Below are 144,179 nucleotides of genomic sequence, written 5' to 3'. Positions count from 1 at the left end.
CCATATATCTGTTATTCAGTTTTTTATTATATTATTTCTCAGGCAATTACATTTTTACTGCAAATTTGGGGGATTTACTTGATATAATCATTGAGTACATGCATAGTGCTAAGTATTTAAATGAGAATGTTATCAAATGAACCTAATTTTTCTTGTCCTGTTGCAACCAGATTATTTTTACTATGTAAGATTTATTAAAACATATTTTCAATTATGCTGGGAAATTTAAATGAGGCAAGCATTCCACACATAATATTGCCTCCCAATAAGGTTGACATTTACAAGATGGTGAGTAACATTTTGTATGCTTATTTCTTAACTACTTTTGATTTTGTCAATACAAGATAAATTAGCCAAGATCAGGGAAACTATGTTTAGGCATTTGTATTAATCAGGTGCTCCATCTTGTCTGCAATATTGATAGGAATGTTTAGCAACTGCACCAAGTAGACTGAGTGGTAAAAATGAATACAGATTTTGCTATAAATTGCAAATAAGTACAAAATTAATCTGATTGACTTAATCAGGAATACAGAATAGCATTAGCATTTCAAATAATTCTATTTTGATTTGCAGGATTCATTGGCCATGTAAAACAGCAATTCTATAAATCCCCAGTTAGAAGAAATAGCAGAACGGCTTTTACGAATTAATAATGTCTATGTTGTGTAAAGTCATTTTAGCCCAGTCTGGTGTTATTGTTTAGGAAAAAGCTGAGCATTGTATTGAAAAATAATTGTTGCTCTGTCATAGGAGGGGTTTAAGACATATTTCTTGACTGAATGTTTGATACAGACTCAAGCATTGATGGGAAGCTAAAGGGTTCTCAGTATGACCTCTTCTACTTGTCCCTGTTGACTAAGTTCTTTAACTTGGACACAACTCACTACCCCATAAACCCTCTCCTAGTATTTTGTGTTGGGGTTCCTACAGTAAATATCGGTTACTGGAGAAAAGGACTTTTCAAAGAAGCATGCCCCATGCTAGCACTCAACATTCATATTCCATATTTTTTAACCAAATTTCTAAATAAGTACAAATATTCAGTTTTAATCTATTCTAATTTTCTCAATTATTATTTGAATTAGCTAGTTGCTATTATTGAGGTGATTTAGAATTAATTGGTTTTTCTGAACACATTTGTAAGAAGAAACAAATTTAATCTTTTTCCCATTTTTGCATCTCAAAATTATCTTAAGAATTAATTTGCTTTCGAGATAGAACCATTTCTAGTTTCAGTACCACTTTTGAAACAGTACACATATAGGTAGATCAACTTTGAAAAAATAACCCAATATATAGTGTATATAGGATATATTGTATAGAAATGAGAGGAAACTTTCCTGTAATAGGAAAGGAAACTTTCTTCTTCTGTTTGTTAAGAAATATTTGAGAGATCTCACCATCCTGCCTTCTTGCTTTGGCCAAATTGAATAAACCTTTCTTTATCTCTCAGCATCTATGTGTCATGTTTGGCATTAGCACCACACATCCCATAATGGAGCCTGAATTTGGGTTTCTACATGAGGGTAGTCTCTAGAAACAACCTTAAGAGCCTCTTGCAGTAATCCAAACAGGAGATAATAGCAAAATAACTTTTCCCTTTCTAGGATACTTTGTAGAATAAAACATTTAGATGAGTTAGTGATGCGCTGGGAGAAAGAGGAAGCAAGACCACTTCAAAGGATTTATTGCCACTGAAAACCAGGAATGTTAAAGCTGTTATCTACTGTGAGAGGGACAGGTCTGTAATGAGGGTAGGATCAGGAGTTGGGTTTTGGACTTGCAACATTTGGGATGACTACTGCTATCCCAGTGCTATTCCATGAGCTCTACCCATGAACGAACACCGAGTGAAAGGAGGCAGACAGGAGACGGTGCGGGAAGCAGAGGATGCTCTGACAGAGGTGAGAGCAAACAGCCTGAAACTGAAATGTAACTGGAAGAGTCAAGCTGCCTCTTCTTATGATTAATTTTAGTTCTGTGTGGGCTAAGGCTAATTACTAATGTAAGAATTAAATGAGCAGGAGTGAAAAGTATTTCCCCAGCCATGGCATCCGGCTTCTTAAAGGGTTGTATTGGCAGCTCTATGGCGCTCTCCAAATCTGGCATATGGCTGAAATTGGGTTTTGGCAGGTGTGACTTGTGCCCTTGTACCTTTTCATTAATGCATCCTGTGTTTATTGGAATAAAAATGATATTGAACACAATCCATTTCTAAGGGAAAGCAACCTCAAAAAAATTATATGTTTGTGAACATAAATAACATTTAATAATTAAGTGTCATTTCTAACTATTAAAAGTGCTTGCACGTGGATTATTAACCTGTTGGCAATCATTCATGGGATAGTTACTCTGCACATTTCGTTATTGTAAAGGGGTGATAAAAAGAAAAGGTTGAACATTATTGGGTATTGGGTCTGCACACTGATTAGGTAGGAGGGGTCCCAAGGGAGAAGCAAAGTTGGCCAGCAGTGGGGTGAGCATGAGGAGTGCTGGGGCAGTGGCTGTGTCCCAGTCACTACAGTCAGATTCCAACACTGGAGCAGCCCTTGGTTTCTAGTGTTTTCCAGCTAATACTTACACTGGTTTAAGCAAAGTATCTTACATGATTCTCTCAACAATCTTGTGGTTTGTGCTTCTTTGGCAATTGAAGTAGATGCCCAGAAAAGTTGTGATTTTCCTAAGAACATCCAGCTGGTTGTGAGCAGTTCTGAACTCACATCCAGATGAACTGGACTAGGAGAGCAGGCTACATGTTTTTGGAATTTCCAAGGGTTGTTAATATTCAAATCTTCTTTCTCAACCTGGTCATATAATCTCTGATATCACCTCCTTAAACTCATCTAGCAGTATTTCCCACCCTCAAAGCCTAAATAGCAAACATCATCAGTTGTATGCTTTTATCTTACAATAATATAAAATAAAATGACCTTACTCAAACCACATTGCAAAAGCATCTTTTCCCGCATCCTAACCTTTTTTTAATTGTCGATATGGAAGAGTTTTAGTTCAGTCATAGGTTTTATGCATTTTAAATATTTGAGTCTTGGACTGTGATGATATTTTTGGTAAATAAACAGAGAGATGTGCAACTGTGCTGACATTACAGTCTGGAGAAGTGAGAAATTAACTCTGTAGGAAGTCAACACGATGTCAGATCAATGTGACCACTAAATAGATGAGAGTTGCCAGGGCAACTTTTCACATGCTGTAAACAATGTGGTGGTTTGTTTTCCTATTGATGCATATGCTACCCTATTTTGGCTAACATCCAATTCAATTACGCAAGTATTTACTGCACCCTTTCTACGTATCCAGCATATTTTATCATTTTTCTGACATCATTCATATATCTATTCAAAAACTAAGGCTTATACATAATGATCTGGCTTAGACTTTATCTACTTTTAAATTGATTCTTTTTGTAAAAATGACCAGTTCCATTGGCCAGGATCTATACCAAATTGTGGAGCCAACGATATGTTGGAAAATATTTTGACACACCGGCCTTTACTTGATCTGTAGTATAAAGCAAGAGTTTCTAACTTGCCCACTGTCTTTTTTTGTGCTTCTGACATAACATATATGGTTTGCCGTTATGGCCTCTCTAATGATGAGTATACCAAAGGCAGAGAGGTAGAAGAGAGTACAAGCAATTTAGCTAAACATTTAGTTGAGTTGAGTTGAATTTAACTTTTGGTTTAGTTGAAGTGCTTGTACTTAATCAACTAAAAGTTGGTCTGCTTTTTGTTATTACTGGGCATGGCCAATCCAAATCAGTGATTTAACTTGTAGACTCATAAATCAGTGCATTAACTCATAGACAACTGTGTATCTTGTTTTATTTATTTATTTATGTATTTAGAGATGGAGTCTCACTCTGTTGCCCAGGCTGGAGTGCAGTGGTGCGATCTTGCCTCACTGCAACCTCCGCCTCCTGGGTTCAAGCAATTCTCCTGCCCCAGTCTCCCAAATAGCTGGTACTACAGTTGTGCGCCACCACGCCCAGCTAGCTTTTTTCTTTTTGCATTTTTAATAGAGATGGGTCCACCATGTTGGTCAGGCTGGTCTCAAACTCCAGATCTCAAATGATCCACCCACCTTGGCCTCCCAAAGTGCTGAGATTACAGGCATGAGTCACCACACCCGGCAGTGTCTTGTTTTTTAATTTTTTCCTTAACTTTCTAAGTATGCAGGAAGCTACGATTATTCTTTTGAAATTTGTCAGGTCATTCCATTCCTCTGCACAAAACCCTGCAATGATCCCCTTCTCCGTGCAGGAAAAAAAAGCACCCAAAGTCCCTTCAATACATTCAATATGCTGTGTACCCTGCCCTCTGGTTTCACCTCCTCCCCACTGCTCCTTTTCTTCCTGTGCTCATTTACCACCCCTCAGGCCTTTTACCATTTAAACAGCTGTGCCCACTTGCCCACCTGACCACTTTGTAAGGATGGTTTCCTCCACCTGAGTCACTCTTTCATCTAAAATCCATGCAGCTCCACAGCTCTTCCTTCAGTTTTACACAAATAGTGAATTTTCATTATGGTTGCCCTGGCTGCTGGGTTCAATACTTCAGATCCCACACCTAGCATGCCTAGCTCCTCGCACCCTGTTTCATGATGTTAGATCACTTAACATATTCAAATACACTACATATTTTGCTCACTTATGGTGTTCACTTTATTTTCCCTCCCACTAGAATATAAGACCAAAGGGGATAAAGATGATTGTCTGGTTTGCTTTTTTCTCTCCCTGATGTATCTCAAGTGTCTAGAAGGATGGCACACAGTAGGTGCTCATTTTTGTTGTTAAATCAAAGAGTAAAGGAATGAAAGTTAATCCCGAATCTCGTATTCTGTCCTATTATTATTTTAAATATCTTAAGGATGCTCTTACAAATAAGTACTAAAAAATAGCAGGAGAAATCTATGCCATTCAAGAAAATCTGTGACAAGCTGTCACATGTTTGGGTACCTTTAGTCAGCTGAGGAAGAAGGGGAGCTGCGGTCTTCTGGGTAAAGAAGTTGCAATCAGCAGTGACCAGAGACCACCTTACACAAAATAACTTGTCTTAATGCAAGGGAAGCCAGAGCAATGGATAGTGCTTTTCAGATCAGGTCAAAAGACCACCTACAACCAAATCGCCAGTCAGAGAGAGGCGTATTACATATGGCAGATACCAGACTCCCACTATTTAATCCAAAGCAGAACAGAGCTGGACCAAGTGTACTAGAATATCTGCAGATGGGACTTGGAGATCTGCACTTCCTAGCAACCCAGGAGACCCTCGCTTAACCTGAACTTTGCCCTGATCATTCTTTATTTATTTATTTATTTATTTATTTATTATTTTTGAGGCAGAGTTTTGCTCTTGTTGCACAGGTTGGAGTGCAATGGAGTGGTCTTGGCTCACTGCAACCTCCGCCTCCTGGGTTCAAGCAATTCTCCTATCTCAGCCTCCTGAGTATCTGGGATTACAGGCAGGTGCCACCATGCCTAGCTAATTTTTATATTTTTAATAGAGATGGGGTTTCACCATGTTGGCCAGGCTGGTCTCAAACTCCTGGCCTCGTGATCCACCGGCCTTGGTCTCCCAAAGTGCTGAGATTACAGGTGTGAGCCACTGCGCCCAGCCTGCCCTGAGAATTCTTACCAATGGAAATCCACAAAGCATCAGATTGTAGGGAGAAGGGATAGTGTAGAAACAGAAGAAAAAGGAAGAAGATGGGAGGGGCATAAATCATAAATGGGCTGAGAAGCTCTATTGTTATTGTTATGATACATATTATTTGTTAGTAGTAGCTTCATTTTGCGAATAAAATAAAGCTCACCACCAAGCTCTAGCAGCAAACCATTTGCTGAGCACCACTGTATGCTTGGCCCCAGGCACAGTGGCTTACACCTGCCATCTCATCTCTATTGACACAGATTGCTCATTTTGCAGATAAGAAAAGTTGATAATAGGAGAGATTAAGCAGTTTTCATAAGATTGTTCTCCCATTTATTAAGCAAATATTTATCAAGCACCTTCTGTGTTCTCTGTGGGTGGGGCATCCTGAGAGGAATAAGGGAGACGAGGTTTCTGCTCTTATGGAGTTCACATTCAACCGGGAGAGGCAGATCACAAAAAGCAACTAATCAATGATGAAGATGCCTTGAGGTCATGGAGAAGAAAGTGCGTGGAGAGCTGGCATGCAGTGTCTGGAGCCTGGCTCTGGCCTTTCCTCGCCTCTGCTAGGCTGCAGTTCTGGGCAAGAGCAGACTTCCCTGAAACCCGGGCTGATTGTGTTAACCAAGGTGTCGATGGCATCCTGTTGAAAGAAGTCACTCAACACTGCATCAGTGTGAAAAGTGGAAACCTAATAATCTCACAATGTTCACGAAAGGCTAAGGACATCGCAAGGAATGACGCAGAAAAGTTTTTCCATTGATGTCATCTTTGGAAGTAGATTTTGCTCAATTCTTATTGGAACATGTACACAGCTGAACTTCAAGATCCTTGGATTCTCAGCTCAAATCTATTTAAGCGACTTAACCAATTGCTTAACTTTCTGAAATTCAGATGCCTTAACTGTAAAATAAGTTTGGAGCTCTGAACAGATAATTTCCAAATTACATCTAACTGCAAAAATTCAGTGACATAGACCATTTAGGATGAAGAGGAAAAAAATTAGCCTAAATAGCATACAAATGAATAAAAATTGTAACAATTTATTAAGGTGAGGTTTAAAAGAAAAAAAGACTGCTATTTTCTATTGCTAGTGAAAACTACTCTTGGAAGATTTCCAGGTACTTTTTAAGTGAAACGTTGTGTGCATGAGATGTCTTTGTATCTTTTTCGAGTATATAGATGGTCTATATTCAAAAAAGGACTCTCTTTTCTTCTTATGCCCACCTGCCATCTGAGCAACTGTATCTATTTTTTACTGGGCTACATGGAATGATTGTTCTTTTTATGTTCTTGCCTAAGAACACACACAACCACGCCACTCCTGACACTTAGAAGGAGATTAATTATATTTAACCAAAAGGACACTTGCTTAACTAGGACTGCTAAATGTGTTAGCCACAGGGAAGGCCAGCTGCCTCGTTGGCCATTGGACATGCCCAATCTTCTCTCACTGAGGCACAGATGTCTGAGGCCTTGCGGGTGAATCCCAGTGTGCTTGCAGCCAGGGAAAGGTATTGTGAGGTGGTGCTGAGCGTGTGAGGTGACATATGGTTCTTCTCCGTTTGACAACTTTATCAGTTTCTTTCCGTAGTTCAAGTTTGTAGCTCTGCAGAACCAAGGGCTGCTATTCAAAATAGCCTCATCACCTGTTCCTTACTCCCTCAACCTTCAGCCCTTCTCCAATTGCCTGCATTGGGAAAGTTCTGCAGTGGTTTGAACAATCACTTAATAAGATGGCTGTCAGTGGTAAAACTGGAATTGGTTGTTGCTATTGTTGCAGCTTTGGTGAGTATCACAAGTAAGCATTGGAAAATTAGAAGCACCTAGAGGTTTAAGATAACATGTATGTAATGGACAAGCATGTCAGGGACCCATTGATTCCTATATAGAAACACTCTGTGCCGTAAGTCTCTTTACTTGTATGTATTATAAATAGTTATAAAAGAAAAGTGTGTGGTGTGTGTGTGAGGGGCTGTGTTTTATACTCCAAATGAATTTTTTGATCACTACAAAATTCATTTGGCATGGTAAAATTTAGAAATATTATAAAGATTATATAGCAATATTAAAATAATCATCTAATGTTCAATGACAATGGAAAATATAAAATATCGATACTCATTGTATCTCTAACAGTGTGTGTATATGAACAATGTGTGGAGAGAAACACATTGAATTGTTGACATGTGATAGTGGTAGGATTCTTGTTCTTATTTTAAAGCTTAATTTCATTAGAATAGCATCTGTAAGGCATATATCAAAATATATGTTTATAAGGTTTTAATAAATAAGAATATGAAATAAAGTACATTGATCTCTTATTATGTGTGAAGTCTTTGTGCATTTAATGCTCACAGCCATGTTGTGAGGCAGACAGTATGCCCATTTTACAGATTGACAGACCAAGGCCAATTAACCAGGTTAAATTAATTGTCCAACTGTAGCTACAAAGTTACAATTAGAAATAAGTTCCGGTGTTCTATTGCATACTAGGGTAAGTGTGGTTAACAGTAAGGTATTGTGTATAGCTGGAAGAGAGGCTTTTGAATGTTCTTACCCCAAAGAAATGATAAAGACATGAGGTGATGAATGTGCTAACTACCCTGATATGGTTTGGACATTTGTCTTCTCCAAATCTGATGCTGAAATTTGATTCCCAATGTTGTAAGTGGGACGTGGTGGTAGGTAGTGCATTATGAGGGTGGATCCCTCATGAATGGCTTGGCACTGTCCCCTTGGTGATGAATGAGTTCTTAATCACATGAAATAGTTCTCACAAGATCTGGTTGTTTAAAAGTCTAGGACCTCCTGTCTCTCTCTCTCTCGCTCCCTTTCTCACCATGTGATACTCCAGCTTCCCCTTCACTTTCTGCCACCATCGAAAGCTTTCCGAGGCTCCCACCAGAAGCCCAGCAGATGTTGTTCACGGCCTATAGAACCATGAGCCAAATAAACCTCTTTTCTTTAAATTACCCAGCTTCAGGTATTTCTTCATAGCAGTGCAAAAAGGGCCTAGTACATACCCTGATTTGATCAGCATACACCACATATACAAATGAACGTATCAAATCATACTCCACAAATAAATAAAATTACAATGTGTCAACTTAAAAATAATTACATATTTGATTTACAAAATTTTTACTCATTTTAATTGTATCTCAGTATTTTTTACAATCTTTGATTGCTTTCTCATTTTTCTAATTCCATCTTTGCTTTAAATGAATATTTTAACCAAAATTATTAAAAGAAGAGCAATGTGTACCAAGTTAAGGTCAGTGCTCTTTCAACAACATGAAATTCCCATTATGGAAAGTACTGAAATGAAGTATACAAAAAACACTTGTTATCTTAGAGTGAGTCTATTGTCAATGTGTCTGGAGAGAAAGAGAACAAAAATCCTACGTCTCAAATAGATGATTCTTTTTTTGGAATAGTTTACTCCTAAACGACTGATATACATGTTTTTCTATTGTATTTTAAATGGGAATGGGTGAAGTTATTTTCACTAATTCTGTTGGTGCTCACGGCTAAGTCCTGCAATGACAGGTCATCTACCAGTAATCTAGAGAAAATCAGTTTTGTGTATAGAGAAATAAGTTCCCCTGGCCCACCATGGCCAGCTTATGACAAGGCGATGACAGAGGGGACTGACTATCTGGACCAGGGGAACAAAGGGAGGTTTGCAGAGACTCTGAGGGTACAAGCAAGAGAGTAGGGAGCATTTCTGCAGTGAGAGGCACTTGGCCATGGCTATAGCAGACAAGGGATGGTGAGGAATACTTTAGCCACAGTGTTATCACAGACATTAGCAGAAAGGTAAATAATGGGATTCACCATAACCAGAAGAATGCTAGATCAGTCCCACCTCAGCAAGAACTGGCAAGGACCCCTGAAACAAAGAAAAAACTCAGTGACTCTGTCACTCCATACCACGAGGTCACAGGAGCCCTTCATCCTCCAAACAGTGTGATGCCACACTGGGGACATACAGAGGAGGGCAGAATCGATCAGACTGATAAAGTGTCTAAAGGGATTATTTACAATATTGGTGTGGACATAATTTTGAATCAAATTAGACTAAGTAAATTTCCATTTTTGTCATCAAATAAAGGATCATGAAGGAACACCAGGTCAGTTTTAGACAAAATGCGTTCTATATTGGCGTATAGGGATCCCCTTCCACTGTGTGTGTTTACTTATATATAGTTGTGTGTACCTGTGTAGTCATATACCTTATTGACATTACAACTATCACCACAATGGTTTTCACCACACTACAGCACAAATATTTTTATTTTATTTTTTATTTTATTTTTTATTTTTTAGTTTTGAGACACGGTCTTGCTCTGCTGCCCAGGCTGGAGTGCAGTAGGACCATCTCAACTCACTGCAGCCTCAACATCCTAGGCTCAAGTGATCCTCCCACCTCATCCTCCCAAGTAGCTGGAACTATACATACATACCAGCACACCCAGACAATTTTTGCATTTTTTGCATTTTTTGGTAGAGACAGTTTCACTATGTTGCCCAGGCTGGTCTTGAACTCTTGGGCTCAAGTGATCTGCCTGCCTCTGCTTCCCAAAGTGCTGGGATTACAGGTGTGAGCCACTCACGAAGCCAAATCTTTTGATTATAAATCTATTTGCTCAATTCCTAGTTCTGTATTCAACACTGATATTGTTGTTGTTTTAGATCACACATAATTCACATTGAGCCAGTAATGTCTTTGAACTATTACTGAAATAAAAATTCTAGTATATTCTCAATATTTTTGCTGCTCCTCCCAATTTAATCATTATATAGAATCTTTATTTACACTTTTAAAAATGCACTAGCCATCTCTTCCCTCACCTTTTTTAAAACTGTACAAAACTGAGAAGGCTGAAGTTGTATTTTTCCTATAGTTTTACAAACATACATACTTTTTCTACCGAAAACTGTCCAGAAAGTGCTATATTCTCTATATGTTGTAAGGAAAGGGTTCTATATGCCTACCTTTGAAGAAAATAGGTCACTTTCACTCAATTGTCTGAATTTTTTTTCATTATTTAAAAGCCTATGATCAGTTTTTTAACTGAATAATTACTTCCATAGCAGTTTGGTTAAAATTTCTATAGTAAAAGTGGTAAGTGTTGGCCACTTACCACTTGTAAAGTATATGTGTATAGCTGTATGTGTGTGTTTATACATCTATATACAGATGTGTATATATTGAATATGTAATGTAATATAATACAAATGGTCTCTGACTAATGAAGGTTAAACTTATGATTTTTTTCACGAGATTGGTGCACATTTAGTAGAAGCCATACTTTGAGTACTCATACAACCATTCTATTTGTCAGTACAGTATTCAACTAATTACACAAGCTATTCAATATTTTATTTGTATATTTTATACACATATTTATTTTAATAAAAACATATACAACTTTGGTGAAATGTTTAATATTCACTGGTGTGTCATTTTATGAGTGACATTAGCAAGATCTATTTATCTAAAATCTCTTTCTTACATAAAAAAAATCCCACTTTAAATTCTCAAATGCCCCTCCATATCATTTTTTAAAGTTTCTAATAAATATAAAACATATTTTTAAAAGAAGAAGAAACGCTCCAGAAGATCAGAACAATACAACTGGTTTTACCAAATTGGGGAATTTAGAAATTGAGAAAAGAGGTAATTTAAAAAATTATGACATGACAACAGGCATAAAACAGCCTGCGATGGACAAAGCAGCAAGTGTAGTCAGCCTGCTAAAATTCAGCATCTGTGAACACAGCACTTAATTTTATCTCTTATTTTTTCATTGAAATAGGATCTCAGAAATCACCGGACTTCTGTGTTGGTCTCGCTGGAAGCTGCAGACCAGAACTGTTTCTATTTGGCCATCTTGGCTCCTCCCCTCACTCTATTGTAAAGACACGTGCATACATATGTTTATAGCAAAGACTTGGAAGCAATTCAAATGTCCATCAATGATACACTGGGGGAAGACAATGGGGCACAGATACACCACAGAATACTATGCAACCATAAAAAAGAATGCGTTCATGTCTTTTGCAGGGACATGGATGAAGCTGGAAGCCATCACTCTCAGCAAACACAGGAACAGAAAACCAAACACCGCGTGTTCTCACTCATTAGTGAGAGTTGAACAATGAGAACACATGGACACAGGGATGGGAACAACACATAGCGGGTACTGTGGGAAGGGGAAGGGAGAGCATTAGGAGAAATGCCTAATGCACGTGGGGCTTAGAACCTAGATGACAGTTTGATAAGTGCAGCAAACCACCATGGCATATGTATACCTATGTAACAAACCTATGCGTTCTGCACATGTATCCCAGAACTTAGAATAAAATTAAAAAAAAAAAAGAGAGAGAGAGAAAGAGAATTACACTATGTTTCCTAGGCTGGTCTTGAACTCCTAGCCTCAAGTGATCCTCCTGCCTCAGCCTCCCAAAGTGCTGGGATTACAGGCTTCACCCACCATGACTGGCCCAATATGGCATTTAAGAAGAAACTGAGCCAGCCACACCTGTTTCCTGTGGTTCTGGTGCTGGCCTATATTTTGACAACATATTTGTAAGAGTTTTAGGTTCTGTCAGCATCAGCAGACACAGCCCATTCTTCTCTCCAAATTACTGTTCCCTCAGGCACTTGAGTCACTTTTCATTAAACACGTACATCAAATCCTGTTACTAACATTTCTGTCTCCAAAATGTATTCTCCAAACCCCAAACCCCACACACTTTAATGCAGGTCTGGTTCCCAAGCTGAAATAGATGGAAAAGGGGAAATAAATGATGTCACCATAGTTTATCACATGACCTAAATTAACTTTTCACGAAGAAACAACAACAGTCCAAAAGTGATTCTACCTGTATGGTAGATATAGGTGTGTTTATCTTTTAAATGTGTTTTTCTTTGTACTTTTTCATTCTGAAAACTCTTGCATTTCCATTTAATATTACTCATTATAAAGTTTATCTCTGAAAAAGGATGTATTTTCTGATCATATTTTCATTTCTTAGAAAAAATACTGTATTTTAATACCTCAATTTTACCACTATTTTTATATATACTTGTTTGCTTGGGGGAAGATATGAGTGAGAGAAGCTTTGCACTTCTTTCTCTATGGGTAAAAAAATAAAAAGTTAATTTTAGTATTAGAATTTATTTTAGCTTACTATATTCAGGGGAATGCAAATAGCAAAATTTCTATTCTTCTTAACACTCTTCCCAAGATGAAATGTGCTCAGATTGTTCAAACCTAACTTAATAGTTATTATTGTCTGTCTTGTCAAAAGTCTCAGATTCTTTATTTTACTCTTTGTAGCAGCAGGACTCTTTGGTCCAACTGCCCAAAAAACTATTGCCAAGAAAATGCTTAGTGACTTCCAAATTCCTGACCTTTCAATTACCTCAGTGGATGGACCAAGAGAAAAGTGACCTTTTTTTTTTTTTTTTTAGACGGAGTCTCGCTCTGCCTCCCGGGCTGGAGTGCAGTGGCCCCATCTCAGCTCACTGCAAGCTCCGCCTCCCGGGTTCACGTCATTCTCCCGCCTCAGCCTCCCGAGTAGCTGGGCCTACAGGCACCCGCCACCACGCCCAGCTAGTTTTTTGTATTTTTAGTAGAGACGGAGTTTCACCATGTTAGCCAGGATGGTCTCGATCTCCTGAACTCGTAATCCATCCGCCTAGGCCTCCCAAAGTGCTGGGATTACAGGTGTGAGCCACCACGCCCGGCCGAGAAAGGTGACTTTTAATGGACCACAAATAAGATCGAAAAACCATCAAAAATTGAATCCCAAGGCAGTTTCTCATCAAATTTTATTTTCCCCGCCTCCCTCAAAGGAACTGTGTATTGAAGTTGTCCATCTGCTGATGAACTCTTAGGCTTATCTCGGTGTACTACATCCATTTAACAATGCAGATAATTGGCATTTGCAGAATGGCACTCAGGTTTGCAGCTGAAAAGGTTAGAGTATACAATCCACCATTCATTCCCAAGGGAAGGAGTCATCGCATTGAAGCAGTCTAATTACCACCATCAGTCCAAATGGCCTGGTGGCCAAGGACCACAGGCCGTTCCAAGCTCAAGAAAGCTCAGAGGTTTTGGAATTAGTGAGCTAAGTGAGTTTGCCTCATTCCCACACACCTTGCTCCTCACTTCCTTTACCGTGCCCTGTGGTTGGTGACATGACTGCATAGCTGCCTCTCCTCACCACTTTGTAGACTCATCCTGCCTTGTCTTGATTTCTCATCTTGGTAATTCTCCCACCTTTTGCTAAAGACACTTTTAAACAACTCTCAGAGTAACATCCTTCTCGACCCTAGTGAGCTTTTGAAATGTGTTCTATATTCTAAAGATCCAGAACATGTGGGCATTTTCACGATCCAGCCTGTCACCATGTGTTGTTTAGCCACACGTGTTCAAAGCAGATTTCGATGTGAGTTATTTCTAGCTGGGCACAAACAGGGTTCCGTTTTCATAGGCCTCACTCTTCCCTACTGCCTTACACTGCTTCTTCTTCTACTACACTCCTCCTTCTTTAAATTACACAAGCTTAAACATAAATAAAAGTAGAACAAAGTGGCATAATGAAACATCACAGATCCATTACTTTGCTTCAAAATTTCTTAATGCAAAACTATTATTTTTCATACCTGCATGACTGTGCTGTAAATAGATGGACTACTCTGAGCCAAATCAAAGACATCATGTAACTTCATCGGTAAATAGCTGGTATTTATAAATAGGTAAGAGATGTTCACTTTCAAAAGTACAAATAAAATATCAATTATACATTCAAATCTCAAGAATTCTCATATCCCCCCACCCCCCATCCTCCTCTGTCTTCTCCATCCCCATTACACCATCACTCTTCATTTGACTGGTTCAAATCAGAACTCAAATGAAGTTGACACGTTGTGTTTGGTTGATATGTCAACAAAGTCACTTATAATTTATCATTTCTCATTTATTATCTTGTAATTTCTTCTTGAAAACGTTTGAGTTTATCACATTTGCCCTTTTCCCAGCAAAAGGCATCCCAGTGTCTCCTCACTATAGAGTGGAAGGAGCAAGAGGTTTATAATAGCATCTTCTGATACTGAAGTCACAAGCTATCAGCATCTTCTTATATTGAAGTCACAGGCAGGATTTAAATTCATCTTATATGTGCGTATGGTATCCCAGTGTGTCAGTGAAGAGACAGATGTCACTGAGATCACCTTGCCCTGGGATGCATCTCCTAGTATCTACAAGGATGTCCTGTATACAAAAAGTATAGCTTCATTCCCTCTAATCCCAAGGACTCTCAAATAAAGAAAATCTGCGGGAGGACAAAGACGATGGTAAGCACGGAGGGGAATGGGTATCGATCACTTACATCATCAGGAAGGAGTGAAAGCTTACAATGATCTTTCCCTTTGCTTTCTTCCTTTCAGATGATCTAACTTCCTGTGTCAGCATCATCATTTTACAATAAGATTTGACCTTGATTAACGTTTGAAATTCTCCTCTGAGGAAACACATTTCAGGACATTATCTTTCATGCATACCTTATCATGAAGAAAGGATCCAACCATTCACAATCTAGATTTCCACTGATTTCTTTAACCACACTTTGATAACAGCCACCAGTGAAATAGTCAGGTCCAGGTCTTATGGAACTTTATTCTGTTCATTGGGAATGTGGGTTTCATTGTTAAGGGAGTGATAAACTATTGGGGAATTCTCAATTGTGGTGTCCTGTGGCCTGATTTACACTTTTACAGGAATGATTCTTGTTGCTCTGAAGGAACGAATAGATGAAAGCAGGGAGGCTGGTGGGTGGCTGTTTTCATACTAGAGGTGAGTCAGAGAGTTTGGGAGTTTGATCTGGCCCTTAGAGGCCCTAAGTCTTACTTTATCACTCTTACAAGGAAAGAAAGCAAGGTCCATTGTAGTAAAGTAGCCTGACCCCTTTAAGAGACCATAGTAAAAGAATCTTAGTCCTCGAATATATAAAATAGTATATGTTTTTTAAAAATTGTAAAAACCTTCACCATTCATTTTTTGACTTAAAATGCCGGATGAGGTTGTCTTAGTTCTCAGATTTCAAATCTTCTGATCTGTGCGTGGCACACAAGTTCCTCACTGAGCAAGTGATGATTAATTATAAATACCAGTGATGGTTACTGTTTATGAGGAGATGACTGTGGAGATGAAGAAGTGAACAGAACACTCTCCTTTCTCTTTGTCTTCATTTAACCCATTTTTTTTCAAATCATTTTCTGGTAAGAAGCCACATACAAATGTCCAGAGGATTTATGCCTTATTTGAAGTCCTATACAACTTATTTCATATACATCACATGATTGTGACACGAAAACTTTTCTCAGCTTTGCCTAGTCCACAAAATGTGAAAATGATAAACATATTGTTATTTTCATTTAAGAAATAATACAATTAAAAACCAAGAAGTCAAAGACTCTGCTAATAAATAATAATATCAAATTTAAGGAAGATATTTTGCATAAATATTAGGTTTAACCAAATGAAACTGCCAATATTCAAAAGTTTTTAACCTTCAAAACATCGGTTGCATATGGTTCTGTCTATTACATCTTGCTCCTTCCAAACCACTGTGGCAACTTCCGGAAAGATGGGGGATATTAAATGTCCTTTTGTTCTCACAGAGTATCCTTTATGTTGTGAACATGGACTTAGTTATCACTGCCACTGTGTGGGCTTTTATGATCTATTACAACTTTTACTATAGTGCAAATATCTATATAAACATATATATATATAGTCTATTAGACTGTGAATATCTTAAAGCCGAGCAAGTCTCTTATTTTCCTTATATTACAAGTAACCGGCACAGTGACAGACTAGAATGGATGCTCCATAGGTCTTTGTTTAGAATGATATAAATGCAGGGGTTGATGAATCATATTCTTTTAATAATCTTATAAGAAGCAGTCATGAAAAGCCATTTTGACAACAGGCTTTTAAATCAGACTCCCTGGGTTTAGATGTGGCTTCAATATTTACTTCCTATGGAAGTTGGGACAAATTGCTCAAGCTTGCAGTGCCTCAGCTCCCTCATACATGTGACAGACAATACCTACCTCACATAAATGGAGTGATGACTCAATAAGTTGGAATAGTGAGTGGCGTATAATAATTGCCATATATATGTGTTATATGTGTTTGATTATTTTTAATAATTGTTGATTGAATTGTGATTCCTGTGTGTGTGCGTGTGTGTGTGTGTGTCTTGTGGAGACAGTGATGGCGATAGAGGCTGTTCTCACTAGCACTGCTTTCAGAATTCGTCAGCACTAATTTGCCAGCCAATTACCTCGGAAGTATGGCATCTGGTTGAATAAAGGAGTCATCATTTTTATAACTTTTGTTTTAGTGACCCTTTGCAATTTTTTGAACATCCACAGTGAGTCTGAGCAAATAAAGCATCTGGAAATGAATATTAGTTGCAAACTAATTGAAGCAATAACACTAAAAAAGATAAAAAAGGATAATTGTCATGTTTGAGATCCCACACAATAGTGCCAATATCTGGTGCTGAATCTTTTCTGAGGCCTGAAAACAAGGTAAGGGGTCATTGCAGGCATCATATGATTCTTTTTCACAGGAACTTCAGGACTGAATCCTGCAGCAGAAGCAAGAACAGGCTATTGGGAGACTCCAGTCCTCAACTGCACAAAGAAAAGCCCATATCCTAAACTCTGCCACAGACCTCTTTGATTCCAGTTGGAAGCCTGGGCATTTCACTGCTACTGAGGAGGGTTCCAGGGCCTGGGAAACCTAAGGTGTGAGCTGAGCTGGGGTGATCTGTTTCCATCTGTGATCTGGTGCTGATGATTTCCAAGGTAGGGATCAAGTCGGTCCTTGAAGAGCTACAACAGACCAAGAGTGTAGGTATGAGAGCATAGGTGGACCAAAAAAGCAAGTAATGATAATCAAAGAAGAGCTGGAGCAGCTAGGAAATGTAGAAGAGAACAGGTTACAATAGGCACCGTGAACACAGTGATGGTTCTAAGACTATGCCCATCTTGTTTACCTCTGTGGCTTCAGTGCCTGGTAAATACATAGTCAGCATTCATCAAATATTAAATAAATACATGAACGAATTGTCAAAAGGAGGTGACACTATCCAACCACTTAAAGTATAAATGTTTCCAGATAGATACAATGCTACAGATACATTATCAAATAGGATGGAGAAACTAGAGGATTAAGAGAAGCATTAGATTGCTGTACTCTGGAAGCAATCTCCAGCAAGATAAAGTAGCAATTCTCTTTGCACATTTAATTACCATATTTCCTGAAGATTTAGGAATATTTTATCTAGCTCCCTGGTCCTAAGATTTGAGGAATCTGTGATTTGATAAATGGAACAAATGCCTTACAGAGATATGATATAGCCAGGGTTAGTGTCTTTGGCAGAAATACATAACTGGTAAAGTCAAGATGGTGGAAGGTAAGCTCTGTTCCTGAAGACAAGTCACATCCCTGTGCTTTAGACTTGATGGTGTCTATGAGCAAGAATGTTGTCTCTACCTGAGCCTCAAGGTAAAAGACAAGACGTGGAGCACTCTGATGTATCCAATCGAGCCACAATACCTCATTTTAAATATATTTTTTTCATACTACATGCACAAGTGGGAAAGAAATTATGAGGTCACAGATCCCTTCCTTAGGAAAACCAATTTTTTACATTTAGGAAGAAATAGAATAAAACTGTCATTTGTCCAAATTAATATACCTTGTGGACCTCAGCTTTTTGTTAAGAAAACAAAGTGCTGTGACCTATTTTAAACAACAGAAGGGAGACATGACTTCTGACTCGTAACTTCTCTTAGGCTTGAGGGTCTCTGAAAGGAGAGCTGGAGATGCTGAGAGACGTGAAGATGCTTTGGCAGGGCACAGCTTCCCTTTTTGCCTTATGGGAGATCATAAAGTTTTACAGACTATCACCACTTTCCTTTAGAATTTTTCTCAATACTTCCCTCTAGAAGTTTGCAGGGAAGATCTCTTCTTGGTTATTAATATGTTTCAGAAATGACAGGCTAAAGTTCTACCTTCCCAGATGGAAGCAAACTGATTTTTGGCTTCTCTGTTTGAGTGGCAGCCAGTGTAACCCTGGGTTTCTGGTTGAAATTCCAATGCAGAGATTCCCAAGCCATCGGCTGAAAGACACAACTTTCAGCATCGACTCTGTTTGTGCCAATCAGGAAGATGGATGAAATAATTTTAAAATATGGATATCTGTACATCCAAGTATTTTCAGACAAGTTCAGAAAGATTATTTCATAAGGATTGCAATTATAAAAACAATGATTATTAAAATTGTACTATATTTAATAAACCTCCTCCTCTGTTTCTCACAATGTGTGTGTGTGTGCTTATCAGATTGATGGGAACATTACTGAATAATCAGATCAAGTGAATTTGAGTGGTGAGAAAAAAAATCTCGATCTCCTGACCTCGTGATCCGCCCATCTCGGCCTCCCAAAGTGCTGGGATTACAGGCTTGAGCCACCGCGAGACCATCCTGGCTAACACGGTGAAACCCCGTCTCTACTAAGAAATACAAAAAACTAGCCGGGCGAGGTGGCAGCGCCTGTAGTCCCAGCTACTCGGGAGGCTGAGGCAGGAGAATGGCGTGAACCCGGGAGGCGGAGCTTGCAGTGAGCTGAGATCCGGCCACTGCACTCCAGCCTGGGCGACAGCGCGAGACTCCGTCTCAAAAAAAAAAAAAAAAAAAAAATCTGCTCACTTATGAGATTAACAATTGGTCATGACATGGAGTAACAAAGATTTTATTTATTATTTATTTTATTATACATTTTAAATGTATACTTTTATGCAAATTATGTATTTTACATAAATTGTGTAATGCAAAATATAAATTCTATTATGCAAAATATAAATTCTGTTCAATTCTATGGAGGGCAGATGTTTGATTTAAGACAAATAGGAGAAAAATGTTCTTTCATGACTGGATACTATGATTCTGGTAAAATAAATGTCTCTGGGAGAAGTCTCAGACTTGTGTTTTTATGGGAAGAGCGAAATTCTTCTTGCTTGAGGGCAACCTTCTGCAGAGAGGAAAAATAATAGCAAGAAGGAAGGGTGAGGACTACTTCTTGATAGTGGAAATCAATCTGTGATTCATCACAAAATACAAGTCATCTTGAGTTACAAGTTTATGGGTAGTTTAAATAGCAAGAAGCGGAAAGTGTATATGTCGGGAGAACTGGAAAGCAGATCAGAGATGACCCAAGTTTCAGGAATTGGACTAAAAAGATGGCTGGAATAAAACTTTTTCAGTGGAAAAGAAAAAGAAGGGAAGTGATTTTTACTGTCTACTTTACAACATGCTTAGCCAACATTATCTCACTTTAATCCACACCATAGCGTTTCACAGGAATATCATCCACATATCACACATGGATAAATGGAGTTATGTTACATAAATTGTCCATGACCACCCAGTGAGTAAGCAACAGAGCCAGAACTCAAACCTAGCTTGCCATCCAATGTCAGGCATCTTCCAAGTTTGGAAAAGGGGTCTATACTTCTAAATATATAGAGCAATATTCTGAAGAGAAGGTTAAATAATATGTTGAATAGAGAAAATTTTATCGTGTCTGAACAACCTCTTTCAATCTATTTAGATTACATGTGAAGATAAAAATGTTCTGTTTTTTCTCTATATGATAAAGAATAAAAGTAAATATGTTTATCAAAGTGTACAATATTGTAAATCAGCGTTCTTGGAGAAATTAATTACTGCATGCTAGAATTCTTAGAAATTTAGATTACACACTTCGTTTTTATAAACATATATTTAAATAACATCAGTCTTTGTATATCTCTGCACACGGGATGTAGAGGATATTTTCACCAAATGTAGGTGGGATGGAGAAGGCAGTTTGTTGACTTTTCCTCCAATCTTTCTTTATTCTATTTTAAAACCTTTAGGGAACTGTTCCTTCAGAAACAACTTCAGATACTGTCTCAAAGAAGCTTTTCTGGAAAGCCCTGATGTTAAAACACCAAATGAGAGCCACAAACAACAAAAAGTCCAGGATGTCCAAGAAAATGATGCATCTTCAGGCATTCCTGAAAGCAGACTATCACCAACATTGTCATCATTACTATTATTTGCTCAGGCTATTCTAAGGAGATAACATTATATTTCCCAGGATCTACTTCAAAGGCCCAATCCACACAAGGAAGCCCTGTGACAAATTTTCAATGAAAATGCATTGCCTAGAGTAAAGATGGAGCATTAAGAGAAGATGGAGGCAGAAGTCAGGGTCTATGAGTAAATCATTGGCCATGAGAACTGGAGGCACTAAAAGAAGCTGGAACAAAACAGGTTGAGGTCAAGATCAGAGCTAGGGAATGCACGGGTGAAATATACCCCTATACAAGCTATAGCTTTAGATGGTTCAAAGGAAGGTCTTTTCATGCAGGGTCGTACCTAATTGTAGACTTAAAATTGAGGCTTATGGAATCACAGTAGAGGTTGACCCTAAATAATTATGTTATTATTCTTATCCCCTCATATGAATTTTTTAAATGACTTTCTGCTAAAGACGCATTTCTATTTCAAAATTTAGTATCATTATCTAACTCTGACTGCTTTCCTATTTCTTGTCCTTCTAAATCATTTTTGAGAGCTAATTAGGTTGAGTGCCATTTTCAACTGCTAGTTTGGAAGATAAGGTACGTGCCTGCATATTGTGCACTTACTGCTGTGCACATCTGTGCTCAGTATCAATCTGCAGGGATTTTGAACATTAACATCCCTTTAAAGGCAAACAGGATTACAAGGAAAGCTATGTACTGTTACTTGGCCTTTGGTTTTACAGATACAGTCTGGACTACAATTGAAAATATATAGTAAGAAAATTAGAAAATATTCTCTCTTTTTAAAAGATACTCCGCTCCTCCACACACACACCTAGAAACACGGAATTGGAAAAAATCATATCTTAAAAAGCAAATATGTGCTTTAAAAATATATTCATAGCTTTCAAAGATGCACTATGTCAATATAAAATTAAATCCATTTATAGTGTCAAGAAAATGGGCTAACAGAATTTTCTACCAATTTTGAGATGGTTGGCATATGGATCAAACAGAAAAAAAAAAACAAAAAACAAAAAACAAAGTCTTGATTAGAATTACTGTATCCAGAGGTTTTAAGTTAGGGGGGGAAAAAGTCAACTTTGTTTTTTTCCCTTCTCTCTCTAACGGTTTATCACAAGCACAGTTTGCCTCACCACTTTCAATTTTATATTCTAGGTTTTAGACCTCTGAAATCTGAGAAGATCTGTGCCTAGGGGAAAGAGACTGCCTTGAAGAAACATGCGTTTGCACTGAGTCTTATCAGAGTGTAAATAACACAACTGTTTCCAAGAAGAAAAGATCAGATAACGTGTAGTCAACTGTAGCCTGGAGGGTTGAAAGAATTGACAGGTTTTATTATTTGTTCAAATGAATCTTTAACACTTTTTTTTTTTTTTTTTTGAGACGGGTCTCGCTCTGTCGCCCAGGCTGGAGTGCAGTGGCGCGATCCCAGCTCACTACAAGCTCTGCCTCCCAGGTTCATGCCATTCTCCTGCCTCAGCCTCCTGAGTAGCTGGGACTACAGGCACCGGCCACCATGCCTGGCTAATTTTTTTTTTTTTTGTATTTTTAGTAGAGACGGGGTTTCACTGTGTTAACCAGGATGGTCTCCATCTCCTGATCTCATGATACGCCTGCCTTGGCCTCCCAAAGTGCTGGGATTACAGGCGTGAATCACCGTGCCTGGCCAATACTTTTAAGATAGTAAGAAAAGGAGCAAGATCAGTAGTTAAAAACACCAGAGAATGTTGCTAGGGTAAGCTCCACAAGTATATGTTGCATTCTCTGGTGCTACAGTTGGGACAAGAGTAGACAGAGGAAATGATTAAAGAACAGAGACTTACACACCGGAGAACGCTTGTTTGTGCCATGCTTTATATTCTTCATTTAACTTATCACACACATACCTACTATAGTATAGACAGAAACTAAGACAATATGCTATAAGGTTGAGTAAAAAGGAAAGTGATTTAAAAAAATAAGAAAGCCAAAAAGGAAGCAGTGTGTGGTCTCCTGAGATATTTGTGACCATAAAGCAGGGCCTGGTGAATATTTTCTGCAAATATCCAGATTGTAAATATCTTAGATTGAGCAACTATTCAATTCTGCTTTGGTGGCAGGAAAGTTGCCACAGATAATATATCAACAAAAGGGTTTTGTTCCAATAACATTTTATTTAGGAAAATTGAAATTTGAATTTTATATTATTTTCATATATTACAAAATGTTTTTCAACCATTAAAACATATGAAATCCATTCTGTACTCCTGGGTTACACAAAGGCGGGCATTGGGCTGGATTTGTCCAGTGGGCTACCATTTACTGATCCCTGCATTAGGGCCTTGTGCTGGTACCTTGACTTCAGGCATCTGCATGGATAAAGAGGAGGAAGCCTGTAACACCCTCAAGTTCTCTCTGACCACTGTGATTTTTAAAACACACTTTCTTTGAATGGCTATTTTTTTTTTTCCTTTAAGAGATAACCTCCACATTTAGAAACATAGGCACTACCGGGTCTGACAAATGAAAGAGAATTGTGGATTATTTTTCCACTGAATGATTTAAAAATAAATAAAACAATTTTGATTGACATCTGGTAGATTAAAAAAGCAAGATTTATTTCCTACAAAATAAAGAGACTGACACATATGTCAGACACACTTGGCATTTCTGATGAGGAAAGAAAGAAAGACATCAATAAGGCCAATTAATTTACTTTCTTTGGCTTTGTGGCACGTCACCTAACTCATCAATCTGTGTGCAGGCAAATCTGTATTACAGATTGTAATAGGATGTGCTAGGATGGTATTAAACATTGCCACATTTTAATTTATGCTTTATTATACTGACAGGTAAACAAAGCAATATGAAGGCTAAATAAAAGTCATTTCCCCAAGATAAGTTTACAATGGTGGTTCATTTATAGTTTAGTGGTCTTGAAAGTGAAGAGTTTATTTTGTATTGTTCAGCTAGCTTGCTTTGCTGTGGATACACTTGCTCAATATTAGTTATAAATGTAATTGACGTATCTATATAAGAATGAGTATAGGTCCTATAATGTTTATTTAGCCAGACTGAATAATGAGAAACATTCTTGTCATCTATCACACCCTTCAAATAAAAAGATAAGCAATTAATAGTTCCACCTTGAGGGCGCATTGCTTTCTTTTTTTTTGAGACACAGTCCAGTCTGTCACCCAGGCTGGAGTGCAATGGTGTGATCTTCACTCACTGCAACCTCCAACTCTCGGGTTCAAGCGATCCTCCTTCCTCAGCCTTCTGAGTAGCTGGGATTACAGGCACACGCCACCATACCCAGCTAAGTTTTGTATTTTTAGCAAAGATGGGTTTCACTGTGTTGGTCAGGCTGTTCTCGAACTCCTGACCTCGTGTTCCACTCGCCTCGGCCTCCCAAATAAAGCTCAGGGTTACGTCTCTTTTAACAACATTAAATTGCAAGGTTTTTGTCTCATAAGAGAACAGGTTAGGACTCATCTCCACAGGTCCAGTGGTGATATCCTTAATATCATAAACAATACACTGAGATCATTAAGACATACTGGATATCCCAGAAACAACATTTTGCTTGCAACTATTTCCACTGATGTGTACCAAAGACATATGAAGACACTTTTACACAAGTTGCATAATGAAACCAAAGCAATGAATAAACTTTGAACATTTGCGACTAAATGATACCTACATTGTATTTAATTCTATTATACATAATATACTGCATTTTGACTCTCACTCCAAATATGTCAGAAACTTTTCATATTAAAATATACAGCTCTATTTCATTCATTCAATAGATTAAGTCAATGAGTCTCACTCATTGATGAATTGTTTGCCTTTCATTTTGTGTTAACTTTTCTGTCATTTTATTTTCTTCTCATGAGTTTTGTTACCTGATATGACTCAGTGAAATATTTTAATTTTATCTATCTATACATTCTTCTAGATCTTTTGTGGTTATAGGCATTTTTAGTTTTCAATCTGTGATTTTTCTGTAATTAATTTTTGTAAGAACTTAAGTAAATATTATCTGTTTAAAATAGGTAATTATCGTAAAGTCCCAACACCACTTATTGAATAGCCTTTCTATCCTCACTAGTTTAATATTACTGCAATTTTTACAAATTTTATATCCATGTGCCTTTGTGTCTGTTTCTACCTATAAGTTCTACTGAACTGTCCAGATATGAAATAATGACAATAAACAGGCCATTACAATATTAATAAAGTATCTTAATTGTTTTGTTACTATTTTTTTCTGTTACACCAAAATAAGGGTAAGGAGCTTCAGATGAACAGATTAGCCTGGATTATGCAGGTGAGCCCAATAAAGCACGTGAGTTATTGATGCTGGTGAACTTTTTTCTGGCTGGAAGAAAGAGATGCAAGGATGGAAAAGGTCAGAGAGATGCTATGTGAGAAGACTCAATATTCTGCCTCTGGCTTTCCAGATGGAGAAGCCGAGGATTGAGGATCTGCCCAGGAGCCAAGGAATACTGCTACCTCTAGAAGTTGAGAATGGCCTTGAGTTTACAACCAGTAAGAAAAGGGGGATTTGGGCCCTCTAGCTGCAAGGAATCTAATTCCACTTGAATTAACAAGGAATATCCAGGCAGGAATGTCACCCTGACAACACCTTGATTTAGGCCAGTCAGACCTGGACAGACTTCTGACCAACAGAATTCTAAAATAATTTGTGTTTCTTAAACCACCAAATTTGTTGTAATTTGTTATGGTAGCAATAGGAATCAAATATACCTGTCTACTTTTACAACAAGATATTGTTGTCTGCAGTCTGTTTGAGGTCAGCGACTAAACACAGCTGGTTACTATGGCAGGTCCATTCTGAAAAGTTTCAGGACACCCTCAGGAATACTTTGTTTTGAAGACTCCTCATCACCTCGGCTGCTGTTTCTGGGATCTAGGCTGCAGTCTGAGGCTCGTTTTTCCAATCCCAAATATTTCCTACTGATGATATTCTTGAGAGTAAGGATTTATCAAGAGAGAAAAAGGACTTCCAAATTTTCAAACTCCTTTTTAAATATCAGAGATTATTTTGGCATACTTTGATTACAGGTCCTTACTTATAACTCTCTCTTTCCTAGGGAGAAAATAGAAAGCTTTAAGAGACAGATTGCACTTTACCTGACATTCGTTTTTGCAGGCCTTATTGAGCATGAAAGAATGTGTGAAAGCCATTTTATATTGTTTAATTTGTTGTTTTGACTTTGGGTGTGTGTGTTTGTGTCAATTATCGTTTAATCTACTACAACATTTATTATCCTTTTCATTTTGGAAAACAAGGGTGAGAAAGGTTACATGATCTGGAGGTAAAAATACACCATTATGTAAAGTTGAAGTGTCATCCCCTGAATCCACATTGCACATCTATAAAGTAGAATTTGTCTTTCTCCAGTGTTTAGTATTCCTTAGATCAGTGTTTTTCAAACAAGCCTGATAGTAAGAAGCATTTGAGACTTTTGTTTAAAATACATCCCCCTCTACCTCTGAAAGTTTAATTTGGTAAGCTTGTTTGGACATACGGAATCTGTATTTCTAAGAAATATTTAGATGATTTTTATCAGACTTGGAGACCCTCTTATTGAAAATAAAAAAGGAGATATGCTCAAGATGAAGTTTACCTTTTCTTTCTATTCATCTATTTTAAAAAATATTTATGAAAAATGCTTGTATGCTGCCTAGCTTGATTTAAGAGACAAACTGTCAGAGATAAATAATCAGACAGAATGTCAAGCCAGCCAGCATCTCCTGGTCTAGACCAAAGCCTTTCCTATTTCTTTCAAACAGTGAAGGCACCAGGATAGAGTGTAGGATAATTCTCCTTTCTACTCTGGTTATATAGAATCTAGTTTATTCCTACTAGCCTGCCAGAGAAAAATGCATAAATTCATTCTATTTTCTCACATTTTCCAGCATGCTGCTGCACATCATGTATCATTCATTCTTTCATTTCTTTAAAATATTATTATTGGATACTTATTCTGTGACAGATACAGGAGTTATAAAGGTGAGATGAATACTTTTTCTGCTTTCTTGTATGAAAGAGACAGACACAAAGGCAATGAATGAAATCATGATTAATGCTTTCAAAAAGTAAGTATATTTCCTACTCTGTGAACTATAGAGGTACAAGCAACTAACTCTTTCTGGTAAAGTCAGGGATAACTTCAGGAGCACAGGAAACTGAGCTGTATTTTCTGTTTTCTAGGCAGTGAAGAGAAACGTAGAAGGCTAGGGGAAATGCTCTGCAAAGAATACTGTACATTTCAGTCCTCTGGCCATCAATAGCTTCCTTACCATACACCTTCTGAATTTAGTGTTATTTGCCTCAATGACCACTTAGGGAACTTGTAAGATTGAACTAAGTAATATTTGTAATTTGAAGAGAAAGTAAATGTTGTAAGTGGACAGATTTCCTGAATTCCTTGCTCTGGGCTGAAAATTGGGCTTGGAGTAAACTTCATGATTGAAATAGAAAATGCTTTATAAATACCATATCTGGAATCTTCCAGATGAATCATTATATAAAATGAAGATTTATTGAAGACTTCCAGAAAAATATGAAAGTGTTCATGCATTTAAAAAACATTTATTGCATTTATAAATGTATTGCCTGTGGCATAAATGAGTGAACTAAATGGAAGAGAAACATATTATGAAGCAGCTTGTTAAAAATCTGATATTCAGGGCAGGTGCAGTGACTCACGCCCCTAATCCCAGCACTCTGGGAGGCCGAGGAGGGTGGATCATGAGGTCAGGAGATCGAGACCATCCTGGCTAACACAGTGAAACCCCGTCTCTACTAAAAATACAAAAAATTAGCCTGGCTTGGTGGCGGGCGCCTGTAGTCCCAGCTACTTGGGAGGCTGAGGCAGGAGAATGGCACAAACCCGGGAGGTGGAGCTTGCAGTGAGCAGAGATGGCGCCACCGCACTTCAGCCTGGGTGACAGAACTAGACTCTGTCTCAAAAAAAAAAAAAAAAAAGAAAAAAGAATGATATTCAGTCACAGCAGCCACGACCCTTGTTCTCAACAAAATCATTTCATAGAGCCTTGAAAAAGAGATTTCAAACTGATTCCCTGACACAGGTCAAGAAAAGAGAACCTCTTTCTGTTTTATGATAAATGTGATGTATTTGGTCATGCCATAAATTTTCAACAATGTAGGATTCTCCAAAAAGTAATCAAAGATGTAAAGAGCTTATTTTATTTTCTTCATATTTTAAAAGTCTCCTGGAAAAACAAAGAAAAACTAATAAAGACAGGATGATTAGCTAGTTAAATCCAAATGCTCAAAGGATAAGGTTAGTTCATTTTTGGGAAATTGCATTTTCTTGCGATTCTCCTGCACTGATATTTAATTTGTAATTTTTTTCTTTGTCAAGATGTAACAAAAATCCTATTTCAGAAAGGCTTTTTTTAATAGGGCAGGATTTTTTATTTCTTTTTTGTAGGTTGTTATTTTGGTTGTTTTTCTGGCATCCAATGTTTGCTGTTTTCTTTAAAGACAGAGCCAGCATATATTTCAAGTTAAACACATATTTTAAAATGAAGGAAGTTGCACATAATATTACTAAATGACGAAAATAATAATGTACCTCAACAATGCAAATGAGTTGCAATTTAATCAGATGAAGAGTGGAAAAATACAGCGTTATGGAGAATCTTCTGTATGGGAGAAGAGAGAAAACTGGACTAGAATCACAGGATCTGTATCTTCAACCTGCTAATGTTGGGGAAGCCATTTCCCCTCTTGCCCCTCTGTTGCTCTCATCTTATCCAGCTGCTACTTTGTTTTTCAAACTGTATTTATGGAAACCTGGGGCTTCTGTTGAGGATGCTGGGATTTCCTCAAGTTCTCCCACAAGCAGAGAAGAGAGGAGGCAGAAATCCACAAGGCTGTCTCACTCCCACTTCAACATAGGCATCTTTGTTTTGAATCATTTTATATCTATTTAACTTCTGCATTTAATTGTATTTGAAATAATAGTTCTGTGCTTTAAGAGGTATGAAAATCAAAGAGATAGGCATTGAAGGAGTTTGGGTAGATTATTCCAAAATTACTAGCAAATTAATACTTTGATTGATTTCCCATTGGATTCTCTCTTAACTATTAATCATGTGAAAATACCTCAGGATTTAGAAAGTCCAAGTTCAAATTCTGGTTAATAATAAAAATATTGAATTAAATCAATGGAAATGAGGAAACAAGAACCTCCAAAAATCCCTTCCTCCTTAAAAAAGCAATGAGAACACTGGCAAACATTGTAAAAAAAAATCCACTCTTTTCAGAACTCTGTAAATTAACCAAATGCTTGGAAAAAAATCTAAGGAACACGTATTCAAGAAAAATAGCAGAATCTCAGAAAGAACAGGAAGTTTTATGACATTTTACATGCCCTTTTCTCATAACCTTCTCCCCAGCTACACGGTAGCCTTGAAAATGAACATTGCCACAATCACACTGAAAGTCAACAACCTAGCATGTGCTAGAGGAGGCAGATGAGTTTGGAATCTTCCCAGAAGCAAAATACTTGAATAATTGTCATCATTTGATAATTTGTAACTGTAAATGGCTACATTAAAAAAGAAAAATGACCTCCAATAAATAACAAATCTCTGACTTAAGAAACTAGAAAAATAAGAGCAAAGTAAACCCAAAGCAAGGAAAGGAAGAAAAATAAAGATTAGGGTGAAATAAATGAGATGAAGGCCAAAAATCCCACAGAAAAATCAACAAACCCAAAAGTTGGTTCTTTGAAAAGATCAACAAAATTGACAAACCTTTAGCTAGATAGCTGAAGAGGAAAAAAAAAAAAAAAAAAAGAAGACTTGTTTTACTAAAATCCAGAATTAAAGAGAAGGCATTGCTACTGACATTGCAGACATAAGAAAGGAAATATTATGAAATATGTCAAGAAATTAGACAATCTAGATGAAATAGATAAATTTCCAGAAGGACACAAACTACTGAAACTGACTCAAGAAAAATCAGAATAGACTTTAACAAGTGAAGGGATTGGTCCAGGAACATTCCACACACACACACACATACACACACACACACACATACACACGCACACAAATACAGGCTTAGATGATGTAGTTAATTCTACCAAACATTTAAAGAAGAGTTGGCACCGATCCTTCACAAACCCTTCTAAAGAGCCGAGGAGAAGGAAGCATTTTCCAACTGATGTTACGAGGCCGCTATTATCCTGACACTGAAACTAAACGACATGAAGGAAAACTAGGGACCACTACCTCCTATGAATATCCACACAAAAATCTTCAACAGAATACTAGCAAAGTGAGTCTGGCAACATATAAACTATAAAAATCGTTTAAGGTAATAACCACGTAATAAAATAAAGGCAAAGTACATGTGACTATTTCAAGTGATGCAGAAAAAGCATTTGATGAAATACAATATCTTTTCATGTAAAACAACAACACTCAGTGCTATGAACTGATTGTAGCCTTCCAATATTCATATATTGAAGCCCTAACCTCCAATCTGATTATACTTTGAGATACGGTTTTTAGGAGGTAGTTAAGGTTAAATAAGATCATACTGACGGGTTCTTAACTTGATATGATAAGTGGCATTATTAAAAGATAGGTCTCTCTCTTTCTCTCTCCCGACCCACCTGTCCCCACACCACATGCATGCACTGAGCAAGGGTTATGTGACACACAGCCAAAAGATAGCCATCGGCAAGCCAGAAAGACAGCTCTTGCCAAAACCTGACCGTGCTAGCACCCTGAATTCAGATTTCTAGCCTTCAGTACTGTGAGAAAATAAATTCGTGTTATTCAAGCCACGTAGCCTATGGTATTTTATTACGGCAGCCCTAGGTGACGAATACACCTGATAATAAAGAATAGAAGGAAACTTCCTCAACCTGATAAAGGGATCTACAAAAAACTCACAGCTAACATCACAATTAATGACGAAACACTGAATGTTTTCTCTGTAAGTTCAGTAACAATATAAGTATTTCTGTTCTTGACACCTCTATTCAACATTCTACTGGATGTTTTAGCCTCAGAAAAAAGGAAGGCATAAATAAATAAATAAATAAATAAATAAATAAATAAATAAATAAATGGTGTCCATATTGGAAAGTAAAATTGTCTCTATTTTAAAATGACATGACCTTGTATGTAGAATATTCTAAGGCAAACCACACACACATTGTTAGAGCAAATATATTAGTTTAGCAAAGATGCAGGACACAGGATCAATATAAACAAATTAAAGTGTATTTCTACCAACTATCAATTTATAACCCAGAAATGAATTTAGTTAATAATTCCATTTACAATATCATTAAAACAATGAAATACTTAGGAATAAATTTAACAAAAATGTGCAAAACATTGTCAAAAAATTATAGAAGATCTGAATAAATAAAATGACATTTTATATACATGACTCAGAAGATTTCACATTGTTAAAATGGCCATAGTCACAAATTGATCTACTGATTCAATGCAATTCTTATCAAAATTCCGACTGCATTTTTCTTCAGAAATTGGCAAGCTGATTCTAAAGTTTACATGAAAACACAATGGACCCAAAACAACCTAAAGATCTTGAAAAACACCCCAAAGCATGGAACACTGACAGTTTCTAATTTCAAAACTTACTTCACAACTGTAGTAATTAGGTCAGTATGGTACTGGGATGTGGACAGAGACATGGAAATATGAAATAGAATTGAGAGTCTAGAAATAAATTTTTGTATTTTGATCAATTACTTATTAACAAGCGTTTCAAGACACTTTGATCAGAAGCAAATAGGTTTTGATGAACAAAAAATGGTGTTGGGTCAAGTGGATATCTTCTTGAAAAAACAAAAAGTTATGCCTATACTTCATTCCATATACTAAAATTAATTCCATATTAATCAAATATCTAAAAGTGAGAATGGAATAATAAAATTCTTAGATGAAAACACAAATATAAACCTCCGTGACATTAACTACGCAATATCTTTTTAGAAATGACACTAAAACCGCAATCAACAAAAGAAAATAAATAGGTAAATTGGAATCCATTGAAAATAAAAATTTTGTGCTCTACAGGCACTACCAACAAAATAAAACTGTAGTTCAGAATGAGAGAAAATATTTATTACAAATAAATAATATAAAGACTAATAGCCTAACTAACATTTGGACAACGTATTTGAATAGACATTTCTTCAAAGAAGGCACACAAAGGTCAATAAACAAGAAAATATGCTCAATATCATGTGTTAGTAGAGAAATACAAATTCAAATTACAATGAGACACTACATCGTACTCTCTGTGGGGGCTTGAAATAAATAAGATGGACAATAAAAAGTGTTGGTAAGAAGTTGGTAATCTTACACATTGCTGGTAGAAATGGAAAAATGGTGCAGTCACTTTAGGAAAAAGTTCAATAGATTCTCAAAAATCTTGTATTGGAATTACCATTTGAATGAGCAATTTCATTTCTAGCAACTTCATGACACACTCAAGAAAACTGAAAATCAATACACCCACAAAAATTTGTACATTAATATTTTAACATTATTCATATTAGCCCAAAGTGGAAGTACTCCAAGTATTCATCAATTGATAAATGTATAGACAAATTATAGTATTTCTAAACACTACAATATATATGGCTTTAAAAAGGGATGAAATACTGATACATGCAGTAAGATGGGTGAGCCTTAAAAATATTATGTTATGTGAAGGAAGTCAGACATAAAAGGCCACATATCATATGATTCCATTTACATGGAATATCTAGAATAAGAAAACTCAGAGAGACAGAAAGTTGATTGATGTTGCCAGGGGCTCACATGGACAGAGACTGGTGAGTGAATACTAATGGGTATGTGCTTTATGGTGGAGATATGAAGTATTCTCAAATGAGATATTGGTCAAGGATATATAACTTTGTGGATATACTAATAACCACTAAATTCACATTTAAAAAGGTGAGTTTTATAGTACATGAATTATATGTCAAAATGTCATATAAAGTATTAATAGTATTAATAATAGCTAACAGTATTCTAGTTGCTTTATATCTTTTAATTCTTTGAATCATAAAAGCCCTTTAAAGCAGATACTATTGTTAGCCTGTTTTACAAATAAGAAAATAGAGAATTGGCTAGTTTCATTAACTTCCCTAAGGTCACTTAAATACTTACACCAAGTGGGGAATTAGGAATTAAATTTAGGCAATCTGGTTTAAAAGCCTGAGATTTTAACAACTATGCTACACTGTAAATGATTCTCTTCATTTCTACACCCATAATGTGAAATTAATATAATAGAATAGACTAGATGATTTTTATGGTCTTTTCTAGTACTATGATACTAATAGGTGATGACACAGTTAACCAAATGTAAAAGTAGATTTGTGGTGGGAATAAAAAGAGAACGACTTTGAAATAAAGTGAAAAAATGATATATTGCGATATATTGCTTTTGCTAAGAGAATAGTGCGCTATCATATGAAAGCCTGGGCACTTGAATCTTGGTGGCCAGGATTCAAACAAGTTTCATTCACCTCCTAGCATGGTGAGTGGAGCAAATGGCTTCAAGACTTTAGTTTCCTCGTACGTAGAACACAAAGAGTTATGCTTCATAATAATACTTCATAGTATGTAAGACTAAATAAAGTAATGTAAGATTAAATAAAGTAATGTAAAGAAAGACCTCAGCATTTAGTAAGTGCGCTGTAGTTGTTAATACTCCATTCTGCCACATTTGTCAGTAAAATGTTAAGCTCCACACCTTCCTCATTTTCTACCTCTGGTTGTTCATTCCTTTTCTTTTCTTTTCTTTCCATTTCTTCTTCCTCTTTTTTTGACACGTTTAGTTCAAATGGCCCAGAACTCTGCCCTGAGATCTCTTTGTTCGCCTAAGTTTTCTCCTTTTACTTTGACTGGACTGAAATGTATTTCTCTATATGCAACAATTCCTCTTACCTCATGCTTAAAGATTCAACAGCTTCCTGCACTAATAAGCCTGACTTCACAACTTTCACCATCTCAGTTAATGAATTGAACTGCTTTCGCCAAAACTCTGGAGTCATTCTAATCTCCAATCTCTCTCAAGCCCTACATTAGCTCCATTAGGGAGTCACGTTGGCTTTTGCTTCTGAATAAATCTAGAACACGACCACCTCTTACCACTGGTACTGCCACCACTCATGACCCAGCCATCATCCTGTCTCATTTGTCTTGTCATAGACATCTTCTAACCCATCTTCCTGCTTTTTCCTTGCCCTCATTCATTCAATGTTTTACCACAATAGGCAAAGTTTTCCTACTGAAGCATATGTTATGTAAGTTATTTTTTTGATTAAAAAAACTATAATGCCCCTCAACCTTACCAAAAATAACATCTGAAGGCTTTACAATGCCTACGAAGCCATACGAAATCGGGCCCCATTACCTATGTGATCTCACCTCCTAATACCCTCCCTTTGTTCACTTTTCCCCAGTCCTCCACTCCTTACTGGATTGCTTCTCTTCCTTGTCTCAAATCCCTACAACTTTACTGGTGTTTTCCGGAATCACCTTCTGAATAAACACATTGCACTGGAATCCTCATCCCAGTTTTTTTTAGGAAGAACCAAAGTCATGATTTTTGGTAATAGAAGTGATTTTAGGAAGTAAATCCTTAAGAATCCTTTCTGTTTTAGGATGACCTGCTATCCAAATAGCAACAATGCCTTTGATGTTGATGACAGAAAAAAAAAAAATTGCTGGTTAATTCCTGACATGTTATATCATGAAAATTTCTAAGAGTTTTACCTGTGGTGAATTGGGATGGCATAGGAATAGGGGTAGTTGCACTAGTCCATAAACTAGCTTTAGCATTTGAGAGGTAGAAAGTCAATGGCAAGTACAAGACGGTGGTCTACTGCTGTCAACTGCCATTATAACTCTGGGAGAAGAGAATCACAGACTCAGGTTAGCCACCATCGAATCAACTCTAGGGTAACAGTTGGGCAGTTTAAAGGCACTCATGTCCTGCAACTGGATGGTAGACTGTGCTGAGGACCAAGTCCAGGATGTGACTGTGAAAGTGGAAAAACTGCAAGGGTAGCTGAATGCACAGTCCTAAGAAGTGTCCTAATTTGAAGTCAGAACCCAGATTGGGAAGGAATAGAATCCCGAGGTCAGGGACATCCAATAGATGTGCTGGATCGTCAGAACATGCGGATTCTCCTGAATCTTCTGAGAAGGTGAGAGTGGCCTCCTCCTCTTTGCAACGTATTAACAGGCTTCCTTTGCCAAGAGGTTGTTCAAGTTTTTACCTGCAGTGGGTGCTGCACAACATTATATGTGTCTTATTAAGACTTTTCTCTTTTTTGTTTTTTTATGAGCAATAATCAAGGTCAAGTTTCAGTATGTCAGTTTTCATGGCCTGTCTCTGCTGCAGGAGGACAGAGATTATTTACTAAATTACTAAAAGAACTTGCCAATATGGATGGACAGAGATAGGAAAGCAGGTTAGAAATATTTCTGGAGTTTGCCCAACCCCAGTGGGTGAAGAGAGTATAGGGATTGATAATGGAAACTTAATTGATATTCGGGCACTCCTCACTTACTTGGGATTTAATATCCTGGCAAGAACAGCTAGAGCAAGCTTCGATACACGGCTGGAAGGGATCATTAAAGCTTAAAGAAAGCGGTGGCATATTGAAAATAAAGTGAAGATTACAGAGCTGCCTTGGTAGAATATTGATGAGCAGATACAAAGGCCCAAATAATAGGCCACATTAAAATCTACTTACTACGTAACAACGGATCATTCACCAAATGACCATGTTCTCTGAGAAGGCCGAAAGAGTCTCCCTTTACTCACAACAAAAAATGGGCTAGTTAGGAGGGTACGAGCATCGTTGAGAAGCTGTGTGGGCCTCTGCAGGTCTAGGTGGACAGCGAGGGATACTGCTGTGTAAATCGACTCCTTTGTGTCAGTGGAAATGACAATTTTAGAATAGCAGAGGCTGATTGGTGGCACTAACCTGTTAGAGATCAAGCAAAATTAAACAACATAATGTGCCAACAAGATGGAGTAGTAGTCAGGGACACTGACTCACAGGACCATGTCAATACCAGGGGTTCAATGAGCAGCAAGTGGCGAAGTTGCTCAATATGTACAACCAATAGATCAAGAGTAGAAGTATCGACTACTGACACCACCTGTTACAAAGGAAATATATGACCATTACCGTGTTTCCATATATGATCCAATTTTCAGACTCAGATTTCATTAATTGAAGGTCATAGCAAGTACATCAAGTAGAAATTTATCCACACTTTATTTAAGGAACCTACAGGTATGTACCACAGTAATTGTATACTGGGGAAAGGTAAATACCCATACCTACAAAGAAGAAGGTAGAGCAGAGGCATGGGTGGATGGAGGATTGGTGTCAAACCCAACGGCTAAAGTATGCACGGGTTGTTGTCCCCAGTCACATCCATATCTCGGCTTCCAGTTTAATGCCCGCAAAACACAGAAGGGTCCTGGTGGATGACTGTAAACTTTACTAGCATCTATCAGAGTGAGGCACAAAACAGAAAGTTACGATAACTTTTCTAGTGAGATTGAATCATCTTCTGTCTTTGGCTACCCTGAGGAAAGAAACAAGACCAGTGTTCCATGACGGGCCCATGAATAAAATAGCTATTGTGGCCAGAGTAGAAAATGTACATGAGTCCAACCTCATGACTCCTTCTCACCAAAGAAAAGGGGATCAAATACACAGAAACAAGGGTCTGGGTCTCTCTACTGCATGAGCAACTTTAACCAGCAGAAGTAGGATCAAGGGTGGTGGGAATATTGAATGAGTGGTACAGGATGGAAAGGGTGAAAATAAGTTACAGCTTTGGAAGCAGTTGAACCATTAGGGACTAGACCGGGTCGCATTGAAACTGCTGTTATATTTTTTGGTTGTTGTTATGTATTTGTGACTGACTATGGCTTGACACTTGATAGAATATTCGAAAATGGAGGTGGTAAAATATAGCAGAGGCTTGGTGTCTTGCCCTTATTTTCTGAGCACAAATTTCTGTATTCTGATGCTGCTTAAGCAGAAATACCTGAGACTTTTTCATAGGGCACTTTTTTCCCAGCTTTGGGAGCACGCTTAGTCTTTGCACAGGGTAAACAGAAGTATAGCCAGCATGATGACACCAGTCACAGCCCTCAACCAGTAAGGGTCAGATAATTGGTGTGTAAATACCAGAGTTTCCTCAAGTCATCACAAGTGGGATTGAGCATCAATGTCCCCAGTAACAACAGGCTTACTAACACACCACACTGTTCTTGGCTTCCTCCCATTCCATGTCTGAGGATATCACTTCCATATGGGCATTTTCTGAAATTATTTTGCAAACAACCTGCTACAACTTATATTCTTTTTTAAGGTCTGTTTCTGGAAGATGTTACCAAAGGTAAAGATCTGGTCTGGACTTGCATTTTAAGGGAACCCTAGCACTCAACGATACAAAATTCCAGAAGTTTATAGTTGGATGAGATTCTAGAATTCTTTAAATCTAGCAATTCTGAAAGGTGTATCTAATATAATCAGTCTCTCTTCATACTCAATATGTAAATAAGCTATAGTCCACAGTAGTTAGATGAGCCTGAACTAGAAATATAATCTCCTAACTTCTAGTTAGTTGCATTAACCTGCTCAACTAACTCACATTTTTAATTCACTGAGGTCTCTGAGAGCAACAATTGATTTTGTCACAGTTATTCCCAACAAAACAAAAAATGAATAACTAAAGTTTCCATAATTTTGAAGAATTGTGTGTTATAAGGCTTTATTCAAAGATAGTGAGAAATGAAATTTTGTTCATTGGTGTGTATATATTCATTGTAAGAGTTAATGATATAATCACCAGTAAGGATAATCTCACAAACAAAAACCTTATCACTCTATTAAATTATGTTTTCTAGTCTCACAGGTTTTGCAGTCTTCCTTCAAATAACTACCTATTCCATTCACTCACTTTTCTATCCATCTATGTTTTCAAAAAATAATACATGGTCTTTTGAGAGGACAGGAAGTACACACATATAAAGCATAAAGTGTATTCTTTTTATACTCCTCCCGGTCTTCCTCTCCATTTACTTAAAATAGCCAGTGCTTTCAGTTCCTTGAATATCTTTCTAGATATTTTTCAGTAGGTATACATATCCATATACCTTGACTCACCTGCACAAGAACACCTTCAGAGAAGCACATATGCATGCACATATTTGAGAATATAAGATTATACTATGAATTCCACTAAGTATTGATTCCATTCTGTGGCTGCTCTGAAGAATGCTTCAGTGAACATGGGAGAACATATATCTCTTTGACATATTGATTTCATTTTCTTTCAATATGTGCCCAGAAGTGAAATGGTTGGCTCGTATGGTGATTCTATTTTTAATTTTTTGAGGAATTTTCATATGATTTGCCTTAATGACAATACCAATTTACATTCCCACCAATAGTGCACAAGGATCCTCTTTCCTGTGTGTTTTCATGGCTGAGACTGCTAGCTTCTGCCCTTTTGCTTTCTTACCAGTTGTGATCAAACATCTCAGGTGTGACCATCTCTCCAGCAATCCTTTCTGCGTGGTTGTTCTCTGTTTTTTGCTCTAACAATTACACATATGTTGCTGCATTTTCTTAAATGGACCCTTGAGCTCTTCCAAGGCTATTCGTGGGTAACTGTCTATTTGCTGTTTTCTGTGAGGTGGAGATGGTGGGGGAGAAATGAGGCTACTCCACCATTTTGCTACTTATTATCATACCTGTCTTTTTCATGTTTAGCTTTAAAATACACTTGGAATTCCTTTTGTTATAATATGAAATAGAGTGTAACTCTTCACCCTTCACTGCTCATCCTCATTATAAGAGTGCCATGCAAACTGGAGAAAGCCCTTGTTTTCCTGATCAATTTGAAATGATAAATCATAAATATTTACACACACACACACACACACACACACAATTTGTTTCCTCCTTCCTCCATAATAATGAATCATTTCCTGAGTGCTTGGATGGTAAAGCTCATTCCTGAATGACAACATTTTATTTACTATAAAATTATAGAGTGCTTTGATATCTGATAAGGTAAATTCCACATACTGCTATTTTAAAAAAATTGGCTTTCTGGGGGTGTTTACTTATTAACTAAATTTAAGAATTGCTTTTCAAGTTTTTTTTGATAAATCCCTTTGATGACAAACATAAATTTTGAAAAGTAAATAGCATTTTCATCTATTTTTCTATTTTCAGCTTCCATAAACTGTTACTCAGTCAGTTCATGCATACTTACCATGCCAGGTGCAGTTTTAGGCACTGACTGTAGAGCTATTAACAAATCATTGACAGCTTATTACTTCTCTAGGTAATATTTTAACACTTGAAGGTTCAGCACGTAAAATCATCTCACTATCCCAAATTAGTTCTATTTCTTACATCTCTGATTCTAGTAAATAGCACTTGTACATTCTCAATTATTTAGGTTAAAATTCATGAAGCTAACTTTTAAAATTTCATTTCCCTTTCCCATCATGGTGTATAATATTTTGTCAAAACTTGTCTTGTCGGCATCTACACATCTTTCCTCTTTGGTTCTTCCTTCCCTTCATTTTCACACCGTTATGCCAGTTCCCAGTCAGGCTGGCTTCATTCCTCCTTGCGTCCTGATTCCGTGTGTTCACTGCTGTCAAAGCAGAATTCCTAAACCACAGCTGTGATCAGATCCTTCAAGCCTTTCCTTCAAACTTCCAAGAATACAAGCTGCACCTGGCTTTCAGAAAAGGCGCGCACACACACACACACCAAATCAGTAGCATATTGTGAATTGCTTCTGAAAATTAGTATAATCTTTGTAACAAAATACTTGAAGCATGATAAAAGGGAGCAGGTCACCAGCAGATAATGAACAAAGGTCCAGTAAGTGGTGCAGAGGGATGACGACTAGAATAGAAGCTCTATGAAAACAAGATTTTTTGGTCTATTTTATTAATTCCATATCCACAGTGCTTAGAATAGTACTACGTGCATAATACGCCGTCAGTACATTTTTTTTAATGAATATCAAAGGCAGAGACACTGACATTGACATGGATTGTTTGGAAGGTTCCAACAAAGAGTATGGACTCAGGCCTTCCTCTTTGAGCAGTGGTGGCTGTTGGTTAAGCAGTTCCTCAGTGCTCACCAGGTGCTAGGCCTTGCTAACGCTTTACCTTTATTATATTATATAATCCCTAAATAGCCATATGATATAATTGCATTATTTGTCTCCCATTTTAAAGATAAGAAAACTGAGGCTTAAAGGGGCTGATTAATATGCCCAGATGCCAAAGCTGAGTATGTGATGGAACCAGGATTTAAACATTAGAGACTTGCATAGAGTTCATTAGGAGCCAGACATTTCTAAGATTTGAGATGTATTTATGTCACCAGAAAAATAGGAAAATTTACCACAAGTAGAAAACATAAGCACATAAATAACTATGTACCATGTTTTTTAAAATGCTAAAGAATTAAAATATAAAACATCAAATATTGATTATCGTATGATAAATTCTGTCAGATTTTTGTGTTGATACATTCAAATACTACAAACATTTTTCCTAGGGAACAAACCATAGAAATTATATAATTTATATAATTACAGAATTTTTATAATTTATAAAACGATTTATCAAAAAAAACTATAGAATGATCACACAAGTACAGATATAATCTATTTCTATAAGTAAACCACCATAGGGAAGGAAAAAGATGTATGTTTATATGACAGACAACAGCAATCACGTGAAAAAGTGCCACAACACTTTCTGATAAAAGCTGAAAGTTAGTTTTATAAGATTATGTTCTTTATGGAATAAAGATTATCTATATTGAACCAAAAGTTCACCTCATAATTGAAAACAAAACACCCAGAGGATTTTCATCAAATTTAGGAACACGGCAAGAAGTATGATTATTTCAATATTGTTTCTATTAACCTGGGGAAGCTCTAGTCAAGATATAGAGGCAAATATGTATAATATAATAAAAGACAAACATTACTTTTGTTGTTATTTAATATACTTTATTATGCTGGTGTTTGGAGGGAGAAAGAGATACTTAGAGATACAATCCATATATGAAACTGATTTTAGGTCTGATTCTCCAATTTATTTTTAATACATACATACAAATGGTCTTACGGAAGAAAAATAAAACCTTTCTGATGCAGTGAGAAGAGTACAGGTTATGATTGTTCTGTTGGATAGAACCCTTCCCTAAGATCTAGGAGGCCTCACCCTCAAGGCATGGACTTATAACCTATATATCTTGGAGGGTGTGAAGTGTTTTCTTTAATATAAATCTTTTCTAGGTTCCATCTGTTGAAATAATCAAAGTGAGATCCAGGTTTTGACATAGCAAAATTGTAAGCTATTAACCTATCAATTTAAGGCACATTAATTGAAACATGTTATACTTTTTTCCATTCTAGGCATAAGTAAAAACTGTGCTTGATTTTACTTTCTTCATTTCCACGAATATAAAATAGAAGAAAAGGAGGAGGTGTGTGATAATCCTGGGGTTTAACTCCCAAGGGCTTGGTACACATCCCGGGTGTAAGGAGGAACAGGAAGTCCTTCAGTCATATAAAGAGTGAGTCATATGCTATGTCTACATAAAGGAAGCCTTAATGGAATTAATATGATGTGCTTCCTCTCAAACTGCCTGCCAGAGATAAAAAGTTATTATTGGATACTCTACAACTCTACAGTGTTTTAATCTGAATGCCCACTATTTATTAAACAAATAAGTGAGCAAACAAACAAAGGAAACAGCCATACTAAACAACAGAACCAAAAGAAAACAGATTCATAGATGACCCAGAAATTGGAGTTATCAGACATGATATTAAAATAATCATAATTAATATGATAAGAAAATAGATGGAAAGATAGATTGTAATTTACACAAAGCAAACACACAAAAATCTTAGGATTCTTTAAATAAATACTGTATTAGATGGGTACAACTGCAGATTGGACATTACAGGATAGAGGATTCATGAGTAAAAAAATCGATTGACAGGAAAGAATCTAGACTTGAAAGAATCAAGACAATAATAAAAAAAATTGAAAATACATAAGGGAGAATGTGAAAAGATATTAAAGGCATGTAATTGGCTTATCAAGAAGAGAGGAGAGAGAAAGGGAGAGAGGAAAGAAACAATATTTGAAAACATGATGGTCAAGAATTTTTTAAAGTTGATGAAAGATATCAAAAAGGGCTACCAGAGCAAATGGGATAGATACAAACAAAATAAATAAATAAGTACAACTTTTACCATGTAATGAAAAATGAAAGATGGCCAATGAGAAAGTGAAAACCTAAAAAGTATCTAGAGAAGAAAAGACATATCTCCTTAAAAGCAATAATGAAATAACAGCTAATTCTTCAGAAGAAAAGATGAAAGCCAGAGATAATGGAATAGTATTTAAACTATTGATTTTTCTACATTTTGAAGGTTTTCTTAAGGATATTCCCCAAAAACTAGTTAGATAATAATTAGATAATGATTACACATAGAGAAAGAAGAAATGCCTCAGATGGATTGAGTTCATTAGACTAATCCTCAAAAATAAAGTTCTGAGAAAATAAGCCACAGAATAGGCACTACCTAAACTTAGGCAAAGAATAGAAAGGCAAGACGTCACTGAAGAGTGCGTCTAGTGACAGCATATAAAGTGTAACAATACCACATAGAATAAGCACATATTAACATACCTTTTTGAAGATGCATTGCTTATATATTTTGGACATGTGATATGCCTATTTCTTTGTCCCTAGCCCCTGTTACTTACAATTAAAAGGTTTTAGTTTTTCTCATCTGCAGCCTTAGGACAATGAGCCTTAATTATTTTTTGGCTGTGTACCTGTTTCTTCACCTATGCTTTGCATAATGTAACTTCCTGTTCTTCTGTTTAATGGGAATAGTTCTACGGGAATGTGGCTCTATATCTCTTTCTCCCTTCCATCCCAGTCGTCTATGCCTGTGTTCTCCTTGTGAGCTGTGTCTTTCAGTGGATCAATAAACTTTCTGAGATGTGGTGAGCAGCAGACACTTTAAGCTTCTTTCGGCTTCATGAGCCCCTTGTGTATTCAATTCTGAACCAAAAATAGATGCCTCCACTTCTCTTACTGACTGCTTCCGGGTACAACATTAAACACTGGCCTAGCAGCAACCCTTAAGATCACCATTGTCTAACCACTGTTTGCTTCAGAAGAGACTTCAAAAGTGGGAAAGAAATAGTAAAGAAAGGAAGGTAATAAAAAGAGAGGGATTCTATTAGAAATTGATGAGCAAGGGATGGAACACTCGTTTATGAAGTTTAATCATTACAAGTTTTATTGACAATCTATTGTTGCAGTGCACTGTTCTAATCACAAGAAGTCAGTAAACTAGATATTTAGATGTGATCTCTGATTATCTTATCTAACTAGTAAGTGAATGAGCTGGATTCCAAACACAAGACTACTTGCACTGAAAACATTTTTCTCTAATACTGAAATGACTATAATACAAAGTGTTCAATCTTTATTATCCCCTACAGTATCTTGCTAGATATTGTGTGTTTGATTTCAAACCATTGCAATAAAGCGAATGTCACAATAAGCAAGTCAAAAATTTTTTGGTTTCCAAGTGCATATAAATGTTATACTTACAACATACTGTAATCTATCAAGTGTGCAATATAGCATTGTGTCTAAAAAACAATGTATATACAAACATTAATTTAAAAATACTTGCTGGGCATGGTGGCTCACACCTGTAATTCCAGCGTTTTGGGAGGCTGAGGTGGGCAGATCACGAGGTCAGGAGTTCAAGACAAGCCTGGCCAACATGCTGAAACCCCATTTCTACTAAAAATACAAAAATTAGCGAGGGGTGGTGCCAGGTGCCTGTAAGCCTAGCTACTCAGGAAGCTGAGGCAGGAGAATTGTTTGAACTCAGAAGTTGGAGGTTGCAGTGAGCCGAGATCACACCACTGCACTCCAGCCTGGGCAAAAGAGCAACACTCCATCTTGAAAACAAATTACTTTATTGCTAAAATAAACGCTGACACAGAGATATGAAGTGAGCACATGCTATTGGAAAAGAGGCAATAGTAGACTTCCTTAATTCAGACTTGGCACAGACCTTCAATTTGTAAAAAAATGCACAGTGTCGCAAGTGCACTAAAGGAAAGTGCAATAAAATGATGTATGCCTGAATATGTCTGTATCCTATGTCCAATAAGCATATATACATTAGCAACACTTTTATAGACTCTGTGTTTTAAATAATATGTTAAAAGATAAAGTTTAACATTGCTGTCAGCATGTGTGTCTTCAAATTAGTAAATTTGGTGTTATGTTGAATTATAGTAGATACCCAACTTTAGTTTTAATTAAGTCATCTGTGATAACATATGTAGCAGGTGATTTGTTTTTCTTCCTAATTCCAGAGAATTATTTTCCACACAACATAACTGCAAAGTCTGGGATATTATGATTGTATTTTTTCCACTAGCTGTGTATCTAATTATATTTTGTAAACATTTTCAACACCTCACTGGTGTTTTTGACCTAGCCCACACACTCCTCAATCCAGTATGGTACTTGCAATTTCTCACATAACTGAAATGAGCTCCAAGAGGGTAAATTCTGTATCTCCAAGCCACACATTGTCTGATATACAGAAAACATCTGGCAAATAGAACTGACTCGTTCAGTGATGTTTTCCTTATTTACTACACCCTATGTAGCGACTCAAAGTTTTAAGAGCTGACCAAAATCTTGGCCGATTTTAATTCTAATTCTCTGAAAACAAGAAATGAAGACAAATTTTATGGCACTTGAGAGTTCAGTCTGAGGTTATGTGCATTTCCATTGCCCTTTGTCCTTTAATCAAATGATAATAAACAATAATCAGATAATACCCACCATAAATCTAGCCATCTGTTACTGGAAAGGGGTTCTGATCCAGACCCCAAGAGAGGGTTCCTGGATCTCACGCAAGAAAGGATTCAGGACGAGTCCATAGAATAAAGTGAAAGCAAGTTTATTAAGAAAGGAAAGGAATAAAATAATGGCTACTCCCTAAGCAGAGCAGCAGCGTGAACTGTTGGCCTAGGAATATTTACAGTTATTTCTTGATCATATGCTAGAGAAGGGGTGCATTATTCATGAGTTTTCCAGAAAAGGGGTGGGCAATTCCCAGCGCTGAGGGTTCCTCCCCTTTTTAGACCCCATTTGGTAACTGCCTGACATTGGCATGGCATTTGTAAACTGTCATGGCACTGTTGGGAGTGCCTTCCAGCATGCAAATGCATTATAATTAGCATATAATGAGCAGCGAGGATGACCAGGGGTCACTCTTATCACCATCCTGGTTTTGGTGGGTTTTGGCGGGTTTTGGCTGGCTTCTTTACTGCAACCTATTTTATCAGCAAGGTCTTTATAGTGTGTATCTTGTGCTGACCTCCTATCTCATCCTGTAACTTACAATGCTTAATGTCCTGGGAATGCAGCACACTAGGTCTCAGTCTTCTTTCACCCAGCCCCTATTCAAGATGGAGTTGCTCTGGTTTAAATTCCTCTGACACTTCCATTGACGTATTTTAGCCCTTTGCTTTGTGAGGGTTTTATTTTGTTTCCCAAAAGTCTGAGAAGTTCTTGACTACAAGTTTCAGAGATAAATAAAGAAAAAAAAGTTATCTTTCCCACTGAAGAAATGCTTCAAAGCACAGCATTCAAAAGCTATCTCAACCCACTCTAGGTAGGAACAATTTTGCTTTGTTAAGTTCTAATCAGAGCTACATTAAGCCATGTGAGGCCAGTTGAATGGGAAGGTTCCTGTCCATCTTCATAGACCCAGTAAACAGTGAGCAAACACTCATTAAAGCAAATTTTCTTAGAAAAACTCTGCAGGCATTTCATGTTCTTCAATGTGTACTTCCAAAGACAGAAACAGACAGATCTATTGCACTTTCTTAAGATACATAGTTTGTCTTTTTCACATTTTTTTCTTTAGTAAATATCATTAATTATAAAGTGAGTATCAGGACACATGTAAAAGCAATAATAACCAAGTGTCTTCTGGAACAGTCAGTTAATTGATTTTGAACTTAGTGGATCCTTCCTAATGACTAAAGACAAAATGGTGAATCAACATGAAATTAGTAATTAAGTGGAAAAGTTGAATATTGATATTTTTGTTTTGTAAATAACTATAGGTATGAAAAATATCACTGATGAAGGTGGTTAGGAAAATATGTCTAGTCTGGGATTTCAGTGAAATAAATATAGGCATGGCAGTTTCTTTATAAAGTTTATGCACCATTCCTATTTCTAACTAAACTCATGCTACCTGATGAACTTTAGTCCTCCCTCACAGAACAGCTCTTGTGAGGTCTTCCTACCATACTAACCACCATAGCTTTCTGTACAGACACTATATAATGAGGAAATTTACACTAAGATGTAATGAAATATTGTTTTCTGCATGCATCTGTATTAGATAGTGAGCTCCCTGAGTGCAAGGATGTGCCTGTGTCTTAGTTCATTTTGTACAGTTGAAATAGAATACCACAGACTGTAATTTATAGTAAACACAAATCTACTGGCTCCCAGTTCTGGCAGCTGGAAAATCCACAGACAAGGTACCACCATTTGGTTATGGCCTTCTTGATGCATTATAACATAGCAGAAGGTATCACATATCCAAAGGGCAAAGACAGAATGAAAAAGAGAAAAGAAGAGAGAGAGAGCGCAAAAGAGAGGTGAGGGGAGCATGCAAGAGAAGGTGAACCCACTCCCACAATAACAATAACTAACTGACCCCCCAAGAAGATAAGGGCATAAATCCATTTATAAGGACACAGTCCTCATGGCCAGTCACCTCTTGAAGGTGCCACATTTTAATATTGTCACAATGGTAATTAAATTTTAACATGAGTTTTCAAGGAGGCAAACATTTAATCCATAAAAGCTTGTAATCAGCACAGGAGCTGTCTCAGCAAAGACCCACAAAATATATTTATTGAATTGAATAGGGCATTCAAAATGAAAATAAATGAAGCCTGTTAGTTTACAATTTTTAAAATTTCCAATGCTGATGTATATTAGCATGTGTGAGGAAACAGCATTTAATGAGTGTCAAAAAGCAAATAAAGATGTTAGCTGAAAGCAGAAAGAAAGTATTAAATATTAGGAGGTACTGTACCTTAACAGAAGTACAGATAACTCTTTTGAAAAAGAAACTTGTTATACAGAATGATTCTCATGTGCTTATTTTCATTAGCAGTAGTCTCAGGTGTTTTCTTCAAACTCATAATTTTCTTCTCTTGACTGCCTTTTCCCCGAGCTTTAAAAATATCAGCTGGCTCTTCTGATGGACATCAGCATTCCCAGCTTTATCAAGCATGACATCTCCTCCTCGTCGCTAATATTCCGCACAGATGGTGTTGCTCAACATGAACTACTTTGTCAAACATGACATTTACTTACAAGGTTGCTGAGGGATGGATTAGAGGCTTCCTCATAATTTCTCTGCTACAGGTCATTTTTTCATAATTCCCATTGATAGCTTATTAGTTACACCACCTTGCTACTCAGGAAGTCCAGTGTGAAGCAGTTTAAGATTTATGCTTCATAGATTCGTTTAAATAAACCACTTCTGCTTTCATTTTATCTTTCATTACTCTCTAGAAAGGAGCCTTCCTGGCATTTTCTACAAATCAGGCTAAAGACACGATTCTTTTGTGTGTGTGTGTTTACACCACATATGCCTGTGTTTCCATATATGTCTAATTATATGCTTCAAATATTTCGTTATCAACACGTCTGACTGGTATACTCAGAACAGAGTGTTTAGGATTGGGAATTTCAAAGTCTGAAAAATACAGTCAAAAAAAGTCACAAAAACCTTTGTGTGTGTGTGTGTTGATTTTAACTAAACTGGGACAACCAAAACAATTTTTAAAAATTGTATTTTGTTAATAATAAAATCATTTGGAAATATCAATTTCAAAGATTAATTTTTAAACAGATGTTGAATGTCATGCGGAGATAGCTTCTGGCAATCTTAAAGATTTTTCGGTTGGACTCTGCGGCTGTAGCATTAGTCCCCAATGCTTAATTTTTTTGCACTACATTCTGACTTCAGTACCACCTGAGAGAGGTCCTTCTGGGTTCTGGTTTGAGTTTTGTTTATTTTCTTTTTATTTCTTACAGGCAAGGGCAATAGATTCTGGCCCCTGGTCTGCTAATTCCTTCTCTTCACCAGCCCCAGCCTCGCAAATTTCCTCTCACTGTCATCCAAGTGGGCCCTGAGCACTGCCTTATACTCCTTCCTGTGTCCTAGGAAAGTGGGCTGAGCCATGGTTCTTGAGGCATGAAGATTCCATTGGGTCACACATGGCTAATTGACATTTTAAAAAATATTATTTGGGGAGAAACAGTCACTGCAAAGATAGAAAGACATAAAAGTCTTCCTGGACAACCAATGACTCTTTATACACTGGATTTTAAGATTCAATACATACTTTGGTTGTCCTTGCAAATCCACAGAAAAAGAGAAATTGTGTCCAGTGAAATAAGATTTGGGACATCGAGAGTTCAAAATATTATGAAGTAAAGTGATAAAACATCTAAAACTCTAACTTAATTTGCCTTTATGAAAACCAGAGCACAGTTGTTCTGAAAAAGAAAAGTATGTAAAACAAATTGCAAAGTGTTATTAATAATATAAACTGAAGCCACACAAAAAGAAAATGTAATAGCAAATTTAGAAAAGAAATTAGTCACTTAATTGCAGTTACAAGGGCTCACACTAATTATGGTTTGAGAAGTTAGGCATTAACTAGAATTCACTGTAAATGGATTTCTTATAATTAGTTAAAATAGGCTAATTCTAGAGCTGGAATGATAACTGTTTTAATCAATTTCATTTATTAATTTTTCCCATGTCCTTAATTTTTATCTGTATTCTCACAATCAGAGATCTACAATGTGTGTGTTGACCAAAAAAGTATCTTCCAGCTTACTTCCTTTACTCTCCTTGGTTCTTCTTGTACATATGTTCGGCAGCATGTTGAGGTATACGTAGTCGTGCATTTCAACTCATGTTTGATTTATTTGCATCCTCCTGCTCAAATTTTAGGCTAAATAGCAGTTTCTCATGATTGAAATGCTGGCGAGACACATTGCTACCAGGAAGATGGTGCCCTGCAGAAAAGGCACACACGTACACAGAAATCTCGGAAAAGTTCCTTCTCTGCCATTATATACAGAATAGGTTTCATCTGTTTTTTGCATTATATGGGGTTTTTAAATTAAAGGCAGCAACTTGAATTATTCTCCTATAAAGGGCTTATTACATTTTAATGCTGTACCAAGATACAGTCCTGTTACTTTTTGATATTTCATCGCATCAAAATCAGTGATCGACTGATTATGGGCCCAAAGAAAAGAGCTGGGGCTACTTCACGGCATTGCACTTCTAAATATCAAAGCTACAACCATCTGGACGGATGAGCTGATGTTGCAGACAGTGTGGGATGCATCACTGGATGCAGTACGTTGAACTTTAAACAGAGCTACATGCTAAAATTTGTTAACCTGAGGAAATTACTACTGAACATGTGTTTGGGTTGTTAGGGTTTGTGTAGATTTAGACCGGCATATTACAGAGTATTTCAGCTGTGGTAATAAGCTATCCATAGAGATTTCAAAGTTTCATTTCACTTCACTTTTGTGCCCCTTATGGTCCCTTTGTGCAGAGCCACACAGATCTCTTGCTCACTATATTCTAACTAACATTGGGAGATGAAAATAGCAGGCAGGTAAGGAAGAGGTTGAGGGAGAGGGCCTATCGCTGATTGTTTGTGGAAACAGAAAAGAAAGGGCCAGTGAGGTTATAGCTCCATAAAAAAATGTCTTTGGTCAGTATAATTGATGAAGTCTACAGATTCAATGCAACTGCAATCAAAATTCTGGCAGGCTTTTTTTTTTTTTTTTTTTTTAACTATCAGTAAACATTTAAAAATTTATTGAGGAAGGAAAAATTTGTATTCAAAATCACAAAGAAGAACTCACACCACCTCACTTGAAATCTTATTATAAAGTTATAGTAATCAAAAGAGTATGAAGTTGGTGAAAAAACAGACACAAAGACTGAGTAAAAAGAATAGAATCAAGAAATATGCTTATATTAATGTAGTCTACTGTTTTTTGACAAAGGTGTGAAAATAATTTAATGTGAAAAGGATAGCCTTTTCAGCACATGGTGCTGGAAAATTACACAATGATTTGACAAAGAAACCTTCAAACTATTATTCACACCTTATAAAAAATTAATATAAGATGAATCATAAACCTTCCTAAACCTGAAGATAAACTATCAGACTGTAAAACTTCCAGGAAAAGAAAAGGATCAAGTATTTGTGATTTGAATTAGGCAAAGAGTTTTATAAAACTCCAAGAATTACGCTTAAAACTTTTTTAAAAAATGACAAATTGAACGTGCCCCAAATTTAAAACTTGCGCTATGTAAATGAAAGACAAGTTATAGACTAGAAGAAAATATTTTAAAATAATAATTGACAAAGGACTTGTATCCAGAATACACAGAGAATTTTTGAAAACTCAACAATAAAAAATCTGATTAGAAAATAAGCAAAAACTGCAACACATACTTTATGAAAGAAGCTATATGCATGGCAAATGAGCACATGGGACCATACTCAATGTTATTAGACAAATTCAAATTAAAACCATAATGAGGTTGCACTAGGAACCTATGTAAATGACCAAAATGACACTTACACACACACATATATCAGACATTACACAATATTGATGACCATATACAACAACTGAAAGCCTCATGCATTGCTGGTGAGATTGCAAAATGGTACAACCTCTTAGGTAAGCAATATGGCGGTTTTGTATAAAGTGAAGCATACACTGACCAGATGATGTAGTGCCTACCCTCTAACTATGCACCCAAGATAAATGCAAACTTTTGTTCATACAACATTTATATGACATTATGGAAAAGGCAAAATTATATCAACACAGAGTAGATCAGTTGTTCCCAGGATTTGGGGTGGGGGAGAATCTGACCATGAAGGGGCAACAAGAGAAAATTATTTGGGGTGATGAAACTATTCCGTATCTCAGGCCTGGTGTGGTGGCTCACATCTATAATCCCAACACTTTGGGAGGCTGAGGCGGGTGGATCACCTGAGATCAGGAGTTCGAGATCATCCTGGCCAACATGGCGAAACCCCGTCTCTACTAAAAATACAAAAATGAGCCAGACATGGTGGCGAGCAACTGTAATCCCAGCTACCTGGGAAGCTGAGGCAGAAGAATCGCTTGAATCCGGAGGCAGAGGTTGCAGTGAGCAGAGATCACACCACTGCACTCCAGCCTGGGCAACAGAGCGAGACTCCATCTCAAAAAAAAAAAAAAGAAGAAAAAGAAACTATTCTTTACCTCAAATGTGGTGGTTCATACATGATTGTGCATTTATCAAAACCCATAGAACTATCCACCATAGAGTTAATTTTACTCTATGTAAATTTAAAAATAGAAATAAATACAAAATGTCTACTGGGTTGTTTTGGTAAAAGGAAATGTCTGTTTTAGTTGAGTTTAATAATGAATGCCTGTAACTATGATGTCCGGATCTGCTGATGATCTTGCAGACCAAAGCATTATGGAGTCTATGGCATTGATGGGAGTAAGGGGAAGAGCAAGAAAATGAGAAATGAGATTGTTGTGTATGGATCACTAGTATGACGTGGGCTTTTTTCTTCTTGAGGTTTTTTAATACGCTTGACTGATTTATCTTCATATTCATATGTAGTAGTGTTTCCATTTGATAGATGATGAAATTGAGGCTTGTCCTGAGACAAAAAGAAATTTTTTGAATATACGTTGCTTCTACATACAGAATACATAACACTGACCTAGGCCTACAGGTAAAGTGGCATTAAAGTGAAGAAATAACATAAAAAAGCATTGAGCAAAATTCTATTTAAGGAGTTTTTTTAATTTGTTTTCCATGATGGAGGAACATTGAGGAGGTGATAATGCAAATACCTGGGGTTGTAAATACCAAAACAGCCACCCCAAAGGAGTGTTTTAACACCAGTATTTTGGTGATGTGCCTCAAGGCTCTGTGCTTTTCTCTAATCCAAACCACAACTTGAGTGAAGGAATACTATATATGCTTATCAATTTCACACATAATACAGAGCCACATAAAATGTTTTATGTGTTAAATTATATATTCAAAATATCACGCCAGGCTTGACATATGGGAACAAGTAAACACTTGAAACGCCAGCAGGGATCAATATAAAGATGTGCATTTTAAGTCAAAAAATAATTTTAAAAATAGAAAGTTTGTTACTAACATTTTGTAGGAAGAATGAGATAAGCACATAGAATGAGCTTCAAGTGCTTGTCTGTATCATTTAAATTCACACTATTTTAAAAAAAGACAGAAAGGAGGAATCTTGGTTTTATAGCAAGTTTCAGGGACACATATCTGAATATTTTTGTCGAACAAATTGTAATGTGTCAATCATGTGACTATGTATGCTCCATCTCAAGTTGTATCAATGAATGTGTAGAACGGAACAGACGTCAGTGGAGATGGGTCTGTTTTCCTCTGCTGAACTGACCATATTGTTGAGGCTGGCTCCCCACTCTGTCCTGTGTGTGCATACATAAGCGGTTGTGTGTATGCATGTGTGTATATGTGGATGCGTATGTTTGTGTTGAGGCTTGTTGAGATCTAGTAGGCAATAGCAGCATTCCTGATGGAAATGAGGAATTACCAGTGAGATGTGAGCTTTAGTTGTTTTATTTGTTAAATTAAATAATTAATTTGGCCAGGTCAAACGGCTCATGCCTGTAATCCCAGCACCTCGGGAGGCCGAGCTGGGTGCGTCACCTGAGGCCAGGAGTTCAAGACTAGCCTGGCCAACGTGGTGAAACCCTGTCTCTACTAAAAATGCAAAAATTAGCTGGACATGGTGGCAGACACGTCTAATCTCAGCTACTTGGGAGGCTTAGGAAGGAGAATCGCTTGAACCAGGGAGGTGGAGATTGCAGTGAGCTGAGACCGCGCCATTGCACTCCAACCTGGGCAATGAGAGTCAAACTCCATCTCAAAAAATAATATTAATAATAATTAATACAACTACTTTTTTTAGTGTGTACCATCTATGCCAAACACAGTTCCCAGGGCTACAGAGACAGCAGTAAATTATAAATAAAAAAATAAAGACAATGAGCTCTCCCATTTTGCTCTATTGTGAGGACTCAAGACACTTGGTGTCTTACAGGTGTTGAATCATTGCTAGATGTGACAGTTACTGATGAAGTGAACAACTTAGGATAAATATTCATTTTATATTCTGATGATGTTCAGAAACATCATAAAAAGGTGGTTTGCAAGGACAGAATTTAAAATTTTGGCTGCTCTAGGTTGTTATTTCAAAGATCACTTTGGACATGTTAGTGAAAACCCCACTAAAATGTCTCCTTATGATGAGCAGCTCCTTCTAACTGCATTGCATGCTTGGCAAATTTGACATGCTATGCTTTTTTGCAAGACAGAAAAAAAAAACAGCATTGAGAAAATGAGCCTGTTGGAATTGTCAGGGCTCTGAGGATGGCTGGAATCTATGGCTTGAGGAAGAACCTTCCATTGGCAAGAAGCTACTGAGCAACAAGGCTCATGGAGAGCTGCGGACCCTGGTAGCTCAGAACTCGGTCAGCCTAATAGGGCCAGCAGGAATGCCTCAAGGGCTATTGTAATTAGAACCTTCTCTGCCACAATGAGAAGTCATCAAAAAAAAAGGTGGTGGGGCGCAGCCAGTGGCTAAATGTTCAAATACTGGCTAGAGAAGAATAATTTAAAAATTAAAGAAACATGACTTTGATCCCTCCTAGAAAGAATAAGAATTATTTATATGAACCTACCTCCAAATACAAAGGATAGAATGAACCCTCTTTTAAGGAAGAAAAGGCTAACTGAAATTTTATTTACATGGGTTTCCCAACCAGGGAAACAACGTGATGGCCCCACTGTTTCCATGCCAGGTCAGGTGGCTCCTCTGGGCTGTTCTGCCGATTAGGGGGCAGCCAAGGGATGTGTCTGGCTTTTCATGATGGTGGGCTTTTTTGAAATGGAGTCTCTGCCCCACGCCTAGGCTGGAGTGCAGTGGCATGATCTCAGCTCACTGCAACACCCGCCTCCCAGGTTCTAGTGATTCTCCAGCCTCAGCCTCTCAAGTAGCTGGGATTATAGGTGCCCACCACCACGCCTGGCTAATTTTTGTGTTTTTAGTAGAGACAGGGCTTCACCATGCTGGCCAGGATGGTCTCAATCACTTGACCTCATGATCTGCCCACCTCGGCTTCCCAAAGTGCTGGGATGACAGGTGTGAGCCACCATTAAGGTATATTTTCAGTGTGTATAGGAATATGTTAGTATATTCATCCTGGAGTCAGAGAATCAGATTCTGAATTCTAGCTGGAATAAAATAAAAATAGAGTGACGGAGGCAGACATTCTTTAAGAAATAACTGCCTCACTACTGGTCATTTGGCACCCATGCAATATTTTAACAAATCTAGGGTCACAGCTTAAGCGCACTTTTTTTTTTTTTTTTTTGAGACGGAGTCTCTGTTGCCCAGGCTGGAGTGCAGTGGCCAGATCTCAGCTCACTGCAAGCTCCACCCGGTTCACTTATTCTCCCTGCCTCAGCCTCCCAGTAGCTGGGACTAGGCGCCCGCCACCCCATCTCGCTAGTTTTTTTGTATTTTTAGTAGAGACAGGATTTACCCTGTGAAAGAAGCCAGGATGGTCTCTACCCCTGACCCCTCGTGATCCGCCCACCTCGGCCTCCCAAAGTGCTGGGATTACAGGCTTGAGCCACCACGCCCGGCCAGCTTAAGCACACTTAAACCACATCTAGGAGAAGTCTCTGCATCCCCATCACTAGCTGTGAATGTTTGGGTTTGGTTTTCGTGTATTTGACATTAGCTAAGAATCTGCCATTTCAGGCAGTTGCAAATCCCTGTTTGCTGGGATTATATCATTGCTTCTTTCAAATCTTGTACTCATTCATGGAACTGAAAGAGAAATGCACACATAATTACAATGCACTATGGTAAATTGCAAATATTATCGTCAGTTTTATTGCAAATTATGTAATGATCGTTAAGGGGCGTCACAAAGACTTGTCAGAGATTAAGTGTAGAATGAAACCTCCAAAAGCAGGTGAACATGAATCAGATAAATATAATGCAGGTAGAAGAGAAACAGAAATTCTAAATGAGAATATAGATGTGAGGATTGCCAGATGCATTCAGAGAACTTTACCTAAAAGATTTGGGAGATAGGTCTATAGTTAGGGAGCAGCAAACAATGATGCTGGCAGGGTAGGCAGAAATCATAGCATAAATGGTCTTGAATTTTTGCTAAGAAACGCTATCCTGAAGGCAAGAACAGATTCTAGGAATCTGAGAAAAGTAAAAGTGACCCAGGTTGTTCACTTTCCTCCAAGATGTGATTGAGTTAAAATAATTTGGGGCATTTTGGTTAAAGTACAGAAAGACTTAAGCTTCAAGAAATATGCTAAACAGCCGAGCGGTGACTCAAGGCTGTAATCCCAGCACTTTGGGAGGCCAAGACGGCTGATCACCAGGTCAGGAGATCGAGACCATCCTGCTAACGAAACCCCGCCTCTACTAAAAAATACTAGTCAAGGAGGTATGGCGCCCGTGTCCCAGCTACCAGGAGGCTGAGGCAGGAGAATGGCGAGAACCCAGGAGGCGGAGCTTGCAGTGAGCTGAGATCCAGCCACTGCACCCAGCTTGGCGGCTAGAGCGAGACTCTGTCTCAAAAAAAAAAAAAAAAAAAAAAAGAAATATGCTAAACAGTTGATTACACTTAGCAGGATGTTTGTTGATGAAAGGCTGAAAGAACCGCTCTTTTTGGAAACTACTGAAAGCAATAAAACTAGGCTTCAAGAGTTGAATATGTTGATACACCATGGAATACTATACAGCCATCAAAAAACCAAGATCCTGTCCTTTGCAGGAACAAGAATGGAGCTGGAGGTCATTACCCTTAGCAAACTAATGCAGGAACAGGAAATCAAATAATGCATGTTCTGATTTATAAGTGGGAGTTACATGATGAGAACACACAGACACATAGAGAGGAAAAACACACACTGGGGCCTATCAGAGGGTAGGAAGTGGGAGGAGGGAGAGGATCAGGAAAAACAACTAATGGGTACTAGGCTTAATACCTGGGTGACAAAACAATCTGTACAACGAACCCTCATGACATAGGTTTACCTATATAACAGACCTGCACACGTACCACTGAATTTTAAATAAAAGTTAAAAAAAAAAAAAAAAAGAATTGGATATGTTGAAAAGTTAGAAAGTTCTTTAGAATTAAGCATAAAGAAAACGTAGGATGATTAGGACATAGATGATAGAATTGTGCCCATTTCTATGACATTAATAAGTCTATAGAGTAGATTTAGCTGTTAAATCAGAGGTCTTGCATGCATAGAGCAGGTAAGGTTGCTGGTGGTGAGTATTTCGTGTATAGAGATCTCATCTGGATTCATAGTTCGGTGAAGCCTGGGGGACGTGGGCTTGAAAGGGTTCCAGAGAGTTTAGTTGGAGTAAGGGGCTCACTCTCCAGAAATGCTTTAAAGTCATCAGCAGTGGAAGACCTCCTAATGGGAGTGTTCTGTTTATTTTGAATCAAGTTTGGCTCTTTTTCAAGAGTGAATTACCCTGTCCATCTTCCCCCACACCATTTCTTCTTCAGTGGTCTGTCTTATGCTCTCTCCTGAAGTTCCACAAGGGAAAGTCATGTTCATTATACTCACACCTGTTTCTACAGTGCATCAGGTGTTGATGGCCCCTGATTTTTGGTTTGATGAGCATAATGGATGTAAGCCTCAGTGCATGTAAGAAAAAGCGCCCGCAATCTGAAGCTTTGGGAGTCTTAGGTTTAACTTCGTTTTTTCTCCCAAAGGCTTTTGTGTCATTGAAGGATTCTGGAAACTTAGATCATCTTCATAAGAAAATGAAAACATCATGTTAGTCAAATTTTATTCTGAGATGTACCCTTCCCTCTATATAAGGAACTCATTTGACAGGAAAGAAGGGGAGCAGTAGCAAAGTGGTCTGCATACTTCATCTGAAATTCCCCAGGCCTTCCTTCAATAGAGGATCTAGAACTGGATGCAGGCTCACTAATATGCAGATTCACGAGTCACATAATGAGGTGGCCGTGCTTTACCTAAAAGATTTGTCACCACTGTAATTTCCACTTCCAGCAGACGGAATCCAAACTCAAATCTGATTTACACTTTTGCTTTGTTGTAACCTTCCCAATATCTACCTACCTCTTCCTTGGAACCAAGTTATTTCTGAGAAAAGTCAATCTCTTGAAATAGGATTTTATGGGTTTCCAAGAAAACCCTTGCTATAAAATGTATTTCTCATTGATCCTACCAAGATTTTTACATTAGAAAACTGATGTAAGCCAGGGTCATCCACACTCACAATTTTTGGATGTTGAAATTATTTTTACTTAACATTTTTTAAAGTTTTGAATAATTTACATATATTAACTAAAAATGAAATTTATCATCACTACTAAATAAAATGTAAGCATATAAGGAAACATGAATAAAATATATTTTTTCCAAATAAATACAAGAAAAAAATAACAGAATAAGTCATATTAACTTATGAGGTTCAGGACACACATACTCTAAAATATTTGAGAAAATAGCAGAAGCAGACCACAGAAACTAAAAAAAATTTCTCCTGCAGCAAGCCATAAAACTTGACTTTCCCCTAAAAGTAGATCATAAGACCCTCATTATTTCAGAGGGGCCCTTTCCTATAACCATAGGCCAAGTAGGATAGAAACAAAAAGATCTAGCTAAGTTCTCCCTAGTTTATTACCATTAGATCTCACTTTTTTTCTTTTGATCATATTTCAACATGACTGTCCATTCATCATCAAACCAAAAGATAAAAATATACACATTTCTTTGTTTTTTTGAGCCTTCATTTATGAATTTGTGTGCTTTTCTCTTGTTAATCTGTCTTAAGATATAAGGATTTCAACCATGAAACTTGTGATGAGTTAGAATAGGTTTCACTTGTCTTCTCTACACCATTTATGTAACACTCTAAACCATTTCACAAACACTGGGCTAAAATACAGCTAGTAGTATTTCATCTTATCCACTGTGCTAGAGGTCAGGGATACAAAGATAAATAGATGCAATTACTATCATTAAGGAGTTCAAAATAATAAGGGAGAGGGACACAGAAACAGATCATTTGTAACTTGATGCCAGCATTTCTGTGATGAACATAAACCTAGAGCATTTTTGTATAGGTGCAAAGAAAAGCACTCAGCCCTACAAGTCTGTGTCAGAGAAGTTGCTGGGGTGGGTGATGGCAGAGTCAAGCATTTGATAAGAGGTGTGCAGAGTAATGACTAGGTAACCAAAGGAGAATCTCTCAAGCACTGGGACAGCATGAACAGCCTAGATTCCATCAAAGGCACATGATGAGTGGGATTTAGGTGGAATTAGCATTGCCACAGTGAACAGTGGAATTAGGGAGTTGATGGAAGGAGTTGCGGGGGGATGCTGGACAGGCAACTTGCACTTCGTTTGGGAATAATGGGGGTGACAGGAATAGATTTTACAATTTCAAGCAGGAAGTTTATAAAAGACACTTGCTGAACAAGGAGCTCAACGGGGAGAGGAAAATGGAGTTTTGTAAGTGACAACAAGTGAAGGCCTTTGGGAAATAAGACTGAGAGATCAGAGTATCACACTGCCTAAGACCAATAGATATTAAGCTGATCTTCCCTTCTGCCCAGGCGAGCTTGTTTCAAGGACAGAGTGTATGTCAGCATTGTGGTAATGTGAATTGTTTTGCCTCTAATTGTTCTGCACTTGTGGACAGAGGACCTGATGATCAGCTTTGTTGAGATTGAGTCTATTCTTCCTGTAACTGATTGGGTTCCAAGACTCCTACACATTTCTTAAAGACTCCAAGCAAGAACTTCTTTCAGGGTCATGGTTATGACTTTGTACTCATATATGTGATTGTAGGTAAGTCCCTTCCTTATTAAAGGATTAATATTATCATCTCTAAAATGAGATCAAGAAGAGTCACCTCGAAAGGCTGCTATGAGGATCAGTTGGTATAAAGTGTGAAAATACCTCACACTATGATTTGTGCATATTATACATACTCAGTATTTCTTAGTTTTCTATTTGCTTCACGATAGTAAGCATGTAATCAATGTTTGATAATGATGGTGATATCAGAAAGCATTAATTGAGGCATGATTTTGTGGACTGGAAATGTAATTAAGGAAACTAAATACACTTTTATTCTGATTACAGTGTCTGATAACTTTGTATTTCGGGTCTTCATTGTATTTGAAGTTATTATACACTGTTCCCTTACTGTGACAAAAGGGAATCCAGGTGAAGGGCATCATTAGTCCTCCATTAACCCTAATGCTAGTCATAATTATGTCTGCTAATGGATACCTCTCCACCAGCTATTAGTCAATATTCCTATATTAGGGCCTGGGCCAGGAAACACCAATAAAAATCCACTTTTACTTTGGAACTTTACAGAAGATTCCTGCTAGACCACTAAGTCTGCATTCCAATTAGTGTTGAAGATACATCTTCAGACCAATTTGGAGAAAAAATGAAGTTTGTGGAGAGCTTATGTCTACATTAGTTAACTTTTCTTTTCAGTGACTGTCTTATACCGAAGTGACCAAAAGATCACATGATCACAAGGATTTAAAAATTGAACGAAATGCAAAGCAAAATTTATTTCTTAGAAGTATTTTATATTGGTCAAAATGGTGATGTTCATCTTCCATTTATTGTAAATTAATACATGTCAGGAATTGTGCTAGGTGCTTTACATATATATTTTAATTAATGTTCTCCAGAATCTGATGATGTAGACAGTTTCCATTCTCTTTTACAGATGAAATAAACCGAGCCTGAGAGAAGTCAAATAAATTGGCTAAGGTTATACTACCAGTTAGAAAATAAACCAGATATCCAATACCCAGTCTATCGATAGTCAACATTCAGGGAAATTGCTGTATTCTCCTTTGTCAGATGTTGAAAAAGGTATTTCCTTTGATATGAAACATCCAGGGAGACAGGGAACTAAAGTAAGTGGATATGTGTGAAAGTTATTTTTTAAAAATCTAAATTGCTTGGCATGGAAACCATAGGTAGTGTATCTTGACCACACCCAAAGTAGCTTATCATTCAAAGGAGATATCCAATAAGTACTTGTGTATGAATTTGCCTTTAAGTGTGAATTAAACAGAAGTTCAATTAGAAGCAAACAAGTGGGTTAAAGTAGTATGGGATGGGCTTTTTTCAAACTTAGTTTTTTATTTTATATGTTTAAGGTGTATAATATGATGTTTTGATATACTTATCTTGATATACATATACAAAATAATTACTGTAGTCAAGCAAATTAACATATCTACATCTCATAAAATAATCTTCCTTTTTTTCTTTTTTTGTTGGTAAGAGAACCTAACAACTACTCTGTTGTTCAATTACCAGTATACAATACATTATTAAATATAGTCCTCATGTTGTAACTAGATCTCTGGACTTATTCATCCTGCATGACTATGACTTTGTACTCTTTGACCTACATCCTCTCATTTCTCCTGTATTCCCCACCCCACTCTTGATAACCTGTTCCTGACTTGTTTCACTTAGCATAATGTCCTCTTGGTTTGTGCTTGGTAGTGCTGTCACAAATGGCAGAATCTCCTTCTTTTTAAAGGCTGAATTATCTATACATATATATATATAAAATTCAGCAAGATACTGAATTACGTTTATACATAAAATTCATTTAAATTATGTTTACATATATAAACATAATTCAATATATTTATTTCTTTATCCATTGGCCAACGCTTTAGTTGTTTCCATATCTGGGTTATTATGAACTAGATAGGCTTCTGATTAACGTAATGTTCAGACCAATGGAGTTCCCATATCCTATGTGTGAATTAACCAATTCCCCAAACTTAGTAAATAGAAAATACTTCCCACCTCACCAACATCCTAAACAGAATGCCCTCTTACTTGATGATCATTCCTGCAGAGTGCTAAGCTTCCTTCCCTCCCTCCAGAGGTGTCAGAAAAGATGTTCTGCAGAAAGTCTTTCCAAGTGTTCCCAGTCAGGTATCAGTTTTCTTTTGTCTTCTTTGAGAACTAAAGCAGTATGTTAGTAGCTTTAGGAAGACGATATATTTGACCTCACTGTTTTAAACATATTTTCTGTGTTTGAAGTCTGTTCAGAGTTTATAAATACCTACTCTGAAGACACTTGAGGGAAGGCAATGTCTGTTTTAGTTTGGTTTAACTACAAATGCCCATAATCGATGATGTCTGGATCAGCTGATGGTTCTGCAGATAAAAGTGTTATTGAGGGTTTATAGGGTCATTGGGATTGATGGAAGCAAAGGAAAGGGCAAGAAAATGAAATTGATATGTATTGATCATTAGTATGACCTGGGCTGTTTCCTGGGCTCTTAACATACATTTCTGATTTATCTTCATATTGATAGTTACTACTTTCATTTAATAGATGATGAAATTGAGGCTTGTCCAAAGAAACAGAAACTTTTCTGAAAATAAACTGCTTCAACATACAGAATAAATAACATTGACTCAGGCCAACAGATCAAAGGCATAAAAATGAATAAATATATAACAAAACATTGAACAAAATTCTGCTTTAGGTCTAACAATTTTCCATGATGACTCTAAACAGTCTTGGGAACATGGTGAAGAAACCTTGGCTGGTTGATCAAACAAATTCAAGGGGCTATAAATACCAAAGCAGCCACACTCAAATGGCATTTTACTTTCTAAAGAGAAGTATTCAGGCGATATGCTTCAGGGCTCTGTGCTGTTCTATGATCTAAACCACAACTTGAATGATGGCCTACCTCATATGCTTATAAAATTCACATGCAATACAGACCCAGATAAAATGTTTTATATATTGGAGGATATATTCAAAATAGCATGCCAGGCTGAAAATATGATAACAAAGAAACACCTGAAATACAACAGGCATTGCTATAAAGATGTGACATTTACTTCAAAGGAATTAATTCTAAAAATTTCTAGTGGCACAAAGTTACACTAAAGTTGGTGCCTTTAGTTCACATGAACTCACCATGTTGAACTCCAGGAATAAAATTTCCATTTAGAAAAGTCTAAGTAGGCATTAATCTGTGTATGTATGCTCTAAAAAGAAGAGAACCTAGCCCGGAAATGGGTCAGTCCTACAGACTCGCTGCATTTGTGTGATAAGATTAATTTGGAAGAAGGTTCTCTTGCTATTGGAAATAATTAAGTAACTAGACAAAAACTGCACATGAATGTTGGAGGATGTGCCTTGGTCAGGGAGGATGGGGGAGGGATTCTTGGTGAGGACGGAGCTTACTGGCAAGAACAGATGTGTTTTGTATCCCCTGAAGCTTATAAAATTTTCTATACCTTCTTTAATAACAGAAGGTGATAAAATAAAATTAGGTCCATGAAACTCTAGAGATGACAAATTTGCTAAGTTTCTGGGTTTGAAGTCTGTTTATAGTTTATATACACCTACTCTGAAGAGACTTGAGAAAAGGTAATGTCTTACTTTTCCTAACTTGGGAGGAATTTTGGAAGAGAAGCATGAAATAGAAATTATTTGTACCTTAGGTGTTTTTTGGTAAATAGTTCATTAATTTATATTTCCATTTCTTGTTCTTATCACCATAGACCTAAGTCAACATATTGACTCAACAGGGTTAGAACAGAGATATCAATCTGAAAGTCAGAGAAATCCTGTGATCAGCTTCATCGGTTCTGTGATTACCTTGGTTCCTATATTCAGCTAATTGTGCTTGCTTTCTCTCCAACTTGGGGATGGGATAATCATTAATTGCATTCATCAAATATGACCAGCACATGGTAATACTACATTTCCTGGGCTCTTATAGTTACGTGTGTCCATATGACTAGTCTGGCCAAAAATTTGTGAGCAGAATTAGTGTGTCACTTTCTAGTGTGAGCACTTAATTGGTAGCCTGAGAGCACAGAATCTTCTCCAGAGCTCTCTTTCCTTCTGCCGTGGTAACTGGCAATTTGGGCGTGTGGCTGCTCTGTTACCCAAGTTGTAGTGAGGAGTCATGGAAAAGAGACTCTAGAGTTAAACATATGCCTTTCTGCTTATAGGTCACTAGCTTCTTATTACCAAAGAACACCTATGATACTTGGGAGCTCCTTAGGCCCTCATGAAAATAATAAGTGAGAGGGAGCATGCAAGCAAGGGACTACAGGAACCAGAGTGAACAAATGCTGGAACCAGCTGCTTACTCCTCTCTGGTGGGAGCAGGCTCTGTGCAGGCCCCAAAGAAGCATCCAAGCCCCTACCCTCTAGGCACCCAGGTTCTTGTCCAGTCTCTACTAAATACATGAAGAATCAGGTCACATGAACGGACTGAAGGGAAGTGTAAGCGGAGGATTTTACTGGGAAATGGAAGTGGCTCTCAGCGGGATGGGGAATTGGAAAGGGGAAGGTTCAGGAAGAATGTGATCTTTCCTGGAAGCTGCACTGCCTGAAATGAGCTGCGTCTATCGGTAGTCTCTAACGCTGAGTTGCTTCTCTGCTGGCTGCTCAGCCCCTTGTGTTCCCGCTGCTCCGCTGCTTTTGTTGCTCTGCCAGCTGAAGTCTTTTTATGGGTACAGGATAGGGGCATGGCAGGCCAAAAAGGCAACATTTGGGTGGAAAAACGGGGTCAGCTGTTTTCACTAGGGCCACAGTTCCAGGCTTAAGGATGGGATTTAGCCAGGAGCCCAGCAGTTCTGTATCATTTCTCCCCTCTGAAGAGGCACATTTAACTGCCGTGAGAATATGGATGATGACCAGTCTTAGCTACTTCCTGCTGAAAGTGGGCATTATTTGGGGGAAACGGCAGTCAGATTCCTCCCAGAGGTCTACCCAAGGGTCCCCAGCAAAAGGGGTGGTTATCTGAGGCTCTGCCTGTCTGCCCATTTGGAGCCTTCATGGCTTCTTGGCAAGAAATAAAAACAAGCTTTACAAGGTTAAGTATGCATGAATCAAACATGTATTATACAAGGGAAGAATCTAGTGCCAAAGATCACAGAAAGAAGAAGTGAAATATACTAACAACGTTGTATCCCGAGCTGTCTCACCCTGATAAAACAGATTAACCCTTGTATAGGAGCAGTTAAAGTTTCAGAGGGAGATAGCTGTTCTTGTCAAATCTGTAGCAGTTAAGAGGTGAACCTTAGGAATGCTGGAGTTTGTGGGTTTGAATGGTGGTCATTAAAGCTTCTGCCTCTTTCTTGTGTCTGAAAGACCAATGTGGCCCCTTTCAAAAGTCCTCTAATGTACTATCTGGTCCCAAGGTCCGTTTACGAGTATAAACTGGAGGTGGTGAATTTTGTTGCCCATTCTGAAAGACAGGGAATTTGGCATCCCTCATTCCCTTCCTCCTTTCAGCGAAAACTCAGGATGTGAGGTGGAAAGAAAGCAGGCACACCTCCTTTACTTTTCCATCCTTATCCCCAAGTCCCAGTGTCCTTGGCAGGTGCCACCCATGGATGCCAATGTGGCTTGCACCCATAAAATAGGGAGGGCCTAGAAAATAGTAATTACCAACACTTATGCCTCTACCTCCACTACTGTCGACAACCTTTGAGTTTCCTGGGTCTCATTTATGCCATGGAGCGTGGCCTCCTTCCACGATGTGGGGGTTTGATCAGCAAGAGTTAGTCCTCCTCATTTGCACTGTGCCTGTTGCCTGGCTTTGCCTCCCTCAGATCTGGTTTTCCTTTCTAGGGCCTCAACCTAAAGCTCAAAATCGAGTTTAGGACAAAAATGTGTTTCGGGTGTGCATAGACTCATTTAGATTGTCTCAAACAGGCCTTGCCAAATGTACAGCTAACAGCCAGCAGGGGTCACTCCTCTGTTGTTTCCCTATCATAAGCAGAGGGTTGAGGTAGGAAGAGAACTCTCTTGCTTAGAAAAGAAGAAAGCAACTGGGCCAGGTGTGGTGGTACATGCCTGTAATCCCAGCACTTTGAGAGGCCAAGGTGGTTGGATAACCTGAGGTCAGGAGTTCGAGACCAGCCTAACATGGTGAAACCCTGTCTCTACTAAAAAAAAAAAAAAAAAAAAAAAAAATTAGCTGAGCATAGTGGCACACACCTGTAATCCCAGCTACTCAGGAGGCTGAGGCAGGAGACTCACGTGAATCCAGGAGGCAGAGGTCGCAGTGAGCCGAGATGGTGCCACTGCACTCCAGCCTTGGCAACAAGAGTGAAACTCCATCTCAGAAAAACAAAGAAGAAAGCAACTTAAACTGCATAAGGTGGCAGGGAACCTAGGAGAAGAGCATCTTGCTCTCTGGAAATGGATTCCTTTAATCACTGTATCCTTCCCCTGGTTCAGACTGGCTGGACCTCTGTGAAGGGAAACACAGCCAACATTCCTTTTATGCAAAGATAAAAGAGAGATGGCAAGGTCTTTGAAAAGAGACAGATCCGACAGTTTCACATTTTAACTCACCCTTTTTTTTTTTTGTATCCTGGACAAGCCCCCAGATTAGATGGGATTGTTCCCTTGACCTTGATCCCCTTCATGGGTGGGAACTAGAGTGGCTTGACTCAGCCCACCACTGGTCACTCCTTGCAAGAGGCAGCACGCGAACAAGTGAGTGCAGGAACCAGAGTGAATGAACACTAGAACTAGCCTGTCACTTCTATCTGGTGGGAGCAGACTTTGTGCAGGGCCTGCAGAACCATCCAGGCACCCACCATTTCAGCATCTGGGCTTTTGTCCAGCATCCAGAAAGGATCAAGTGGCATGAACAGATTGAAGGGTAGTGTATGTGGAGGATTTTGAGTGATGGAAGTGGCTCTCAGTGGGATGGGAAGTTGGAAAAGGGATGGTGTGGGAAGAAGGTGATCTTTCCCAGAAGCTGCCCTATCTGAAGTTAGCTGCATCTATATGTATTCTCTGACACTCAGTTGCTTCTCTGCTCACTGCTCAGCCACTTGTATCTCCCCACCCCTGACCCCAGCCACTTGTATCCTTGCCACTCAGCAGCTTGTACCCTGATACTCAGTCATTTTTGTTCTCTGTCAGCTGAAGTCTTTTTATGGGCATAGGATAGGGGTATGGCAGGCCAAAAAGGCAACATTTAAGTGGAGAAATGGGGTCAGGTGTTTTTACTCAGGGCTGTGGTTCCAGGCTTAAGGTTGGGGTTTAGTCGAGAGCCCAGTCCTTCTGTATTGACAACAAATTCCCAAAACTTAACATCTTAAAACAATACCTATTTATTATATGTTTGTGTAGGTCAGAAGTCCAGGTAAGCTCAGCTGGTCTCTGCTCAGGCTATTGCAAGGCTGAAATCCAGGTGTTAGCTAGGCTGAGCTCCTATCTGGAAGCCTGAAGAATGAATTCATTTCCAAGGTCATTCAAATGCTGACAGAATTCATATCTTTGTGATTGTAGGACTGAGGTTCCTGTTTTCTTGCTGGGTGCTGGGTTCACTTCCTGCTACTAGATGCCACCTGAATTTCTTTTCCTTTTCATTTCACTCTCCATCTTTACTCCAGCCATAGCACTTTGAGTCCTTCTTGTGTTTATATTTCTGACTTCCTCGTCTGTGCTCTTCTGTCTTTTAACAGGCTATGTAATTAGATCAGGCTCACCTGGATAGTCTCCAAACTCTAAGGTTAATTGACTAAAGCCCTAAATTACAAGTGCAAAGTTCCTCTACAACAGTCCCTAGAGTAGTGCTTGAATGAATAGCCAGGGATTGGGGATCCTGGAGGGAGAGGGGAAATTCTTGGAATTCTGGCTACCACATAGTTGCACTCTCTATGTCCTAGAATTTCTTAAAATATAGTATATTGTGATCATGCTAACTTATCTAAATTTCCATTCTGATAATTTTCCATCTCTTTGTCTTGACTTGAATGTGATCCATGAATCTAAAAGGCCACTCAACTAAAAGTCTTTTTTGTTAAAATAAATAACACTCCCATAATTTCTCTGTCCCCCAGAATGCACATATGTTCACACAACAAACAACACACTCTCTTTTAGTCCTAAAGTAAGTCAAAATATTGAGTTTTACATTTCTGGTGATGAAAAATTTACCACAGAACCCATTAACCCAAAAGATCAACAATTACAAAATAAAACAATTGGGAAATGACCTGACACTAATTTGAGATTATAACTAATTTGTAATGAGAAGCAAAGACATTAATGCTTGAGAACTTTCTCTAGATCCATTGCCACACCCTCAGTTTGAACTTCTCCAGTCCTCTAAATCATGTTAGCTTCCCAAGGCTCCTTTGTTCTGAATCCTATATCAAAGTGCCAAAGCCATTCCATGGACTCTTCTTTGTAAGTGCTAACTGCTTTGTATTTTTACCAATTCGTGTTATTCCACTGAAGCTCAACTGTCAGCGTGTGAACAAAGCTTTCCTTCTCTCCCTTGTCAGACTGCCAAGATGCTTATTCTATTGAATAAACTCCTTCCTGCTGGCCCATGAGAAGGACCCCCTAGAGAGTCCCTTGCCCTCTAACCCCAGAGCTCAATGGGGAGGAAACAGGCTATTGGCAGCTGTTATCAAACGGAGACCTCACTTAAGTGTTAATATGCCTCCACTCTGCTCTAACCAGACAGAACTTGACATCTTTCCTACTCAAGCTGTATTCAATTTCATCTCAGGATCTTTGTTTAGGCTCATTCTCATTCTTTCCGTCTACTTATATAGAAGGTTATTACTTATTCAATTTCTTTAATAAATATAGGCCTAGTCAGAGTATTTGTTAATCCTTGTCAGAATTCTGGTAGTTTGTATCTTCATAAAAATTGGTGTGTTTCATTTATTGTCAAATTTGTGGGTGTTTGCTGTCCATAGTTATTCATATTCTTATCATTTTATTTCTTTATTATCTTTTATTATTTTCATGTCCATAGGATCAGGAGTGTTGACCCCTCTTTTATTTCTGATATTGATAATTGATGTCTTCTCTTTCTTTTCTTGGTTTTCCCAAAAATAAAATTCTAAGCCCCCTAGCTGACTGAATGGAACCTCCTGTTGGCCAAGAGAATTCCAAAGAAACCTGAAAAACTACTTCGGGCTATGATGGGAGGGGAGGATCACATGTTGCCTCATTATACTATCTGCCCTTTGGAATTCAGGCACAATTAACCAGCATTAACGTTAAAACAGCAATCCTAAGACTGTCCAAACAAACTCTTTTTAGCAATAAGATACCAAATTTCAACCACACTCTACTATAGCATCATATGATAGATACCAGGCACTGAAAGAAACCACATTTTTTTGCCCCCAAATATATTTCTTTGACATATTTTCAAATGGCCCTGCACAGCCACTTTTTTTTTTTTCTTTTTTTGAGATGGAGTCTCAATCTGTAACTCAGGCTGGAGTGTAGTGGTGTGATCTTGGCTCACTGCAACTTCCGCCTCCCGGGTCCCAGTTCAAGCAATTCTCCTGCCTCAGCCTCTTGAGTAGCTGGGATTACAGGCATGCACAACCATGCCCAGCTAATTTTTGTATTTTTAGTAGAGATGGGGTTTCACCATGTTGGCCGGGCTGGTCTTGAACTCCTGACCTCATGATTTGCCTGCCTTAGCCTCCCAAAGTGCTGGGATTACAGGCATGAGTCACCATGCCCTGCCACAGCCATCCCTTGTAGGGAAAATTTACATTCTGTAGAGAATCCTTTTCCCTTTCCAGGTCTTTTTCTCATCCAGGAGAGTTTTAGCTAAGAGTCTGACTTGTTTTAAGGTCTGATAAAAGACATTTACCATCTATTCTCTCTGAAGCCTGCTACTTGGAAGCTTAATCTACATAACAAGAATGTTGGCTTCCACAACCCCCTTATCTTAACCCCAAACCTTTTTTTCTACTTACTTCAACTTTTTAGATAATAACAGCTCTTTAAATTTATTGCCAATCAGTAAATCTTTAAATTCACCTATGACCTCTAATCCCCCTGCCATGACCTGGATTCAAGTTTTCTGAATCAAATGAATCCACCTTTCTGAATCAAATGAATGTATACTTTATATGTATTGATTTATGTCTTTCTGTAACTTTTGATCCCTAAAATGTATAAAATCAAGCTGTAGCCCAGCCACCTTGGACACATGCCCTCGGGACATTCTGGGGCTGTGTTATGGGTCATGTTCCTTGCATTTGGCTCAGAAGACATCTTTTCAAATATTTTACAGAGTTTTTTTTTTTTGGTCAACATTAATGCTAAATAAAAAGAAATCTGAACTTACGTGAAAAGAGATTGTATTAAGAAAGACTATTTCAACAGGGAGAACTCTTGAAACTGAAGATCTACAAGCATCACAAAATCAAACAGAAAAAGAAAAGCTTTCTCTTTTTAGAGAGAGGTTCAACTAGTAGAACTACCAGGAACTTTTGAGGGGAAATTGAATACTAAGGAGCAGACAGTGTAATCGTGGTGGTCTAACAGCTTTTGATTTTCACTGCGTTCACCTTACTCTCAGGATAAACCAGTAACAGGGATGTTCCGCATTTTAGAGTTTTCTCAGATTTGGGTTCAAACCAAAGTTCAAGGTCCTATTGAAAGGCGGGATGCCTGACCAAAGTTTGAGCCAATTCAGAGGGTGAACTAAGGAGAACTGTGAGCATTTGGTCACTTGCATAGCCTTGTAGAGGTTCATCAGTTTTCTTGATCTTTTGAAATAACAAGCTTTTGATCCAGTGATTCTTTGTATTGCTTTTCTATTTTCAGTACCATTGACTTCTGCTCTAATTTTTATTATTTGTTTTCTTCTACTTGCATTAGGCTTAAATTGCTCTTTCTCTGTTTCATAAGGTAGAGGTTTAGATAATTAATTTTAGATCCTTCCTCTTTTGTAATGTATACATTTAATGCTATATGTTTCCATCTGAGTATTGCTTTTGCTGCATCCCACAAATTTTTATTGGATGCATATTAATTTATATTTAGTCAAAAATATATTTTGAAAAAATTTTTGAGGCTTCTCTTTGAACCATGTGCTACTTAGAAAGAACAGGTTTCATCTCCAAATATGGATAATATTCTAGTTATTTCCTGTTGTTAGTTTCTAGTTTTCTAGTGTAATGCCGTTGTAGCCTAAGTGCATACTGTTAAAAGAAAAACTTCAGCCAAATTAAATTAAAGAGTTGAATTGAGCAATGAATGATTTGTTAATTGGGCAGCCTCCTGAGTCAGATTAGGCTCAGAGACGCCAGCACAGCCAAGTGGCAGGAGAAAATTTATGGACAGAAAAAGGAAAGTGAGGTACAGAAAATGGAAGTGAGGTACAGAAATGGCTGGATTGGTTATGGCTCATCATTTGCCTTATTTGAACATGATTTGTACAGTTGGCTATATTTGATTGGTCAAAACTTGGTGATTGGCACAGTGTAGGCTAAGGTCTGTTTACATCTCTACTTATTATACTTCACAACTTAGGGAGAAAAATTTAGGCTCAACATAAAATATCTAAGGAGGCAGCCTTAGGCTAAACTTGACTTAACAATACTTTAAATTTTCCTTCCTTCCTTCCTTCCTTCCTTCCTTCCTTCCTTCCTTCCTTCCTTCCTTCCCTCCCTCCCTCCCTTCTTTCTTCCTCCTTCCTTCCTTCCTTCCTTCCTTCCTTCCTTCCTTCCTTCCTTCCTTCCTTTCTTTCTTTCTTTCTTTCTTTCTTTCTTTCTTTCTTTCTTTCTTTCTTTCTTTCTTTCTTTCTTTCTCTCTCTCTTTCTTTTTCTTTCTTTCTTTCTTTCTCTTTCTTTCTTCTTTCTTTCCTTCCTTCCTTCTTCTTTCTTTCTCCTTCCTTCCTTCTTCTTTCTTTCTCCTTCCTTCCTTCCTTCCTTCCTTCCTTCCTTCCTTCTTTCCTTCCTTCCTTCCTTCCTTCCTTCCTTCCTTCCTTCCTTCCTTCCTTCCTTCCTTCCTAATGGGGTGTGTTTTATAGACTATAATGTCATCTTTCTTCATGAATGATACCCATGGGCTTGAAAGGAATATGGGTTCTGGTGTAGTTGAATGGAATATTCTCTAAGTATCAATTAGATCAAGTGGATTGATAGTGATGCTCAGGTCAACCATATCCTTACTGATTATCTGCCTGTTTCAAGCATCAAATACAGATAGAGGTGTGTTAAAGTCTTCAACTATAACAGTGGATTTGTCTATTCCTCCTTGCAGTGCTGTTTGCATTTGCCTCATATATTTTGATGCTCTGTTAGGTATATACATGTTTAGGTTTGCTATGTCTTCTTGGAAAAGTGACAATTCATTGCCTCTGATGATTTTTCTTGTTCTGAAATCTTCTTCCTCTGAAGTTGTTATAACTATTTAAGTTTTCTTTTGAAAATTGTTAGCATGGTATATCTTTTTTTTCCCTTTATTTTTTACTTGAATACTTTTTAAGTTGGGTTTCTTATAGACAATATGCAGGTGGGTCCTATGGTTGTTTTATAAATGGATTTTTATAATCTCTGTAGGTGTTAGACTGTCCTCATTGTGGTTGGGCGTGTAATGTCTCCTAGAAGATGTACAGGCCCTTATTTCCAGGACCTGTGAGCATGTTACATTTTATGACAAAGGGAACTTTGCAGGTGTAATTAAAGTTGAGATGAAAAGATCATTCTGGATTTTCTATGTGGGCCCAATCTAAATCACATGATATCTTAACAGTGAAAAAGGAAGGCAGAAGGATAGGTTAGAGTGATGTCATATGACAAGGACTCGATCTACTAGTTCTGGTTTTGAAAGTCTAAGAAGGGGCCCATAAACCAAAGAATGTGGGTGACCTCTAGAAAGGAGAAAAGGCAAAGAAGTAAATCCTACCTTCAAGAGTCTATAGTGGGGTGGGGGGATGGAGGAGGGATAGTATTAGGAGAAATACCTAAGTAAATGATGAGTTAATGGGTTCAGCAAACCAACACGGCACATGTGTGCATATGTAACAAACCTGCACGTTGTGCACAGGTACACTAGAACTTAAAGTATATATAAAAAAAAGTCTATAGAAAGAATACAGTCTTGCAGATACCTTAATTTTAGCCCAGTGCGAGTCTCAGACTTTGGATCTATAGAACTGTAAGCCAATAAAATTACTCTTATAACTATGTGCTAATTTGTTTTATCCTCTAATTTCATGGTAATTCCAGCAATAGAAGATGCATACAATTATATTTCAGGATAAGACCTAGCCAAAATCTTTCTAGTATACAAAGCACTTATACATTAATACCTACCGTGGCCTCAATTTCTTTGATCTAATATTGTTATTAGCATCTTCAACTGTTCTTTGTTTTATGCATATTAATTAGCATATATGAGGCAGAGTTAATGTGCATTTGTGTTGTTTTTAATCATCAACCCCACCCCCGAGTAAATTAAATTTTTCCTAAATGTTTTCCAGATTTTATGTGCTACCTAGATGAGTGCTACAGATAGAAAAGAATAAGGCCAGTTGGTTGAGGTGAAAAGCTCTGTGCAGATGTTAGATAATCACAAGTTCTATTTCCATGTTGTTTAATATGACACCTAACACCTCATTTCCTTATCTGTAAAACAGGATTGAAAGTATCTGCTTCAGGGGATATTAGTGAGGATGAAATGCAGAAACACGTACATTGTTTGTCATGGAGTAGATGTTCAGATTTTAGATATGCTCAGTATTTGATTTTCTTAATGGAAACAGAATAAACAAGATAATTGTGAGCATGACTTCTGTTGCTCTATTTTAAAAATAGCAGTGCGAGACAAGGAGAAAGTTTATAACTAGCATTTTTTGAGTTATTACATACAAATATTGTAGTTGCTGAAGGTCAACAGTACTGTTCATTGCATGATCTAGTGCTCAATCCTATTATACATGAGTAAATATGACAATTGTGCATACATTGCTCATTTCCATGGTCTAACAGACAACAGTTAAATTGTTTTTCCTTCATTTAGCTCATACTCATTTGCTAATTGGACATGCATTACATTGTTTCAAAATTCAATCTTGTTGACAAGAGCAGGCACTTCATATGATAATTTTCATTTTAATGTATTTTTAGACTACTGGGCATGTGACATTTTTCTAAAGTGGATTTTATTTTCACAGCACACAGAAAAAATATGTTTATCAATTTGAGTGTTGTGGGCTTTAGAAAAATAAATTAACTAAGTATAATTGGTATAATTGCTATTTAACTATAATAAGAACAGATGCATAAAGGAGGTGGAGAAGAGAGTTTAAAAATCACCAGTGTATCTTCAAATCGAATAATTTCCTTAATATACTTGAACATATATGTATACATATTTTAACAGACTTTAAAGAAATTTATATATTATGCATATACATATGATGTGCTTTATATATATAATTCCCTTTATATATGCATGTGTGTATATTTGTATATCTTATATATACATATTTATCTGTATACATTATATACAGGTCATATAATGTATACAAGACATATATATTATATACGCATACACAAACACACATATATACTCACTTTGTTTTGCATTTCCCAAATGCTGTATACTTGAAGGAAACTGGTTACATTGATCTGACCCTCCAGTTTGTCTCCTGGTAGGCCATGTTAGAAGCAATTCTTCAAAGGTCTATCATGTGTCTGCATAGATTATGAACAAACCACTGGCACCCTTTGTTTAAGACTGTCTTTTCACGGATGTTTATAATGTAAACAATCCTAGAAGATACAAATTGTGCCTTTGTCTAGAACAAAGAACAGGTTTATTTACTATCCAGTTTAATAAATTTAGTGTTTTCCTCCATGGCAAATTTTGTGCAGGTTAGCTTGCAACTCAATATAAAATATTTACATTTCCAAAACCGGGGATTTCTCTCCTGCAACAACGCCTCGTATATGTATACGTAGTCATTCCCTGCCCCTCTTCACGTTGCCTTATGGGAACTGGGGTTTGGGGAGCTTGAGTAAGAATGATGATATTGTGGCTACTGTACTGCTATTGCTGTGAGTAATAAACTGTCCTTTGACTCTGACTCAAGAGTCTCATGTTTTCTGCCAGCATCCATAAAACCACGGCAGGCTAACTTGTTAGCTCGCAAGTAGAATAAAGTCTCAGACCTACCACAGTTCTTGACAGAATGAAATCTCTACAAAATAAGTTATCTGTGTCGGCAAAATAAATCGATTATGTGTATGCTCATTTTCAAGGAGAATTCTGGAAACATGATTTTCACACCTATGCAGAAGTGGCTTAGTGTAATGGGACTAGTGTTAGGATTATGGTGAGGACACAGGATCTTATTGCAACCTGTCCTCTATCTCAGCTTGTGAGCTGAACGTATTACAGTTGTTCATTATGTTTCTCATGTAAACTCATTTTATGCTCACAAATACAAAATGCAGTTGGTTTAATGTTTTATGCTATTTTACAAATAAACATTTCTTGTTTATTTTCTTTCTTTCTTTTCTTTTTTTTTTTTTTTTTTTTTTTTTTGAGACAGAGTCTTGATCTGTTCAGGCTGGACTGCAATGGTGTGATCTCCACTTACTGCAACCTCTACCTCCTGGGTTCAAGTGATTCTCTTGCCTCAGCCTCCTGAGTAGCTGGGATTACAGGTGTGTGCCACCACGCTTAGCTACTTTTTTTATTTTTAATAGAGACTGGGTTTTGCTATGTTGGTCAGGCTGGTCTTGAACTCCTGACCTCATGATCTGCCCGCCTCGGCCTCTCAAAGTGCTGGGATTACAGGCGGGATCCACGGCACCTAGCTGAACATTTCTTTTCATCTGTCCTGTTTGATGTATGTTTTCTTAACACAGGAGGTGTGGAGGATATAGGATGGTAGCGAGGACTATATACAATAATTGATCTAAGTATAGTTCTAAGTATAGTTCAGATCTTATTAGAAACCTTTCAATGTTCATTGGTAATCTCATCTGTCATAGACGCCAATAATTTATTAGAGAAAAATATGACATATTTAAGCAAAATGAGGAGTAAGGGTCATATTGGCCTGTATGCATCTTATGATAAGATACCTATGAGTCATGAGATATGGAATATAATACAGTTCATTTTTAAGGTTAGGCCACAAAGCAAAATAATTATGAAACATCACAATTAGAGAAACAATTTTTTATTTATTATTTTTATCTAGGCCAAAAGCTTGCATTGCATTTTACGTTTACAAAAGGCTTTTAAATATTCTATGTTTTGATAGTGGTATTGGTTACACTGTTGTATATATGTTCAGAGTTATTGAGCCGTGTGCTTAAATTATGTAAATTTTATTATATGTAAACTATTTCTCATAAAATAAAGGACCTTTGATAAGACAGCACATTTTAAAAGGTCTTTATATTATCTATGACCTCAACTTCCTAAGGAATTTTAGCTTTTAATGGGAGTACACAAGTTCCAGGGACACTATACAATCAGCCGTCAGAAAAGATGGAGATACAAGATTTAATGTAGGCCAGGTACAGTGGCTCAGTGCCTGTAATCCCAGAACTCTGAGAGGCCAAGGCAGGCAGATCAACTGAGGCCAGGAGTTTGAGACCAGCCTGGCCAACATGGCGAAACAAAAAATGAGCTGAGCCTGGTGGTGGGTGCTTGTAATCCCAGCTACTCATGAGGCTGAGGCAGGAGAATCCTTGAACCCAGGAGGCGGAAGCTGCAGTGAGCCAAGATTGCCCCATTGCACTCCAGTCTTGGCAACGAGAGTGAAACTCCGTCTCAAACAAAACTACAACAACATTTAATGTAAATATGTTTCTCAGACTTTTTTTCTAAAGCTGTTTTATTTGGGAGGAAAAGGGAGTGTGAAAGGACAAAAATTATGAATGTAACTGATCATTAAAGAGAGGCAGGACTTCAAGAGAAACTGAAGCTCTGGGTAATTTGGCATTTTCTCCCAATGCAGCCTTGATTTAATCTTTGATTTTACGTGTTTTTCCTAGTGATTAAAACATAGAAATTAGACAGCAAACCTTCTTCCTCCGCTCAGTGCCTCGTTAATAAAAAAATTTTCCTCTTCTGTTGCTCTCTTAAGTCTTTTCAAGCAGGACTTTAAAAATGCAGTTTATTGCCTTCATATTTCTAACTACAGAAACAAGCTTAGGGAGCTGTGATAGACTACCTTGTATTTATTCAATTTTCAGGATGATTCAAGATTGAGTTGCCATGAAAAATATTATCTATTAAAATATTGTCTAGACTTACTGGGTCAATAATGAAATACGTGAAGAATTAACTGAACATGACCAGGGGTAGAATTACATATAATTTACCATCATCATCATCTTTATCTTTATCAGCTGTACATTTTTCCTAGCATGATGCTTTGCATAATGTAGAAAATTTACAAAGTGATTTCCATTCTGTTAATCTTCCACAACCATAATGGAAAATACGGAATGTGACCTTCTGATAGTATTCTATTTATTAATTTGAGCGTGTGCACTGTTCTAGTCAGTTCAGGTTGATATAGGGCACATCAAATTCATGTCCTGTTCCTGTTTAAGGCTGACCATGAAGACACCTCAGGACCATATAGTATACTTCAGGGTGGTGTTATAATACAATTTCACAAAAAATAACTGAATTCAGTGAGGTATTTGTTCAAAATAACCAGAGAAAATACGAAGGGAAGTCAAGGTCAGTGCTCAAAATGTATGAAAGTTTAGTAGGGGGAGGGTTAGCTGTAAGCAGAAGGTGAGACCTGGGTTCTTTAGGGAAGTGTTCATCAACAGCTCTAGATGTGCATCTCAAAGTCAAGTGAGAAGAAATGGACAGAAGAGGGACTGTGAAACATTGATAAATGCCCCTTGTCATTTAGCATTGTGGAATTTGGCTCCATAAAGCTATGAAGCCAGGTATCAAAGAGGAAACAGATTTTGCTGGAGACACTACATCTCCATACAGTAAGCATTAGAGCAGTAGATCTTGACTTTTAGTGTAGACTCTCTTTTCCCAGGTGTTGATTTTAAGTATCAGTTCCCAGATCCCATTTGAGAATATTTCTGATGCAGTAGTTCCAGAATGGGGCAGAATCTTCATGTTTCAAATACCAAAGTTAAGCTCCAAATATTATGATTATTATTCTAAATCATATTCATTTATTGCACACTTTCAAAGTGTAAGAGATTAACATCTAAATCTGATGCTGTACGGCCATAAGCATTGGTGATCATGATGGATATAATAAAAATAGTTCATTATTGGATTCAAAATATGCAAGGTAAAACCTAGTCTTTGGTATTTATTAGTTATGCAAATGCTCTCAGTGTCAGCTTTGACATCTTTAAAATGGGGGAATAGTAGAGTTTAACTTATGGAATCATTTTGAGGGTTAATACCTATTACTATCATGTACAATGGTAAAACATTTTCTGAATTTCTTGATGAAGAAAAAAGCATTTAACTTTTTCTCATATTATTTCTTCCTATCACTAAAATTGAAATAGAATATTTGCCTTTTATAACCACCACTAGAGAATATCTAGGAATTCAGTGGTCTAAAGCATATTGTAAAATTATCCCCAAAGGAAGAACAAAAGATGAATTCTATCTTTAAAATGCCCGATGGTTCATTCTGGATTCTGGAGGCACTATATATCATGGTTATGTATTTTTTCACTGAGTATTTCAAAGGTTAACTTAAAAAGTTGTTGTTTTTAAATGTTACCTAGAGCAACAGAAGGTTCTCCAGGTGATCCTGACTAAAAAATACTTAGTCTATGGACTCCGGAGGCCCTGATGGAGATGATCTGTGATGACCATTATATGATGGATAGAAGACTCAAGATTCCTCTGTGGTTTTGAAGCAAGTCAAATGCCTCCTAAGTGAACTATTATGTGACATAACTTGATAGCCTAATACTGACTTATAGTGGAGTTAGACAGGTTGTCATTGTGGACCCACAATGACTTTTTATATGAAACATCTATTCACAAGTTAGGTGCTATCGTACTAGCGTAACCATACTTCTCCTTTTCTACATCACATTTAAGATTCCACATAACATTCAAGGAAGACGATGAGTTCATGTCCTGGGAAGCCCTAGGTGCCCTTAAAGAGGGGAAAAGAGTAGTGGCTAAGAGTCTGCTTTCTGGAGATAATTACTTACGTTCAAATCTTCAACCTTATAAGCTATTACCTAACTTTAAGTCAGACTTATAAGCTAATCTAAGTCTTATCAACTGTGTATTCTGAGAAACTTGTTTCACTTCTCTGTGCCGTGTTTTCCTCACCTGCAAAAGAATATGACTATGATGCTGTATGTAGGGTTGCTGTGGGGATTAAATAAATTGACATATGAAAAGTTCTTAGAACTGCGCTGGGCATATAATTACATTTTATTATTTTTAAATATCATCATCATAAGTTAGTCTTCTGGAGAATTGAAATTGTTTATTCAATTTTAATTTTCAGGGCCTAGCTATAGTGCTAACTGCAAAACAAATGAACAATCTCCACTGTTTTGGAGGATGCCATTTTCTAGATGGCACAATAGCTCTGGTTTGACAACTTTTAGAATAGCCCAAATATATAGGTTTAAGAAGAAAGAAATGGAATTGAGGGCCAGGGAGAAGATATCGCTCTACCATATCTACTGACAAACTCTTATTTTATTCTCAGTCCCTGTGCATGTGTGGTAGATATTTTGTTAACCCAAGGGAGGAATGTTTCTACCCCTAGACTTAATTATACCACTCAATGCAAAAGCGGAATCTGTCATAAGACTATTCAAGGTTTCTCATGACATACAGAGAAGCAGGTAAAAAACAGGTACATGGGGAACCAAGGTTTATAACACATATCAGAAAAGAGTGCTTCCTTTGAAATCTCTTGTTCAGTGTTAGAAACAATAAAGTATTGCAGTTTTTATGTGCAGAGTATTATTGTCTTGAAAATCAAGTTTTGTTGCACTCAAATAGCAAATAAGGACTAGCTGAGGCAATGTCTAGGGCAAAAAGAAAGCAGTGTTGTTGATATAATAACGAATTTATAAAGAATTTATATATTTGTCAAAACTGATTCAACTCTATGCTTAAGATATGTGCATTTTACAGAAGGAAAATTATGCCTCTGTCTGTGTTACAATATAATTACAATATAAATATTAATATATTGCTTTATCATATGCACACATAAAACATATAGATTTATATTTGTTTTATATATTATCATAATACACATATACAAAATTTATATTCATATTACATGTACATGCAAATTTATGTACAACTATATACATACACAAGCAAAATTGGAAAGAAAAGGAGAAATAAATCTATAATCATCATATTTAAACACTTTATTACACATTTCAATATAATGACCAGGTTTGATGCAATATTAGCAAATAAGATCCATTCATACATAAATGGAATAGAATATCATAACCAAGTGAGATTATTTCAGGTGTGTAAGAATGGTTTGCATTCAAAAAACAACTAAAATTATCATTAAATTATCAATAAATTTAATATTAACAAGTATTCCCAGTCATTGCCTAGGCCTAATCAGCACATAGAAAATTCAAATTATCTGAAGGGAAAATTGAATCAATTGGCATTTGTGGGGTAAATCTCGTATACCATAAATCTGACCACTTTAAAGTGTATATGTATAATTCAGTGGCATTTAATACATTAATTATGTTGTGCAGTTCCAAAAGATTTTCATCACTCCGAAGGGAAACCCTGTCCCCACTAAGCAGCAGCTACTCATCCTCCCTTTTTCTAGCTCCTGGCAACCACTAATCTGTTTTCTGTCTCTATGGATTTATCTATTACAGATATTTAAGACAGTTGACATAATAAATATGTTATCTTTTGTATCTGTCTTCGTTCACTTCGCATAATATTTTTAAGGTTCATTGAGATTACAGCATGCATCAGTATTTTATTCCTTTTTATGGTTGAATAATATTCCATTGTATGGATTATTAAATTTTGTTTCTTCGTTTATCTATTGTCAACTTCAGCCACTGTGAATGGTGTTGCTATAAATATTCATATACAAGTATTTGTTTGAATACCTGTTTTAAGTTCTTTTGGGTTTATATGCCTAGGAGTGTAATGACTGGGCCATATGGTAAATATTAATTTTACTTTTTAAGAAACTGCCACACTATTTTCTAAAGTGGCTAAAATATATTACATCTCTCCCAGCCAAGGATGAAGGTTTCAGTTTTTCTATAAAGTCACCAACACATATATTCGCCACCTTTTTTCACGATAATTGTTCTAGTAGCTCTGAGCTAATATGCCATTGTGGTTTTTATTTGCATTTCTGTAATGACTAGTGATGCTCAGCATCATTGCATATACTAAGAGGTGGCCAGTTACATATCCTCCGTGAAAAAAACGTTTGATGGATGCTCTGAGGCTTCTGGGAGGCCGGGCTCTGGAGGCAATGTGCTGCAGTTGCACTCTTTCAGAGTGAATAGCACCGTGAGACAGGCCAGGCTAATGCCTTGGAAGACAAATCCCACACACACTCAAAGGGACAAAAACAAACCCCACACAGGGGGTTTCTCCTCCTCCTCCTAAGTGGTATTTATTTTCAACACCTGCTTGATGCAGTTTTTAATCTTCTACCTATTGAGCTGTTGTGACCCATTGGTCATTATTTGATTTTTATACCAAAAAAAAAAAAAAGCTTGGTTATAGAAATCAGCATACTATTTTTTTTTTTTTAATCTGGAGAGAAGATATTCTGGCGACTGAAAGTATGGCCAGATATCAGATATAAATGTGAAAATGCCTTCTCGCTGTCCTGTCGGTCTCAGTACATTCACTTTATAGTTGCTGGCAATATCAAAGGTTCCTTTTTTATTTGTTTAAACTCTAATTTCTATCAAGGTGTCATGGATTTTTAAAATTAGTATTTCATTACAAATTTCTCAGCGTTGGTTAACTAATTTTTGCCAGGACCATTATTGATCAAGCAAATAAATTCAATAACCATTTGGGAAAAAGAAAAAAAAAATGTTCACTCAAGAACTTTGCCAATTTATAAACTGAATTGTCTGCCTTTTAGTTAAGTTGTAAGTGCACTGCTAGTCTTATGGAATCAGTTAGAGAGTGTTCCCTCCTCTTCTATTTTTTGGAAGAGTTTGAGAAGGATTAGTGTTAATTCCTCTTTAAATATTGAGTAGAATTCACTAGTGAAGCCATTTGATCCCAGGCCTTGTGGGGAGGTTTTTAATGACTATTTTATTTTCTCTGTTTGTTATACTTGTGTTTCTGTTTGTTTCTGAGTCAGTTTTGGTAGTTTGCGTGTTTCTTGAAATTTGTCAGTTTTGTCTAGTGTATCTAATTTTTTGGCATACAATTGTTCATAGCCTTCTGTTAATAATTCTTTTAAAAATATGGTAAGTTATATAGTAATTTATAATACTCTATATATCTCCACTTTCATTTCTGATTTTAGTAATGTGAGTCTTCTTTTTTCTTAATCAGTCTAATATAAAAGTTTGTAAATTTCATAAATCCTTTCAGAAACCAACTCTTGATTTCATACATTTTCTCTATTGTTTTTCACTTTTCTATTTTACCTGCCTTCCCTGTTTTTGACTTAACATTTATTTTGTCTGACAACGGTATAGTCATTCCCGGTTAAATATGTAGATCAATGTCTTTCATCTAATTTGGGAAGCGTTCAGCCACTATTTCTTTAAATCTTCTTTCTGTCCTTTTCTCTCTATCGTCTCTTTCTGAAATGCCCATTATATGTATGTAAGTATGTTTGATGTCATCCCAGAAGTTTCTTAGGCTCTATTCATTTTTTTTTCCAATCTTTTTTCTTTTATTTTGTTAAAGATGACAAGGCAGAATTTATTCAAGGGATGCTATGGAGATAAGGCTAGGGACCAATGCAATGGGGTCTTGCAGTGGGGGAGAAAGATTAGACTCAACTCCCAGCCTTTTTTCCTTTTGCTCCTCAGACAGTATAGTTCTGATTGTCCCATCTTCAAGTTCACTGACTATTGCTCCTATTTATTTAAATCTGCTATTGAAACTTCCAGTGAATTTTTAATTTCAGTCAATATATTCTTTTCATCACCAGAATATCTATTTAGTTCCCTTTTATAGCTTTTATCTTTTTATGTATATTCTCATTTATTGAGACAGCATAATCCTGGTTTCCTTTAATTTTTTTTTAACTCTTTGAGCCTATTTAAGAGAGTTAATGTAAGGTCTTTGTCTAGTAAATCCAACGTCTGTTCTTTCTCAAGTACAGTTTTTGTTGATTAATTTTGTTCTTATTAATAGGACACACATTAGTGTTTCTCTATATTCCTCATTTTAAAAATTAGACATTATGAATATTATAATATGGCCAGTTTTATATGAGATTCTTTCTCTCTTCAGGGTTTAACCGAAGGAAAGCCAGTTAAAATAGAAAGTTTAAATAAGAGTCACAATTTCATCATATAGTACCCAAGATATTAAGATATTTAGGTTTCAATTGATGATCCCTCATTATATCAAGAATCAGAAAGATATATTAATAAAATTATATGAAAAAAACACCAAAAGATGTCAAAACTGAGATGACAGTGAGGTTAAAAATAATTTATAATGATTTTAAGGAGGCCATCATAAAAATGCTTTTATAAGCAACTATGAAAACTTTAGAAAGAAGTAAAAATAGGAAGCTTTAGAAAAGAAATACGAAGTCTTAGCAAAAAAAAAGATATAAAAGAACCAAATAGATGTTTTAGAACTGAAGATTCCAGTAACTGAAATAGAAATTCAAACTCAAAAGCAGAATGGGTGGGACAGAGAAAAGAATCAGTGAAATAAAAGACAGAACAAAAAAAAAAATACCCAATCAAACAACAGAGAAATAACAGATGAAAGAAATGAGAAACTCAAGGACCTGTGGGACCATAAAAAGAGATCTAACATTTGTGTTTTTGGTGTAGTGGAACGAAAAGAGAAAGAGTGTGGGACTAAAAAATATCCAAGGAGATATGGCTAAACACTTTATAAAATTGGTAAAAGAAAGAAACCTATAGATTCAAGAAGCTAAACAAGCAAACAAAAAAGGATAACTTCAAATAAAGCCATGTCAAGACACATTATATTAAAATTTATGAAAACTAAAGACAGAAAAATCTTGAAAACAATAATAGAAACACTTAATCTATTAACAGAAAGTAATTCAAATGACAGTAGATTTCTCACCAACATCCATAGAGGCAGGGAGGCAGTGACACAATATTTTTCAAGTTCTGAGAGAAAAGAACTGTCAGTCCAGAATCCTATATTCAGAGAAAATATCTTTCAGAAATAGAAGGAAAGTCAGATAGAGAGAAACTAAGAAAATTTGTAACCAGTACACCTACTCTAAAAGAATTGCTAACAAAAGTTCTCTAAAAACAAAAGAAAGGGTAAAATAAGACATACTGGACATCAGAGAGGAAAAATAAATACAGTAAGCAAAAATATAGGTCAATACAATGGAATTTCTTACTCCTCTTGAGTTTCGTAGATTACATTTGAATGTGGAAGCAAACATAATAACATTGATGTGGTTCTAATGTATGTAGACAAATCATTAAGACAATTATATCATAAATATGAAGGATAAGAAAAAGGAATCTGTGAGTAAATAAAGTCTCCACACTTCAACTGAGTTGATAAAAAAAAATGACACCAGTAGATGGTGGTAAGTTATTTACATGTTGTGTAATGCTTGGAGCATCTATCTATCTATCTATCTATCTATCTATCTATCTATCTATCACCTATTTATGTAGATATACTCAAAAACACTATCAACAGTGCCTATGAGACTCAGAATGGAATTCTAAAATATATTCAATTAACTGACAGTAAGGCAAGGAAAAGTAAGCAGAAAACTGTAACAAAGAGAACAAAAAGAAAACAAAAAATAAAATGGCATACTTAATTACTAACATTAATACTTACTTTAAATACAAATGGGTTAATTCGCCAACTAAAAGACAGACTGGAGGTTTAAGAACATTACCCAGATATATATTGTCTATGTGAAATTGCAGCAAATATAGTAATATTGACAGGTTAAAAGGATGCAGAAAGGCATGTCATGCAAATGTTAGTCAAAAGAAAGCAGAAGTTACTACTTTTAATACCAGATGAAGCAGAACTCATAGCAAAAAATATTTTCAGAGACAGAGGTGGGCATTATATGACTAAATTCAATCCCCCCAAAAGATATAATATTTCTAAATGTGGATGTACCAAAGAGCTCAACTGTAAGATATGTGAAGCAAAAATGCCGAGAACTGAAAGGAAAAAAAGATAAATATACAGTTGTAGTTGGAGAATTCAAAACATCACTGTACAATTGATAAATACAATTACACAGAAAATCAGCAAGGATACAGAAGAACTCAACAGCACTATCAACCAACAGAATCTAATTGACATTTATAGGACACTGTATCCAGCAACAGCAGAAAACACATTCTTTTCAAGCACCCGTGAAACACATAACAAGATAAACCATATTAGGGATCATAAAACAAACTGCAATATATTTAAAAGAATTGATATCATATAGAGTGTATTCTTTGACCACAATGAAATTAAATTTGAAATCAATACCATTAAAAGAATCTTCAAACACATGGAAACTGAAAAGCACACATTGAATTGCTCCATAGTTCTAAAATGAAATATCAGAGAATGTTTAAAAACACATTAAAGTGTAAATGACAATGAAAATGTGACATCAAAATTTGCATGACACAGTAAAAGCAGTGCTGTGAGAGAAATTTATAGCACTAAACACATACATCAGGGAAGAGAAAAGGTGAAATAACCTGATTAAATATAGGCAATGGGCAGTTCATTATTAATCAGGTTAGATATCATAATCTGATTTTTTAAATGACCTGAAAAGTGCTGCAATGTAAGCCATGTTCAAATTTCTAAAAAAAAAAAAATGACCTAAATAGACATTTCTCAAAAGAAGACATATGAATGGCCAAAATGTATGTGAAAAAAAAATCACTAACCGTCAGAGAAATGCAAATTATAACCCCAATGAAACACCACTTCATATCTGTTAGAATGGCTGTTATCAAAAATACAAAAGATAACAAGCATTGGCAAGAACATGAAAAAAAGGGAAACCCTATACATGGTTGGTGCCAATGTAAATCAGTACAGTCATTATGAAAAACAGTATGGAGATCCCTCAAAAAAGTAAAACAGAATTACCATACAATCTAACAATTCCAAAAGAATGAAAATCAGTATGCCAAAAAGATATCTGCATTCCCATGTTTATTGCAGCACAGTATACAGTAGTAGACAAGGCAGGGAATCAACCAAAGTGTCCGTTAACAGATAATTGGATCAAAAATGTGGTATATATACACAATGGAATATTCTATAGTCTTAAAAAAAAAATCTTGTCGTTTGCAATAACAGGAATGAACCTGGAGGATGTTAAGTAAGGTAAGGCAGGCCCAGAAAGACAAATGCTATGTGATTTCACCGACATGTGGAATGTGAAACAGTGGAACTCAGAGAGAGTAACCAGAGGCTAGAATTTGGGGGAATTGAAGAGATGTTTGTTAAAGGATAAAAAAATTCAGGTAGAAAGAAGGAATAGTTCAAGATATCTGTTGTACATAACAGGGAGTACAGATTGTAATAATATTGTATATCAAAAATTATTAAAAAGTAGGTTTTAAGTGTTGTCATCACAAAAGCAAGATAAGTATGTGAGGTGATGTTTATGTTAGATACCTTTATTTAGCCATCCCACAATGTATACTTACATCAAAACATCATTTTGTACACTATAAACATACAGTTCTCATTTCAAAAATGTTCATAGCATCTTCATCAAGAGTAGATTCCATCTAAAGGAACAACTTTCTCTGCTCATTTATAAAAAGCAACTCCTTATTCATTCAAGTGTTATCATGAGATTACAGCAATTCAGTCACATCTTTAGGCTCCACTTCTAATTTTGTTTCCCTCGATTTTTTCCTACCACATCTACATTTACCTCCCCCACTGAAATCTTGAATCCTCAAAATCATCCATGAGGACTGGAATCAACTGCTTCCAAACTCCTGTTAGTGTTGATATTTGATCTGCTCCCATGAATCACGATTGTACTCAATGGCATCGAGAATGGGAAATTCTTTCTAGAAGGTTTTCAATTTTCTTTGCCCACGTTCATTGAAAGAATCATTATGGCAGCTATGACCTAACACAATTTTTTTTTCAAGTAAAAGGACTTAAACCATAGGCTGTAGAATGGATGTTGTGTTAGCAGGAATGAAAACAACGTTAACCTCCTCATATATCTCCATCAGAGGTCTTGAGTGACCAGGGGCATTGTTACTGAGCAGTAACATTTTGAAAGGGATTGTTTTTTCTCAATAGTATATCTCAACAGTGGGCTTAAAATAGTCAGTAAATCATGCTGTAAACAGATGTGCTGTCATCCAGGCTTTGTTGTTTCATTTCTGTAGTATAGGCAGAGTAGATTTAGCATAATTCTTAGGGCCTCAGGATTCTTGGAATGATAAATGAGCATCATCTTCAAGTTGAAGTCACCAGCTGTGTTAGTCCCTAAGAGGAGTGTCAATTTGTCCTTTGAAGCTCTGAAGCCAGGCATTGACTTCTCTTCTCTAGCTATGAAAGTCCTAAATAACATCTTCTTCTTATATTAAGGCTGTTTCATGTACACAAAATCTGTTATTTTGTTATTTAGTGTAGACAGCTTCATCGATGATCTTACCTAGCTCTTCTGGATAACGTGCTGTAGCTTCTGCATAAGCATTTGTTGCTTTAGCTTGTAATCAATGCGTTGAAGATGGGTTAAAACTTAATGAACTGATCTCCACTAGCTTCAAACTTTTCTTCTGCAGCTTTCTCTCCTCTCTCAGTCTTCATAGAATTGAAGAGTTGGGGCTTTGCTCTGGATTAGGCTTTGGCTTAAGGGAATGTTGTGGCTGGTTTGATTCTTTGTCCAGACCACCAAAACTTTCTCCTTATCAGCAACAGGCTGTTCTGCTTTCTTACCATTTGTGTGTTCACTGGAGCAGCACTTTTAATTCCCTTCAATAACTTTCTTCTGTGCATTTACCACTGGGAAAACTGGTTGGCGAGAGAGGCCTAGCTTTCAGCCTATTTCAGTATCGACATGTCTTTCCTCATTAAGCTTAAATCATACAGCTTTTGATTTAAACTGAGAGGTATTTAACTCTTCCTTTCAATTGAACTCTTAGAGGCCATTGTAGGATTGCTGTTGGCCCAATTTCAATATTGTTGTGTCTCAGGGAATAAGGAGGCCCAAGGAGAGGGAGAGAAGTAGGGGAACAAGCAGTGGAACAGTCAGAACACACACATGTATCAAGTTTGCTGTCTTATATGGGCACAGTTGGTGACACCCCAAAACAATTAGCTCAGTAAAATCAAAGATTACTGTTCACAGATCACACTAACCTATATAATAACAATGAAAAAGTTGTAACATTGCAAGTATTACCCAAATGTGACAGATACACGTTGTCAGAACTTGCGTTGAAAAAACTGGTGTCACTAGACTTGCTCAACTCACAGGTACTACAAATCTTCAATTTGTAAAAAAGTGCAATATTCATGAAACATAATAGGTTACAGTGAAGTATAATACAATAAGGTATGCCTGAATGAAAGTATAGGCTGATTTTATAACTAATAGTAATACCTTAATATTTAAGAAACATCTATTGCCTACACTATGCTGGGCTGTGTGCTAACGCTAACAGCACAGTAAAAATAATAATCATTTCTTCAACAACTCAAGTGATAAATTGTGTAACTGAGATACATAAAAAGTACCAAGTGAACCTGGCATGGATAAATATATATTCTCAAGGGAAGAGGAAAGCTTTAAAGCCATGATAGCATTTGAATTTGATCTTGAAGAATCATAGAAATCCCTTCAGAGACGAAGCTGACTAAGGACTTTTCAGCAGAAACATTGTTGGTAAATTCACAAGGATATGGAGGCACCTGGTTTTAGGGGAGCGGATAATCAAATGTACTTGAAATTCTATTGCACTGTTAGGAATAGAGGAAATGAAGCAAGAATTAACAGAAAAAAGATTATAGCAACCTATGTGGCCCATGTGAATGCGTCTGAACAGTGTCGGTGTGGAACTTTTGCTTATTTTAAAGGATAGGAGTGACGTGATCTGATATGGATTTACATCTAGTACTACAGCAATAATAATGATGTTATATTCTTGTAGGAAATAGAGGACAAAGATCTGAATTAAGGAATTAGCCAAGAAGACAGAAAGAAGAAATTAGATTTAGAAAATTCTGATAAAATAACATTTAAAAACATTTTGACCAATTCTTTGGTGAGATGAGAGAAGAAGCCGTTAATTATCTCTAGCTGTTAGCTAGTTGTATCTTGTTGGGAAGTGGATGAGAAGGTAGTAACAAAATGATACGTATTTAGAAACATGTAGTGGTATCTGTGAAACACGCCCAAGGAAATGGCCAATAGGCATGACTGGCTACATACTTTGTAAGGCCCAGCATAAAATGAAAATGCAAGGTCCTATTCAAAGATTATTAAATGTATTAAGATGATGACCGCAGAACATTAAATTAAGCACAGGGCTCTTCCATGCATGGGACCCCATGTTTCTCAGCAGCTGGCTTGCCCTTGCAACTGGCTCTGCTGGTAGGCAAAAGAAAACATGGCAGTGCATCTCAGGAGAGAGGAATGGACTCAAGAAATAGGTTAAAAATCAATAGTGTTATATTTGATAAATGAAGTAAGAAGAGCTTGGAGCTCATACAGTAGAATGGGCCCTAGAAGGGTTGCATTTTCAGTGTATGAAGAACAGGAAAGGAGGTCAAAAGCAGTGATGAGAACATTAGAGAAGAAACTGAAGAAAAATAAAGTTAAAATATGGGATCCAGGAAAGAGAGAGCAGGCTGCAGTGTCAAATATCAGAGAGAAATGAAGGAAAGGGAAAATTCAGAAATAAGCTGAGTCGGTAATTAGAAACCATGGTAATTTTAGTTAGATAAAATTCAGTGCACAGCGGAAGAAATAGCACGGGTCACAAAATCAATGTAGGTGAAGAAGTGAAAAAAATGTTTTCATGATTTTGAGTCTGCAAATCTGTCAATGTAATGTTTACTGAAAATTAGAAAGAAAGTCACCTTATCCTGAAAGTTTGGCAAAGCATCATCTCCTTTGCTTGAGAAGTAGTTATGCTTACTTGAAAATCTCTAAATGCTGAGTACTTTTTGGAAGCGGCTATCAAGGCCATTTTGAATGAACACATGGAGAGAGAAAAATTTTACCTTCCTAAGTGTAATCAAGTGTTTACCCAGTGACAGAATCAGCAAGGCTCTTTCTTCCCTAGTAGAGTGCCATCACTCCACTTGCCGTCATCAGCTGAAGAGAGAAGGATTACTTCTTTATGTTTTTCCAGAATTTGGGAGAAATGCTCTTACACAGGCTTAGAGCCGTTTCATCTCTATTCTGAGCTTGTTATGTTCAGGCAAAGGCCCTTTTATGGACCAGAATTCTACTGGCTTCTTGTTATATATTATTTATTGATTGATTGATTGATTTTGGTACATAGGTTTTTTTCCCATTTTTATTTTCAACATTGGGAAAGTTTCAAAAAGCCTGGGACCGATGGTGTTGGAAACTTTGTGCCAATAATTTGATGATGAGAGTAACGTAAAGTTGCCACTGGCTATTTTGTCTCACGTAAAAAGAAACATCAAATTCTGGATGTCAAAAAATATTGGGATGCTTCACAGATTTAGCAGACATTTTCTTTTAAAATTTTTTTTTCTCTTTTTTTTTTTTTAAACTTTTAAGTTCAGGAGCATATGTGCAGGTTTGTTAGATGAGTAAACTTGTGTCATGGGAATTCGTTCTACAGATTATTTCGTCACCCAGGTATTAAGCCTAGTACCCGTTAGTTATCTTTCCTAATCCTCTCTCTCCTCCCACCCTCCAAAGGCCCCAGTGCGTGTTGTTCACCTCTATGTGTCCACGTGTGTTCTCATCTTTTAACTCCCACTTATAAGTGAGAACTTTTTTTTTTTTTTTTTTTTTTTTGCTGCATTAGTTTGCTAAAGATAATGGATCCATCCATGTCCCTGCAAAATACATGATCTTGTTTTTGTTTTTTATGTCTGCGTACTATTCCACGGTGTATATGCATCACTTTTTAAAATCCAGTCTACCATTGATGGGCATTTAGGTTGATTCCATGTCCTTGCTGTCGTGAATAGTGTTGCAATGAACATTTGTGTGCATGTGTTTTTATGGTAGAAAAACTTATACCCAGTAATGGGATTACTGGGTTGAATGGTATTTCTGCTTTTCGGTATTTGAGGAATTATCACACTGCTTTCCACAATGGTTGAACTAATTTACACTTTCACCCACAGTGTGAAAGCATTCCTTTTTCTCCACAAGCTCACCAGCACCTGTTGTTTTTTGCCTTTTTAATAGTAGTCATTTTGACTGGTGTGAGATGATATTTCACTGTGGTTTTGATTTGCATTTTTCTAACGATCAGTCATTTTGAGTCTTTTTTCATATAAATGTTGGCCGCATGTATGTCTTCCTTTGAAAAGTGTCCGTTCATGTCCTTTGCCCACTTTTTAATGGGGTTCTTTGTTTTTTCTTGTTCCTTATAGACAGTGGATATTCAAACTTTGTCAGATGTGTAGTTTGAAAAAAATTTTTCCATTCTGTAGGTTGTCTATTTACTCTGTTGATATTTTCTTTTGTTGTGTAGAAGTTCTTAAGCTTAATTAGATCCCACTTGTCCATTTTTGCTTTTGTTGCAATTGCTTTTGGCAATTTCATTATAAAATCTTTGCCAATTTTTAGGTCCAGAATGGCATTGCCTAGGTTGTCTTCCAGGAATTTTATGCTTTTGGGCTGTATGTTTAAGTCTTTAATCTATCTTAAGTTGATTTTTGTATATGATGTAAGGAAGGGATCTGGTTTCAATCAACATACGGCTAACTAATTATCCCAGCACTATTTATTGAATAGAGAATCCATTCCCTATTGCTTGTTCTTATCAGCTTTGTTGAAGATCAGATAGTTGCAGGTGTCCAGCCTTATTTATGGGCTCACCATTCTGTCACCATTCTGTTCCATTTGTCTATGTCTCCATTTTTGTACCAGTACTTTGCTGTTTTGATTATGGTAGCCCTGTATTATAGTTTGAAGTTGTATAGAATGATGCCTCCAGCCTTGGTGTTTTTTTTTCCCCCCTCCTAGGATTTCCTTCACTATTTGAGCACTTTTTAAGTTCCATGTGAATTTTAAAACAGATTTTTTTCTAGTTCTGTGAAGAATGTCACTGGTAGTTTGATAGGAATAGCATTGAATTTATAAATTGTTTTGAGCAGCATGACCATTTTTACAATACTGATTCTTTCTATCCATAAGCATAGAATTTTTTTTAAATTTGTTTGTGTCATCTCTCATTTCTTTGAGCAGTATTTTGTAGTTCTCATTGCAGAGATCTTTCACCTCCACGGTTACCTGTATTCCTAGGTATTTTATTATTTTTATGGCAGTTGTGAATGAGATTGTGTTCTTCATTTAGTTCTCGGTTTGTCTATTGCTGGAATGCTAATAATTTTTGTATGTTGATTTTTTATCCAGAGACATTGCTGAAGTTGTCTACCAGCTGAAGGAGCTTTTGAGCTGAAACTCTGAGGGTTTCTAGTTATAGGATCATGTCATCTGCAAACAGGGATAGTTTGACTTCCTATTTGGATGGCTTTTATTTGTTTCTCTTGTCTGATTGTTCTGACGAGGACTTCCAATACTATGTTGAATAGGAGTGGTGACAGAGGGTATCCTTGTCTTGTGCCAATTTTCAAGGGAAATGCTTTCAGCTTTTTCCCATTAAGTATTTTTATTTTGGGTATGTTCCCTCAATACTTAGTTTGTTGAGAGTTTTTAACATGAAGGTGTGTTTGTGGAGTTTTATCAAAAGCCTTTTCTGCATCTATTGAGATAATCATGTGATTTTTGTCTTTTGTTCTGTTTATGTGATGAATCACATTTATTGATTTGCATATGTTGAACTAACTTTACATTTTAGTGATAAAGCCTACGCGATCATGGTGGATAAGCTTTTTGATGTGCTGCTGGGTTTGTTTTACCAGTATTTTGTTGAGAATTTTTCTATTGATGTTCATCAAAAACATTGGTCTGAAGTTTTCTGTTTTTGTTGTGTCTCTGCCAGGATTTGATATCAGAAAGATGCTGGTCTCATAGAATGAGTTAGGGAGAAGTTACTACTCTTTTGTTGTTGTTGTTGTTTGGAATAGTTTCAGTAGAAATGGTACCAGCCTTTCTTTATATATCTGGCAAAAATTTGGCTGTGAATCTTTCTGGTCTTTGGCTTTTTTTTTTTTTAATTGTTAGGCTACTTAATGCTGATTCAATTTCAGAACTCATTATTGATCTGTTCAGGGATTCAATTTCTTCTTGGCTCAATATTGGGAGGGTGTATGTGTCTAGGAATTTATCATTTTTTTCTATATTTTCCAGTTTATGTGCATAGAGGTGCTCATAATTATCTCTAATGCTTACTTGTGTTACTGTGGGTTCAGTGGTAATATGCTTTCATTGTTTCTAATTATGTTTATTTGCATCTTCTCTCTTCCTTATTAGTCTAGCCAGTGGTCTATGAATTTGCTTAATTTTTTTTCAAAAAAATAATTCTTGGATTCTGGATTTGTTGAGTTTTTTTTTTTTTTTCTTCTGTGTGTGTGTGTGTGTGTGTGTGTGTGTGTGTCAATCTCCTTCAGTTCAGCTCTGATTTTGGTTATTTCTTGCCTTTTGCTAGCTTTCTAGTTCTTAGTTCTTGGTTTGGTCTTAGTTCTCTAGTTGTTTTAGTTGTGGTGTTAGGTTGTTAAATTTAAATCTTCCTAACTTTTTGATGTGGGTGTTTAGTGCTATAAATTTCACTCTTAACACTGTCTTGCATCCCAGAGATTCTGATATGTTGTTTCTTTGTTCTCATTACTTTCAAAGAACTTCTTGATTTTGCCTTAATTTCATTATTTACCCAAGTGTTGCTTAGGAGCAGCTTATTCCATTTCCATGTAATTGCATAGTTTTGAGTAAGTCTCTTAGTCTAAATTTCTAGTTTGATTGCACTGTGGTCTGAGAGAGTGCTTGTTATGATTCCAATTCTTTTGCATTTGCTGAGGAGTCTTGTACGTCCAATTATGTGTTCAATTTTGGAGTATGTGCCATGTGATGGTGAGATGAATGTATATCCTGTTGTTTTTGGGTGGAGAGATTGGTAGATGTCTATCAGGTCTATTTGATCCAGTGCTGTGTTCAGGACTTGAATATCTTTTTAAATTTTCTGCCTTAATAATCTGTCTAATATGGCAGTAGGGTGTTGGAGTCTCCCACTATTATAGTGTGGGAGTCTAAGTCTCTTCGAAGGTCTCTAAATACTTGATTTATGATTCTGGGTGCTCCTGTGTTAGGTGCATATATATTTGGGATATGTAGTTCTTTTTGTTGAATTGAACCTTTTACCATTATGAGATGTTCTTCCTTTTTTTTTTATTTTTGTGGGTTTAAAGTCTGTTTTGTCTGAAATTAGGATTGCAACACTGCTTTTTTCTGTTTTCCATTTGCTTCATAGATTTTTCTTTATCTCTTTATTTTGAGCCTATGGGTGTCATTGCATGTGAGAGGGGTATCTTGAAGACAGTATACCTACATGTCTTGGCTCTTTATCCAGCTTGCCACACTCTGTCTTTTAATTGGGACATTTAGCTCATTTACATTTAAAGTTAATATTAATATGTGTGGCTTTGATTCTGTAATCATGATGCTAGGTGGTTATTATGCTGATTTGTTTCTGTGGTTGCCCTATAGTGTCGCTGGCCTGTGTACTTACGTGTGTTTGTGTGGTGGCTGGTAATGATCTTTCCTTTCTGTATTTGGTGCTTCCTTCAGGAGCTCTTATAAGGCAGGTCTGGTGGTATCAAATTTTCTCAGCATTTGCTTGTCTGAAAAAAAAAAATTATTTCTCCTTTGCTTATGAAACTTAGTTTGGCCAGATATAATATTCAGGTTTGGAATTTCTTTTTTTGTTTGTTTGTTTTACATCATTGAATATTGGTCCCAGATCTCTTCTGGCTTGTAAGATTTTTGCTGAGAGGTCCACTGTTAGTCAGGATGGACTTCCCTTTGTAAGATATCTGACCATTCTCTCTAGCTTCCCCAAACATTTTTTCTTTGATTTCAACCTTGGAGAATCTGATGATTATGTGTTTTGGGGAAGATCGTCTTGTAAAGTATCTTACTAAGATATTTCACATTTCCTAAATTTTAATTTTTATGTTGGGGAAATTCTCATGGATAATATCCTGAAATATGTTTTCCAATTTGCTTATACTCTCCCCATCTCCTTCAGAGTCACCAATGAGTTGTAGATTTGGCCTCTTTACATAATCCCATATTTCTCATAGGTTTTGTTCATTCCTTTTTCTTTTTTTAAAATTCTTGTATGACCGTTTTGTTTCAGAAGGGCAGTTTTCAAACTCTTGAGATTCTGTCTTCTACTTGGTCCATTCTGCTGTTAGTACTTTTGATTGCATTATTAAATTCTTGTAGTGTGTTTTTCAGCTCTATCAGTTTGGTTACATTCTTTTCTATAATGGCTATTTTATCTGTCAGCTCCTGTATAATTTTATTGTGATTCTTAGTTTCCTTGGATTGTGTTTAAACATACTCTTGCATGTCAGTCATCTTCATTCCTATTTATATTCTAAATTCTGTTTTTTGTCATTTCTGCCATCTCAGCCTGGTTCAGAACCCTTGCTGGAGAGGTGGTATGATCATTTGAAGGGAAGAAGGCACTCTGGCTTTTGAGTTGTCAGAGTTCTTGCATTGGTTCTTTCTCATTTTTGTGGGCTGATGTTTCTTCAATCTTTGAAGTTGCTGACCTTCGTATGACTCTTTTTTTCTTTTATCTTGTTTGATGACCTTGCGAGTTTAATTATGGTATAAGGTGGAATCAGTTATCTCTGTTTCTGGGAGATTTTACGGGGACAGCACTCAGCTCCCAACTCCTGGACTGTAGGCTCTAACTCTGGGGGACTTGTATCAGAACCCAACTTTGTTCTCTGGCTCCTCGAAGTTATGAATTCACTGTGCTGGGGCAGCTGAGGTATTCCTGGACCACTGGTCACTACACTCTGATGGGTGGTATCATCCAAAGTATTTTGTAGTGTGATGACAGTCAGATCCGTCCTCATTCACATGTTCCAGCAGCAGTGCAGCAGCATCATGATGAGGTGCATGCTTGTTGGCTGCAGCAGGGTCCTAGTGGGTTCCAGGCTGCCTGCTTCCATGTGAGTGCTCACCATAGTAGCAGAAGCAGCTCGGCTTGGGGAGCAGGGAGCCCCTGCTGGCAACTGTGCACGTGGTCACCCTATTAGTGATGTTAACATGGTAATGGGTTGCTGGCAGGCATAGGCTTGTGTGCACTTTCTGTGCACCACAGGCAGAGGTGGTCACACAGGCAGAGGAGGATCTGCTGTTTTCTGCACCTAGTTTCACATCTGTGGCTGTGTTGGTGCAAGGGCAGGGTGCTGGCAGGGGCAGTGTTGGCTATCTCTGTGATCACCAAGTTTCTGACTGCAAAGGTGGTCTGATGGGGGTGGGAAGGTGGAGTGCACTCCTACTGTATCAGTGGCAGGGCAGGGTACATGCATACACAGGTGCTTTAGGGCAAGAAATGAAAAACCTGCCTGTGCATCTATGTGCCAGTAAAACAATGTCATAGGTTGCCATGGGCCTGGGGGAAGTTGCAGGGTGGGGAAGGAGCGAGTGGACTGGTGTATGGCCATAGGGGCCACGCTGCTGGAGCTTTCCATTGGTCAAACATAGTCGGCCAGTACAGAAGCTATGATGCAGACCCCCAAGGCACCTGAGGCTGCCCTGCAAGTGTGTACAGTCAGTCTGGGGCCCTGGAAGAAGCCAGCAGACCGACCCTGTCTGATGGGCAAGAGTACCCTGCAGAGTTCAGGTCTCACAGTTCCCCTAAGGCTCAAATCTCCTATGGGAACAAGTTGAGCCTAGGGAGACGGGCTTCCCTGCCATCTGCAGTAGAACACATGCTCTTGCACCAAACCCTCTGGGCTCCACAAGAGCTGGCTTGCCACCACTATCACTTCCCTCGGCAGCTCTCCCTGCCAACTCTGGTGTCTGTGATAGCCGAAGGGGTCTCCTTTTACTGGGATTCCAGAGGCCCATGCAAGAGTGGGTTGCCAGTTCAACTCACCCATTCCCGAGTCATTGGAAGCCAGGAATGAGTCCCTGTTCACGGTAGCCCTGTGCTGGGTTCCCGGTTTCCTCCTGTTTAGCCCAGCTACTGTGTCTTCCCTCCATTCACTCTCTCTGGCTTCCCTCTGAAGATCTTTGAGGAGTGTGCCAGTTGACTCACTCCCTCTTTGGCAGCTGTTCCACTTTGTGGCTGCGTCGAGCTGTCCATCTTGCCCTCTGAGTAACCCATCTTTTTATTTTAATAGAAAGATCATGATGACATTTACATGGAAGAGGTAACTATAGCGATGCTAAGTCGTCTTACACTTTTCTTCCCACAGTCTGTTCACTGTTCAGTGAGGAAAAGAAATGTGAGGAATTGAACTATTTCACAGGATTGAGTGACTGAAATTTAAGACCAACTTTTTATTTTTCATGTTATTTGCAGTTGTATTGTACATTTAATTTAAAAAAAGTTTATCATGTAATGTCTCATGAGAGCTTTATTGTCACAAGGAACGCTGGATGTGTTGAGAATGAAAATCTCTCCCTCTTCATTAAATGTTGTTTCATCTACAGAATGGCCCCCAGATATTTATTTTAACATCCTCTCTAATCATATTTTACAAAAATAATCTTGTTTTTTCCCCTAATTTACTACTTGGAGAAAATGGTATAATGCTGAGGCAAAAACACGAAGAGAACTTGTTAATTTTCTAACTTAATAACTTAAATATTGACCTTGGAGGTGATTACATTAAGGATAATAATAATCTCGCCATACATACTCCATTTTACTTCTCAACATTAACTATGTGAAAACAAAAAATGTCAGCTTTTGCCCCTTCATTTGTTACATAACAGAAACTTGACATTTTTGACTCATTCGGAACTTTAATAATTTGCCAAACTCAAAAAATCATTAGTTGATGATTAGATGAATAAAGTATTCATTGCAGCAGCATTCACAGAAACCAAGATATGAAATCAACCTAAGTTTCTATTAATGTATAAATAGATAAAGAGAATTTGGCATATGTACACAAAACAATACTATTTAGCCTGACAAAAAGAAGGAAATTCTGTCATTTGCAACAACCTGGATAAATCTGGAGGAAGCTGTAGGAAGTGAAATAAACCAGACACCAAAAGACAAATACCATATGATCTGACTTACATATGGAGTGAGAAAAGGCGGAACTCATAAAGAGTAGAATGGTAGTTACCAGAAACTGGGTAGGGAGGGGCTTGGGAAGGTGTCTTTCAAGGACACAACATTTCAGTTACAAAGGAGGAATACTTTCGAGAGAAACACTGAACATTATGGTGACTACAGTTAATAACGGTATACTGTATACTTGAAATTTGCTCAGAGAGTACATTTCAAGTGTTTTCACCACCAAAAGTCCTCAGCATATGAGTGGATGCACATGGTAAAGGGCTTCATTTAGCCACTCCACAATGTATACAGATATCAAAACAGCATGTTGTATACCATATATATCATTTTTCAATTAAAAAAATAAATTAAAATGTACAAACAGTAGGAAAAAGTACAAGCATAATGCTAAGTGAAAGAAACCCATTGCAAAAGACACCATATTGTATGGTTCCATTTATGTGAAATTTCCAGAATAGACAAATTCATAGAGGCAGAAAGTAGATGGGGTTGTCAGAGGCTGAGAGTCTTTTTGGAGTGACAAACATACTCTGGAAATAGATAGTGATGATGGCTGCAAGCCCTTGCAAATATACTAAAAACTACTGAATTCTACATATTAAAATGGTGAATTTGGCTGGGCATTGTGGCTCACACCTGTCATTTCAGCACTTTGGGACGTGGAGGTAGGCTGACCACTTGAGGCCAGGAGTTCAAGACCAGCCTGGCTAACACAGCGAAACCCCATCTCTATTAAAAATACTAAAAATATTAGCCAGGCATAGTGGTGCAAGACTGTAGTCTCAGCTACTCAGGAGGCTGAGGCATGAGAATTGTTTGAACCCAGGAGGTGAAGATTGCAGTGAGCCAAGATCACACCGCTGCACTCCAGCCTAGGCGACAGAGTGAGACTCTGACTCAAAAAAAAAAAAAAAAGTGATGAATTTTATGGTACAGTAATTATATCTAATTTATTTTATTTCACTTCAAAAATCATATAAAAAGAGAAAATCACCAGTTTAGATGTAAGTATTTAGGAGTTACAAGATTTCCTCATGAGCTAAGTGATTCTCATTTACATATTAGCCTAGCAATGTGCACGAGGAGATGCATGCTAAATGCCTAACATATGAATCAAAAGTCCAGCTCTTGCCCTGTAACATCTAGAGAAGATAGGCTCAAACTTCCATTCCATGACATAGACATAGTCTATAACTCTTTTTCAATATTTTTTGTATTTTTTCCAGGATGCTTGCTTTCTAATTGTTGCTTATATCTTAAGTATACCATTTCCCTTTTAGAGAATTTTGAACAGCTCCATCATTCTGTGTGGCTACACTGTGCAGGCCAATCTGTGCATTCTGTGTAATCTAACAAAACAGACAAAGTCACAGAAAGCTTTTGAGCATGACGGACATCAGGAAAAGATTTGATAAATGAAAGAGTTCATTCATATCACCATAAGGAAAATATGTCACATTGAATGAGACACCAGGGTTCGTAGCATTTGTGAACATTTTGCCACTTTTCTTGAATAGCCATTTCCCCCTTCTTTCCTCCACTGTTCTCTGTTCTCTACCCCTAGCCTCTCCTCCACAAATTCCTGCCATTTCTTTGAAGCAGTACCATGCAGTCCTTTTGTTTCTCTCCATGTTTTAATGTCCATATGCCCATAGTCTACCTTATATATTAAGTTAATTCTCTAAGAAAAGTCAGTTTTCTTCTCTAATAGAAATTTTGAAGGCAACTATAAAATAATTATATAATATTTAATATTACTATTACTAGCCTGAGACACATAGTTTGTCTTACTTTTTAATCTCAATTAGAAATATGTTTTTGGAATCAAGAAGTCAAAAAATTAAGTGCTATTAATTAAATAAAAGTGGATCTATTCTACTTACACCTCTAGTTATCAATTTAAAGATGTTTTGTCATATCACCTGTATTAGTCAGGATTCTCCAGAGAGACAGATCATAGACTAGATGGATAGATGGATAGATAGACATAGATAGATAGATAGATAGATAGATAGATAGATAGATAGATAGTTAGATAGATAGATAGATAGATAGATAGATAAACAGATAGATAGATAGGAAGGAGAGGATTTATTAGGACAATTGGATCACATGATTATGGAGGCTGAGAAGTCCCATGACAGGCAGTGTACAAGATGGAGACCCTAGGATGATGGTAGCATGGCTCAGTCAAATCAGAAAACTCAGTCCATATCAGAACCGGGAAGGTCAATGCCGTACTTTTCAGTCAAGGCTGAAGGCCTGAGAAATTGGAGGGCCATGGGTGTAAGTCCTGGAGTCCCAAAGCTAGAGAACCTGGAGTTCCGATGTCCAAGGGCAGGAGAAGAAGGGTGTCCCAACTCCAGGAGAGAGATAAAAGAAATCCTTTCTCTACTTTTTTGTTCTTTCTGGGTCCTCAGCCAATTGTAGTGTGGCCACTCACATTGACGGCATATCTTTCCCCATTCAGTCCACTGACTCACACCAATCTCCTCTGGAAACACCCTCACATACATGCCCAGAAGTAATGCTCTACCAGTTCTCTATGTGCTTCTTAGTTAAAGCAAATTGACCCGTAAGACTAACCATCACAGCACTCTTTCAAAAACCAGAGACCTGGAACTAGAGCAGTTATACAAAGCATCTCACAGAAATGAATTGATAGATTAAAAAATGAAAGATTAAACATTTACTAAGTGCTTACGATTAATCTATGCCAGATTCTGTGCTAAATTTATGTATTATTTTTAAACATTCCTAGCTTACTTTAAATGAAACTTCGTCTTTACTTTAGAATTTCTTCAACTTCCTGCCTAAAGCAATACTACGAAGTTTGGTGGCTACATATATATACGAAATAAATATATGAATGTATATGGAGTCTCATTATATTACCCAGGCAATAGAGTGAACAGTCTCCATACAAAGACTTTAATTTAAAAAAAAAGGCAGTGTATACTACTGTTTCTTAACTTTTATTCTTCTTGTCTGTGGTGGAGAACTCTAGTTAGCAAGATTCATTCACTAGCCTTTCTTCCAATGAGATATGGCTGACTGTCTAATCTCTCTCTAGAGAAAAGTGAGCAGCAAAGATGTGCATCTGTCCTATAATTGAAAGGAGATCCACCATACAAAGCACCTTCATGCACTTCTTGGTGATGATCTTTCCTGCTTCGATTGAGAAGTATGCCTAGGGAAATTTGCATGTGGCCGAGCCACAGTCAGTTTGAGCCTCTGAATGACCATACTAGAGAACCTTTCACCACTGACAACTAGAATATCACATGCCCCATAATGTTAGAGCAAGAAATAACTTTCTATCTCATTAAACCACTGAAGTGCTGAAATATGTTTCCACATTCTAGTCCACCCTAAAGAATACACCTTCTGTGTTGTATGTGCTAAATGAATGACAGAGTTGCTGGTATTCTCCTTTTTATCTTTTGGAATTTGTTTCATATTTTACTAATACAGTGTTTTGTACTACTCCTATAAGAGTTTACTGAGTCAATCTCTGCCTATTTTCAGTATGCCCATTTTTTAATAGTAATTTTCCTTTTCAAGACAATTAATTTTTTTTTATCAGAACACTATTCTTGTCTCCGAGATATATCTTCTAACTCTGGAGAAAGTCATTATACATATTATGAAGTCTTCTGTTTTTTAATAACATCCATTTAGTCATTTGTTTGTCTTGTGTGTGTCTTTCTTTTCTTTTTTGAATCTTCCTTAATTGCTCTTCTTAAAATATTTTGTAGGTTTTGTTTCTATGTTTATATTTCCACTTGAGAATCCCTGTTAGCCTGTCTGTGCACATATTTTCTGTGTATTTTGAGGTTACCTTCATGGACTCTGTGGGAGGAAATGCATGTGTTGCTAATAGACATACAGTATTAGGGGCTGTCCTCTATTTTTAGGCATTTTGGATCATGTTGAATATTTTTACTCATTTCCTAGGACACAAAGCTGCCACTCTGTCCCAAGTACCTACACTCACTACTCCAGCCTAAGGGTAAATACCTGTAATATTTACTGCTAGCACAAATCAAGGACAAGGTATCGTGTAGACTCCATCCCAGACTACAAAAAATAAGCTGGTCAACATCAAATGTTAAAACAATCCTCCAGAGCTCCTTCTGCCAAGGTGTCTTCCATCTCTGATCTTCAGGCACTTCTTGACCAAATCACACCTTTCACAGAAGTCTTCTTTTGGGTGTCCCATTTTTCAAAATGATTAATAATATTCCTAAAACTTTTTCATCTGCAGATGGAATGCAACATTGTTTTCCATACATTTTGTGGCATTCTATTCTTTAGAATAGAATGAAAATTTTGGTGAGAGTTTGAGATGAATATTTGTTTTTGCTCAGTTTGTCTTTTTTTCCAGTTTCCTTTTGGAACTTTTCAATGTCAAAGTCAAGCAATAACAATTCCAGACAGTCCCTGCCTTTACTTGTTCAGTCAGTAACATAATTGATCACTTCACAGAAATTGGAGGAGCAAACACAAATCCACCAATGGTTGTGTAGGTGGGAACAATCATAAATGGAACTCTGTTTCCTATAAACTAGTTTCCTATAAATTAATATTTTAGGCCTCATGGATCCAGTTATATGTTAAGTACTTTATGTATATTATTTCATTTAATTATCACTATATTTCTATATATTAGCAATTATATTTGTTTCACAAAAAAGGGTACTGAGGTGCCAAGAGGGTAAATACCTCATCCAAGATCACGTAACTCAGTGGCAGCATTTGAACTCAGGTCTATTTGACTTCAAAGTGCATGCTTTTAATCACCATACTGTATAGTTGCATTGCTCTGTGCTATGAAACATGCTGTATTGTTATATTGTTTCCCAACAGTCCATCTACTATTCTGATGAATAAATACTCTTTCATTTCAATGTTAAGGAATTCAATTATTGATTCTGTTTTCAACCTGAAATGGAAGAATCAACTAGCACATTCTAAGAGAAAGAATGAGGTGATATATTTAAAACACAACATAGAAACTGACAGATAATACACATTTAATTGTTGTTAGACAATTGAAACCCTCTCATGTGCTTCATTTCAGAAGATCCAGTTCTCAACTACTGACAAAACATAAATTCATGATCAGCACTTAGTTGAGATGCACTTACAGTGAAAGAACAACCTTCAAACTCCCAAAGGATAACCTTTAGTGGTGAAATTTCTTTCCATCTTTTTAATTTGTTAGTTCCAACACATAAAGATGCAAAATATAAATGTAAATTTGTGGACTAAACATTTGTCTATTTCCTTATAATTTCGACCAGTTCATAATACTAAGATGTGCGTACAGTATGATGAGCACAATTTTCTACGCCTTTACATGGAAAAGTTGTGGGCTTTTATTTTTAAAAGAAGCTAAATATGATGTACGGTGCTTTAATTGTTTTAAATACCTTAAGGTACATTTTATTTCATTCATTGCTAGTGAGGGAAAGTTAGGCAGAGATAATAATCAAATGGATGTGTAATACTTTTTAATTATGTAGTCTTTTATTATCTGCCACCTTGCTGTTTTGACACCTCAGCAGTTCTTCTGCTACCCTTCCTTTTGCCTGAACTCCATGCTGCCTGAAGAATAAGAAAACACAAGGAAACAGATTGTGGGTTCAGATTATAAACTGATAATCACCTGCAGCATCCCATAATTTCCCTGGATTCAGGGAATAGATATTTCCGGAGTCATGTCATTACGGTTTTATGTGGTATCCTTCACATTTCTATTTGTGTGGATTGCAATCGCCACTGCCTGCCATTTGCTTCTAAAATTGAAATGTAATCTAATTGGAGGCTAATGTGGGATTATCACTGTTGCCATGTTAGCTATTTATGTGTATGTATTGCATGAATAAATAGCTATTTTGAATGTAAGCATTGCTTTCAGGACTTAATATCAACAGAGACACAATCTTAAGGGTAGAATGAGAAATATGTCGAATACATGGCTTAGGGCCTGAAAATTGTGCTTTTGATATAAGAAGGATATATTATATACAATACTTTATCTGATGTCAGAGAGTTTTTAAAAAAAAGACTGAGTGGATTGTAAATTGTAAAACATTCTCCTGATGTAAGGCTCCCAGCTGTTACACATGACACCCTTGAGAACGCTGACCTTCCTTGTGGAAACACCAAGGCTTAAGTTGAGGAGGAGTGTGATTATTGTTCTTAGTTACAAACCCATTGATTAAGGATGTATTCCAAGTGTTTTCCTTAGTAACTCATTCTGGGTTATTATTAACAAATACCCGTTAGCTCTTCTGAAGATTCTTCTTTTACATTTTCCTCTCTCTAGGGTCATGGGTTTTGAAACTCAAATCTAAAGGGAAAGAAATACACATAATTTCATCAGACATCAATGGGTCCCTTATTTTACAAATCCAATCAGCTAATTGATTTATTTATTATTTGTTTGTTTATTTGGAGCCCTAGTCTGCTCTCTAACTTATTTTGGGTTCTGGGCCTGCTTGAAATTTATTTTTAAAGAAAGAAGAACAAGAACTTTGGGAGGCCGAGGGGGGCGGATCACCTGAGGTCAGGAGTTCAAGACCAGCCTGGCCAACAGGGCAAAACCCTGTCTCTACTAAAAATACAAAAATAGCAGGCGCCTGTAGTCCCAGGTACTCGGGAAGCTGAAGCAGGAAAATTGCTTGAATCTGGGAGGTGAAGGTTGCAACGAGCCAAGATCGTGCCACGCACTCCAGCCTGGGCAACAGAGTGAGACTTCGTCTCAAAAAAAAAAAGAAAAAAAAAAAAAGAAAAAGAAAAAGAAAAAAGAAGATAACTATGGTCTTCTCAATACAAAATACAAAACAAAGAGAAGACAGATAATATAAACCCTCATTTTTATTAGTTTCCTGGACTAGATCCCCTGGCAAAGAAAGAATTCCTTCAAGTTCCAGATGTTTATACATATTCATTCATTCCATGACAAAATTTCTGATTGAAAATATCAGTTATTCTTCAGGATGATGGTTACATTTATATATTTTACTATTTTTTCAGGCATTTATTACATTTATCTCTATCCAACGCTATCTCTGTGGAATGAGTAGAGAAAGGAAAAATTTCTTCTAGATACATGGGGAAACTGAAGACCAAGGAGGTAAAATTAGTCAGAGTTCATAACTCCATCTAGTTAAACAAGCTCTGTGAAGGCCTTGGCTGGGTCCAGCTTGTGGATTTTCACATGCCCAGGAGGTAATATAATGACCAGGACATAGATGCTCTTTCATAAATAGCTATAAAATGAACAACTGGGTGAAGAGAGCCTAAGCTGGAAATCCCATCTCCACACCTCCTCAACTCAATCCACAGCTCATCATCTGTGCCACTTAGCCAGGAAAATTCATTCCCTCAACTGAGTCCTTCTCTTTTAACATTTATTACCCTATACTCTTATTGCAGAGCTCTCCACAGGTTCTGAGAAGAGAGAATATAAAAGAACTTACTAGATGTTAGTTCTTTATAATCATGATCTTTTCTCTCTAGATTTAAATGCTGACTCCAATTATAACCAATTTCATTGTAATTAATATTTCTTAACATTTATGCTGTGCTTAATATTTTCAAAGCACTTCAGAGTTATTTAATGATCATCTAACATTCTAGTGAATGATGACATTATTATTATCTGCAGGTTCTATAGATCAGGCTCTTGCTTAAGTGAAGAGACTTGTTTAGGGCAGTTGCCACATTTGCAAAGGAAAGAAATTTATTCAAACCTATGACTGGAGAAGAGAACCGTGTTTCAATAGATAGAGCACTTTTGATTGACTTATTTATTTTCTGGAAGTGATGAGCTGCACTGAGAAAGCCCTTTTTCTTCTACACTGTGACTGGGACTCAACACTTACACCCTATGTCTTCTCTTAACTTTCATCATACTTTCCTTTAAAAATGTTTTCTCTTGTTTTCCTACTTAACCCAGGAAAATCTCTTTACCTCTTGAAGTTCTGTGAAGATCAGGGTCACACAATGATGGAAGAGGAAGATGAGCTGATGCAGGGCGCCCGCACGCCAGGAGTTCCACTAGAAACTGCTCTTTCTTTCCTTTGCTGCCACTCAGTGAGTTAGCAAGGCATTTGTCTCATTTGATAGATGGAGCCTCCAAGGTTGAGAAGGACAAGAAGACTTGCCAAGGTCTGGTGGACTTCAGAACCCCTCCCCACTGCACGGAGCCTATGCTGGGATTCTGCCGCCTGGATCCAAGAGTCAACTTTTCTGCTACTGAACATTCTGTGCACCATGGATCTTTCACTTCAATGTCTAGAGAGTTTTACTTGGAGTAAAGATTTCACTTGCTGTGTAATTAACTGATTAACTTTATAAATATGTATAACAATTCTATATGAAGCTGACTGTGTGCTGTTCTATGCAGTGCTGGAGATGGCCTGATGAGCCAAGTAGACACCCCCGTCCAAGCTACTTGATCCTATCCTGACAACTGACCTGATTGAAGAATTTAGAAAATTAAAAATAGAAAATCTAGAAAATTTAAAAAGCACTCCTAAGACACATGAGAATACTTTTTCTAACTTATGTGAAAATCAGAAATAATTTCTTTAGAATTGCAATAGTATCAACATATTTTCTTGTCAGAAATTTCTGTTAATTGAGTATGAGAAATCCTGTATTACTTTTCATTGAACAGATTATAGAACAGCTTAAGGAGAAAATTGAATTTTAAAAGGCCCATTTTGGTATATTTCTAAGAAAGGAGTTTTCCTTTTTTGTGCATAATCTAGTTTTAATTCCTAGTCATATATGTTATTATATAAACACAGTGTACACAGCATTTAGGACCACTTTAATTTTCACTGACTGTTGTGTTTTAGATGTTTTGCATACTCTTGTGTCATCAAGACAAATATTTATTTTGATCCTATCTGATTTAAAACATCACTTGTGACAGCATCCAAGACTAGTTACAAGGTAATGAGTTTATAGGTGGTGTAGAGGGAGAGCAATGCAGCAATGGAGTCAAATGGTCTGAGTTTACATCCCAGGTGCCCTGGCTAATAAATGTGTAGCATTGGAAAAGGCTACTTAACACCCAATACCTCAATTTTCTTTTCTGTAAAATAGGGCTAATGTACCTGCCTCGTAGAATTTCTATGAGCATTCAATAAGGAGTATATTGAAACTCCTAGGTAACTGCCTGGTACGAAGTGAGCATTCAGCAAACATTATTATGAATAAAGAAATAATTCACAACAATAATTATACATAATGATAGAATAATAAGATGAAATCACAAGACTCTTTGGTACGAAGTATTGCACTTCAGAAAATTTTATACTGTTACTAAAATAGCAGCACAGTGTGTCATCTTCAAAGTGTTTAAACATTTTATATATTGACATATCATCATTTATTAAACCATTGTACTTTTTAATATTGTTTTCTCTTTTTAGTTATTATATATACTCTTGTAATATATTGTGCCAAAGAATTGTCTTTATACATGTATTTCTTGGGAATAAACTTCCAAGTGGAACTAGAGTCAAAAGGTATCAATATAACATACTGGTAATGTATTTTCATAATAAGGTAAAAGCTGACTTGTTTAATTTAATTCAATATTATCAAACACCAGCTTTTATAACACTCAAGCTTCAAATTCAACACATGAAGCAGAAAACGTAAATCATAGGGGGAAATAACATGGCCATGACAATATTTAAAATGCATGATACTTACCATGCTAATTGATACAGCAATTTTGCTCCTAGGTATTTATCCAAAGGAATTGAAGACTTATGTCCACACAAAAACTGCACAGAGATATGTATTGCAGCTTTCTTTATAATGACCCAAACGGGGAAGCAACCAAAATTTCCTTCAGTAGGTGGATGGATGAATACACTGTATATATCCAGGCAATGAAATATTACTCAGTGCTTAAAAAATGAGCTTACAAGCCATAAAGAGACATGGATGAAACTTACATGCATTTACTAAGTGAAAAAAACCTACATGGAAAGGGTACATATGGTACGATTCCAACTGCGTAAAAAGGCAAATGACAGAAATGATAAAAGGATCAGTGGTTGCCAGAGGTCAGGGGGAATGAGAGATGAACGAGAGGAGCACAGAGGATTTTTGGGGTTGTGAAACTACTCTGTATAATACTGTAATGTACATAGATGTCACTAGACATTTGTCAAAATCCTGTACAACTCCAAGAGCGAACTCTAATGTAAACTACAGACTTTAGGTGATAATGATGTGTCAATATAGGTTCATTTATTGTAATAAATGTACCACTCCAATGTGGAATGTTTATAGTTGGAGAGGCTGTGTGAATACGAGGGTAGGTAGGTGGTGTATAAAAAATCTCTAGATTTTCCTTTAGATATTGCTGTGAATCTAAAACTACTCTTTGAAGGACATATTTAAAAAGAATTTGTGATGAAGGAATGCAAATGTTTCATAGTTTTTCTCCTATATAACCAATATGAATGGTGAGGGCTGATCCTTCAGACTTGATGAATTAAAACAATTTATGAATCTTCTTTCAAATTTGCTAATGTTAAGCAAAGGAGACCACGTGCATCAAATCTCAGACTTGTCATCTAGGATCACACAATAATACATTCATATTTCAAAGTTATAAACATATACATGCACGCGTATATATGTATGCATACATAGATGTATCACATTTAGGAAATTTATATATGTGTATATATTTTTTAAAATGTACTGTTTGATCTAAATGAAGAAAGGACAGTACAGATATAATTAGAAATGTATTAACTATAAGATAAGCATAAAGCACTATGCTAGGCATTGGAATAGGATAAAGTATGGACTCACTTTCAGGAAACTCAAGCTTTGGTTAAATAAAAAAATATAATGTGGAAGGTTTGTAGTCAACAGTGGGAATAGACTTCAGAGGTAACAGGGAAAGGTAAAGTATCCCACACTATCCAGAGCCATTATTTCAGAAAATTTCATGGCAATGGTATTTACATGATTGAAAGTACGCATTTTAGCAATTTTTTCCTCTGTCTAGGAACACACCTCTCTTACAGGGTGATACATCATTTCCATCTTGCTTTCCATACCACTTACCATTCCATTACCATATTACTTAGAGTGTATCAGTTGCTTTGTTCATACCGCATGTGCCTCATTTGTAAATGACATTGTCAAGGCTATTATTGCAGCTGTTTGCAGAATGTCGGAAAGCTGTCAAACTCAGCACAGTCAAGCTGTTTGCAGCAAACAGCAAATGAAACGTACTCATAAATGATTAAAGGCACTTCATAAGTGATCCTTACCAAGGAAATGGAAATGTTGTCAGACCGAGTCATCATCTCTCTTGTGCCCCTGGGATCAAGCCAAAGACAGTTGCTACTAATAACCAGCTAGGGGAATGCTTGCCTCGCTTAAGGAAAGGAAACTTACATAGAAAGAGCCTTTCAATTTAAAAGCAGTGTTGTCACATTAAGTGGGGTTACTCCATTGTTTTAAAATTCATTACAGAATCTCTATTTTAGTCATTTTGGTGAAATCATAAAGAAAACATCAGTCATCTGAAAATCAAAATAAAACAAGAAAACACACAAAATGAAACACACATTCACACAACCAGCATGTATTCAGAAGGAACTGACTCACATGGATGTATCCTTTGATCCACTTGAATATATCTTTTCTTTATTGACAAAATAGCCAACTTCGCTGAGAAAATATTAGTTATGTTTAGTGAGCTTTGTTCTCAATATGTTCATTGATAGTAGAAGGTCAGCATTCCAAGAAATAATAAAATCCACTTTTTTAGTTTTGCCATTTTGAGGAATCAAGAGTCTTTAAAAAAGTTAGTTGCCCAAGATCATATCAAGATTAATAAAATTCACAGGGCAGCTGATAGTAAACTAATCACACCTAAACAAGATTTTCATGTAAACTTCACTATGCACAGACAAAATAAAAAAAGAAACTTTTAGAAGATGTGTTTACACATGGCTCACAAGACAGGACCAAATCACATGTGATTTTTTTTTATTAGCTTTATTTCGGTCTAATTTATATGCAATAAAGTGTATTAATTTTAAGTGTACACTTCAGTGGGTTTAGACAAATGAATATCTCCACAAACACACCATAGAATATTTCCGTAAGCCTGAAAATCCTCTACTTTCATTTGCATAAACTCCTTTCCCCCTACACTCTGATTTTTGAAAAACACTTACAATTCTTCTATACATAAATTTACCTTTTCCTAGAATCTCATGTAAAGGGATGGGATTTTGGTCTGGTTTTTCTCACTTAGCATAATACTTATGTGATTCATTTATGTTGTTGCATGTATCGATAGCTCTTTGTTTTTGTTTAATATATTTTCAACATTAATGTTCATTCTCCTTTTCCTTTACAGAGTTTCTCAAAGCCTGTAGAAATTAGATGATCTGAGAGGGTCACAATGGAATCATGAATAGTTTTTGAAGAAATACCAGGTCAAGAACTGGGTGTGCTCTCCACATTGTCTCATGAAATTTTATATTTTTGAGACAGAGTCTCACTCTGTCACCCAGACTGAACAGCGGCGCGATCTGGACTCACTGCAACCTCTGCCTCCAGGGTTCAAGCAATTCTCTTGCCTCAGCCTCCAGAGTAGCTGGGATTACATGCACATGCTGCCAGGTTCTGCTAATTTTTTTTTTAATTTTAATTTTAATTTTTATTTTTAATAGAGACTGGGTTTCACCACGTTGGCCAGGCTGGTCTTGAACTCCTGACCTCAAGTGATTCACCCGGCTCGGCCTCCCAAAGTGCTGGGATTACAGGGATGAGCCGCTAGTCCCTGCCTGAAATTTTCTTAATAATCCTCCAAGAAGGAGTTTATTAACACCAAAGCTCATCAGATATTAAGGTACATGTTAAACATCTTCTTATTATATAAGCTTATTTTCTTATTGGAAGTAATTAAACATAACTGTATAATTATCTACAAATGTTATAGATGGAATTGAAATATCAGATGAAGAACGGGTCAGATGACATCAAGGTCTTAGAGCACAAGAAATGCAGAGAAAATTTTGTGCCTTGATGGAAAACTGTGCAGTGTCTAGAGCACAATTTCTAGGCTATCTGATTGTAGTCAGTTTTTTTGTTTGTTTGTTTGTTATAATACTACAATTTGTAGATAATGGGTATAAATGTAAATAACTCTTGTCTGTAGACAATCATGTATATTCTTTTCAGCAGAAGCTCAACTGACTTCCTTCCTATGGGAGGCTCTGGGTTTACCTCTAGTTTGCAAATTCATTTTGTGGACCTAAAGGAAAAAAGAAATACGGAAGCACAAATATTATAATTTTAAATAGTTTACCTGAGCCAAGATGAGGACAGCTCCTCAGGAGACTCAACCCAAATAACTTCAGATCTGAGTCTTGTTCAGCCTTTGTTACAAGCAAGTTTTTAGAGACAAAAAAGAGGGACAGGAGTGGACTGATACAAAGTTGTCTGTTGAGAGTTCTCATTGGCTTACAGAAATAGCATTGATTAGTGACTGGCTATACATTGCACGGGTTATGGGGCTCAGTGTGCACAGTGTACACAGTGTGTGGCATTGTTAGGTTAATTTATATCTCCGTGTGGTGATAGCAAGCAGTTTCAAGAGTTGATTATTTAACATAAGGGAGAAGTGAGACGTGACTGGTATCTCATTCCGTGCCTCTCTGAGTCTGATAATTTAGAGGAGGCTCACATTCTTCAAATGAAAAGTTTAAATTCTTTCTCTATTTTAACATTTCTTATTTATAAACATATTTGTTCTTTGGACTCTCCTTTGAACCGGTCAAACCATCTTACTAGTTTTCTCATTTGTAAGTAAAATAAGGTGACTAACACATGTTTATTTTTATGAGAATCATGATTTTGTCTTTTTTAAAATCTCTTAACAGAATAAACTGAATTCAAGTTTTCCAATCACAAATTCTGCACCTTTTCCATTATACCATAAATAGTTAACATATTTCATAAACCTCATTATCAGTTACCTTAACACATAAAAATATGTTTACATTTTGAACTATCTTTTATCAATAATATAATAATCTCCCAGGATAGATGTATCTTTGCTATAATAGACCTGTCTTGGGAATGGTATACAGGAAATTTAAGGGAACTATATAGCTTATTTTTTTAAAGATCACGCTTCATCAAGCTATCGCATTGGCAGGAGGCCTGTAGCCTTTAGGGAGATGGGGTTATGTCAGAGTATCTTCCATAAGACGTGAATCTAAGGCCTCTCTAAGCTCTGACTTTTCAAGCTGCCGACATTCATGGAGCGTATTAGTGTTAATATTTGTTGTTTATGAAATCTAGAGAAAAAATAATATGCCACTTTTTTTCTGCTCTGCTATACACACAGGTGATACAAAAATCTGCATTTGGTTCTCATAGAAAACACCTGATTAGAATGTCTAAGTTTTGTTTACATCTTGGAATTAGACATAACGTACACCGGTTATGAAGAACCTCGATGTCATCTGGGCCAATCTCCATCTGATGTTGCAAACTCCTTTAAGAAACCTTTTGCAGATGATTGCCCCAGCTATGTTTAAATACTTGAATTGAAAGGAGTTCATTATTCTCTGAAAAGCCCAATCTATGCTTAGGTGCTTTGACTATCATAAGTAGCCCTTAGATTGAGTTACATCTTAACCTATGAATTTATAATGTATACCGTTTACTAAAGATTTATTCTAAGATAGGCATTGTACTAAACCAAAATTTGCCTCTCTTATTTGGGACATAAGTCCAAAGTTACATGGCTCTGAACTACTCTCATCACGTGTGTGTGTGTGTGTGTGTGCGCGCGCGTGTGTGTGTTTACCTCTTGAAACTATCCAATAACTTAAATTCTTCTTCCTGGAGATAACATGCAACGTTTGTGATATTTCTTAAGGGAATAGTATTACTGTCTCTTTGAGTTGTGACATAGGATGCTTACACTTTCAAAGTCTTGTAGATAAAATGATAGCTTTCGTGGAAACTTGGAATCTACCTCAGTTTTTACAAAGTGTAGTAACGAATCAGGTCGGTAAGCTCTCTTTTGGAAAGCATGCTAGGTATTGTACTTGCAAGAAACAGGATCTACTCTAACAAGTTTAAACAAAAATAAATAAATAACAAATAATCTAGGGATGTAAGATAGATTTCAGAATCTTCACGATGTCTGAAGGGTCAGGCTCTGAATCTCTATATCCATGAACAATCCTCAGTTACTACTATGCCGCTCCTGTGTTGGCACAATAGGTCATTCTGATGATGCTTGTACTTGGCCCTGAAAGTCCTTCAACTACTGTTTCACCAATCCAGGCACCTTTATCACTATCTTTACCAAACTTCTATGTGAGACATACATCATCATATTACTTTATCCAAACAAAATCAAATCCAGGTGCAGACAAGTACTGCAGGCTAGTTCACATGTCTGAAATCTAAGAGAAAAAGATTTGGTGCAAACGAAAGGATAGCTTCTAACACTGAGGGTGAGGAGGACATAAGGATGATATAGAAAATTCTCCAAACATAGAAAAAGCATTCCCACTGTGATGATGTGTGATGTATGTCCACTAGAGGAAGTATAGTGTGTAGAGTAGCAGGTTCTGTGATTATGAGAAAAAGAATCACTCACACTTTTGTAAGATCACTGAAATATTGGTGTTTCTATTTGTACTCTGTAAAGTTACCTCTTGTTTCAAAGCAGTTTGTTCTTGGCAGTGACTTAAGTTTCTTATATGTGGAAGCTTGGCGTTGACAGCTAGATTTACAAATCTTTTCTCTACATTTTCATATGAAACACCTGGCTTTAGTGTACTAAATTTAGGTGCTTTCAATTTTTCCAGGAACTACTCTGTAGTCATTTTTTTACTTTTCTTTTTCCTTCCTATAAAACTCTATAACTCGTATCATAATATCTCACATCCAGTATGTCCTTTGGGAAGATATTGGATGCACAAAAGAAAAGAGTAGTACACCCATCTATTTAGCCATTAGCAATGTGCTCTTCTGTAACATATATATATACACACATACGCATGAGCTGGCAGAACAAGCATGTGATCAAAGAGGAAGAAGTACTTTCAAGAGTCTATAAAAAGGGTCAAGCTGTGGCTTTATAATAAATTTTATGTAATATATTATGAGTCTTCTATAGTTAGCTTTGTTTTAAAATGCCCTTTGCTATTTGTATTTATTTATAATTTCTATCTATACATTTTGTCAAGCGTTCACAATTAAAATAGCATTGTGATTTAAATGGAAATTGCATTAACAAATTATTTTGAAAAGTGTTCATCTGCATTTTAAATGAAAATCCTGTATTTCTCTACTGTCACTTTTCTATTCATACATAAACATGGTCGTTTCATTCATATCTTAAGATATTCTTCTTCAACCTCTACTTCAACATTTTGTGTCTTTGTTCTTCGTTATCACCAAGGTTCTAGAAGAAACTGACTGTGCTCTGTGTCTTCTCCTCACTTTTTGTGCTACGGTGAACACTTCTCTTGGTTTGATGAGAATCCCATCCATTTAGGCCTGTTGTGTAGTCATCTGTCCATTCAGTTTAACATCCATCCAGGATTTTTATTTTTAAATTAATCATTAATTTTAGCATTTACCTATGCCAGGATAGGTTTGGTAGAATTTTACCTTATTTTTCTAACTTTCAGCCATGATTGTGCCTAATAATGCGTTAAGGCATGTGCAGTGAACAGACTTCACATTTTAACACGAGGTTCAGTTTAGAAAGATAGAGTGAGTTCAGGACTCTCAGAAGAAAGCTCTGAAGCCAAGTGCAATGACTTTTGCTAAACAGGGGAAGGACAGAGGAGTAACAAGGAAGTTCCATCCCATTTCTACTGCCCTTGCCTCCTGCTTCCCGCTTGCTGCACCTTGTTCCTCTTCTTAGTCCCTGTTGGGACCAGTTCATATGCCTATAACCCGAAGGAAGAATGCATAAGGCCTGGTCATTTGTGAAACCCACCTCATGGATATTCAACGCATTTGGACTTGTCTCTTCTGTTGCTCCTGGAAACAACATGGCACAAATGTCTACACAACTCAGTGCTGCAGGATGGGGAATTGACCATGGATCTTCATATGAAGAGCATCAGTGGAGCCCCCACCTTCAATGTCATTGTCGCCATGACTGCCAAGACGCTAGGCCTGCTGATGGGCAAAGAAGGTGTCCATGGCAGTTTCATCAACAAACAATGTTATGAAATGGCCTCCCACCTTCAGCGTTCCCAGTACCGACCTCCTTTGATCCTTCCCCTCCACTGCTTCCCACAGCTTTGCCCCCCTTTCCTTCTCATACACACACCATTTTAATTTCGGGAGCCATTACTCCGTACACCTTATTGTTGCCAAAACCACATGGGCTGGGGGCCAGGGATAGATGGACAGACACCTTCCCCTACCCATACCCTTCTTGTGTGTGGTTGGAAAACTTTTTTGCTTTGAGGGATTTTTTATAAATAAAAAATATTCCACTAAAAAAAAAATGTCTACACAACTACTCCAAGCAGGCTATTCCATCTGTCTCCCATCCACAGACCTTGACGTTCCATCTCTTCTGAGAATCCTAAGTAACCTTCCCCCACAGCTTCAGCCCATCTCCCTAAGAGGGCATGGGTTTCAGACTTGTAAGATTCAGGTGAACCTGCTTGCAAAACTGCAGTAATTTATTCATTCCTTTTAACTCTTCTAAAGGTCTTTGAGTTTGAAGTACCTAACAATGTTCTAGATCTAAGGCTCTTAAGAAATGTTTCCCTACCTGAAGACAGCAACTTCTGGTCCCAGTAGTAACCAATCCTTGTCCTTATTTCCAGGCCTGCAGCAGCCCAATGAAAAATTTTATAAATCTACCAGCAAACTAAAACCAATGCATTGCACACTAAATATTCAATTGTTCATTGTTTTAGCATCCCCTTTATTCTCAAAAGTATCCATGATTAGATGATAAATTATATGGTCAGGTTCTTAGCCTTGCAACCATTTGAACCCATCTTTGTTCCACTGAAACGATTCTTGCTGAGAGATTAATGACATCTGTGTTGCCAAATCTCAAATGTACTTTCCTGTCCTTATTTTCCTTGACCTCTCTGAAGCATTCAGTACTGTTGTGAATTTTCTTTTTGACATACATTCTCTTCTTATGATTTCCATTACATAACATTTATTTGGTTTTATTTCTACCCCTCTGACTGACCTCACAATATTCTATCCTTAACCATGTTATACAATCTTTTTTTTATTATTGTAAGAGACACACAACACAAAATTTACCATCCTAACCATTTTAAGTGTACAGTGCAGGAGTATTAACTTTATGTCTTCCTCTTGTTATTGATTGGAGATTCATTTCATTATGGTCAGAAAAGATACTTGGTATACTTTTAATATTCATAAATTTGTTAAGGGTTGTTTTGTGGCCTAACATGTAATTTATCCCGAATAATGTTCTGTGTGCTCTGAAAACAATATATATTCTGCTACTGTTGAGTAGAATGTTCTGCATTGTATCTCCTAGTTCTCATTAGTCTCTTTCAAGTCCTCTCTTTCCTTATTGGTCTCTGTTCTTGTTGTTACATACATTACTAAATGTGGGATATTGAAATCTCCTAATATTGTGGTATTACAGTTTACCTCTCCCTTCAGATTTATAAATAATTGTTATCCATTTAGGTGCTCTGATGTTGGGTACATATATTTTTTAATTATTATATCTTCCTGGTGAATTGATCCTTTTATTATAAATGTCCCTCCCTGTTTCTTATTACAGTTTTTAACTTAAAGTATATTTTATGTGTTATAAATATGGACACTCTTGCTTTTTGGGGGTTATCGTTTGCATAGAATATCTTTTTTCATGTTTTCACTTCCAGCCTATATGTGTTTTAACATCTCAAATGGATTTTTGTAGATAGCATAAATTGCCTTTTGTTTTGTTTTGACTGCTTTTTATCCATTCAACCACTCTGTGAATTTTATTAATTCAATCCATTTACATTCAGAGTAATTACTGATAAGGAAGGGCTTACTATTTTCATTTTGTTAGTTGTTTTCTATGTGTCTTACAGTTATTTTTTTCTCTTTTCCCCTCATGCCGTCTTTCTTTGTATTTCATTGATTTTTAAAAAATTGATATGTTTGTATTTATTTATCTTTCTTTTGTGTATTTTCTATAGGTATTTTCTTTTTGGTTACCATGTGGATTACAGAAAACATCTTATATGTAGTAACCATATATTTTTGACTGATAACAACCTCAATCATATACAGAAAGTTTTTTTTTTACATTTTCCCCACTTCTTCATGTTATTAATTTAACAAATAATTATTATTAATTATGAATTTTTTAAAGAAAGTAAAGTACGCTTAGAGGAGGGCCAACAGGCAACAGGAAAGATCCAAGTGCCTTCACAAATTATATCATATCATATTTTTATTCATTAGCATAGTTTTATTGTTGTGATTTTTCTTTCCTTTATCTTTTAAATTTTATTCCTGCTTTAAAAAAGACTAATATGCTACCATTACAGTATTACAGGATTTTGTATAGATATACATAAAATTTTGTGTATATCTGTTTTTGTGTGCTTTCACGTTGTTGTCTAGTATCCTGTCATTTTAAATTGAAGAACCTTTTTAGCATTTTTTTTTGTAAGGCAATACTAGTAATGATGAATTCCCTTAGTGCTTGTTTATCTAGGAACGTCTATTTCCTTTTCATTTTAGATGAATAGTTTCAATGGATGTAGTATTCTTGATTGGCAATGTGTGTGTATACGAGTGTGTGTTACTTTTGCACTTTGAATATATTCCTAAGTCTCTTCTGGCCTGTGATATTTCTGCTGAGTGATCTATTGATAATCTTGTGGGAGTTCCTTGGTATATGACAAATCACATGTTTCTTACTGCCTTCAAGATTCTCTCTAGCTTTTGACAGTTTGAGTGCAATGTGTCACAGTTTAGATCTCTTTAGATTCATTCTAGTTGAATACCTTTTCATCTTTTTTTTTTTTTTTAATTGTCTCACTCTGCTGCCCAGGCTAGAGTGCAGTGGTGCCATCTTAGGTCACTGCAACCTCATCCTCCCAGGTTCAAGCAATTCTCGTGCCTCCCCTACCCAAGTAGCTGAGATTACAGGCACACTGAGCTTCTTAAATTTGATTGTCCATTTCCTTCCTTAGATTGAGAAAATGTGGGGCTATTACTTTTACAAGTAAACTGTCTCTTTTTTTTCTTCTGGGACTTTCATAATGTGTATATTGGTCTACTTTGCTATACTGTATAAGTTCTTTAGACTTCCTTTTCTTTATTCTTATTTTGCTTTTCTAAGTCAATAATATAAAATGACATGTCCTCATGTTTGCTTATTCTTTTCTTCTGCTTAAGTCTGATGTTAAACACCTCTGCTGAAGTTTTCAGCTCAGTTATTGTGTTCTTCAGCTCCAGAATTTCTATGTGAAAGGTTTTTTGTTTTATATAGTTTTACCTCACTGTTGATATTCTTACTTTGTTCATGCACCACTTTTCAAATATTGTATAATTGTCTATCTGCATTCTTTTGTAGTTCACTGAGCTCCCTTAAGATGATTATTTTCAATTCTTTGTCAAATAGTTCTTACATCTTTTTTTCTTGAGAGTCAGTTTCTGGAAATATAATTTAGTTCTTTGACTGGGCCAAAATTTCCTGTTTCTTTATTTCTTCTCCTCCTCCTCCTCCTCCTCCTCCTTCTTCTTCTTCGATTTGGACATTGGAAAAAAAAAGTCATCTCTCTGTCTTTGTAGAGTTACTTCACCCAGAGAAACATGTTTACCAATCTTCCCAGCTAGATATTCTGAGATCTCTCAAATCTTTTCTGGAGATGCATGTTTTCTAGCCTTGTGCGTGAATTTTTTTTTCATTACAGGGGTTTACCAGTTTATTCTCCATGAGACCAAAATCTCTTGCTGCCTCTGGTGTTCTTTTGTGGTACTGATGCTTCTCTGGTGCTGCAGCAATCCACTGAGCTCTCCCTTCTTTTCTGTGGCTCCCAGGCATCCAAAATATATGAGTTTCCATAGTGCTCAAGTCAGGGGAATCAGAAGCTAGTTCCTCAAGTATTCTTTTGAAAAAGTAAAAATAAATTGTCATATGTTTCACTCATTCTTTCCCTTTCAAAGGAGAAACTGTATGTTGGGTGTTTTCTTCCAATTGCACCAAGCTCTGCTAGCTTGAAGGGATAGCTTTTGAGAGTAAAATACAATAGATATTCTTAGACATTTTAATGCAGCTTTCATTGATTTTGAACTTAACTGTGGTACTAGTACTTCTTAACTATCTCTTGAGTTTTCATAATGTCTTTTTGGATTATATATTGTTGTTAATTTAGTGTCTCTGTAGGAAATCTATGAGCATGGTTTTGTTTCTCACTGCCACCAAAAATCTCAATACCAGTATAAAATTATTGTTGTCTTAGTCCACTCAGGTTGCTATAACAAAATACTATAAACTGGGTGACTTATAAACAACAGAAATTTATTTATCCAGTTTTGAAGGCTGGAAATCAAACATCAAAGTACTGGCAGATTTCATATCTGATGAAGGCCCATTTCCTGAATAATAGTTGGTACCTTCTCGCTATGTCCTCACATAATGGAAAGGTCAAATAAGCTCCCTTGAGTCTTTTATGTAAGAGAATTAATACCATTTATAAGGGCTCTACCCTTATTTCTAATGACCTCACAAAAGTCTCACTTCTTAATATTACCTTGAGTTAGAATTTCTACATATGAATTTGGGAGTTACAATCATTTGGGGGGACATTGTGATTGTCATTATCTTAAACAATCATGACCATGTTTTGAATATATATGTCCCATACATTGTATTGGAATTATCCCACACATTTTACCAAATCCTCGCAATTACAGTTTGAATAATTGTTACGATTATTACCTCCACTTTAAAAATGAAGAATTCAATGGAGAGACAATACATAATTTGATTAAAGGCAAACAGATAAGAGATTAAAGAACAATATTTTTTCCCTAACTTGAGAAAAAAAATATATGACTCCTCTAATACATTCTGTTTTCTCAAGTGAAACATGGCAGGCACCCTTCTCTTTTTCAGGCACTTCTGGTCTCTTTAAGGAACTATCACCAGGGTGCTCCACATATAAACACATGTAAACACACACATATACATGCATAGACACACACACACACACACACACACACACTGCAATGCATGACTCTGACTGAAAACCAAAAACAAAAAAAGAACAAAACAAAAACTCTACCTATAGTAAAATCATGTCAATGGAGGAGAAAGCAGTGAGATGCCAAGAGGCATCTGTTTTTTGGCAATTACTTCTTAAGTGAAATTGGAGTTTCCACCTTGGAAATCTGACTCATCACAAGATGACAATGAAACTCATGTCTTGTGCTTTTAATATATATTTAACTTTCAGGCTGGTTAAAAGGGTCTGGAGGGGACAAGAGATATAACAGACTACGATATTTCAATGGCAAGGTGATCACATTGGGATGCAATCTTGTCTCCCCAGAGAAACTGCAAGTTGTCAAATATTGTTTTTGCTTAAGTATTTTTTATTGGTTTCACGACTTGAATTTCCATATGGAAATACTTTTAAAACATGATACATTTTATCTCTCAGATTTGTTTTAATGCCAATTACATCATTATTATTGTTACCAAATTTTAGCTCTCTAGTGACCCCAATTGTTCAAACTTAACACATAATGCCCAATTCTAAATTTTTGATGTGCTTTGTATAATTCGTTTTCTATGAAACCTGAAGGGTTTTCTTTCTGTGTTCCCATGATTTTGTCTCCAAGTGCTGATTTATTTTTGCAATTAAAATGAGCCCAAAATAGGTAGCAGGCTTCTCAACGGGGGTTAGTTAGAGAAAAGGCTCAGTAACTTTACATCCACCCAAAAGCAGCACTTTTGGTATTGACACACATCTGGTAACAGAATCTTGCCCAGGCTGAGATCCCAAGGGTTCCAAGTATTTAAAAGGTGCTTAATATGCTCTACTGAGGTGTGGAACAGATGCTGAAAGCCCACAGAATCCAGGAGGTTTGTTTACATGAACTGGCCATATTGTTACATATCTTCCTATTTAAGAAATAAAATACAAACCTGTTTAAACCTTGATTCTGTTTATGAACAAATATACATTGGGTATTCAAAGATGGTCGAGTAATAAAGATGAATTATTTGAGGAATATGTGTAGCAGATGACTTCATGAATTATCAAAGTAAGATACAAATGTGAAATTTACTGATATTTATTTTTAAATGTACACATGAAGTGCACATTAGATACATTATCTTTTGTTCTAATAATGAATAATTGCCAAAATTCATTTCCCCATGTAGAAGTTTCCCTTCATTCACCAAAGGGCTAATTCCTCTGATGCGCAATCAGTCTACCACCAGTGGATGTATTGATATATTACTCCAAACTGCAGCATGCTACCAATATTTCCTTACTTTTCTGAATTCACAAATTATTTAATTATTTCACTTTCTGCATGCTTTTCTGTACTAGCAACAGCATCATTTTTTTAATGACTATAACATTCATGCAATTTCACCTGGTACTCTGACTCATCAGGTCTTCAAACTCTTCAAGTCTACTTTCCATCTCTGAGATGTTAATCTCCATTATCTTGTTTTCTGAACATAGTATCTTATCTTTAAATCTCACTTATGATTTTATCCAAACTCCAACATATTCTCAGTCATATAGTGGTATGAGGCTGAGTGATCCAACTGCTTTTCACTACTAGCGTCTTTTTGGTGTTATCATTTCCCATCTAATCTAACTTAGATTCAATAGTCTGATGCCAGTGCTTCTTTTTGTAGAGTCTGAACACCTTCGAATGACATGGATGACCAAAATTAAGTCTAGTAAAACTGACTAATCTAGCCTCATGCAAACTTAACTGTTGAATGAGATTACTATATTTTTATATAACTAATCTATATTATTATATAATATATAACATACATTACATATATTACCATATATGATATTATATATTTATATATAGTAAGATATAAATATGTTAAGTGTAGATGTAAATTTAAGTTTATATATGTAAATAAATAAAATCTGTCAATCTGAACTAACTTTAAGATAACAAATCTTAAGTGTGCCTTAGCACTGCCTAATGATGTCTCAATATTTTTCTGGTTATTTCCATTTGCAATGATCTGAGATGATTATTTTATATACAACCTAAATACAACTTCCTCCTTGCATAGTCTCAGCTAATGCCTCACTGTAAATTCACTGGAAAAATAGAAATCATCAAATACATATGAGTTATTTTTCTATTACCAATTATATCAATGTATTTAAGTGCATGCACGCACACATACGTAAACTCACAAACACTTCTCTTCCTCATGTTACACTGGATGAACTACCATAGTGCCTTTCTAAGTTCAAAACTTCCATTTGCATACTGGACTCCATCAACTCTCACCATCTAAAAAATTCCTTCTCCGAAGAGTCTTATATATACCTGCATTACTAATGTATTCCTCTCTTTATCCAATCATTAAGAAGAAAACATGCTAAGAAACTTTCATTTCTGAGATTGTAGAATTTACATTAAAAATACCTCTTGATTTTAGAAAAAGTATCTGATAGAAATTGTGGGCATGATTTAGCAGGGATATTTCTATAAGTATGATCGTGTTGATAAAATATTAAGAAAGGTTCCCCAGGCATGCAACATGAAGAAAGAGTACAAAATCCTACTGACATGTTGACATCACATGTATGGCTCTGAAGGTATCTGCATATCTCATTAACTTAGATATATTGAGTTTGAATGGATTCCTGGAGACTAAAACATAAAAATTTCTTGCTTTATTATTTATTTTAAGTATATATTTTGCATTAAAACAGTATGTGTATATTATTTAGAAATTTAAAAATATATTAAAGGCTATAATGGAGAGTGATATAGAACATAGAAAGATAATAAATCCAGAACCTTCAGAAGTCTGTAGTCTATATCCTCAGTGAAAAATCAGATTAGAAGAAAAAAAAAAGAATTGCTAGCTCTGCTCTTTGTGGGACAATGTGCCCTCTGAAGATTCATACACATAGTCAAAATCCAAAAAATTAATTTAAAATGCTCACGGATTTGTGCTGCCCTAGAACTGCAAACCAAACGCAAATACTCTTTGTCAGTATGTATTTTCACATACCATTCCCACAAAGTCTGCTGTTTGAAAATGAGTACATTATCCAAAATTATGAAACACAAAAAGAAAAACATACTGCTGTAAGTGAGAGTCTGAAGAATATAGTCAAAGGAGTATATATATTGAATAATGTATAAGTTCAAATGTTTTGAAAAGTAAAATAAAAAGTTGAATATATGATCCAGGTACAAGATGTTAGCCTAATACATAAAGGCAAACATTAGACATTAAAATTACACTGGAACGGTGAATCAGCAACTTAGACAAAGTCAAAATAAAATTTTGTAGAAAGAGATACACACAAACAAATTAAATTTAACATGAGAAACAGAAGCAAAGCAAGAAAAAAGAGGAGATAAAAATTAAAAGAAAGTAATGGAAATTTAAGGAATGTTCTGAAAATGTTACAGAAGTAAAGAAGAAAAATACTGATACTCAGATTTAGAAATTATCAAAAATTATGCACAATAAATAAAAATAATTTCACCTCTAAATACATCGTGGTGAAAAGAACAAGAAATAATTCAATTTTAAATCAGCCAAAGAGGAAACACGGATTATTTGCCAAGGAATAGAACTTTGATTGACAGTACCCTTCCCAACAGCAAAAATAAAGTCACAAGACACAAAAACAATAAATTTTTTCAACGTACAGAGAAAAATAATTATCAAACCAAAATTGTTTAGTCAACCAAATGAGTATTTAATAATTAAGTAAATTAAAGACATTTTCAATATATACACACACTCACACACACACCACACACCCTCACACTCCAAAACAGTTTACCAGCAAAAGAGTCTCACTAAAGAACATGCCTATGTCACATAATTTTTAAAAATTCTCAGAAAACAGACTTTTGTTTATCTGACAATATCTTGTTTGCAGGCTCATTATTGACCTAATCTTCTGTGTGCACTGTTTGTTTATAATGTCTCCTACCTTTGTAGATATATATGGATTCCAGAGTAGTTCTTCCAGGTTGAAGCATGTAGAAATCACGGCAGGAAATTTCATTATTCCTCTAGTGGCACATTTCAGTTCACTCATGTTATTGCCAGCATTGAATCACACCGCTGTATATTTACGGAGTGGGAAGGCGATATAAAGTAGTGACTGGATTACCATTTCTCAGGTACGACATAATTATAATGGAAGTGGAGAACAGGTTTTAGTTACTAGCTTAGCTTTCTCCACCATTACAGCTCAATATGATCCTTTCCCATGTAATCTTTTTCTGGAGGACAGCTTTGCTCATATTGTATTGCTCACCAGTTAATAATTTAATAATATTGCGATCGCAGCCAAATCATTTTATATCAGAAAGGGACTTTAGTAAACATGTATCTATATTTTCATAGATTTGTTTATCTCTTTGTCCTTTTCCGAACTCCTACTAAGGACCAAACATTAAATACAAAGCAGTGACCAAAGAGCAATGGTACTTACCCTAAAAGGTTTAAGCCTAAAGGGCAAGATGGGGATGAGAAAAACAAGCTTGTGTAATAGTCTCACTAATTAAGACATTACTTCTAACTTCCATTTTATATATATATACACACACATAGACACACACACACACATATATGTGTATGCTATATATATAATGCTATATATTATATATATAATGCTATATATATGTGCTAGGAACATATATATTCTTGGGTGTATATATACACACACAAGACTTTTTAAAATATGGGGAGGGGGGAAGGAGGAGGGATTGCATTGGGAGTTATACCCGATGTAAATGACGAGTTGATGGGTGCTGACGAGTTGATGGTTGCAGCACACCAACATGGCACAAGTATACATATGTAACAAACCTGCACGTTATGCACATGTACCCTAGAACTCAAAGTATAATAATAAAATAAAATAAAATAAAAATAAAAATAAATTTTGAACAGATTACAACCATTGTTTACATTAATCACTGAATCAATTATTCTTCATACATGAAATAAGTAGTATAATATCATTATATTTGTTCCATTTTTTTATGATTTAATAATTTCTTATTTTCTCTTTGTATTCTTCCTGTGGAATCTAAGTAAGCAACTTCTCCATGTTCACATGGATACAAAGGAATGAATTAGACATTTGATCTAATGTTTGTGTTGCAAATATAATGTTCATCCCACTCTGCAACATGCTAAAGTTTGCGGAATCATCTGTGTGGTAGGCAAATAAAACAAATGACAGTTTTAGCCTCATTCTGTTACAGCCTGAAGACGTGATAGTAGTGTAAGGGAAAAAAGTAAAGATCAACATCCCTAGAGCAGGTTTTTTCTCATAAACTCCAAGGCCAAAGTTTTACTTGTGTGTTGATGGTCTAAAAACTGTGAATATATTCAATTATTCATACTTTTTGTAATTATTGAATATATAAAAAAACAGCTAGCAAATAAAATGATGCTATTTTTATTTTCATGTTAGTTATCTAAAATTGTTTAAAAACAAATATTCAGGTTAAAATCTGAGTGAAAACATTTAGGAAAAATTTATAAAGTAACTGATAAGTTAATATACAATATTGTGTGGTAGTACACAGATTAAGTGACTACAGGCTGGGAAAGCTGCATTCTTAGGCAAAGTAAGTATCTTTTAAATTCCTCACCTATTATATATCAGGGAGTGTACTTGGCACCCATTTACATGTCTACTTTTAAAATCAATTCACCCAAAGGGATACGTATGGTGCCATTTACAGAGGGAAAAAAAAACTTGGTAAGAATGTCAAATAAATTCTCCAAAGTAAGGTAACTGATAAAGGGCAAAGCAGACTTGTCAAATACTAGACCTGCCCAATTCCAGTGTGATTTTCTTCGTCCTCTGCCATGCCCAGGTGTATATGGAGCAAGGAAAGACCTCATAAGTTTACATGGATTTTGAGGAAACACATTTTTGCTTGCTTACTATGTATAAGTTACTCATTATACAGGTGTTTCCCAGGGAAGTAGAAAATACAAGGTTTTAACCATTTACCTTAGGCTATGAAAAGAGAAAGTAACAGTAAGCTCATGTGGAACATTCAACAAGATAGACCACATTCTGGACCATGAAACATACCTAAACAAATGTAAAGGAACAAAAATTATCCAATGTTTGATCTTAGACTCCAGTAAAATTAAAATTAAACTAGAAATCAATAACAGAAAGATAACTGGACAATCTAAAAAATATGTAGAGATTAAATGACATACTTCTAAATAACATAAGGGCCAAAAAAAAAAAAAATTAAAAGACATTTAAAAATATTTTTGACTTGAATAAAAATGAAAACAACTGAATCTAAGATAAAAATTGAAATTATAAAAGAAAATATTGTGGGAGTCATCAAAATTACTGCTCAGAAGGAAATTTATGGCATTGTATATATATTAAGAAAAAAATCTAAAATCAGTAATCTACGTTTATATCTTAGGAAACTAGAAAACCAGGAGCACATTGCATCTATAATAAAAAGAAAAAGAATAAGAATTACAGTAGAAATCAGTGTAATTAAAAACAGGAAATCAATAGATAAAATAAAGCCAAAATCTGGTTCTTTAAAAACGCAAGTCAAGTTGATACGCTTCTAGCCAGGCTGAGGGGGAAAAAAACAACAAAAAATATAAAAATAAAAAACAAAAAAGTGGGCCAGGCGTGGTGGCCCACGCCTGTAATCCCAGCACTTTGGGAGGCTGAAATGGGTGGATCACCTGAGGTCAGGAGTTCGAGACCAGCCTGGCCTACATGGTGAAACCCTGACTCTACTAAAAATACAAAAAATTATCTTGGCAGGGTGGTGGATGCCTGTAATCTCAGCTACTTGGGAGGCTGAGGCAAGAGAAACACTTGAACCTGGGAGGCAGAGGTTGCAGTGAGTGAAGATCATACCACTGCACTCCAGCCTGGGCAACAGAGTGAGATTCCATCTCAAAATTAAAAGGGGGATGGTAGGGGGTAGAGGACACAAACTATTAATAACAGAAATGAAAGAGGGTACATCATTACAGATCAGTGGGCATTAAAAGGATAATAAACATATACTATGAACAATGTTATGCCCACAAATTTGATAACCTAGATGAAATGGATCAATTTTTTGAAAGACACAATCTTCCAAAATAAACAAAAAGAAATGGAAAAACTGAATAGGAATACATCTATTAAAGAAATTGAATGTATAATTACTAACCTTCCATAACAGAAAGCACCAGGCTTAAATGTGTTCACTGGTATGTCTCATCAAACATTTAAGGAAGCATTCATACCAATTTTCTAGAATCTCAAAAGACAGAAGCAAAGGGAATAACCACTAATTCCATGAGGCTAGCATTACCCTAATACCAAAACAAAAAACATTTGAAAATAATATATACTATAGACCATTCTCTCTCCTGAATATAGATAAAAAATTATCATCAAAATGTTAGCAATGGAAATGCAATAATGTATGTAAAATATCATACATCATAACCAAAGAGGATTGATTATACACGTGCAACGCACTTGAAAATCAATTAATGTAATTGATCACATCTACAGGTTAAAAGAAAAAAATCACGTGATCATATCAGTAGACGGAGAAAAATCACTTGACAAAATCCAACACTCATTCATTATAAAAACTGTAAAACTACATAGTTGGGAACTTCCTCAAGTTGATAAAGAATATCTACAAAAAATTCTGCAGCTAACATCGTATTAAACTTCATGGTGAGAAACTTGAATGCTTCCCACTAAAATCAAGAACAAGGTAAAGATGTCCATTCTCGCCACTACTTTTCAACATCATACTGGAAGTACCAGTTAATAAACAAGACAAGACAAAATCGAAAATAAAATGCATACAGATTGGGAAGGAAGAAATAAAACTGTCTGTTCACAAACGACATGATCATCTTTGTAGGAAATCTGAAAGAATTTACGAAAAAACCTCTTGGAACTAGTAAGCAACTATAGCAATGTGGTAGGACACAGGATACAAAATTAGCATGCAACACTCAATCAATCCTTACAATATACACAAGCAATAAACAAATTAAATTTTAGTTTTCAAACTTAATACCATTTACATTAGCACCCCCTGAACATAAATAGGTAGAAATATAACAAAATATGTACAAGATCTATATGAGGAATGTTACAAAACTCTTTTGAAAACAAAAATCAAAGAAGAACTGAATAAATGGAGAGATAGTCCACATTCACAATAAGTAGGACTCAATATTGTAAAGATGTTAGTTCTTTCCTGCTTGATCTATACATTTGATGCAATACCAATCAAAATCCCAGTGAGTCATTTTGTGGATATAAACAAAATGATTCGAAAGTTTATATGCAAAGACAAAAAAACCCAGAACAGGCAAAAAATATTGAAGGAGGATGAAATTGAAGACAGACACTATCTGGATTAACACTTACTATAAAATACAATAATTAAGACAGTATGTATTGTATTGGTGAAAGAATAGATCAATGAAATATACTAGAGTGCCAAGAAATGGGCCCATGTAAACATTGTCAACTAACCTCTGACAAAGTAGTAAAGGCAATAGAATCTAGGCAAAGCCAGTCTTTTCAGCAAATGGTATAGTACACCTGGAGAGCCATATGTGAAAAACAACACAAAAAATGTAGACACAGACCTTAACATTTTTTACAAAAATTAACTCAAAATAGAATATACACCTAAAGTAAAATGTATAACTGTAAAGCTCCTAGAAGATAATAAAAGAGAAAGCCTACATGATCTTGAGTATGGCAATAGAGCACAATACTGAAGGCACAATCCATGAAGGAATTAATTGGTAAGCTGTATTTCATTAAAATTTAAAAATTCTGCCTCACAAAAGTCACAGAGTGAAGAGCCAAGCCACAGACTGGGGGAATATATTGCAAAAAGCACATCTGATAATGGGCTGTTATTCAAAATATACAAAGAACTCTTGCAAGTCAACCGTAAGAAAACAAACAACCTGATTTTAAAATTGGGCCAAAGGCCTTCACAGACACCTCACCAAAGAAGACATACATATGATAAATATACATATGAAAAGATGTTACAGATCATCTGTCATCAGGAAAATACATATTAAAACAATGAGCTACTACTATACACCTATTATAATGGTCAAAATCCAGAACACTGACAAGATCAAATGATGGTGAGGATGTGGAGCAACTGGAACTCTCATCATTGCTAGTGGCAATGCAAAATGGTACATATGCTTTGGAAGACGGGAGGGGAGGTGATTTCTTACAAAACTAAACATACTTAACACATGAACCAGCAACTGGACTCCTTGTTCAAAGGAGTTGAAAACGTATGTCCACATAAAAACTTACACACAGATATTTATTGCAATTGTATTGATATTTTTCAAAACACTGAAGCAACTGTGTGTCCTTCAGTAGGTGAATGAATAAATAAACTGTGACATCTCTAGGCAAAGAAATATTTAGCACTGAAAACAAATTAGCTATCACATCATTAAAAGACATGGAGAAATCATAAGTGCATTTTACTAGTGAAGGAAGTCAATCTCAAGTGGCTACATACTGTATTATTCCAATTATATGCCACTCTAGAAATGGTAAAATTGTGGAGACAGTAAAAAGACCAGTGATTACGAGAGTTTGGGGGAAAGGGAGATGTGAATAGGCAGAGAACATAATTTTTAGGGCTGTGAACATACTCTGTATGTTCCTATAATGGTGTATACATGTCATGATACATTTGTCCCAACCCATACAAGGTATAATACCAAGAGTGAATCCTAATGTGAAGTAAGCACCTTGGTGATTAGGATGTGTCAATGCGAGCTCATCAGTTGTAGCAAATGGACTACTCTCCTGGGGAATGTTGAAAAGCTGAGAGGCTGAGCATCTGTGGAGCTGGGGGGTATATGGCCAAACTCTGTGCCTCTATTTTGCTGTGAAACTAGAACCATTCTAAAAAACAAAAATCTAATTTCATAATAATATAAAGCTATGATGTAAAGCATCACCAAACACTCTATGGTTTATTGCCAATAATTGCTTATTATTTACATTTTAATTCTTTTAAATGCTAATATAGATGAAAACATAGAAGGTGCTATGCCCCCGTTAGTTATAAAGAACCTTTCCTAATTCTGAATACAAAATTACTTGACATCAAATACTGTCAGTATTAATTTTAAAAGTACTATATAGCCCACAATAACATTGTTATATTTTATTTTATTTATTTTATATTTTCTTTTCAAAATCATGTACCGGCAACATCATTGGACTTGTTGAGTTTTCAGAACATATTTTTTATTTTTATTGCCTAAATGATCCTTTTTTTGTTTTTTTTTTTTTGTTTTTTGCTTGTTTGTTTGTTTTTGTTTTGTTTTGCCTTTCATGGTTGCCTTGCCATCTGCTTCTAGTGTTGATGAAGTGTTTGCAGGTACAATGGGAAAAATGCCTAATATTTCTAACTGTTACCCAATTTTTATTCCTTGGGGGGTGTTTCTGCAACTGGCAGTTTTGCTCCATGTCTTCTGCGGAATAAAGTCCCCTGAGGCAACAGGGGCTTGTCTGGCTTCAGGAAAAGGCTCTGCATCCCTTGCTCCCCTAAGGCGGCATCTGGGTGTGTGTTGGCTGCCAAGGAGTGGTGCACCTGTGTGCAGCGTGAGGCAGTGGCGATAGCTCTTGGTGTTTCACAGCGCCCCAGAGCCATCTGGAGAACCAAATGAGTGCCAGGAATTAGCAAATTTGGACACAAACCAAGTCAAGTAACTTACTTAAAAGACAGACCCAACTTTCTCAATGCTTCCTCTTTAGAAAGTGATGGAAAAATTACAGATTTGGAGTCAAAGTTAGGTAAAAACTATGTCTTCACTTCTTAAAAGTTTTGTTACCTTACCCCTAATTAATTTGTCTAATCTGACTGTTCTTACCTGTAAAATGTAAGAATAATATCTATAAAAAGCTCACAACTTTATAATATACATTATGCCTAATGTTTCATTTCTTTTGACTTCATGAGCTCTTGAGATATGATCAAATCAGGCCTGGGAGAACTGGGTACTTACCTTTGTGCAGATAAGTTAATTTTCCCACTCCAAGGAAAGGACCATTAAGTCCTTCTCTTTTTCTTTTTTTTTTTTTTTTTTTTTTCTGAGACGGAGTCTCGCTCTGTCTCCAGGCTGGAGTGCAGTGGCACGATCTGGGCTCACTGCAACCTCTGCCTCCCGAGTTCAAGCAATTCTCCTGCCTCAGCCTCCTGAGTAGCTGGGACTACAGGCGTGTGCCACCACATCCGGCTAATTTTTGTATTTTTAGTAGAGATGGGGTTTCACCATGTTGGCCAGAATGGTCTCGACCTCCTGACCTCGTGTTGCATCTGCCCCGGCCTCCCAAAGTACTGGGATCACAGGTGTGAGCCACCGCGCCCAGCCCATGTCCTTCTCTTAAGTGAGGACTACTTGTAGTGGCTTCCTTCCAATGAGAATAACAAGGGAAATCAGGGAGGAAAGTGTGACTTCCCAGTGAAGAAACCTGGCAAACACTCCCTCAAGGCAGAGAGGAGTCCTCTCCAGGATGTGTACTTTTGGTATGATGTACGGAAGATGCTACTTAGCCCTGTTGTCTTGCTTACAAAACCCATAGCCCCAGTCTAACCATGAGAGAAACATGAAGCAGTCCCAGACTGAGGAACAGTCTTACAAAATAATCTTCAAAATTATCAAGGTCATCAAAAACCAATCAATTTTGAGCAACTGCCATCGTTTAGGAAAGCCTAAGTGTGGCCTGGATGAGATTCTAGAACAGAAAAATGACATGTAAAGATTAAGGAAATCCAAATAAAGTATGAACTTTAGTCAATCATAATATATCAATATCAGTCATTAGTTGTGACCCATATGCCACAGTAATATAAGATGTATTAACAAAGGAATCTGCATGTGATATATACGGGACACTTTTTACTCCCCTTCGCCATTGTTCTAAATCTAAAGAAAATATAAAATTAAAGTATTGTTTAAAAAGACAAATGCATAGGAATTCACAGTAAGGGAAATGGCTACAAGGTGTCCCCATTTTTCTCTCTTAATATGACTGTCCCTTTTTAAATATTAGACCAGAAAAAAAAATGCATTCTTAAACATTCCTTGTAAGCAATCGATTTTGTCAGAATATACTTGAGTGATAGTTTTGTTAATGGAAAAAAGTTTTTAATAAAAATTACCAAATTATGTTTTTAGTTGAAACTAAATGTATGTATGTATAGGCATAGTCTACAATTCTCTTTGAAAAAAATAAAACACAGGAATGTCTGTGCACATACTCAATTGAGTTTGGATTTTACTTCACGCAAAATTCAGTGAGCTTCTTAGACAAAGTGATAATGGTAGTCATAAAATCATGACAGGTAATTTATACTTGATGGATATGTCCCCCTAAAATTTTGTATGGAAAAAAAAAAAGAAACTGGGGCAAAGCTTGCTAAAACAAATAGTATGTGAACAATGTAGGTTAAAAAAAGGCCTTTGAGCCAACTGAACTCTGGCCACAGGAATTTTGGGGAAAATATGAGGAACATGTTGTGTCTAATTGACCCAATGTGCTAATATTTACTCTATGGATTTGTAGGAGAAAACTGACTGGAATATGAAATAAAATTTGCTTTCCTCTTCATTAAGTCTACATTTGGACCACAGAGGAGAACAATCTGGTTACCTCCTCTGAGTCCAATATTTATGAACTGCAATTCTGGTTTATGTTCATTCAAATGACCAAGAGGGTCGGAGGCTTGGGACTCAGAAATACCTGGAAATAGACTCCAACTCTAATGTCTGAATGACGCTGGAAATTTGTACAACTTTAAAAAAGCTGATTTTCTTCTCCTCCCATGCAGAAAATAATAACTACTTAATGTATCAGGTGTCTGATAACCGTAAAACAAACATGAGTTTTCTTCCTTTCTGCTTCCACTTTCCACACTCCCTCCTTCTCATATCTATGACACAAAGCAAATGGAGCTCCATTCATCACTTGTCTGATCAAGTCCAGTTAACCCACAAAATTCTTACCATTTTAAAATTGTTCTGCCCAGAGTTCCCACCCACAAGAATAATTTTTTGCAACAATCTGAACATTTGTTTGAATTATGATGGCTATGGGGATTTTTGTCTCCTTTAACTTCAGTGGAAAATATTCCTCTGCATTCAGATTTACAGAGCAAGCTGTTGCATGGAGCAGAATAGGCAGAAGTCAGAGCGAATATACTTATTAATATGGTGAAGCAAGAGAGACTATTCAATCAATATTTGCCGTTGTTAACGAGTCTGGCATACTTGGCTTGAGGCTTTGTTCTACTTAATTCGATTTCAATTTTTTGAGTACAAAGAAATGACTGTTAATCCTCAAAAAGTGTTCATTTTTTCCTAAATTGAATAGTTCATTTTTATGGTATCATCTGCTAATCCCCACTATAATTGGTTTAATTAAAGGAATAATATCCTCTTTCTTTCAGTATGACTTATCCAAAATAGTTTGTAGGTCTCTTCACAATTCTTACATCACTGAATTCTGAATTACTCTTAATTTACTTCCGCAAAAATATTCCCTCTTATCTTCTATTCCTCAAGACGTCTATTATGAACACATGGATACCAAAATTAAAAATATAAGGCCATTTACAAGAGGATCTCTTATGGAATAATAACCCAGTTAGAGAAAATATTTCTAAAAATGTGCTAATAATTATTTTATAATATATATTTATAATACTTATTTTCATATTTACTTTATATGTTATATAAAACTATAGTACTTTGTTATAATATTTTATTAATATCACTACATTTTATAATGCTTGCACCATATGAATGAGTCTATAGAAAGCACTTGGTATTGGAGGAGTTTTGGCGAATGTCTGAATAGATGTCAGGGTGTTTACCTTCTAGCCACTTCCAAATCACGTGATCTCAGGTGACTACTTTGATCTCTCTGATTTTCCATTATAAATGACAGGCGGGACTTTGAGATTTAAATCCTACTTTTCATGACTTTGGAAACATTATGCAACCTTTCTGAACCTCAGTTTTCTAATTTGTAGAGGGGAGTTAATCATAATATCTCTCTCATTGATACTGTGTATTCATCGTACGTAACATACTTACAAAACTTATATAGTAGGTGCTCTATTACTTTTCTCCTCCCCTATAATAAATACAGAATTTTATTCCATAACATGCAAATTGTTTCTTACACTTAGGGGGCTAGAAGGATGAATATCAGAGTTTCTGGCTTATAGGTGCTTGAAATTTCTATTAAAGGTTGAACTGCATGTTTTCCAAATGTTCAGTGTCACAACAGGGTAGCTTCTGAGGAAGAACACTTTTAAACTTTATTCTTTGATTCTGCAATTACTTCTGGACTACCTTCTAGTCTCCATGAACTTTTCTAGGGCTTGGAACAAAAATAAACAAATATGTCATATAGAAGATGATTAGTGACGCTACTGCATGGGAATTTGTCTTGATGCAGTGGGGACCTCTGTGCGTACTATTAGGAAAGAGAGCCCAGTAGGCATTGAGCAGCGAAGCTCACAAACAAAATCAAAATGCTCGATCACACAGCAATTGAATCACTTTAAATCACAGAGCGAGAAGCAAGGTAAAAAGAGATGACACTTAGCATAGGGTGCAAGTAAGTTAAGAGGTCCTCACTACCTGAATCCCAGGGCACACCATGCTCACCTGTCCCAACACTCTCTACCATGTCAATCTTTCTGCTGATGGTGCCACAATACAAGGACAGAATTTAGGTTCAAACAATGGGGCCCACAGATAAACAGTGTCCTTGGCCAATTACACACTTGCTCTATTGGAGAGATTCAGGGATGTGTAGCTTGACACAGCTGAAGCTTGACTGAAGAATAGCTATGGGATTAGCTATGGGATTAACTAATTAATTAATCTGAGCAGAGGATATTTGGGGACAGAGCAGGTGTCATCAGCATGTGGCTGAATTAAAAACCTCATGAAAATTAAGTACCTATGCCTGCTGATTATATCCTGAACATTTAGTGGCTGCTGTATACTTACATGTAGTGGATATTTAGCTCGTAAATATCTCTCAGTACTTCCACTCCTTTCTATTTAATACACATGCTCTACTTCCACATTACCTGTCTCATATTTTAACATATCACAGGCATTCTGCCCATATCTAACAAAAGTTTTGCTACTAATTATCTACCTTGAATATTCTAAAGTTTTTGCTTGTGTTTGGCAAACTGCAAATTTGTTGATTAACACACAAATACATTATAGATACAAAAAAAAAAAAAAAAAAAAACAAGCTAATGATAGCTTGGCCCCCAAATCACCGATAACATTCCTACCCCTCCGGTTCAGCACATGGATCAGCCTGTCCAGTGGGAGAAGTTTCCCCACATTTCTGCACTAGCACTGACACTTGTGTCTCTGTCCCCGAGCTGCTGTGGTTGATGCTCCCTCAGTCCCTGTGGGCCTCAGTCCCACTGTCTCTAATCGGTGGTTAGAACCTGCTGAGTAGTCTGCTTCTGCCACCTTCTGCTCCTTCTCACTGAGACTCTTGGCATGGCTCCTCTCTCTGCTAAAGCTTGGAGGAGTTTGCCTTCTTTCCTGCTTAGTGATCTCAGAAGCACATCTCAGTCTCCCTCTGGGTGGCAAAAAGATATCATTCCTTCACATGTTTATATGGTTCGGTTCTATATCCCCACCCAAATCTCACGTCCAATTGTAATCCCCATAAACTCCACACGTTAAGGCTGGGACTAGGTGGACGTAATTGGATCATGGGGGCAGTTTACCCTCATACTGTTCTCATGATAATGAGTGAGTTTCAGGAGATCTGATGATTTTAGAAGTGCCTGGCATTTCCCCTGCTTGCACTCACTTTGTCCTGTCACCCTGTGAAGGTGGTGTCTACTTCTCCTTTGGCTTCCACCATCACCGGAAGTTTCTTGAGGCCTGCCAGCAATGTGAAACTGTGAGTCAATTAAACCTCTTTCCTTCATGAATTACCCAGTCTCAGGCATTTCTTCATAGCAGTGTGAGAATGAGCTAATATACATGTCCTGTCTTCATTTTAGAGCTATCATAGCAGAGTTGTATGGATCTCTCTCTCTCTCTCTCTAACCCATCTTTCCACCTATCTATCTCTTCATCCATTTATAAATGTATACTGCCCTATATATTTTTGTTCCACTATTCAGACCACGACTGTTCTTTCAGTGGTCTCCATGTTCATTTCCACATTCTGGTTTTCAATGAGCAACATCAAATGCATCCAACCTATTTGATAGATTTGGAATATCTATCTGAATTCCAAAAGTGATATATTTAAAATCATTTCAATAGGCTTCTTTGGCCGAATGTAAATCAAAATTTGCTTCCAGCTGCCACTGAGAATGGAATGCCTTTTAATACTATAGGGACACATGTCTTTGCAATAAAAACCCTGATCACACAAAAGACACATAAAAGTTCTGTAATAGACTTTTGCTGTGGTTTGAAAGATATGGGGGAAAAATAAATATGATTTTGGAAAACTAGACAGGAACTTTTTGAGTAAGTAATATTTAAATTGAGAAAAGGTAATTTTGACAGGTAGATAGTGGAGACAGGGGATTGATTACTTATAGAGAAAAATAAATAAATGAAAGCATGTTGGGTTTGAGGGTGTTTCCAAAGAAAAATTGATAAATTTTTATACATCTGAAAATTGTGGAGGGAGGGGCATTTGAATATGATTTCTACACAGATGGTTTAATGGCAGCCATTGACCTAACCAGTGATCTCTTATTTGCCATTTTATATTAACTTTTCATACTCCTCAAGTGTACAAGGTATGTTTTTGTTACGTAAAGACATTTAGAATGTCTTTATAATGAATACTTCTGTGTTTTAATGTCACTTGTTTTTAAAACCTATTATTATATATTTACTATTAAAATTAATGATTTCTTATAATCAGAGAAATATGCTATCAATCATATACTCTCAAGAATTCTCGCTTTAGGAAAAAGATATGATTATAAACTAAAAACATTTGAAAAGTCAAAATGTCAATGTGGTTTGCTTTTGAAATATGAAAATAGACTAGGACATAGGTCCACATGTGTCAAAACCATCCAGTTTTCTTCAGACACTCTAATCTTTGTGATTATGTCTTGGGTCTTGACTTAATTTGGAGTAATTCCAAACTCTGCATTCAAAAAATAGCTACTTAATAAATGAAGAAAAACTAGACATAATCACTGTAAATGGAATATCTACTTTTCTTGAATAATCAGCATTTGTCAATCACCTATTTGTATTTCACCCTGTGTTGCTTCCTGCATAAAGCAATCAATTAATCAATCAACTCATACATTTTTTTTAAATTTGAAAATCTTTACTACAATAAAGACAAATGTAAAACTCTATCAACGCCCTTCAAAATGAAGACATCAATTTTATCTTTGGAATATCCTTAGGGAGCATTTGATGTCAGCTAAGATGCATCCATTTGCAAGCTAGAATGCCACAAATCAGAACAAAACATTGATTTTCTACAATGACAAGAATTCCAGCAGTAGGACAAGCTCCAGGCTTGATGGATTCACTGGTTGACTGCTGTCATCAATGACCAAGAACTTTTCCATTTTCTGATAGGTCGGTCCTCCTCTATGAGCAAACTTTGCATTCACACTTGGTCCCAACATGACAAAATGGTCACAGAAGTTGCAGGTATCATACAGCTACAAAACCCGTTATAAAGATGAAAAGTACATTTGTTTCTACAGGGATGTTTCATGGAGGAAGAAAGCTGAGAAAGAATAATATTTGTGGTTCAGCACAAGTAGTTTCACAGCATGTACATGCAGTGCTTACTTGTAGAAGCTGTTTGAGGGTGGAGAGGGACATTTATGATGAGGAGGCCTGTACACTGTGGGAAATGCATTGTCTTTCAAATGAAATATCAATAAATTAAAATTCATTGACATACTTTTGACAGCAACAATGATGCAGTTTTGCAACAGGTTCAATTGCATTCACTGTTTTGTTTTGTTTTGTTTTTCTCAGAATACAATCGTCAACTGTGTAAACTTAAAAACTATTTTATTTTTAAACAATTTAAAATGTTACATATTTGACGATTGCATTCTGAGTAGAAAATTATATATCCCCACATTTAAACACAGTTTTGACCTTCATAAGTAATATAAAAGTCATAAAAACATACCTGTAAAATCCCAAGATGCTCTTAACTATAAAAAGCCACAACATGGATATATTATAATCATAATAGAGCTGAAAACTGATACAGAAGTGTATTGTGATGGCCATTTTCCATTATATCATTTACATCTTATTTGCATTTTATGTCAAATCTATTTTATTTACTACCATATGGATTCAGCAGTGACACTTTCATGATAGTCATAAATAAACGTCATATATAAAAATGCTGAGGAGGCCAGGCGTGGTGGCTCATGCCTGTAATCCTAGAACTTTGGGAGGCTGAGGCGGGTGGATCACCTGAGGTCAGGAGTTCAAGACCAGCCTGGCCAACATGGCAAAATCCGGTCTCTAATCAAAAATACAAAAAAAGTTAGCTGGGCGCGGTGGCAGGCTCCTGTAATCCCAGCTACTTGGGAGGCTGAGGCAGGAGAATGGCATGATCCCAGGAGGTAGAGCTTGCAGTGATCTGAGATAGCACCACTGCACTCCAGCCTAGGTGACAAAGTAAGGCTCCATCTCAAAAAAAAAAAAAAAAAAAAAAAAGCTTAGGAATCCTCAGATGACCAATGACGTACCATGCCATGAAGTTGTTTGTAAGAAAAGTTGTGTTCTGTCTGTTTTTATGCTAATAACAATTTGTATTTTTCAAATTATTGAGGAATTATTTCTTCTTATTTTCCAAGCACTTTGGAAGATATTTTCAGCCACCATCTTTATAATTACTAAGCTAAGGTAGCATATGATCTAAATGATCAATCTGATGAAACAATGTACTTGATAAAGTTTTAAATTGTTTTAAATATATTTCAGTTGAGATTACTAACTTGGTAATTTTCTATGCTTTCACTACTTTGGGTCTTTCAGAATGAAATCAAAATGAAACAATATTCTCTTTGACAATCAAGTAAATATTAAGAGTAAGATTAAGAAGTGCCATAAATCAGGTGCCTCTTGGTTAATTTGAGGACATACTAGACACAACTAACTTTAACAGATTTATCAATAAATTTAATAGATAGTGCTGTGTATGAAAAGTTTTTAAGGGTTTCTAAAAACCAGAACTAATTATTTTATCCATAGAACATTTGCTGAGGCTGTATAAAATTATGAACTAAACTTCAGTAAATTATGATATAGGCAATTGTATTTAAAGGAAAAGCATTGTATTCAAAACTCTGCTAAGGACAGTCCTCACTTCAATATAGAGAAATTATGAATATCTTAGGAATGAGAGAGGTGATAGCAAAGAAGAAATATCGGTCCACTTCATGAACCTGGCAATACATACGAACCTAGAGTATAGCAGAAGCTTTTAAAAATTAATTTCAAAACTAAACTCTACTTCTAAAAGAATTTAGAATGTAGTAAAAGAATTCAGAATGTAGTATGTTCACTGTTGTGCGAAATGACAATCCTGATTCGTCAAGACAAATGAAAAGACAGGTTCCAAACTGAGGAAAGCCATTCATAATATACACCAGAAAAAAAACAAGAATGTGTCAATGGCCTATGCATGGCAATGAAAAAGTATAAATAACACAAGAAAAAAAAATGAGTAAAAGACATAGGAACTACACAGAAGAGGAAATACACAAAGCAATAATCATTGGAAGATATATTTAACATCACTAGTGATCGCAGAAAATAATGAAGACCACAAAATATATTATTTTACCTCTAATTATTGGACCCAAAGTAAAGTCTAACAGTAACTTTGTATACAAGAAGAGTACAAAACAATTCACCATACCGATACTCACATAACTTATTGTCTTTATCAAAATAGCTACTATCAGAAGAAGATAAAAGTTGTAAATAACTTTGCTATTTGCTCCCGAATCTCTCTCTGCCAAACAACAAACAAACAAAAAAAATCAAAACAACAAAACAAACATTTATGTATATTTTAAACTGTTCACCTCTGCTATGGATAGCATGAAGTTGCAGTTTCTATCCCAACACTTTTCACTGCTTTCCTCAATATCTTCACTCTGCTATGTTCATCGTGTTTCTCAGACAAACCTATTTTATCCTTACAATAAAAGACCCATCTAAATCTGTATTCAATATTTCATAAATACCTCAACTTTGCACTCCCATCTAAATTGCAACTAAGACTTCATCAAGGTAGTGCTCTATCTTACTATGGTAAACTCATCTTAATCTTACCAGATTATCTTACCAGTTATTATATGAGATATTTTCAGGGATCCAGCCTTTTATGCAAAGGATGTATATTAGCAATTTACATTGCTTCTAGAAGTATAAATTGATGCAATACAGTTTACATCTGACTTCTTAGAAGAGGCAATAGAGGCCAAAAGGCAGTGGAGTGCTCAAAGAAGAAAAAAACTGTCAACCACAGATACAGTATCCAACAAAGCTATGTTTTGAAAATGAAGGAGAAATAAATGAATTCCTAGTTGAGAAAAAACTAAAACAATTTGTTGCTAACAGACACATCTTACAAAAAATCATAAAGGGAAGTCTTGAAGAAAGTAAGTAACCTCAGATGGCAATTCAAATCTGCACACAAAAATAAAAGTCACTATGCAACTGTAAATGATAGCATAAACGAATATTTTATCCTCCTCTTAACAAACTTAAGAAACAATTGTATAAAATAACATGTACGTAATATATTGTTGGGCATATACCCTATAGATGTGTAATGTAAGGGAGGTGGTGGCAGCAAAGATGTATTGGGCAAAAGAAATGATTCCAAATGCTAACACAAAAGCACAGGAACAAATAAAGGGAACCAGAATGGATAAGTAAGAAAGTTAATATTACAAAAGCTATAAATACATACTTATTTACATTTTTAAAAATGTCAGCTTCTTTAAAAGACATAAACTTCTATAAAGTAATTGTTATAATAATATATTTTTGGCTTACTAACATTTAGAGATGTCATGTGTATAAAAATAATACCACAAATGGAAGGATAGTAAAATATAACTTTATATGAATAATATATCTATATCAGACAAGAATTAAGTTAGATGAATATGAGTCTAGGACTTCTATGGTAAGCTCTATACCAACCAGAAAAGAAGTCATAAGAAATATACTTTTAAACATATTAAAGGAATTAAAATGCCACATTGGATTATATTCTCCTAGTGCAAATGAAAACAGTAAAGCAGAAATAGAAGAACAAAAAATATAACATGTGAGACTTAAAAATTTAAAAACAAAGCCCAAGACATAAATCTAACTACCACAATAAGAAAATTAAAAGTGAATAGATTAAGTAGTCCAATCAGAAAAGCAGAAATTGCAAGTTTGGATTTAAAAATATGATCCAACTGTATGCTATGTGACACTTTAAATAGGTTCAATAGGTTAATAATAGAAAAACATGTATTATGCAAATAACAACTCCAAGAAAGCTGAAGGAGATATGCCAACATCAGAACAAGTGAACTTTAAAACAAAAATGCTACTAGAGATAAGGAGAGACATTGTATAAAAAATTATAGGACACATACAAAATGGGGATATAAAATTAGAGGTATATATGTGCCTAATAACAGAGCACTAAACTTCATAAAGTAAAAACCGACAGAAATGAAGAGAGAAATAGAAAACAATGATAGCTGAAGCAACATTCCACTTTTAATAATGGATAGCCCCACCAGAATATCAACAAGAACGTAGAAATACAGAACAACACATACATCAATTATATATAACTGATATCTATAGAATGTTCCACACTGCAAATAGCAGAAAGTATATTATTCTCAAGTACATATGGGATATTTTCTAGTATAGGTCATACACTACCTCCAAAAATAAACCTCAATACATTTAAGATAATATAAATATTACCTAGTGTGTTCTCTGAAAATGGAAATGAATGTGAAATCAATAACAGAAAGAAATTTGGAACACCTACAATCTTTTGAAATAAAATAATGCTACCAAATAATTGAATAAGAAGAAATAAAAAGGAACATTATAGAATACTTTGAGATAAATAAAAATGAGGACGCAGCATACTTTAATTACATAGAGTGAAGCAAAAGCAGTCTCAGAATGAAAATTATAGGTGTAAATGCCTGTATTAAGAAAGATGAAAGATCTAAAATTGGTAAACAAACCACCCAGCTTAAGGAACTGGAAAAAGAAGACCAAATCAAACCCAAAGCTAGCAGCAATGAGGAAATAATAAAAATTAGGGCAGAAAATAATGAAACAGAAAACAGAAACACAATAAAGAAAATCACGGATGGGTGCCATGGCCCACGCCTGTAAACCCAGGACTTTGGGAGGCTGAGGTGGGCGGATCACAAGGTTAGGAGATCGAGACCATCCTGACCAACATGGTGAAACCCTGTCTCTACTAAAAATACAAAAATTAGCTGGGCGTGGTGGCAGGTGCCTGTAATTCCAGCTACTTGGGAGGCTGCAGCAGGAGATACTGCTTGAACCCAGGAGGTGGAGGTTGCAGTGAGCTGAGATCATACTACTGCTCTCCAGCCTGGTGACAGAGCCAGACTTCATCTCAAAAAAAAAAAAAGAATCTGTGAAATCATAAGTTAGCTATTTGAAAAGATCAGTTATTTAGACAAACCTTTATGTTCTGATTGGAAAAAATTTGAAGAGAAAAATTACTACAGTCAGAGATGAAAGAATATTCCTTACTGTGGACCTTGTAGAAATAAAAAAACATAGTAAGGAAAAGCATGAACAGGACATCCAAATGGGTGATTAAAATGCGAAAGATTCTCATGCTCCTTATTAATCAGGGAAACACAATTTAAAACCACAATAATTTATAACCATATAGTTGCCAGAATGGAAGATAAAACAAAACAAACATCAGCAAAAACTGACAAGACCAAATGTTAGTAATATTGCAGGACACTCATTATTCTAGACAGCAGTGAAAAGCAGAACAACTAATTAAGAAGGCTTATTCACATTATCTACGGACATTAAAAATATGCATATGCTATGACAGAGCAATTTCACTCCTAGGTGTATATCAAAGAGGATAACATGTGCATGCATCTCAAAGACTTGTTCTAGCACACACATTTTTGCATTTTAACAATACTTTAAAAAAAGAGCAATACAAAAGTTCAGAGTATAGATAGTGGTATATTGATACAATGAACTAGTATACAGCCATTAATATGAACAAATTACAGTTGTACATTGTAACACAGATGGATTTCAAAAAAATCATGCAGAGTAAAAGGAGCCAGGCACAAACAAATACACATTGTGCCTTTTTAAAATGCTGTAATAAATAACTACAATGACAGGGAGCACAAAAATTTAGGCTTTTGAATAATGTTTAATTAGAAAAATTATGAAGAAAAGTCATAAATAATTACATGAGTGTAATCAATTGCTCCCTTTGTTCAATTTACCTACTTGGTCCAATTACTAAAAGTACCTTGGATGATTGAAAACCTCTCTAAACTTCTTTTGCACATAGTTGTACCACATCTATATGACTTTACTTTGTGAATTAACTCTGCAAAAAATGATGATTTCAACAAAAAGGAATATATAATTGCTATCTGATTTATAGTTTGGAGTTTTTAATTTTTAACTTTACCTTAATTTATATTAAAGTAATATAAATTTAACACTGCAGGTTCTCACTCATGTGGAAGCTAAACAAACCTGATCTCATAGAAGTACAAAGTAGAACAGTGGATACTGGAGGCTGGGAAAGGTGAGAGAAAGTGAGGGAAGGGAGAGATTTGTTAAAGGACACAAAATTACAGCTAGGTGGAAGAATAAGTTCTAGTATTGTGTACCACTGTACAATTAGTACAGTTAACAATCATATATCATATAGTTTCAAATAGCTAAAAGGATATTGACAGTTTGCAACATGAACATGATAAATGTGTGGGATGATATTCTAATTACCCTGATCCCAACACTATGTGATATATGCATTGAAGCATTACTATA

The sequence above is a fragment of the Papio anubis genome, chromosome 10, assembly GCF_008728515.1.
Source record: "Papio anubis isolate 15944 chromosome 10, Panubis1.0, whole genome shotgun sequence".
Classification (NCBI taxonomy): Eukaryota; Metazoa; Chordata; class Mammalia; order Primates; family Cercopithecidae; genus Papio; species Papio anubis.
Note: the sequence above shows the minus strand (reverse complement) of the source record.